The 127420-nt window shown below is 51.4% G+C and overlaps 5 protein-coding genes and 1 long non-coding RNA gene across 6 annotated transcripts; 4 read left to right on the forward strand and 2 right to left on the reverse strand.

Moving 5' to 3' along the window:
* Positions 1-5000: 5000 nt before the first annotated feature.
* On the reverse strand, positions 5001-25473 carry LOC120392518 (C-type lectin domain family 2 member D-like). The gene is made up of 6 exons (XM_039517327.1): positions 25256-25473; positions 13216-13560; positions 11458-11547; positions 8088-8275; positions 6961-7067; positions 5001-5827 (listed from the first exon to the last, which is right to left on the reverse strand). Exons 2-6 carry the CDS (start codon positions 13388-13390, stop codon positions 5704-5706), a joined length of 684 nt encoding a protein of 227 aa, XP_039373261.1. The 5' UTR covers positions 13391-13560; positions 25256-25473; the 3' UTR covers positions 5001-5703.
* Positions 25474-32085: 6612 nt separating this feature from the next.
* LOC120392381 (NKG2-D type II integral membrane protein-like) lies at positions 32086-58678 on the forward strand. The gene is made up of 8 exons (XM_039517096.1): positions 32086-32178; positions 32275-32383; positions 43720-43953; positions 53079-53240; positions 54355-54435; positions 55963-56162; positions 56895-56998; positions 57942-58678. The coding sequence occupies exons 1-8, from the start codon at positions 32086-32088 to the stop codon at positions 58105-58107; spliced, it is 1149 nt and encodes a 382-aa protein (XP_039373030.1). The 3' UTR covers positions 58108-58678.
* Positions 58679-61470: 2792 nt separating this feature from the next.
* LOC120392510 (zinc finger protein 501-like) lies at positions 61471-68546 on the forward strand. Its single transcript, XM_039517310.1, has 3 exons — positions 61471-61527; positions 65869-65970; positions 66430-68546. Exons 2-3 carry the CDS (start codon positions 65892-65894, stop codon positions 67659-67661), a joined length of 1311 nt encoding a protein of 436 aa, XP_039373244.1. The 5' UTR covers positions 61471-61527; positions 65869-65891; the 3' UTR covers positions 67662-68546.
* Positions 68547-74624: 6078 nt separating this feature from the next.
* Positions 74625-88204, reverse strand: LOC120392529 (C-type lectin domain family 2 member D-like). The gene is made up of 6 exons (XM_039517346.1): positions 87891-88204; positions 84269-84518; positions 82512-82610; positions 79310-79485; positions 78491-78594; positions 74625-75400 (listed from the first exon to the last, which is right to left on the reverse strand). The coding sequence occupies exons 2-6, from the start codon at positions 84360-84362 to the stop codon at positions 75286-75288; spliced, it is 588 nt and encodes a 195-aa protein (XP_039373280.1). The 5' UTR covers positions 84363-84518; positions 87891-88204; the 3' UTR covers positions 74625-75285.
* A 1398-nt stretch (positions 88205-89602) lies between these two features.
* LOC120392536 lies at positions 89603-93210 on the forward strand. The gene is made up of 2 exons (XR_005591710.1): positions 89603-89799; positions 93018-93210. It is a non-coding gene; the product is annotated as an uncharacterized LOC120392536 (long non-coding RNA).
* An 11360-nt stretch (positions 93211-104570) lies between these two features.
* On the forward strand, positions 104571-121899 carry LOC120392382. Its single transcript, XM_039517097.1, has 5 exons — positions 104571-104685; positions 109162-109479; positions 111240-111317; positions 121127-121554; positions 121858-121899. Exons 1-5 carry the CDS (start codon positions 104613-104615, stop codon positions 121897-121899), a joined length of 939 nt encoding a protein of 312 aa, XP_039373031.1. The 5' UTR covers positions 104571-104612.
* The last annotated feature ends 5521 nt before the right edge of the window (positions 121900-127420 follow it).

Here is a 127420-nt window from a genome sequence, read left to right on the forward strand (position 1 = left end):
CACCAGCAACTGCCAGACAAGGGCACGCCTGTCCCTCCGAATGCCCATCAAGGAGCTGGGGACGAACCCATGGGGAATATTAGGCCATGGATGCCAAGTGAAGCTGGAAAAGACGGCACTGGGCCCCCTGAGCACGGTCGTGTTGATGAGAGGAATCAAAGTTTGGAGTCTTTTACCTCACCCCACCGGACAGGAAGCCGAGGGGCTGGAGCTAGTCAGTCACTAATCTCCGCAGCGCACAAGGGGACCAAAGGGGCTGTTCATGAGGCCTATTTCCTCACATCCTGCCTCGAACCAGAACGCTGCACTTTCTAGGTCAGGCTAAAATGTGGCAGCCCAAGCAGCCCGGCTCCCGCCTCAAACACTGACCCCTGAGCAAATGGAAACTGTCGTGGGTGAGAAATGGCTGATCTGAGAGGCTCACAAAAGCCATATGAAACACCAGTGCGCAGGCACAGTGGGGCTTGCTGGCCAGAGGCCACTTCCTGTGGGTCAGCATCACACGCCTGCCTTCGCAGAGGTGTGCAAAGCCGTTCTCTGATTGGCTAGACCTCTCCTTATTGTCTTTGAACCTATAGCACTTACTCCTGAAAGCACCAGATATTAGACCACATGGTTGTGATGACTCCTCGTCATGGTGCATTCACCAGGGAAATCCTCCTAGTGGAGCAGAGCCCACAGACGTGGCCAAAACTCCACCGGAATATTTTTTTTATTTAAAAAAAATGTTTTGGACAAAAATGAGTTTTCCACTTTTGGAAACTGAACATTTTGCAGTCTCCCTCCCACCCCAACTTCCTTTGCTTTTGCCACTGAAAAAGGATGGGGTGAGGGGGGGGGGAGAGAGAACAAAAGGGAAAATCCAAACACATTTTGGTTTGGTCCTTTTAAGTTTCCGTGACGTTTACCATATTCCCACCAGCTGTGGGAAGACTGCTCCCCAGATGAGTTTGGCTCAGGTCTGTGGGCCACTAGGGGGCGACTGGAGAACCTCTGTACCGGTTGACTCCATGGAACATAGATCCTTGCTTTGGCGACTACTAAGGCTGGGGTTGGGGTGGGATTTTGTGAAGCACAAAGCCCTGTTGAAAGGCAGGAAGACTAAGGCACCTAATACCCCCAGTTGGCCCAGTCATAGGTGGAAGAGCAGGAGGCCACCGCTGGGTTTAGATGAGAAGGAAAGAGGGTGAACTCCAGGTTATTGAGGGTGTGAAAAAGGAAACAACCGCCCCCCACAACCAGAACAGAGCAGCTGGAACAATTTGTACAATGAGGGGCTAAGAGCCATTGAACCAAACTGTAACCTGCATATGATGGAAACCACTTCAAGCCAGGCGCTGTGGCAGCTACTTCAAAAAAGAACTAGATAAGTTCACGGAGAACAGGTCCATCAAGGAATGGTGTCCCTAGCCTCTGTTTGTCAGAAGGTGGAGATGGATGGCAGGAGAGAGATCACTTGATGATCATCTTTTCTGTTCATTCCCTCTGGGGCACCTGGCACTGGCCACTGCCGGAAGACAGGATACTGGGCTAGATGGACCTTTGGTCTGACTTAGTAGGGCCGTTCTTATGCCCCCCCAACATCCCAGGGTTGTGCAAAACTAGAAAACTGGCATAGTGGTTTCTCGACTGGTCGGTTTAACTCACTCTTAAATTTAAGAAGCTGGTAACTAATCCCAAATTCTGTCTTCACTCACCTCAACAAGACAAAGGCTGGTGTGTGTGCAAGCCTATGTGGGGTCTTGAATAAATACTGTTCTCCATTTTGATCTGAGCAGCTCACTGAAAATTGAGGGTGTAGCAGGCTGTCTCAGTTAGGAGACAGTGAGATTAGAAGCTGGTATTTATTTGAGGCAGGTTTGTTTATTTACAAAGATCATACAAAGGACCTGTTTCCTTCTACACAGAAGAAAACAGGTAAACAGAAAACAGCTTATTTTACTCACAGCACCAACAGCATATTTTTCAGCCTGCACCTCTGACCCCTAAGCCTCATCCCAGGCTCAGACACTGTTTTCTGCTGTTCCTTCCAGCTGTCTGTGTAGCTCGGTAGTTGTGTTCTGCACCCACCCATCCAAAAATTGGCAAAACCCTGCCACCCATTCAGTACAAAAGTCTCAGGCAGGCTCACATCCCCTCCCCAGACACAGGGTGCTTGCCATTACCTTATTCTGACAGTTGTGTTAATTGAAAGATGCATTCACACCCCATCAGTCTCAATGAGGTTTATGCAGCCGCCACCACCACCTCTCAGCATAACAATACTATTCAGCAGCAAAGAATCCTGTGGCACCTTATAGACTAACAGAAGTTTTAGAGCATGAACTTTCGTGGGTGAATACCCACTTTGTCGGATGCAAGTACATCCGACGAAGTGGGTATTCACCCACGAAAGTTCATGCTCTAAAACTTCTGTTAGTCTATAAGGTGCCACAGGATTCTTTGCTGCTTTTAGAGATCCAGACTAACACGGCTACCCCTCTGATACTTAATACTATACAGGCATCATTAATCTTAACACTACAATTCAGTTACCTTGCACTACAAGTCCAAATCCAATGTTGTAAATGAAGTATATTATAAATACAGTGCAAAAAAGCTGCCAGAAACATATGGCTCAGTAATAGCCTAGTTAAGTAAATCACAGTTTACAAAGATTTAAAAACAAACGGAAGAGGAGTCCATGGCTCAGTGTTGACAGTTGTGACAAAGCAAGCCTGTCTGTGCTACACTCAGTGACAGTGTTTATGATGGGTATAAACAGATCGCATGTCTGGAGAGTTTGCACCTGCAGTGGTCGGTGCCTGGAATATTCTGGCTTTCCAGGAAAGTCTGGTGGTCACAGCAGACAGGGAGGACGAGAAGGCGTCTGTATGAAGGACGCTTCAAGTTCTACACGAGACTCGTGCATGACGAAGTGGGTTCCACCTCCACGAAAGCAGAAGCCCAAATAAATGCGTTAGTCTTTAAGGTGCCGCCGGACTCCTCGTTGTTTTTGCTGAAACAGACTAACATGGCTACCGCACTGAAACTAGAGACTAAGACGCCCCTGCTTTGCTACTTATTTGCAAGTTGCTACCAAGGTGTCTCCCCACAGGGGGTGTAACCATTCACTGTTAACATCCTCTTGCCGTCTGTGCCACTGTGTAACCTTCAGGCATGTTCTTTGCACTCATCCATTCACTGGACTCTGCTGCCTTCTGACTGTCCCTTTAGAGACACAGATAGCTCAGATGGGGCGCAGGGAGAACACACTGCATTCACTCAGTGCATCAGATCTCAGAGGCTAATGCCCAGTCCTTAACCAGTCCATTCATGGCTGCTGGATCAACCCTCGCTCGGCCCTTTGTACCTCGTGCCCTGCTTCCTTTCTGCAATTCCTGCCTTCGTTCTCCTGGCTTGCCAGCGTCACTCGCTTCATGCCAATCTCTCCTGGAAGCTCACTGCTGTGCAGCCCGCACTGGTAGGCACGCTCAAGCCCTTCAAATCCCGCATAAATAAAAATAACGCTCCCACGACAGAACCATCCTCCGGGCCACTCTGTGCACTTCGGGTTGATCTCAGGATTGTCAGCAGCACAAGACAAGACTCGCTTTCTGCATCAGCTAGTAATGTGCAGAGGTAGAAAATCAAATGATTGCACAGTTATCCAGAGCCACCTTTCAGCTTCCTGTTCTTCCCAAAACCAAATAGCTGAAGTTTCAAGGTCACAAGGGACATTATGACCATCTAGCCTGATCTTTTGCAGAACACAGGGCAGAGAAGCTCACCCAGTGATTCCTGCATTGAGCCCAGTAACTTATGCTCTAGTTCATCCAGATCAATTGGAAAAAATACAATACATCTCCACCCAAAAGTGGAATGGCTGGTATGACCCATGGTGTTGTCTCAGGTCATTCTTGACCAGAGATTGCTGCCCTGCAAAACATTCTTAGTCTCCTTCAGCTGAGGGCCTAATGGCACAGCTACACTACAAACATAAGTCAACCTATGTCAGCCCCTGGCTGAAGAACAAGGCAGATCCCGTCAGTCAGCGTCTACAGCAGGCCAGAGCACAGGGTGCCTGGATGCTGCTTCTGGCCTAGTTAACGCTGTTGGCGGCTGTGATCAAACCTGGGACTTCTTGAGCTTGATGGGTGAACTAGAAGACACAGCGGCTCGTCAACTCTAGCTGGCCTAGCCACCACTTGGAGCGCAGGGCGCCACACCGAGCAGGCCAGGGTTACGGTGGCATCACAGAAACACCCCCACGACCCTCCTTCTGTGGGCGGGGGGGGGGTCATCCTCAACAGGAGCACTTCCCCCGACAGCGCGAGGGGCCGAGAGCCAGGCTCCCCACAGGGGTTCCTGCCCGGCTCTCGGCAGCCCAGCTAGGAGCAGGGAACCCCCCCACTTGCCTCCCTAGCTAGGTGTCAGGTACAAGGTTTGCAGCAGGGAGGGTACCAGCCTCTCTTGTCAATTTCACAGCTGGGGCAGGGAGCCATGAAATTGACACGAATGCCGGCTAAAAGCTGACACATAACTTGGTGTCTACATAGGCACTGCATTGCTCTTAGTAATTCTCAACTTATTTATCACTGTGGGCCTGGACCCCAACCCCAGAGCTTGCAGGGCTGAGCGGCAGCCCCAGACCCTGACCCCCAGAGCTTGCAGGGCCGGGCAGCAGCCCCAGATCCCACTGCACCGGGCAGCCAGGAACCCTGACTCTGCCATGCGGGCCAGCCTTTAGCACACAGCTGATCTGGGCTGCAGCTGTGTGCTAACTGGGTGACACGCGGCCCACGGGTTGAGAACCGCTGCTCTAACTACACAGCCACACGCCCTGCCTCTCTCGTAGAGGGGAAGTTATGTCAGTGCAGTAGGTAGGGCACTTACACTGGTGGGAGCAAGGCTGTAGAGCAGGGGTAGGCAGCCTATGGCACGGGTGCCGAAGGCGGCACGCGAGCTGATTTTCAGTGGCACTCACACTGCCCGGGTCCTGGCCACCAGTCTGGGGGGGGCTCTGCATTTTAATTTAATATGAACCTTCTTAAGCATTTTAAAAACCTTATTTACTTTACATTCAACAATAATTTAGTTCCATATTAGACATAGCAAGAGACCTAAAAACGTTAAAATGTGTTACTGGCAGGCGAAACCCTAAATCAGAGTGAATAAATGAAGACTCGGCACAGCACGTCTGAAAGGCTGCCGACCCCTGCTGTAGTGTGTACACACCAGGCGGCTTTATTATAGCTGGAAGTGCTGGTTGTGGAAGTGATGGCTGGTGGCAGGTCTGTGGCTTTGGAGTGGCTCAACTGGAAGATGAGATCAAAACAGCTCCCTGAAAGGTGGCCCGAGTTCGGTCCTTATTCGCCTGTCTTGGTGTCCAGACGTACCAGAAGAAGAGGCCTCAGGTGAGAACCAGCTGGTTCAGGAATCGCCACTTCATCCAGTCCAGTCTCCTGTCTGTGGAGCACAGAGCAAAAGGGCAGGACACCCAATGGCCAGTTACGAGATCACTCGCCCACAGGGGCAGTTCACTCCCCGAGATAGGGAGCTTAGGCCCTGAAGCAGGAGGGTCTGGCCCATCTCAGATGCTTTTTGGTCTCACTAGCATAACTGCGAACGCTCTGATTAGCCAGAAAAACATCCGAGCCCGTCAGCATCAACGATGTCCCTTCTCTTCAGGGCTGAGCCTTCAGCCCCCTGCCCAGCGCCGTGCTAAACCTTTGCACACGTGTGGGGTTTGCTGCAGACCCAGTGCCTCTCCATAGAGCACCGCGAGGAGCTGATGGCTTTTGCTTCCTTCAAATACGCGCACTTGCCTCCCCCTCCGATTTTAAACCTGCGGGGAAGGAGCAAAGAGACTGTCGGTAACAGGCAGTGGGGGCTGCTGGGCAGAGGGTTCCCAGTCACGCAGCAGGGTAACAGCACATAGAAACCCACACAGACAGTTGCACCACGTGCCAAGGGAGGTAACCAGGATTACCCCCATAGCACAGATGGGGAAGTGGAGGCACAGAGGTGAAGGGACCTGCCCCAGGCAGCACAGCACTTAGTGACAAAGCTGGGATCAGACCCCAGGTCTCCCAATTCCCCGGCACCTGCTCTAGCCACTAGGCCATGCTGGCTCTAAGGGGAGGCTCCTTCAATTGCAAGGTGATTATTCACCTCCACTTTGGTCTGGGGGGGGAAGATAAGAGCAGCCCTGCCATCACGGACCCGTGGTGGCTGGTGAGTGACACGTCTAACCTGTTCCTGACCCCCGGTGGGTAGAATCAGCGCAGCTGTATCGAGATTAGCTCCCCCCAGCAGCACATACATGAGTGTTCAGGACAGATGGACACACACGGAAGCAGACAGAGCCAGACGCAGCCACCAGCTTTCCTCCTGCCCTAGGCAGAGTTGGGTCAGCGCCAGGTCCCCCAGCGCCGCAGAGCGTAGCTCAGAGCTGGCCAATGCTGTCATGGGGGAACTAGAGAGCATCAGGAAAGGCAGAGCCCAGGGCAGAGAAGTCGCCCCAGCACATGGGGAGCTGCTGGCGAGGGTACTGTTTGGAATGGGGTCGGGGAAGGAGACAGACAGCAAGAGCACTGCACAGATGCAGTGTGGCTGGAGATTCACACCTCTCCGGCTGGTGAGGAGGGTTCTGCCTGCCCTGCAAAAGTGGCTAAGACCCACGTCAGGAGACCGGTGCAGAGGGAACCAACCCCTCCCAGCCCCAGGGCAGGAGCTGAGATCTCTGAAGGCAGAAAGGAATCAGCACCATGCAGGACTGGGATCAGAGAGCCCAGATCCCCCATCGCTCCCCTATGCTTCCCACAGGAGGTGGGGGCAGTCGCAGACATGGGAAGCACGTTGATGTCACTTTGTCATACAAGACGCAGGTTTCCCTTGTCAGCGACAAGTCCTGGCTCAGTAAGAGTCCAGGACGTCAGGTGCCTGTGACCAGATACTCAGGGAGAGGCGAGAACTCACCAGTTGTTGAATTTGGTGCCGTTCACCCATATCCAGGGCTGGAGGTCCTGCTCCCTCTGGAGGCCAAACCAGTGATCACGGTGGCTTCTGTAGCGCAGCATGAAGTCCTTTAACAAAAGCAGCAGGAAACTGTTCACGACATGTTTGACGGACCTCCCAGCAAGCTAGGTTTGAAGCTACAGGCCGACAGACAGGGCAGGGGTATCCCCATCCCCCAATCCAGCAAATGTGTCCCATGCAGTGTCTGCCACCAGCTGCAGCCAGCACACGGCTTGGAAGAGATTATTCTAATGTGACATGATCTGGGGACCCTGTCAGAGGGTGGGTGCTCAGCCCCCCGTGATAATCAGCCCCCCTTACGGAGGGTCTCACTTGGGCTCCCATGTTACGTCAGAAAGAACTGGACACATTGAACAGGTCCCAGCCTAAGAGCCACAGGACGCCGGGAGCTCCAGGAATGAGAAGCCCAGGGGAAAGCAGCAGGGCTGGGGCTCAGGGAATCAGTAGGGCAGGGAGCTGCGATAGCTCAGGGAGCTGCGATAGCTCAGGACAGAGGGGGTGGATGGGGAGGACATCTCAACGGACAGAGAACGGGGGGGGCGGCTGGGGGTTCAGAGGAGATGGCAGGGGAGCTGGGGAAGTGGGGGGGGAAGGGATGGGAGTTCAGAGGAGGCAGCGTGGAGTTCAGAGGAGATGGCGGGGGAGACAGGGAAGCAGTTTCTGACATGGGTTGAGTCTCACGAGTTGCTGCTGAGAGTTTGGAAGCCGGACACCCTCAGAACAGGCGCGCTTCGACCCGCTGAACCACCCAGCCCTTCCCAGCAGCCCCTGGGGTGGAGGGGGCGTGGTGCCCAGAGGTCAGCCCTGATTCGCCAAGGCAGGTGTCAGGCTGCAGCCTGGCAGCGTCTCACCATCGGAGGTGGGAGAGGAGCCGAGTTCGGGGTTGGTGCAGAGCCGGCTGTGCCCATGGAAGTGGAATGTCTGCCTGGGACAGGGACGGTTAGATCGGCACCAGGCTGGGACCCATCCCGCCAGCTCCCAACCCACTCCCCAGGGTTGGAGCCCTGGCACCGTTCCAGCACCAACCACCAGGCCGCGCCCGGCCTGTTACTGCTCCACGGACTCACCATGTCCTGCTGGGTGTCAATCGCAGCCAGGGAGGCACCGAGGGAGGAGCAGTTGCTCTGGCTGTTGTTCCAGCTCCCTTCAGCCTCTGAGAAATAGTAGCATTTCCCTTGGAACGTGACCCAGCCATTGGGGCAGGCAGTCTCTCCTAGTACCCCCACATCAGCCACAAGTGGCTTAGATGTTACCACTGGAGGGGAAGAGAGTAACAGGGTGAGTCTATCCCTGTCCCCTTCCCTGCCCCCCAGGGGAGCAGCCCCTCAGGCAAAGAAACCCCCACCACCAGCCTGAGTAGAGCCGAGACCCCACACCAGAGCCAGTGACTCTAGGCCTGAGATAGATCCCACCCCCCCTCCCTGCTGGGTATAGTGGGGACGGGCACTACCCCTGCGTACAGACTGGGAGGCAGAACTCCGGGGTTCTGATCTCCCCACCCTGCAGTCCTAGCTCCATGCAGCCCCCTCTAAGAAAGGGGCAGTCTCAGCCCTGGGGGTGGCAGGAGATGGCCGGACAGTGCTCAGAGAGTTCACTGAGCAACGGGAAATTCACTTGGGTCAGTACCATCCTCTCCCTTTATCCCGGGGACCTGGCAATACAGAAGGGGAGGGGCTGGCTCCAGGTCACAGGGAGTCAGTGGCCGAGCTGCGATTCGAACCCAAGAGTCCTGGCCTGTCCTTCACTCACACTGCACCCCTCCCGAGTGTTGGTTACGGCGGTTTTGTAAGATGAATTTCAGGGGCGTGCTCAGCTCATGGCACTAACTGGGCTCAGAGGTGGGAAACTTGAGCACCTCGGCCACAGGGTGGCACCAGCACCTCGGCCATGGGAAGCTGCTTCTGTGCTATGGGTGGTTAGATCCACCAGAAAAACGTTATCTGGCCAGGGCAGTGACAGGCTGGGGCACAATCTCCAGGCACCTGGCCCACAAATCCAGCAGTTAGGCTGGGTCTGGCTCTGCAGCGGTTTCCCCAGACGGCCAGGACTGGACACACACAGGCGCTGCCGTCACTTGTATAGGCCAAGCTCAGGCGCCCCCGTGATGGGTGCAGCGAAGATGCCTAGACAGAGGTACGACCTCCTGGCCCACCCTTCCTATTTATAGGCCTTTCAGCATGCGCACACCAACCCACCCATCACAGCAGCACCCGAGTTCCCCACAAGCAGGGGTTGATTTTAGCCTCATGTTTCCCTGTGAGGCAGGGAAGTGCAATTAACCCCATTTTACTTAGGGGAAATGGAGTCACAGAGTGGGGAAGCATTCGGTCCAGTCACCCAGGGGCAGATCTGGGAACAGAACCCAGGAATCCCAATGTTTTAACCTCAGGCCTGACCCACACCTGGCTGCTGCGCAGAACTGGGACTCGCCGCCTCCCTAATCCATAGGGCCAGTGCCAGGGAGGGGTTGGAAGGGGCTTGTGCAGTAGTTTGAATGGGGTGAGTAACAGACGTTACACTGGGGCCGGTCCTGCCTGACACAGCGTAACCAGCCTCCAATGGGGACTGCCAGCCCTACCTGTCCCTCATGCCACCCTCCTCCCCAGCTGGGGAAATTACTGGGGGCCCAGGACAGGCGGTCACAGGGTTAAAAGCCAGTCCAGGCCTGGAGAGAAGAGAAGCTCCCGGAGAGGCAGCGGAGGGGAGGGAGAGGAGGGCTGGTTGCCGGCTGATCTCTGCGGGGAAGGAGTTAGAAGGGGCCAGCTTGGAGAAACCGAGGGAGGGCCACAGCTGGCCTGAATGAGCAGCACCCAGACCCCAGAAAGAGGCTCAGACTCCTGATCTGAGGAAGGGAATCTACCCAAAGAATCACAGGCCCAGGAAGGCTGGGTGGGGGATCCCTGAATCCAGGGGAACAGAAGTTAGACTTGAGGGGCAAAGGAGCAGTTTGATTTGCTGTACAAGACTTAATGCGACAGCAGAAAAGGGGAGGAATCTTAATTTAAGGTACTTGGTACAAGACACAAGAGGGAGCTGGAGGCGGCACACCTGCAGGGCCATGTTAAGCCACAAGAGGGCACCCCGAGACAGCTCCCTCGTATACTAGCCTATTAAAATACATAGATGCTCTGCATTAATTTCCATAGGAGCTGGGATAGGGTCACGGTGCTCAGCCCAAGGACCCTGATCATGTTATTTAATTCCCTGGCTTCCCAACAAGAGCCTAGCAAGCATGGCAGGGCTATGAGAGACATCAGGAACATGTACACTGTAGAGTACATGTTACCTCCCCCCAATCACCTTAACTCTGCCCCCTTGTAGTGATGCTGGCCTGCTCCAGTCACATTCCAAGTAGGGCACTCTGCATAGACACACACATGGGATTAGTGTGCTGAGCCCAAGCAGAGGAGCAGGAGTCTCACATGGACAGTGCTGCTTTCCAGGGGGATGTCCCAGGCAGGGGGAGGTTAGATATTTCGACTCCCTGCAACTGGGCTTCGTGACACAGGGAGAGTTGGCTGCCTCAGAGAGCCCGAGGGCCCCAGCATTGAGGGGCTGGGTAGCTGCTATGTAAGCCCTCTGTGCCGGGACAGAACGGGTCCTTCATGAGGAGTGGGGGGTCTGATTGCTCTTGCACGGCACTGTGTCCAATCTAGATGGTAACGATACTGAACACTAACCATGCATGAGCCTCCATCAGGCACTTCACCACATTAGGCTAAAGAGGGCAGCAGCCTGTTTCCTGGGCTTGGCATGGATGGAGAGGGCAGCTGGATTTTCAAGGAGTGTCTACGGGGGGGCAGAGTTAAGGTGGTCTGGATGCCCAGAATGCTATGAGCAGCCTGCGCTATGCACTGCCTGGGTTTTTTAACGTTGAGGGAGTTATTTGAACTGCTGTTCTTGCCAGGCTCCAGCAGAGGGAGTCGGGGGAACATGGCAGCGACTGAAATGAAGGTCTGTGTGCGGTGAATCTATAAAGGTCACATTTAGCAGCATCTACAGCATGTGCCTACTAGAGCGGTTAATAGCCGAGGTGGAAACTCTCCCATCTGCGTTCCAACTTGACGGACAGGTTTATTTCCCAGCTGCGCTGCAGTGAGCTCCCCCCATGTCCACTGCCTAATCAAGCCTGTCTCAAAACACTGTAGTACTTGCAAGCCCTGTCCTGTGTCCTCCCAGGAACAGTGTGCGGATGAGCTAGAGATCCTGTGGTGGGAATTAAGTTCACGCCATTGCTCCAGGTGTGTGTAATATGGGGCGTGTGTGTTTGAGCTGTACAGAGGGAGTGATGGGCACTGGGGCCGGTGGGGGGAGGAATTGCAAAGACATCTCACGTGAATCCTTCCTGAACCCAGTGCTGAGGTCAGAGAGGCTGGGAGAGGAGAACATGCAACTGAATGGGAAGCACAGAGGAGGCCAGACAGGGGGGGAACTCACTTGCCAGAGCTGCCACCAAACAAATGATGATGACGACCAGAAATGCAACTGTGCGCCACACTATGGGTTTCTTGAAGGGAGCCAGACAACCTGAAAGAGAAGCCATGAATGCTCACAGGGCTGCTCCATGGCAGGGGATCGGGGAGCCAACGTCAGTAACCAGCAGCATGGGAGCAGCCACAGACCAGGTATTTATTTGTATTGCTGGAATGTGCGTGCCCTTGCACATGCCTGGATATTAGTTAAAACCACAGAGTCCTAACAACGTCCTCCCCAAATCCCACCAAGTTACAGGGATCTCGGCTCCCGTTGGAGGATAAATGGTCTAGCTAATCCCCCTCTTCCAGTCCAGGCTCTCCTGGAGCATCGGGAGGGTGACTGGCTCCCAGCTGTCAGAGAGAAGGGATAGGAACGGGTGTCTTACTCCCCTTCTCTGCAGTCTGTGCCCTGAGCTGTGTCTTGGCTCCCTGCCTGGCACTGAGCCCAGATCCTCTGCCTTAGGTCTGAACCCAGAGCAGTTGAACATCCAACCCTCAGCCCCTCCCTCGGTGAGTGTGAGTGGAAAATCTACTATCAGGTCATAGAATCTCAGGGTTGAAAGGGACCTCAGGAGGTATCTAATCCAACCCCCTGCTCAAAGCAGGACCAATCCCCAGATGGATTTTTACCCCAGTTTCCTAAATGGCCCCCTCAAGGATTGAACTCTCAATGCTGGGTTCAGCAGGCCAACGCTCAAACCACTGAGCTATCCCTCCCGCCTATGTTGATTCCATGAGAGAGCTGAGAAGGTTTCGCAGCACTGAGACTTCAGACACACACTGAAAAATGAAGGAACTGGGGACACTGGCTCATTAGCCGGGGAATAAACCCTGTGCAAAAGAAGTCCACCCTCTGAGCCAGCGTGGGGCTGGGAAAACAGCTCTGTGGCCCCACCCAGCCTTCACAAACAGCCTTCCCCAAACGCCCAGAGCCACATTTTCCGAAGGCCCAGGGAAAGCCAGCTCGAACACGGGCTCCTCAACAGAAGGTAGGAATTTCACTGTCCCCACACACCTGGCTCCTTGTCATGCACAAGTGGGGGACCCTGGGAGTGCCCCAGATGTGGCTAGACTAAGCACTTTGAGGCTGGGACTTTCATTGTGTGTACGTTTGTACAGCACCCAGCACAACGGGCCCCAGCCTGGCTGGTCTCTAGGCACTCGATTAGAAATACAAGAATATGTGAGGGGGCCTATATGCTCTCCTGTTTGAGAGTCTGGCCCTCGTGGTAAGCAGAGGGATGAACACAGAACAGGGGCCCAGGGTTTTAGATGCAGAGCCTGTAGTGTGTAGAAATGGGGCTAGCGCCCCTTTAAATAGCTGGGGAGCCCGCCAGCGGCGCTCACCGTGTTTTAGAGTTGAGAAGCCAGCCCGAGCAGCAGTGCGCACGTAGCTGGGCCTGGTGTGTAGTTAGTACACATAGATATTTGGCACCCCACTGTGTCCTGGGGTTCGTTCATAGCATTTCATTGCCTCTTGCTCTTTAAAGAGGAGTGACACGTGTTCACCCAGAACTGTTCATCCACAACCCCCCTGCTGCACACAGCAAAGGGCAGTTACAGGTGCAGGCTGGGTAACTGCCAACAGGAGCCCACTGGGGCAGTCAGGGCCTTGCTACCTGGGCAAATGCAAGGAGACAAACCCTCAGTGGAAGGGGGAAATTGCAAAGCCCAGCATGCGTCTCCCCCTCCCGTTCCCTGACCATGAAGCTGTGATTACCTGGGTCTCGTTCTCTCGTTGCATCTCCATTCCTACTTGGCACCTCCATTAGGAACTTTTCTTGTTGAGGATTCTTTTGAGTTTCCATCTCCCCTCCTGTCTCAGGGTCCCCATTACAAATGAGGCGCACCTCTCCTTGTGGAGTGTGCTCAGTTGAATCTGCTGTTTTCCCCATCTCTCTGCTGACGCACACAGGCTACTCTGAGCACCTCTGATCTGCTCCTCTCCAGCTGCAGCAAGAGTCACTCCGATTCCTCTCCCTCTGCGACTTTCAGTTCTGTGCAGAAGCTAAGATGCAACACTCAGAATAGTTCAGGGCACAGCAGGGTCAGTTCATGTCATTCCCTGTTCAGGCCAAGAACATAAGCATCATGACACCCAGTTAGTTTTTGGCTTCTGAATTCTACTGCACAAGTTGAGCCCGCAGAACGGATCCTAATCCACCAGCAGAACCCAGACCCTGCCAGAACAGCCCAATGGCACCACAAACATTCACACATTTGGCACATAGATCTGGCCAGCTTTTGGTCCCAAATCCAAGACTTGGCCTAAAGGAATAGGCTAGTTTATTGATGCAGTCTCTCCCCACGCCCTGGAATCCACCACCATTCAGCCCGTCACCCTGCTGCGCCTAACAAGTGAAGTTCCTACCAGGACAACAAGAGAGTTTTTAATCGGACATTGCTGGGCAAGAACATTTCAAACCCTGTATCCAGCATCTAGACTCAACTGGCTCCTGCTTTTGGCCCAGAACCTCTAAATCATCTCAGTAGCAGGTAACAGACCTGGAAGTGTCCATTCCCAGGAAGCCATTTCCCCTTAGTTACTGTCACACCATGAGAATTTGGTCACATCATGAAAAAAGCTTCCTGTTGTGGGTTTACTTCTTAAGGGATGCTGTTCCCGCAAGCATGGGCAGTCATACAGTTCCTCCTATCGGATCTCTTTCCAAGACCGTATTAAGATTGTTTAGAACAAAAATGTAAATGTAACCTCACACAGCCTGGACCAGTCAAGGAGGGGAACCAACGAACAAAACTACAGCATGTGAAAAGGACGCGCATTGATACACTGTTCTGCGATAGCTAGCAACCGAAGAGCAAGAAGTTAGTGAGTGTCTGCCTGAGAATCCTGTACATGAAACTCACTAAAATATTCACTATTTTTGAGACCTCAGTGCACTCAGTTGAACCTCATCATCATAAGGCATTTTTGGTCCTGCAGTTAAACAGATTCTCCTTCATACAAGTTTGTATTCATAGTTGAGAGATTGGGGCTAGATCTGGAACAAAAAGCAACCCACCCATTCTCCTTTCTTGGTGAAGATAAGCAGCACACTCTCACCCCTTTCTAAAAAAAAATCTACTACTGTAGTCATTATTTTCCTGTGTTGAAAGTATCAGTAATGCTTGGCACTGTTCCAGTAAAAACTCAACAGGAGGCGTTTGCTTCTTAGGCTTGGCAGAATTCAATATTTGTAATTTCAATGGATAACACTGGTTTATTTGTAAAGATTTTTTACATCAATTTAAGTTTTCATAGCTGTGAAGAAAGTGCGGGCCAGTGGGTGGCGGTCAGACAATATTTAAAGACAGATGTTGATATTTTAAAAGTTCTTACTTTGCCAGGCTGTACATTTCAAACATCACCAATGGAGATATTTTCCGTCAGCGTGTCTGCATGCCATCAAAACTGAACCCTTCCAAGCCTACTTTTTAGCTTAATACAGGGGTAGGCAACCTATGGCACGTGTGCCGAAGGCGGCACGCGAGCTGATTTTCAGTGGCATTCACACTGCCCGGGTCCTGGCCACCCGTCCAGGGGGCTCTGCATTTTAATTTAATTTTAAGTGAAGCTTCTTAAACATTTTAAAATCCATATTTACTTTACATACACCAATAGTTTAGTTATATATTTTAGACTGTGACAAAGTTCCTCCTCTACCTTGGTGGGGCCTGTGCTTATTGGCAGATTTGCTCACCTCAGATTCACCCTGTGGGTCAGGAAACAGCCCAGAGACCTTCCCCTCTGGTAGAAGCCACAGTCCATGTCAACTCCTCCTGTGTCTGATCAATTGGGAGGTTTGGGGGGAACCCAGGCCCGCCCTCTACTCCAGGTTCCAGCCCAGGGCCCTGTGGATTGCAGCTGTCTATAGGGCCTCCTGTAACAGCTGCATGACAGCTACAACTCCCTGGGCTACTTCCCCATGGCCTCCTCCCAACACCTTCTTTCTCCTCACCACAGGACCTTCCTCCTGGTGTCTGATAACACTTGTACTCCTCAGTCCTCCAGCAGTGCCTACTCACGCTCCCCTGGCCTGACTGGAGTGAGCAATTTTATAGCATCAGAGGGACCTTAGAGTCAGGTGCTTAACAGCCTCACCTGACTCTTAGCAGGTTAATTGGAGTCAGGTGTTCTCATTAGCCTGGAGCAGCCCCTGCTCTGGTCACTCAGGGAACAGAAAACTGCTTCTCCAGTGGCCAGTATCTCTTTCTACTACTCTGCTGTACCCAGTGGACCTAGGTCTATCACAAGACTTATAGAAAGAGACCTTCTAAAAACGTTAACATGTATGACTGGCAGACGAACCCTTAAATCAGAGTGAATACATGAAGACTTGGCACAGCACTTCCGAAAGGTTGCCGACCCCTGGCTTAATAGGTCATATTGTAATAGCTGCTTCACGGTCTATAATTTGTCCCCCAGCTGCTGAGTTCTTATGGGAGGAGGCAGCTTCAGCCCCTGCCGTTTAACCTCCTGTTTTCAACTAGGGTATGTTAGAGAGCTGCTAACATCCCCGCATTTCTGGGAGCTGAACCATGCTCTTGAATTAGAGCAGCAGGATGGGCTGCTTGGCCCATGCCAATTCCAGGAGAACTGCCCTGCACGGGATACAGACACCTCCAGGCTGTTTCCCACCCTAGCCAGCAGCAAATTGAGATTTGGGGGGGGGTGTTTCACAGTTCAAATAAACTGCTCAGCACAGCCTCCAATCCCCCCCCCCCCCATCTGATCAGCATGCAGCACCACCCAACAACAGTCCCCCTATCTGATCAGTGGAGAAACATACCTGTCCTAGCTCCACCAGTGTAACCCCCTCCCCAGTATCCCCCCCATCTGACCCCTGCTCCACTCTCCAGGGTTTAGCTGAAGCTCCCCCCTTTGCTCCATGCTCCCCCTCCCCACCCTGATCAGCACAGGATCCTCCATCCTCACCAAATACCAGAGCTCTCTCACTTCATGCACTGCGTCTCCCTGCCCCAGCAGGACCCTGAACCTCAGCAGAGCAAGACCGAGTCCCCTAAACCCAGGGCGGAGAATCCCAGGGCTCTGCTCAGGGTTATTTCTTTAGCAAAAGCTTTGAGTCAGCTCCCCTCCCTTCTCCTACAGACGCAAGCTGCAACACAAAGCCAAGAGTCAGAGCCTGGCAGGTTGCTCAACCCCCAGCACACACCTCCTGCGGCAGGTGGCACTTCCCATTCCAGCCAATCCCCGTGAGCACTTAGGAAAAACACCCTAAAAGGGCAGCAAATCTAAACATGACAAGAAAGGAGCCCCAAAGGAGAGAAGCCAATTCGCCAGCAGTGACACTCTTTGCAGGTTCCAAGAAGCACCCCGTCCCAGACACACCTTGAGACTTTCATGATTGTTTTAAACACCAGTAAATAAACTCACCCTGTGGGGGAGCATCTGTCACAAAGTGAGCCTCTGAATCCGACTGATCCCTGCGTAACACCTTCAAAAGACAAGTCTGGGAGCTTAAATTCATTCCTCTGCTAGACACTAGAAATCACGGACTGAACAGAGACACTGGATTTATGGCTTTTTACAACAGTGGGTAACCCACTAATCCCCTATGACTGCAGAGGCATTAACCAGCCATTCTACCTTGAATGGTCCCTTAGAATATGTGCCAATTACTGATGCTAAACCATCTATTCCACTTTAGCTCGGAGAACCTTTCCTGGGCCTGCAGAAGAGTGCCCTGTGTGGCTGGAAAGCCTGTCTCTTTCACCAACAGAAGTTGGTCCAGTCAATAATATTACCTCACCCACCTTGTCTAATCTTTCAAATATTTGAGCGACTTATTTAAGAGATCCTTTGCCCATTAAGAAACACATTATGCCGAGCGCCATGCAAAAATAAAGAATCTGTGATAATTATGGACACCCAATGCATCCCCCCCTCTTTCCTGACCCTCTAACCTCATGCACAAAGATATTGCCCATGGGCTCCAGTTTTGTAGACAGTGAAAATGAAAACCATAAAGGAGCAATCGCAAGATCTACAATGGTCACCCCCCACTCTCAATAACAGCACTTCCATAGTGTTAAAACCCACTGAATGTTTGTGCAGGGGCTGCATTGTTTTGGATTAATGGTAGTTCCCTCCTCTCCACCAAGCTGTTCTTCACAAAAGAAAGGTTCTCCTTCAGCAGAACAGATTCAGATACAATGGTCTGTTACAGAGAATGCCAGACAGAGCTGCCCTCTTTCAAAATGGTGTCCTCCCCTCTTCTCCTCAGTGGGAGAGAAGCCATACCTGTCCTCGCTTGGTGGCCATTTTGAGAAGGGCACCTCTCTCTCTTTACTTCCTCAACATGCAGGGACCCACCAACTTCCTTGAGGGATCCTGTGGCCTCAGACCCATCAAGAACAATGCAATATGGAGGCCATTTTAAAAGGGGTCTATTCTTTCTGACAAAGTTTGTTATGAAAAATAGCCATTAATCCTGAATGTCTTTGCAGACGCCACCCATTCAGCCAGATCTACTCAACAGGTAGGCCACAAGGGAAGGAGAACTGGTGTATCTGAGCACACAGGGTAACCGGTAGGGCGGTACCAAAAGCAGGAGGAATTTTGAGGAAGACAGGGTGGGTGATGGGTAAGAATCTGGAAAGGCTATTTTGCCCTGCTCCGGTCAAACAAAGCAGCTGTAAGTCTACTGCCATAGGCCCATATGCACGGGCTACTTTGTGCTTCAGAGGGAATGAACAGAACAGGTAATCAAGTGAGCCACCCCCTCTCATCCACTCCCAGGTTCTGGCAAACAGAGACCACGGACACTCAGAGCACGGTGTTGCATCCCTGCTCATCCTGGCTAATAGCCATCAATGGACCTGTCCTCCATGAACTTACCTAGTTCTTTTTTGAACCCTGTTAGTGTCTTGGCCTTCACAACATCCTCTGGCAACAAGTTTCACAGGTTGACTGGGCGTCGTGTGGAAAAAAATACTTCCTTGTGTTTGTTTTAGACCTGCTGCCTATAAATTTCATTGAGTGATCCCTAGTTCTTGTGTTATGAGGGGTAAACAACACTTCCTTATTTACTTTCTGCTCACCAGTCATGATGACTTCAACTTACTCATCTCTTTTCCAAGCTGAAAATCCCAGTCTTCTTAATCTCGCCTCATATGGAAGCTGTTCCATGCCCCATATCATTTCCATTGCCCTTCTCTGTACCTTTTCCAATTCCAGTATATCTTTTTTGAGCTGAGGCAACCAGACCTTCACGCAGTATTCAAGATATGGGCGTACCACAAATTTAGATGGAGGCATTATGATATTTTCTGTCTTGTTCTCCATCCCTTTCCTAATGGTTCCTAACAGTCTGTTAGCTTTTTCTGACTGCTGCTGCAAATCAAGCAGATGTTTTCAGTGACACCATGCTGCTGTTACGTCTGGGGGGATTCTGCGCCCCTGCAGGGGCACATAATTCATTTGGTCTGCCCATTCATTTTTCTGTGCCCCCCATGCAGAAAAATACAACAAGTAAATAATCAGCCTCTTCCCTGGGAGCCCAGGCAGTGAATCTGTTCCAGTGTGTCTGGAGGATCAGCCAGACACACGCGTGTGCCTAAGTGAGTTCTGTTGGAGGGAGAGGGCATCTTTTTTTATGCAAGAGGCAGGCTAGAGGCACAAATAGCAGCCCTGCCTGGGTTAATTGATTCATTCACCAAGGCACTAGCTGCCTGCCTCCCTGAAGTAACATTGTTAAAGTTGCTTATGATGGTTAATTGATCACATTCTCTGCAGCCTATTATGTTAATGTTGTTCACATTTCTATTGTTTTTCAACTGTTCTCATTCTAGGTCAATTCCCCCAGAAGCATAAAGTTTTAAAGCATAAAACTGTGAAAGTTTTACGGCCCCGACATTGCCAGAGTGATTTAAAAGCACCTTATTATAAATGACAGTAAGGGAATCCTGAGCTAGGAAGATCTGCGCTGTCTGACTGTCTTCCTGTGCCAAAGAGAGGTTGGTTCTCACTGGTTGGAAATCATTAAAACATGCTGACTTGCCTTTACACTAAATTTGGTGTGTGTGTGTGTGTGGGGGGGGTGTTTTATTTGCTAGCCAGGAGAATACAGTATATCTCACCACATTTATTTAAGCAATTATATAGCTTATGTTTGTACAGATTCTTAATTTTTATATTTCTATTATGTAGAAAGTGGTGAGTGATGTTTTTCTTACTTACTAAACAATAATGATTTGCGGCAAGCTCTGTTTAGATGGAAAAAATCAAATTCAATTATAAATGCACCAAATTTTTAAAAAAAAATTAGTTAAATAAAAACTACCTTAAATGTGCTGGATATACAAGAAACATTATCTAAAGCTGATTTGTTAAACAAAGTATTCTCTATAGTCAGGGGCGACGCGTGGGGGATCCGGGGGCCCTCACTGACCTGCCCTGGCAGTGGCCCCCACTGGCCCCTCCCCTTTTCCGGCACCATCCCCCAGTAGCAGCACTCCCATTTATACCAGTTGCCTGTGCCTAGAGTTAATGAATTAAGCTGATTGTTTCTGGTCACTGTGTCCTTCAAGATTTTTAGGACTAGGAGCTCTCATCCTGTTACAGCTAGTTATTAGTCATGGATTGGAAGAAAGAAAAGATAGAAAAGCTTGTTTATCCAACTAGGAATGAGCTAGTCAACGAACTGAACTATTTAAATAAACTGAAATGAAGAAAATCTTCCCTCTGCAACAGAGGCTACTGCTGTTAAAAGCTGGTTTATCATTTCAGCAAACTCTGGTTCCAGGTGCTTAGCCAGTGCCTTCCACCAGTTCAGTGGTTTGCCTTTAAGACTTTGCAGAAGACAAGTTCTGCTTAATTCTTTTTAATTAAGAAATTATAGTACACCTCTACCCCGATATAATGCAACCCGACATAACACGAATTTAGATATAACGCAGGGGGGTGGGGCTGTGCACTCCGGCAGATCAAAGCTAGTTCGATATAACACTGTTTCACCTATAACGCGGTAAGATTTTTTGGCTCCCAAGGACAGCGTTGTATTGGGGTAGAGGTGTATGTTTAGGTTCTAACTCAGGTTGTCAATTTCAAAATTTAACTTTAAATAGGTTTCTTTTAAAAAGAAAACCTGTATTTACATTAAACATTTGATTTTGCTTTTAAAAACCCATTTCTATCCATCCCATTTTAGAGACATTACATGTTTTCACTTCTTCCATCCTCATTATAGCACTAAAGAGTGGAGTTAAGGTTTCTGAGGAAGGAGAATCTTTCTGTTATTAAAATAGTGAGGGGGGTAATGAGCATTAATCCTAAAAATACATGAATATTCATTCAACAGTAGCCTGTACACAAGATGGCAATGATCTAATAACACAGGAAAAGTTCAAAGAATCTGATGACGCAGAGTTTGGACACCCAAACCTTAACACATTTAGATGGCTTTCAAGTGTAACCATAATAGTAAATTCCTTAGATTTATAAATTCCTTTTGAGATAATTACAACATCCCTGCAATGTTGTTTATCCTCAATTACTGAGGTGTGGGCTCAGCTGAATGCCATTTTAATGGAGTTTTTTGACGAAGAATCTATACATGAGGTTCTTCCTCACATGTCCAACTTCCTTGCAGAGGAGGAAGTTGAGACCAGTTTTCTGCCTATGCTAATTGATTTTTCATTCATGTTTCTTTCCCTGCGGTGTACCAGGGCAACATTTTATAGTTATTGATTGACAGGCCCAAGGGTGCTAAGATGCCGTACAAAGGGCTGCCCCAATTAGAGAGTACTCTGGTGGCAAGCCATGGCACAATCAGCGGGTCTACCTCATTTCCTACTCTCAGGTAACCCAAGGAATCTTGGACAGGCTCTTGCCCCAAGAGTGCCCCTTCCTCAGGAACACTTTGTGCAAATAGTCCAAAACCTAAATCCCAACACACAGTCCATTTATCACTGCTGTGCAAGCAGTCACTGAAATCCCAGGATATCTTGTCCCTTGACGCCCTACATACCACACATCTGCCACACCTGGACTCTGTCAGTCCTCTTCTATCCAGATAGTCACCCCTGCCCTTCCAGCTGGAGTGCAACCCCACTCCTCCCCCGCTCCCCGACTCTCTGCTGAGAGAGCGTCTTTACTAGGGGAGCATGAAGTCCCTCACTCCCCCAGCCCTCTCCCAATTCTCCTGAGTCCAGCTCTCCAATGTGAAGACATCAGCGAGTCCCTCTACTGCTCCTGTGTTTTCAGCTCTTGGCTCTGAAGCAGCAGGCAACTCCCTCTGCTGCTTTTCTGCCTTCAGTCCTCTCCAACCCTGCTTGCTGCTCCTGTACCTTCAGCCTTCCCCCAGGAACGAATGCGCCAAAGCACCCCTCCCGCCTCGCCCTCAGAGTCCCCCTGGTCCTGTATAACCCCAGGTGCTGCCCTGGGTTTTCAACTGGCCAGACAGGACTTCGTTCCCTGGGACCTGACACCCTGTGACATACACTGATGCATGATTGGGGCCTTTAGGTGTTACCCCAATACAAATGAAGACTAAATAGCAGCCTGCACTACACTGACAGAGGTTACCGTGAACTGCAGGTTAATATCACTGGTGCTTAACAAGATGTAGAGGATGAAAATGCACATTCCCGGGTCTGTTTTTAGGATTTTTAGATCCTGCTGTTGGTGGTGTTCAAGTAGAGCTGGCCGAAAGTCTGTTATTTTTAAATGGAAAATGGGCTTTTCCGATTAAAAAATGTTTTCACCATGTGCTGAATTTCAGCAACAGTTTTGGGGATTTATCCTAATAGCAAAACGCAAACGCTTCTGTTTCTGATAATCAAGTGCCAATAATTCCTTGGGTTTAAGCAACAAAAGTTTTTGGATGAAACCCGCCTCAACAAATTGAAGAAATTGGGCAACATTCCCCCCGGCCCATTTGTTAACATTTTTCATGAGGGGGAAAAAAGTTTCCATTGAAGTGCTGGTGAGAGGGAGCCCAGTATCACATTCAGCATCAGACAGGGACTATACCAGTGATACTCAGACCTCAGCAGTTCAGGAACTAAATTACCCAAAACAGCCACAGTCATGTGAATCCATTGTTTCACTTGCTAGTCATATTTACACAGTATGTCAGGGGAAAGATTTAATTACTCTCCCAGCAAGTAAGTTAATATCAGGGCTGCCACACGGGCTGGACACGAGGCGAGGTGTACAGAGAGAGAGATGGAAACCACGCCCGGGTGCCCTGCACAGAGCCACTCCCCTCCTGCAGCAACACCTGCATTGTCTGCTCCTGTGAGAGTGCCAGCTGGGGACTGCACCTCTCTCCCTTGGGCCCCCGCACCGGTCTCAGTGCCCCTGGTGCAAGCCTGCTGCTGCAGCCGCTCTTCCAGCCGGGCACAGGTAGGGCGAGTGTGATGTGCTGCCCTTTCTCTGCCCTGGGGGCGGGGGCTGGCTGCTCACCTTGCCACACGCCCTTGGGACAGGTGGGGCTGGCACTAAGGCGGAGGAGCAATGGCTGTGAGGGCTCCCTCCCAGTCCCAGCTGATGTGCCTGTGGGATCCCCCTGGGAGGGGGGGGGAAGTGGGGGTGCTGGCCTGCCCACCCTGCAGCAGGCATGTGGTGTCCTCCCTCTGTGGGGCGGCTTTAATTCACCCTCACACAGCTAAAACCAGTGGGAGAGCATTTTAATCTCCCTGGACACAAAGTAGCAGACTTCAAAGTTGCCACACTTCAAAAAAAATAAAAAGAAAAAAAAAACTTCAAAAAACAGACTTCTGCCTGAAACTGCTGAGCTGGAATTCATTTGCCAGTTTGAGCCACATACACGGCCTGAGTAAAGACTGGGAATGGCTGGCTCACTACAAAAGGTTCTCTCTATTTTGGTATTCACAGCTTCTCATCAACTCTTGGGAATGCCCCCCGGGGCATGAATTGACCTGTTAGGACTGGTTGTCTCCACATAGTAATGCTTCACACCCATCTTTGCAGGTATAGATTTATTCACCTGCCCAACGGCAGCTTGCACTTCTGCATCAGAAGAAGTGTGCTGGAGCCCACAAAAGCTTATGCTCTAATACATTTGTTAGTCTATTGCAAGAAAAACAACAAGGAGGCTTGTGGCACCTTAAGCAGACTAACACAGCAACCCTGCTGAAATATGGTGCACTATGGCGAGAGAAGTGAGGCTAGCACCAGCTTAGTTGAGTTGGTCAATATGGGTATCCCCCTCTTGTAGATGGATTTAACCCCCTTCCCCCCCCCCCAACTCTTACACTAAGTGTCCCTGTTCATTTCCCACTCCTGACACAGCAAGACCAAGTACTGATTTTGCCCCAGATCCTTAAGTGGCCCCCTCAAGAACTGAACTCACAACCCTGGGTTTAGCAGATTCCTCACACACACAGAACTGTAACAATATGTAACAAAGAGACACAAACAGCAAAAACAAACCACAAACCAGTGACAACACTGAGACTATGAAGGGAAGTAAATCATCAAGTGGTTGGTTTTGGGGATTTTAAATGAGCGTTTAGGACCCATGCAGTGCAAATGCAACAGAGCCCTGCAGAAACAGGCAACGTTCTGCTTTCACACTGTATGTGTCACCAACTCAAAAACTCACTGAATTTTTATAAGCCCCGGAGCACATTAACATGTGGCTTGGCGTTTGCAGACAGAGTCGTTTTTCAAAGAACTTGCAAATAAGGTCTTTATCCCAGGAAACACCTAGCAGCTCCCCCACCAAACCCAGTGCTGCTTCCTACGGACGAGTCAACGGGAGTACGGCTTAGAGGAAACTATCTGCAGACCACCCGCGGACCACAGTTTGAGACTCTCTGAGCTAGAGCCAAAGACCCCAAGGAAGGGATTGGCTTCATACGCCTCTAGATCAGCCCACAGGCGCATAGCTTGGAAACCCTGCTTTCTTCTCTCAACAAACCGCTAACCCTTGCACGCCAGGCTGGTCTCGTCCTGTTTCCTGACAGCCCTAGCAAGAATCGTCTTTTTCTTAGCACGGGTGTCTGTTTACTGGGAACTCACCAAGCAAAACATAGTGCTCGGAGCCCCCGCACAGCTCGTCTGTGAGCTCATGCGATGCAGAGCAGGCTACCAAACATCCAGGATGGACTGGTGCGCTCTCCCACATTCAAAGTTAAAAAAAAAATCAAGGCACTCCGAAGGGTGGATGGCTTTGGACTTAAAAGCATAAGATTCTCTAGAGTAAACCATTCACCTCCAGGAGAAACAAAACATTTTCTCTCTCTTTTGCGGGGGGGGGGGGGGTGGAAGTACAGAAAAGGAGTTCTGTGCACTTCACTGGCGGTAAGCTGGAAAACACAGCTGCTTTCCTGTGCCTCACTGCAAGATCCCAAGGCAGTTTTTCCTACCGGCAGAGGTTTTGCCTGCGTGTCCTTAGCCAGTGTCCCCAGCCCGGCCCAGCTAACGCTGGTCTGTCAGTCTGCCGCTGCGCTCCACCCCAGAGGTAACCGCTTTTCAATGCTGCCGCAGGACGGACACTTCGCAAAGGGGCTGAGAGTCCTTCTAGCGAGCAAGGTGTTAGCGAGAGACTCAGCGATGTGCAGCATTATGAGGATCCTGCCACCGTATATCCCACCGAGCTTTAGCTCTTTAAAAACCCCAGCGCTGTGCAGGCTCGTGAGTTTGTGTGTCAGGAGCTTGGAAACGCCGTGAACGCTTCTCGCTGGAACTCGCTGCGCTCCAGGCCCAGGGACACCAAAGGAAGCCCGCTCGGGGCGGCCCAGCGATGGCTTACCAAGCCCGCGTCTCTTACCTTCGCCGCCGCGGGGGATCAGCGCAGCTCCGGGCACGGGGCACCCGAAACCCGAGCGGCGAGCACGGCCCCCTCGCAAGCCCGTAGCCCCCGCGCGGCAGTGGTGCCCTCGCAGGCCTGGCCCCAGGAACAGCACCACCATAATCTGCCCCCGAGTCCTGCCTGGCGCCGGTAGCGATCGCAGCCTGCCCGGGGCTGCGCTGTCTGCGCGCCGAGCGATCCCAGCCTGCCCGGAACTGCGCTGTCTGCACGCCTTGCTCGCACTTTTATATGCGGCTCCGCCCCCCGGGCGGCTCCTCCCTCCCGGGATCAAGAAGCAGAAAACACGTGTCCCCGCCGCGGCCGCTCACTTTCATCTTCCGTCCGCGCCAGGTGGCTGCGGGGCGCGCAGCGTCACCCAGCCTCTTGCTCCATAATAAAGATTTGGGGGGCTCGCCTCCCCCCTCCTCTTTGCCTCGTGGCTCTGGGCAAACAGGGCTATCAGTCGCCAGTAAGAGGTGGCTACAATCATGTTGGGGAAACTGAGGCAGGAGGAAAGGCTGGAGGGACGGTCATGCCCCACAGCACCAGAGACAGGTAACAGAGATGTGTAGTGATGCGAGGGCCAGGCAGCTGGTGCAGGCTATTAATTTACTGGGGCGAACACAGGAGCCAAGAAAAGAAGAGCAACAAAGTGGGGTGGAACTGCTAGTGTAAGGGCAGAGGGCACCTCAAAGGTCGTTGGTGAACATGGATGCCCTGGAGATTAGCACCGTCCTGTTATTTATTTAATTATTAATAAAAGCAACGCGTTAAATGCCATCCCAAAAGGTGAGTCAATCAGGCACTATGGGTATAATAAAGAATACAATGGCAAACCTGGGGTAGGTTTCTCCGACTCCAATAGGAGATTTGGAAATCCTCTTTGAGACCTTGCTTTAGCGATTTGCCCTAAAGGATGCCAAAAGTGTGTCTGTTCCCTGAGCAGCCTCGGCTGAACTTGAGTTCACCCTGAGCAGGAGCTTTTTAAAGTTACTAAACAGCACCTGTTTAAATGGCAAGGATACCTTTGTTTATTTCAAACCTGACCATGTCGGAAATGCCAGCGCAGAAGCTGAGTTAGCCAATTGTAAGCTTTCATGAAAGCAAGGAGAACACAAGCAGTTGACTGCCATTCCTGCAGGCTACAACTAGTTTCTCCCATATGTTTTGTGGCTTTGTACATTGAGAGGTAGAAATTATGGAGACACCAGTCCTCTAGTTATGCTGAAGATTTGGGTTGAGTTTTGCACTTAAAGCAGAGTTTTAACATCTTTGATTTGTATGAAAATTACAGCACATCCTCCACAAAATAAAGCACTTACTCTATGAGCATACAGTGATCTTTCCTGCCTGCTGAGTGCACATGCTTTGGGATGTATGCGATGGATGACAGAGGGGCCTGGTGTTCTGAGGTGGCTGTTGGGAGCATTTACAGGGCTGAGATTTTTTTCCCGAGTGGTAGCTGTGGTCTTCTGGGACCGTACAAAAGTCTGTTTGCCGTCTGACAGAAGGGTGCTGGTATCACCCATGAATTCCTAGTCTGGGATCAATTTAAGGGAATGTGTTTTCCACTTGTTCTTGAGTGTAAACATTCCTTTCAAAGTCCTTCCCCATCACAGGCAGGACTAACATGATGGTGATGTCATGGCTTGCAAAGAATTCAGTGTTAAGTTTGTAGATTCACACTGTGATATTTAGACTTTGATCTTCAAAGGCATTTAGGCACCGAACTCCACCTGAAATAATTATCTTTGAGGATCTGGGTCTTAGTTACCTAAAGAGGCTCCTAGTGGTTTTGTTCCATATTTGGATGTCAGATATAACAAACCAAGTCAGTATGAAGTGTATGTACTGTAATCAAATACACAAATCATCCTCTTCCAAAGAATTTCTGAGCAATTGAGCTTCATGTTTGCTTTTTGTGAATATTCATGCTAGTGAAGCTCAAGTGTGTGAATACTTGTGGAAAGTGAATACAAAAGTATCAGGAACATGGTGAAGTGAAATTTTCTTTTGAATTTGAATATATGTTAGTAGAAATTGGTTTGCATTGTTTTCTTAGCTGCAGTGAGCACCATCATCACAACTGAGCTGATCTATTGGGTGACTGTGGCTGAGGATTATCTTTTATTTGTATTATGGTTGCATCTAGAGTCCCCAGCCAGTATTGGAACCCCATTGTGCTAAGTGCTCTATGAACCTATATAGTAAGACATGGTCCCTGCCCCAAAGAGCTAACAATCTAATTAGACCAGGCAGACCAAGGACGTGAGGGCAAAGAGATGTGAAGTGACTTGCCCAGCCCCAGGGTCATACAAAAGATCAGTAGTAGAGCTCAGCTCTCCTGAGTCCTAGCCAATGCCATATCCACATAACCATGGAGCATGGAGTTGGAGTGTTGCTTCTCATTTCTCCTCGGGTATGGGGCTGCTTCTGCATTACAGCCATCAAGCAGTGTAAGAGGAAAATGTTACAAGCATCTTCCAATTGCTCTAAAAGCTACATGCGGCTAGCTATAGGCAAACAAGGTCAGGTGAGAGGAAGAGGACAGCTGCTTAGCTGCTGTGTGTTTTTCTGCTGCACACTGCAGGGGAAAAATCCCTGGTGTCCGTGTGTAGGTACATCATCAGGCGCTGGGTAGAACAGCAGGCAAAGGTCTCTCCAGGAGGGAAACAAGCAGGACTGCCCAAAAAGGTAATCCGGTCTTGTGGCTCAGCAGGAGGGGATGTGGAGGTCACCATTGGTAGCTGTGGGTCAGAGCTGGGTGAGGCTCAAAGAAGCAACAGAACTGCGGTCACTCAAGTGGGAGGAAGTGACATGAGTGAGTGTACAGGCTTGGACATGGTGAAAGCTATAGAGAGCTGCTTCCTGGGAAGGTTGGCAGCAACCTTAGGTGATCACAGCCATACCCCAATAGCCTCGAGGGAAGGTAGTCAGAGACCCTGTTGTGCCCTCCGAATACTTGACGATACTTTCCTACGTGACAGCCTGTGGGTGGATATTCATCTTGTGAAGAGCTATTCAAACTGGATGGAGATTATTCCTTCCTGACAAAGTGTTGTAGGGGGACTATTCCACTCTGGATGGCAGAAACATTACAAAATGGGCAGCGTGGCCACAGAGACGGTCATGCCACCTCACCCTATATTCTCTTTATAATTCCTGGGGATCCTCATTCTTTTAATCACCCCTGCCCTCCAAGATCCCTCCATCATTTCTCCTTCCTTGGTTCCACCTCCTCTTCCCCCACTCGCTCTTTCCCTCCCACAGAAGGTGACCAGATATTTAAAATGAAAAGCAGACTACCAGAATCTTCTTGTTGGAAAAAGGAGTAGAGAAGATGCTCATGAGAGGGTTTGGCCTGCTGGAGTAGACAAGGTCACCACGGTTAGTAGTCGCCTTAGGGCCTGAAGCATAACAGTGTATAGCTTTGAAACATTTTGGCTGTTTTTTTCAGAGCCTAAGGGAGGGAGATGCCCAAGTCTAATCCCAGGGGCTAGTTCACATAACACAGGCTCCCCTGAAGACGACAGCCTTTCATCCTGCCAAATGTCACTGTGGCTAGCCTCATTATCCATAGATACATCTAATCTTTCTTCAAATCTTCCTAAACCCTTCGCTTCAACAGGCAAGACACCGCGCAGTGGCTGTGGTGTATTATTAAATGATGTGCACGTCCCCTGAGCTTTAGATAAGGGCAAGACTGATGTATACACAAATCAGTGACTGAATAGTGACAGCCTGGAAACAGACAGTAGAAAAGCAGGACATTTGAGGTTCTGATAAAAACTATTTTTTTAAGCTGGAAAAAGTTTTGGAACGCAGACAAAGGGTCCCTCAAATATCCTCAACTCTGCCCCTGTGTGTGTACCACCTAAATGATCACAGACGATCTTCCAGTTCAAGGGCTCAGGGAACCACACAGTAGTTAACACACTACAGTTTTCTAGCGTGGAGAAAGCCTAACACTTCATATCACAGCAGAGACCCATGGAGTTCCCTTCCCAGTACAATTCCCTTGCACCAACCATTGGGAGTTTCACAGCCAGTTTAATCTTTTATCATGCAGGGGCCAGACTTCCGGCAACTCTGGACATCTTAAATCTAAATACTCGTGGGATTCAGTTACACAAACCCTGCTCTGTAAACCACGGGGGATACTGGGAAAGAGGCCTCCAGCAGATGCCGGATGGAGATTTCTTAAAGTTCACGAGCAAGCTACCAATGTAGAAACAGTTAAAGATGTCCTTGGGCAACAGGGATCGTGGCCAAATCACCCAGACACTCGGGGATGCAGATGTCAGTTCGCTGAGATGTTTGTCGTCAACAGACTCCTAGACTTTAAGGCCAGAAGGGACCCATAAATCTACTTGACATTGGTAAGACGAGGGATGGTGACTGATAGGACTGACCAGTGTTCGCGAGTGACATTATGACAGTCCACCTGAAATTGTCAGCGTTACCTGAGTACTTCACGACACGCTTGTCAGGTCAGGACTCAAACTCCCAACTGTACTGTGAAGCCCTGACTCGGGCAGCTGTTGGATGTGCCAGGGAGCAAACATCAGACATTCCAAGCAAGGCCAGCGCTTCCACTAGGCGACCCTAGGCAGAAATTTGGCGGTGGGGAGGTCCTTCCGCTCCGGGTCTTCGGGGGAAATTCAGCGGCGCCGAATGCTCAGAGGAGGAGCGCTGCCACCTAGGGCAGCCAGAACCCTGGCGCCACTCCTGATTCCAAGTCATATTTGCGGAAGACAACTATTTAATTTCTCTCTCACAGACCAAGGCTAAGACCTCCCCTCCCATACCCACTCCCTATTTACCCTTAATGCACCCTAGGGTAAAAAAAAAACCCTTCCCTCCCTGTATCCCCCAACACTCCCCCATGCCTGGGTGGGGAAATAATCCTCTCACAACCAACTGAGGTCCCCACAAGATCCTTTTTCTACCCAGGAACACACTGAAAAGGGGGGCAGTGGAAACAGCAACCAAATCCCCCCTCCCACAGTCCCTCAGGGTAGGGGCTGGGGGAGAAACAGAGAAGGAGAGAGGGGAAAGGGGCTGAGGAGAAAGAGAAAAGAGACAGGTAAATGGGGGAGGGGACCCCAGGAAAGGCAGATGGATGAAGTTTCTCTGCAGTGGCATTTGCGGTGAGGTGTGAGACAGGATATGCAGCTTCCTTCTCTCTCCCAGCCCCCGGGCAGGGCTGAGGGATCTGCAGCGAAAGGGTTGTAGATGGGGTTAGAGGGGGGCAGGGGGAGGCTGTTTCACTCCATCCCAGCTCTGGTGCAGCAGGAACAGTTGTTTTATTTCTCTCTCCCCCCCCTTGGAAAGACTTTTCCATCCTTGGGGGGAATGGGAAGGGGAATAAAAAACAAACGATGCAGCAGCAGCTGTAGCGGAAGATGACTCAGCCCAGACCCCACCCGTCCCTGAAGCGGGGCCACAAGGAGCCGGGGCAGGAGCAGCAGGGCCCTGCACGCTGCGTCCCCACTGCCTGCACCCACGTTCCTCTTCGAGCCTCCCTGACTCAGCAGCCCTGCAGGGCAAGACTCAAAGTGGCTGCTGGAACTGCTGAGCCCTGGGGCCCCTGTGCTGCTCCGGGCACAGAGCCAGACCCAGCCCGCGTTCCTGTAAGGCCGCACATGCCCCAGGGATGGGCGCGTAAGAGCTGGGTTGGCTGGACAGACATGGAGAGAGAGTGGCTCATGGAGCTGTGAGAGCGCACTCAGGGGGGGGAGGGTGGGAAGGAGGAAGCGTCCCCAGGCCACTGCTCGCTGTGTATTCCCCCCCTCGCCCCCAGGAAATTCCTACCCTAATTATCTGTTCTCTCCCCTGCTGCACATGGGGCCCTCCATTTCTCCTTCAGCCCTTCGCCCCAGCTGAGACACCGATCACCCCCCTAATGCTCCACACGCCCCCCTTGCTCACAGGACCTAGCGCAGACTAGAAACCGGACCAATCCAGCTGTGACAACATCTGCAAATGCACCACACAATCCTGATGCAGAGCATTCCCTGCTTTTCCAGTTCTGGTTTCCCCTCCCCACTGCCTAGGCTCTGCCAATGCCCCTCAATCCCAAGCCGCACCCACCCCACCCTACCCCCTCGCCCGGCACCCTCCTCGTCAGTTCCTGAGACCTTCCCACAGCTTTGCTGATGCATATTGACCCTGATGTGTACCATCCCCTACAATTCCAGTTCTACCTTCTGACCTTCTCCCTGGACACCACCACCGAGTTCTGTTGAGGCACCTGTCTTGGTTTGCCCCACACCAGTACTTCCGAGGGGAGCAGCCCCCTCTGAAATGCAATGATAAGTTTGCCTCTCCTTACTTATCCCTGGAAGAGAAGGCCTGCAGGAGCTGCAGCATCTTTCCACCCTTCCATAGAGAAGTACAGAAATTCAAACTATCCTAGGACTCTGTGGGCCATCAGTTCTTGAGCAGAACCACCCATAGTATTATATGCAGCTACTGTGACAGGCGGGTCTAGGCCTGCCCAAAGCTACAGGCCCGCTCCCTCAACCAAGGGGGAGGAGCCAATTGGACCCTGGCCACCACTGAATACTGGGGAAAACAAAGGAAAAAACAGGGATGGGAGCGCTGTCAAAGGTTGAAAATCAGGGATCCGGAGGGGGACACCAAGCAGAGAACCCCCGACAGCCCCCACCGCTCCTCAAAGGTGTCTAAGGAGTCAGCGGGCACTGCCCAGAGGAACTCTGCCTGGAGTCATGATTGTGCAACGGGCTGGAAATAGGCCCCACAGTCACAGAGCAAACCCTGTCCAGCTTCCTCCTCCTCCTGGTGTGATGGATGGCCGTCTTGGCCAGTGCCAGGAGGTGGCTGAAGAGGAGATCTCGCAGCTTTGTGGGGCTAGAGATGGGGTCTGCACAGATGAGGAGGTGAGGGGAGAAGTGCTGCCTGAACCACAGTAAGAGTCTCTGGAGGAGTCGGAAGAAGAACTGCAACCTGACACACCCTACATTGGTGTGTGCCAGGGTCTCCCTCTCGCTGCAGAAGGGACAGGTGTCGGGGGAGTTCGTGAACCACGCCCGGTACATGCCCGGGCTCACGGCTCCATGGAGGAGCTGCCAACTAAAATCCCTGGTGAGTAGAACCGTCCTTAGTGAGGAATCAACAGGGCTCTCCCCACATGGAATAATTTGCAAGTTTGCAAGAGAGTGGAAGTTAAGCGAGAAGGGCAGAGGAGAGTATCAGACTGCTTACAACTGGGGCTGGGGCAGAAAATGGTGGGGGTGCTCATTTTTCTTTTACGTTTTGATTTTTTTTTTGTTATTTACCTCAAAGCCGAATGAACATTTGGAAAAAGGAAGCAGTTGTAGGAGATGTAACTCTTCCGTTAAGGTGTGAGAGCTATTGTGGCTACTGGGCCTACCAAGTGTACCCCTATTGTGAGCAGCACCATAAAAAAAACATGAGAAAGATCGTAAGATGTTACAATAACCAAGAAAAATAGGGTCAAGTTGCTTATGACACTGAATGTTGTCACGAGTGCAAGAGAACCAGAAAAAAAAAAAGCTGGATTAGTCTAAGCCAAAAAGGCCACGTTAATAAAATCCAAGGGCTGTTAAAATTACGTGTGGTAAAACAGACGTGGAACCAGAAGTTAATGGACCAAAATGACTGTGACGGATATTAGGCCTAACTGGCAGACAAAATAAGGAGGGGGATGAATTATGATGCTCACTTTCCTGGTTTTGGGGTTTTTTTAAAAGAGACTTTGGAGGAAACAAAAACAAAAACGAACAAACAAACAAATGACATGATCAATTCACTTCTGCTCTTCCTCTCATCCTCGGTCCTGCCTTGCATCACAGCTCATCCCCCGAACTGCCAGCACTGCCACTCATCTTGACTCACCTAAAGGAATTTCGGCCTGAGAGGAAGGCCGGCCGGCTGGCCATAATCTTGTTCAAGGAACTTTGTTTTCATCTGTGAGTGCTGAAAGTCGTCACATTATCATGTCATGCAGCCCTCAGCCCCCCAGTGGGGATATCCAACTTCCCGCACTGCAGAGGTATGCAAGATCCTGCACCGTTTTCCCTTCCTTTGTTATGTTATTTTATGCCACCCTCCTTTTCTTACCTTCTATCCTCTCTCTCACTCTCTTGGTTTTTCACTGAATCCTGAAGTCAACCACGCTGGATTCATCCACATCTACCTGGTCTAAAACAAACCAACCAACCAGCCCCAAGCAAACAGCATTCCTGACCAAATCGTAAACCACGATCCAAGCAGCGAGAGTTGTGGTTGACTTGCCAGCCAGCCACAAACACCCATTCCTAATTAACCAGCCTCTGCTTGTTACAAACAGGATACATAAATACCCCCACATATCGCCGCCAATGTCTTTAACCTAGCAGAGAAATGCATAACAAGAACCAGTGGCTACAAGTTAAAGCCATCCAAAAATTCTGGGCCTGGCAGACAAAAGAGACCTGGGAAAATTCATGTTGGGACGGGAGGAGAGAGAAGGTGTATTTATGATCAGGGAAGGAAGGAGGACTGGGGATTTAGGGGATCTGGCAGCGGAAGAGCAGAAGGGAGTGTGAAGAGGGAGAGGGAGGTAAACTTGGTAGGAGGGAAATGGAGAAAAAACAGAATTGGGAGGGAAGAAGAGATGGGGGGTGTAGTCAGTCAGGAGCAAGAAGAAACACTGGGCTTGGTTCCCCACTGCCCTGCCACTTGTGTGGTCATTTCTGTCTGAGCAAAGTGGGTGTCAAACAGCACTACAAACGCTTTGGATCGGGCCCTATAAATCTGAATGACTCTTCCCTCAATACCCTGCAACAGACGTCGACAGACCAAGTCCCACGCATTTTCTTTCCACGGTTTCCACAGCCCTAGGAAATGCTATGGCTGAACAATGTCGAGTTGCACCACAAGCCTGGCACACAGACACGGGCACAGAAATATCGGAGACGGACTGGTCTAGAGCACTTGCTGCCATGCCAATAGATGTGGGGAGCTAAAGGCAGGGGCCGGGGGTGCGCTGCCCTCCCTCCACCTGCCTTCTGCTCTGCTCCCTCAGCGGAAGCGCTGACAGGGCAGCGGGGGCTTCAAGCAGGCAGGAGTTTCTCGGCTGGTGCCAGTGCTCTTGGGATGGGGGAGGAAGGGCAGAAAGCCAATGGTGATTCTCAGCTGTTCTCCTGTCCCTGATTACTGGGGGCTCCTTGAATCGAAGCACTCGGCACTGAGACGCAGAGCTAGGAGGTACCTAGCTAGAAACCTCACTAAACCTGTCTGCACCGCACGGTTATCCGCTCAGCACTGGCTGTTCCCAAAGTCCTGTCCCACAGTGCACTGGGCCTAGTGCATTGTCCCAGACCGTCTCCTCTTTGGTTGCTCCCAAATCCTGCTCAGAAACATTGAGGGGCTCGTTCCCAGGACGCTGGAGTCAGCAGCCCCTGCCAGGGCCGCCCAGAGGGGAAGGGGGGGGCAAGTGGGGCAATTTGCCCCAGGCCCTGCAGGGGCCCCCATGAGAATATAGTATTCTATAGTATTGCAACTTTTTTTTTTTATGGAAAGGGCCCCCGAAATTGCTTTGCCCCAGGCCCCCTGAATCCTCTGGGCAGCCTTGGCTCCTGCTGCCTCAGCACTTGGCAGGGAACCGTGTGTGAAGTCACAACATCCAGGGTGAGCTATTTCTGTGCCACTGTGCTCTGGTGAGGCTACGTGACTGAGGTTTGACCAGAAAGCTAAGGAATCTGGTGCAAGCTGGATCACCTGGCTTCTCCGTGTTTGCAGAGGAGGCTTGTTTGTGACAGAAAGAGGTGAGTTGGCTAGGGTTACCTTGGTAACCAGGATGAGAATCTGGCTCACAGCCTCCAGGGAGCAGCGAGAGCTGCCCTCCCCTCGCTGCCCCACCCTCGATATGTTTCTTCATCACCGCCTGGGCACGGCTGGATTCATAAGAAACACTGCAGGGCTGAAAAACCATTTTGCTTGGCGCCGGAGTTCAATGTAAAACCCACACCAGCCTATGAAAGCTAGGGTGAACGTTCACAGTGCCGGGATGCAGCTGCAATGACACCCCGTATCCCTGGTTTTGGGTAATCAGTGCACAGCTTCTGCAGATGCCAACTAGTGCAGAGAGGCTGGGGAGGCTGGGGAGGGGCGGCTCACGAAGATCCTCCCCTGGTGCAGGGATTTCAACTCCCTGTCCCTCAGCAGCAGTTCCCAGTGGCGTGCAATACAGTGCACACCTGCTCGCTGCCCGAGCCCAGACTTCCTGCTTCGGACTGCACAAGAACTAGTTTGTCAGCTGCTGATGCTGGGCTAATACATTTGCTCAGGGTTATAAATTAACCTGTGCCCCCACCATCCCCTCTTGTCTGCAGGTGGGGGTAGGAAGTATCTGCAGTAAAGGGATCGTGCTTAACAACTACACCCTGCCTCTCAGAGGCCTTGGGGAGAGACTGGGAATTCCCCAGGGCCTAGATCTAGCGATCCAGGATCTCAGTATTATCCACAGATGTTAAAAAGTAAAACCCCCTTAAACCCTCAGCACTACCCCAACGCTCTTCTGATTTAGTCTCATCACTTTAGGATCCACCGTAGGAAACACAGAACTTCTTTTGAGACAGTAAAGAGCTTGACGTCAGCGTCTACCTTCCCTAGCTCGAGAACGCTGAGCAAACCAGATTGTCAGGAACTGTGACGCAGTCTGGGTTTTGTGAGGGCACCATCATGAAAAGGAGGGGGGGGATAAATACCAAATGCGCCCAGAACTAGAGAAAAAAGCCCTTGTTAACATTATTTGGATTTTCTGCTTTCTAGCCCAGGTGTTGCTCCACCTGCTTTTAAACCCCAGTGACTCAGCTTCTCTAGAGATTTTATTTTGCATGAGGTGAGGCAGAGTGTGCTTTTGGCACCAGCATATTTTTTTTTCTGTTGCTCAATTCATGCACAAACTTACCAAAATACCAGCAAGAGAAGAGGCTTCCCCACTACTCAGAGCTGAAATGGGCTCTGTTCCAAACAAGTCTTATTTGGGTATTTGTTATTCCCTTTGGGTGCAGTCTCTTTTGCTAGTACAAAAAGCACTCTGTTGCAATGCACTGTTAAACACCACCACCGACAGCCCTGAAGCTGGCTGCACCTCAGTGGTGCTTGAAATGCTTCCTTTACTACCTACACGGCCCACTCCTGCTTCCTTTCAGTCAGCTGGCCTTTCAATGGGACCAGGCGCAAGCGGCTAGTTTGTGAGTGGTGATCACTTCCAAAAAAAAAAAAAAATCTTGGCAAGTGATTTTGGGGTCCCCGTTTGAGACATCTGAAAGGGGCTTTGTTTTCAAAAAGAGCTAAGTGCCCCCCCCTCGGAAAGTCAGGCTTCTTTAAGGGCTCTCATGTTGGGCACCCAAGGACGCCACCCAGGTTTTAGTGCTTTGGAAACCCTTCTTCCTTTAAGGTGCTATAGAAGGGTCTCATCTAAAGCCCATTGAAGCCAATGGAAATATCGCTGCTGATTTCAGTGGGCTTTGGATCGGGGCCCTGAACGTGTAATCCATTGGGGGGGGCTGCCGCTGGGGTCAATGACAACTCTCCCATCGATTTCAATGGAACCCTAAATTATCTATGTGACCATTTTCCCCCTCCCCCGTGTAAAGATTTTACATCCTAATAGATTTAGTCACTCCCACCTTTGGGGGTAATTTGTCAGATTCTCTGCTGAGGTTTTTTATTTCAATTATTGGGTCAATTTCCAGTCCGAAGAGCGAAGAACGGGTTAAAGTTAGCACAGAGGGAAATTCTTTCAGTTTAGTCTACAAAATCTGTACTATTCCAGTCGCATGGCTCCTTCTCCATGTCTTGCGGGGGGAGGGGGGAAGATCAGCTCAGTGGCCAGTGACATAAGTTGGCTAGATATGAATTCAGGATATTCCAACACAAGAGCCTCACAGTGAGTCCATCACAAAGTCACCGAAATGCAACAATGGAAACTTACCAGGCTGGCCATGAAATAGATCGGATATTTAATACGGACTGCTACATGTCCTGGTGGAAACATGCTTATAAGGAAGTACAACAATACTCAACATTAATGGTACATAACCTGAATACCAGGACTTCTGTGTTCACAGTCATTACTGTGAGGTCTTATTGATTAGTTCTGTTGTGGGTTTGTTTGGTTTTTCTTAAACATACGGGCAGATCCCATTTGAACTCTCCCTGAATTGGAGCCTGATGTACATGCTCCAGTATTTCAGTGATTCCTCTTTGGGATGCAGTAAGACTTCAGAAAACAAGGCAGACCAGCTACAGTGGGGAATAAAAAATGGTCCAGCCAAGCTGGGCGAGAGAGCACCACACCCCAAGCACTATGGGCACCAGAACTTACAATCTGGAATAATACTAGGGCGGAAAAGGACACAGAATCAGGAGACTCCACTGTGAGGGATGAGATTTTCCACATACCCCCGATGCATCCCTCTCCCAGTGAGAAAACATCCACTGTAGTCTACAGTTCTAGTCCCAAACACTGAATCTTATTCTAAAGGCTCCAGCAGTGCTGGACCATGCTGTAAAACAGCACAGTCTTCCTTCCTTCCTTCCTTTTTTTTAAAATGAAGGATCAGAGAATAATTCTGGGACCTGCCCCATCCCTCGGCAGGCTCAGAAGTTTTCCCTCCCAGCCCCTCAGTTCTGCAGAGAGTCCCACCCCAGCGAGATCACTGGAGTCTGGGAGCCCCGACACTCTTTTTACCAAGTCCTCACTCAGGGCTATCCTCTCTTCAACCTCAGCCTAGACCAATCCACACAAGCGGTCCATTTCCTAGACACTACAGTGCTAATAAGCAATGGTCACATAAACACCACCCTATACCGGAAACCTACTGACCACTACACTTACCTACATGCCTCCAGCTTCCATCCCGGACACACCACACGATCCACTGTCTACAGCCAAGCTCTAAGATACAACCGCATTTGCTCCAATCCCTCAGACAGAGACAAATACCTACAAGATCTCTATCAAGTGTTCTTAGAACTACAATACCCACCTGGTGAAGAGAAGAAACAGATTGACAGAGCCAGATGAGTACCCAGAAGTCACCTACTACAAGACAGGCCCAACACAGAAAATAACAGAACGTCACTAGCCGTTACCTTCAGCCCCCAACTAAAACCTCTCCAGCGCATCATCAAAGATCTACAACCTATCCTGAAAGATGATCCCTCACTCTCACAGATCTTCGGAGACAGGTCAGTCCTCGCTTACAGACAGCCCCCCAACCTGAAGCAAATACTCACCAGCAATCACACACCATACAACATAAACACTAACCCAGGAACCTATTCTTGCAACAAAGCCTGATGCCAACTCTGTCCACATATCTATTCAAGTAACACCATCATAGGACCTAATCACATCATCAGCCACGCCATTAGGGGCTCATTCACCAGCACATCTACCAATGTGATATATGCCATCGTGTGCCAGCAATGGCCCTCTGCCATGTACATTGGCCAAACCAGACAGTCTCTATGCAAAAGAATAAATGGGCACAAATCTGACATCAGGAATCATAACATTCAAAAACCAGTGGGAGAACACTTCAACCTCTCTAACCACTCAGTGACAGACTTGAAGGTGGCAATTTTGCAACAAAAAAAGTCAAAACCAGACTCCAAAGAGAAACTGCTGAACTTGAATTAATATGCAAATTAGATACAATTAATTTAGGTTTAAACAGAGACTGGGAATGGTTGGGTCATTACACTAATTGAATCTATTTCCCCATGTTAAGTTCCCCTCACACCTTCTATGGGTCATCTCGATTATCACGTCAAAAGGTTTTTTTCTCCTGCTGATGATAGCTCATCTCAATGGACTGGCCTCTTCCAGCTGGTATGCATGCTTACTTCCACCTATTCATGTTCTCTGTATGTATAAATATCTCCTGTCTGTGTGTTCCATTCTATGCATCTGAAGAAGTGAGCTGTAGCCCACAAAAGCTTATGCTTAAATAAACTTGTTAGTCTCTAAGGTGCCACAAGTTCTCCTCTCATTAGAGTCACTGAGCCGAATTCTTTTCTCATTTGCTCTCAGTGTGAATTGGGAGCAACCGCACTGGAGCCCCTCCCTGGGCCTGATTCTCCTCTTGCTCACCCTGGGCATATAAGGAGTAAATTCCACTGAAGCCAACAGACAATCAGAATCAAACCTAGGCTACACACACCGGCTTAACCACAACTGGTTTTTAACTAAATGTAGTTAAACTGGTGCAAACTCCTGGGTGGACGTTCTTAAAGTGATTTACAAACTGCCTTATATCAATTTAGTTTAATTCTGTTGCTCAATTTAGCTTAATCAAGAGAAGCTAGTTGTAGACAAGGCCCTGCTGGGAGTTCGACCTGAGCACTGACTAGATGAAAACTGGCTTCAGGAACTGGCTAAGTGCAGGGGTGCCAGTGGGATTTTCAAAAGCACCTAGAAGATTAGGTGCTTTGTAAACCCCACAGGATGCCTAGCTGACCCAGTATGGCCGTTCCTATTCACTGACACCATCTGTCTGCTCAGCACTGTTCAGAATAGGCCAGAAAATACAGTCCCTGAGCCAATGCGTATAAAATGTGTAGGTCTGGATAAGGTGGCTCAAGATATTTAAGTATGAAGCGTATAATTATTGAACACGTTAATAGCTAAGAGTGGAGGCACCGATGGCAATAGAAGCTTTACTTGATTAAGCACTGGAAGATTTGACCCTCCAACTTTCTTTCTGGACAGCTCGTCCTCTTGAGCTCCTGGGCCTTTTTATTTTCCTTTCCTGCCAGCAGTGGCCCTGATAGATCACAGAATGCTCCATTTTTCCTCAGCTTTAAAATGTGGAATTTTCTTGGTGCTTGGTTTTAAGCAGTCTCCTGTGAGACCTGCAACTCAATCACTGTAGTGTTTTTCTTAAAAGCCTTCAGGAAAGTAACTAGTCTTTAAACAGAAGCGAAAGCAGTGTTTTCAACTCTCCTGATTTTGTCATAAGGCTCCCGATAATTATTGTTTTCCTTAAGGCTCCAGCTCCTGGAGTCAAGCGGAGATGTGATGATTTCAGCCTTCATTCTTAAAGAAAAAGTAAGTTTCTGGCCCTTGTAGCTGTGGAGAAAATGTCACAATGTGACCCTAGTGCACCCTAAATGCTCAAAAAGCAGAAGGCAAATAAAATAGAACCCCAAATCTATTATTTACATAATATGATTTTTAAGCCAATCTCGTGATTTTTTTGTGAGCCTGACTCATGATTTTTAAACATCTGGAGTTGACGATACTGTGAAAGTAACTTGAAAGTGTCAGTTTCCTTCCTGTTTAAAGTCAATTTCTGGTCTATTATATGTAGTAGGGTAACACTCCAGGCAGGTGAAAGTATAAACTCATAGAGCCTTACCCTAGTAGGATGTTTTCAAAAGTTAAATGATCTAGTCCAAGCTTGGGGAACTGCAAAAAGTAAGTGGCCTAAATGACAGAAAGTAGCTCGATTTTTCTACAATTGTATTCAAGAGTAAGAATATACTTTAAAATTTTAAACCTAACCAGTGTCCCTTAAGTGACATGACACAAGATATTAGAATGTGTTAGTATTAGAGCTGAGCATTACAGATAGGGGAGAGAGAGGGCAATTTCTAAGTTATTGTCTGCAAAAAAAACCTAGAGGGTTAGAGTTGCCTAAGTAGCCGCTGCAATGATGGTTAAAGTCGTCCCCACTCACCGACACCTGAAATGGCGTCCATGACTGAGTGTGATCTTACTCTGCAAAGATCTTCTCTATTTTTATCTTTGCTTGAAAGAGCAGGAAGGGCAAGGAGCTCATGGCTTTCCTTATTTCCTTTAACGATCTTTTATGTCACTGTTGTGGTTACCACGGCGGATGCGCTTTCTTCCCTTCACACTTAGCGATAGGTTTTTCATAAGCAGTCAGTCAGTTCAGGAAATGAGCAGCCCACCTGTACTGGGGGGTTTTAGCCAGTATTTCAGAGGGCCTGTCCACACGCTAGGATAAAAGGGGTGTTTTAAGACTGCGAGAGCTAACATGTTTAAAACTCTAGTGTAGATAGGTCGCATTGTTTTGCAACATGTGGTCAAGGTGAACCATAGGCTACCCCCAGCTAGCACATGTTAAAATGCAATTTGCCCTCTCTGCATTGGCATGTTAAGACGTGTTAGTTGTCAAATTTTAAACACATCACTTTTATTCAGCATTGCCAGCCCCAAGGATTCAAAAATGCTGAGGCAGGCCTCCAAAAATCATGGGATTAATAATAATACAGGGTGGGTTCTTTCTTTGCCTTCTGGTTTTTGAGCCGTTAGCAGTCACATGCAGTCACAGAGGGTTAGAGATTGACACTTTCTTTTAAAATGAAAGCTGACATTCTGTCATCACTTGACACCGGGAGCTGAAGCTGTAAGAAAAACACTAAATATCAAAAGACTTATGATGTTATCATGCAAGTTGGCAATACTGATAGGCCCAGACAGAGCTACTTTATGTGCTGGTGGGTTAAACAAACTCAGCAATGAGCAGACTTAGCACATACCTCTCACAAATCTGGCCCACGAATGAAGTCTTCACAACATAGCAGTGGGTTAGGTCATTACCACCATCCCCATTTTACAGATCGGAAAACTGAGGTATGGCAAGTTTATGTTGTGTCAGGTCACACTGGGAGTAGGAGGCAGCACCTGCATTAAAATTTGGGCATGCCCAGTTCCTCCAAAAAGATACACATTCCCAGACTTGCAACGCTGAAAACCTTCTAAGCATCCTTTTTATTTGTGCCCTGTGGTTGTATTAGACATTTGTTAAATGCATTAGGACAGGCTATTTACCTGGTTCCACAGTTTTAGAACCTTTCTGCATCTGGTATCATAAGAACAAAGAACATAAGAATGGCCCTACTGGGTCAGACCAAAGGTCCATCTAGCCTCGTGTCCTGTCTTCTGACACTGCCCAGTGCCAGCTGCCCCAGAGGGAATGAACAGAACAAGGAATCATCAAGTGATCCATCCCCTGTCATCCATTCCCAGCTTCTGGCAAACAGAGACTAGGGACACCATCCCTGCCCATCCTGGCTAATAGCCATTGATGGACCTACCCTCCATGAATGTATCTAGTTCTTTTTTGATCTCTGTTATGATCTTAGCCTTCACAACATCCTCTGTCAAGGAGTTCCATGGGTTGATTATGCATTGTGTGAATAAATACTTCCTTTAATTTGTTGTAAACCTGCTGCCTATTGATTTCATTTGGCGACTCCCTAGTTATTGTGTTATGAGAAGCAGTAAACAACACTTCCTTATTTACTTTCTCTACACCAGTCATGATTTTACAGACCTCAATCATATCTTCCCTTAGTCATCTCTTTTCCAAGCTGAAAAGTCCCAGTCTTATTAATCTCTCCTCATACAGAAGCCGTTCTATACCCCTAATCATTTTTGTTGCCCTTTTCTGAACCTTTTCTAATTCCAATGTATCTTTTTTGAGATGGGGCAACCACATCTGCACACAGTATTCAAGGTGTGGGCCTACCATGGATTTATATAGAGGCAACATGATATTTTCTGTCCTATTATCTATCCCTTTCTTAATTATTCCCAGCATTCTGTTCACTTTTTTGACTGCCCCTGCACATTGAGTGGATGTTTTCAGAGAACTACCCACAATGACTCCAAGATCGTTGGGTTTTTTGAGTGGTAACAGCTAAAGATTTCCTTGAACCTTTCCTAATAAATCTCTATCTTGGGGTTTTTACAGCTGCCCATCCCTGTAATATCACAACACCTTCAGCAGGGAAACAGTGATGGGAATAACAAGCTCCCTAGTGGACTTAATGGGGTCTTTTCCCTTTTTGGGGTACAGAAACTCTACTTGGGGCAAAGTTATTTTTCTGTTCAGTTGAATAGTTGCATTATGCATTTGTTTGGGGTCTTTTTGTTTTTATTTGTTTAACTATCAGTGAACGCCGGTGAAGTTACAAGGACTTACACCTTGTTGTAAGGTGGACTTACGCCACTGTAACGCACGGTGTGAGTAACAAGATACCCTATCCCCGAGGCAGTGGAGGATCATTTCTTTCTACCATTAGTGGCATCTTCAAACGACAACCAGGTTTTCTTGTTACAGCTGTTAGCTAGGTGAAAAAAGTCCCCTAGCAATAGAGGCAGAGAACCCTTGCCCAGTGAGGTGGGGACTTTCCCTTAGCCGGGAAAGGCTTATCACATGCTTTGCTGTGAGCCCTGGTCCCTGTACAAACCCATACACAGGAATCAGGGTCAGACTCAGGAGTGTGAGCAGTGCCTTTGAACTCCTGGGTCCCACACCCGTGGGTGCAGGGCAGTTACACAGTATATGTAGGGCTGAAGGGAGGGGCGCCCTTGGGTGCTTCCATCGCTACTGCAGGAAATGGGAATTCCCCTCTGCCCCCCCTAACAGCCCACCGGGGAGAGAGGGACGCACCCCGAATCGGCAGGGCGGAGGAGGAGGAGGGAGCGGTGAAGTCCCCGGCTGGGATCAGGAAAGTGGAAACCTCAAGGCAGGGGAGGGAGGAAACATCTCCTGAAGCCCAGCGGCAGGCGGGCCCGCCCCGCTCCCTCCAGGAGCGATCGCGGGGAGCGGCACCGGCTGCAGGGCTGAGCCCGGGGATCTCCCAGCCCCAGCGGCGAGAAGGTAACGGGGGAGGCGGGGGCACCGGGCTGGGGCAGCCGAGCCCGCGCGGCAGGAGCTGAGAGCGGCCGGGGCTGCTGCGCCCCTGCCCCGGGAGGGCTGGAGCACGTGTCTGGGGGCAGCTGGGGGACCCGGCGCCAGACCGAGTGTGGCCGGATGGACGCCGCCCCCGCATCCTCCCAGCCGCGGGATCCCCCCTGCTGCAGGCTGCAGCGCGGCCAAACTCTCCGACTCCAGCTGCTGCTGCTGGCAAGAGCCAAATCCACGAGCCGGGGGCGGGGGGGGGGGTTGTGATGCCTACGGAGTTGCTTGTTTAACCCCGGCCGCTCCTGCTACTTTATCAGCTGATCTCAAACTGCCTCTGGTCCTCGCATCCACTCCCTTAACTCCGGAAATCAATTCCCACACTCCAACCAGTTAAACACACATCGCAGCCACCTCCCTGCCTCGAGCAACAGCAGCAGATGCAACCCACATTCTCGATCCCCGCTCAAACCACACCACAAACATAAACTGGGCAACATCCACTTTTATGCTTTAATGTGTTAAGAACCACAGATCTAAAACTCTCCAGGCCGTTCCCACTCAGCATTTCTCTGCCGTTTACAATTCGTCTGGAGGCAAGTCCCAGAGGCCACCATAACTGAACAACACTAGGCAAAAAATCATCCCAAAAATCTATTTTAATAATCCGTGCTGGATTGCAAAAGCTTTTCTTACAGTAGTGTCACAGCATTCTTCGACATACAGAGTCTGAATTGTTAAACACATGAAAACCTGACACAAATCATGCAGATAAAGAGTTGCAAAAACTGCGGTTAAAACAAAAAATCAAATTGCAACAGAAGCTGCTATGCTATACTCACGATTCCCTCTCAGAAAATGGAACCAAATTCATGGCAAGGTAAATTCAGAATAAAATCCTGACTAGTGAAGTCAGTGGCAAAACTCACATTCACTTCAGTGGGCCCAGGGTTTCACCAAGATTGCATAATATCCCTGCTAAAGCACAAAGACTAACGGAAAATCTTAAGTGGCAACACATAATAGACACAAAACCACCACCACAAAAAATATGAGTTAAAAGAAATCTTGTACCATCTTTTAAAAAGTGTTTTTCCCCTTTCAAAACTGTTGGAGAGAGATTACAACTGAGTTAATTACAGAGATTATTAAACATTCAATCTGAATAAGTAGCTTCAAAAGTCACAAACGTTCTTAATATCTCACCATAGCCCCGTCTTCTAAACAATTTCTTAAACCTCCACTGAAAGAGTGACAACTTTTGGCAACAGCCAAAACCCAGCAGTAAAATGTATGGCTCCAAAATACACATTCTCAGGGGCTATTCCCCACATACCCCCCACCCACACAGACATGACAATGTATTCCACACAACTGCTGCCCTAAACCAATGAGGTCTTACACCAAGGGACAGATTCACTGTCACCAACCTCGCAAATTAGAACCCCATTCCTGCAAACTCTGACACGATTAACTTTAAGCACATAGATCAGGGGTTCTCAAACTGCGGGTTGCAAGGTTATTAAGTGGGGGTTACGAGCTGCCAGCCTCCACCCCCAAACCCCGTTTGCCTCTAACATTTATAATGGTGTTAAATATAAAAAATGCGTTTTTAATTTATAAGGGGAGTCGCACTCAGAGATTTGCTGTGTGTAAAGGGTCACCACTACAAAAGTCTGAGAACCACTGACATATGTAATCCCACTGATTTCAGTGGGGTTAAGTGAAGGCCATGCATAGCCCCATTGAAATCAGTGGGATTACTTATGCTTAGTTAAGCAAATAACGTTTAAGAGCTTGCAGAATCAGGGCTTAGATCGCAAATGTCTTGTCAGACTGACACACACGGCATTACATATTTCGGGGAGGCAGCTACAATGCAACGTTTCTCCCAGTTCACAACTAGACCCATAAAAACAAAATTCTATACCAGAGAAACAAACCAAAGAAACAGGCAGCCTCTCACAAGAGAATCTCAATATCTCACAATTTAAGCATCAAATTCCAAGCGGACACAGCAAACTGGGATCCTGTCCATGCTTAAGGAGCTTGTTGGCACAGCTCTGTTGCCGTAGCAGTGCTACGGTATTTTGGTATTGGAGAAAGTTCCGGTGATAAGTTTGCACCACCACACGCAGATGACTTATGTTCTTTAGTGTAGAGCCTGACCCAGAACTGGTTCCAAGCTTTAGCATTGAAACCTTTGACTAAGGAATCCAGAGGCTTCCCTTTACCTGAGAATGAGGGTTTGGCAGCCAAAGATGGCCTATCTTGGAACCACAGCATTTGCCTGCTCCAATGCCCAGTTCTGAAGAGCTACTTGAGCTAAGGAGATCCCTGGCCTTTGGGAGATAAAACCTTGACAATCCTCACAATAACAACGCTCCTTTAAACAGGCTTTTCTTGTCTTTAAAAGCACCTGCTGTAGTCTGTCAGAGTGGCATCGAGTCAGATCAGTGCTGCCCCACACTTCAGCCATCTTATGATTCAGGGTGTGTTTTCACGGCAGAGGTAATAACTGGAGATATACCAATCACTTAGAACTGGAAGGGACCTTGAAAGGTCATTGAGTCCAGCCTCCTGCCTTCACTAGCAGGACCAATTTTTGCCCCAGCTCTCTAAGTGGCCCCCTCAAGGATTGAACTCACAACCCTGGGTTTAGCAGGCCAATGCTCAAACCACTGAGCTATCCCTCCTCCCATCTTCCAAGCTAACTTGGGCTTTTACTCACATGTTGCCCCAACCCCTATCCCGGACACACACACAAAATTCTAACCTGAGTTTGGTGGTGCTTTAAACCCAGGCTAGTTGGCCCGTCTGGGGCTACAGGCAAAAGCCTAAGTGCTCACTTCACTAGGTCTGGTAACCCATCTACTTTGCAGTGAGGATACAGGCTAAGCCACTCCAATGCTGATAATCCTCCCATGGCTTCACACAATCCCTGCTGTGTGCCCCGCAGGGGAGACAAGTTCTCCCACAACTCACTGGCAAAGAATCATAGAGCAGCTCACCTTCCTGCAGCACAAAGAACCATGGGATATGGCTCCAGAAGTCCTAGTGACTCACACAAGGACACAGTGATTTGAGTATAGCTTTCCAGTGTGGCTGATCTCACCCAGTCTAGGCTAAACCAGGTGCTCAGACCCCAGTGCCCGTCACCTGGGTTAACTCTGCAGTGAAGATCTATCCTATTATAAAATTAAAGGTACAAAGGGGCTTGAAGTCTGGTCAAACTAAACTGCAGGAATAAAGAGACACCCACAGAAAGGAAGGAAATGCAGTGATAAGGCCACATCCCTGATATAATCTCGTATCACAGTATCATAAGGGTCATGAGGTTCCCAGTGAGCTTAATTCTGAAAGGGTTCAGCCACCCAAGGACTTCTTACCCATCGGTGGGAACACGAAGAGGCATCCTCAAACAATAACAACGATTTGTAAGACACCAATATATAAATAATCCATCAGTACAAATAGGAATCTCAGTATGACAGTGTTTCCACCAAGAAAAAGAGAACTTCAAAGCAATAACAATCAAAACAAATAGGGATCTCAATATGACAGAGAATGCTTTGCTTTCGCAGAAAAGAGAAAACTCACCCTTCAAAGCAGTAACCACAAACTTAGACAGTATGGGGATGGGTGCAACAGAAAACCCTAAGATAGGATAAACCTTCCAGCAATCTCACACTAACACAGCATTCCTGAAAATCAATCCCAACCACAGACAGACTCATTTCTGATCTCTGCTCATTAGAGGGAGGTATTCATGGCTTCAACCAGTCCTAATTTCACATTATGTTCCTACCTACTTACGCAGAGGATATAGCAAACCTGTATCTCCACCTATTAAGCAACCCCCTTTTAAATTAATGCTAAAAACAGCACCATGAGGTCCTGGTCTGTGACTGGTGCGGCCACAATATAAATAATAAACAACAAATATTTAGAACTAAACAACACCTTAGTCTGTGCCTTCTCCACTTTGGGAAAACTGCCAAAGTTAAGAAGTGAAGTATCTGAAAAACTGGGTTTATAAAGTATCAGAGGGGGAGCCGTGTTAGTCTGGATCTGTAAAAGCAGCAAAGAGTCCCGTGGCACCTTATAGACTAACAGAAGTATTGGAGCATGCTATAAGGTGCCACAGGACTCTTTGCTGGGTTTATAAAGAAAACCTTTCTGCAGCCTCAGCTATAGGTACCACCTTCCACGTAGCTGGAGTTGCGTAGCGTAGGGCGACTTACCATGGTAGTCTAGTCATCGCCTACGTTGAGTCTGAGGAGACAGAAATATCCGAATCGTGGAATAGAGAACTGGGCTTGAACTGAGGTTTCAATTTGAGCGAGGGGAATTATGAAATGACACTTACATGATGAAAAATTGCTCACTGAGCCTGCCTCCATGCGCCTGGGGAATTTCCTGAAACGCCAGAGGCAGGAGATTAATAAACTTAACACCCAAAGCTTAACTGAGACAGTCTAGGGATGGAGCCATACAAATACTTATGCATTGCATATGTGCTTGACTTAATGTATGAACAGTCCCACTTAGTGGGAATACTCATGTGCATAAAGTTAAGCGGGTGTTTAAATGTTTGTAGGATCTGGGGCCAATGACTTTTCTTTCCTGCCAGCCCTACTAAAGATTCCTCCCCTTGCTTACTGGGTGTATGTAAAGGGAACCTACCCAGGGTTGAAGCCTGAATAGCCTAGTGTCTGCAGTGCTTACAGGACCTGCCTCTGAGTTTGCTGTGCACAGAGCGCAACCAGCCATCTAAAGAGCCTGGTGTGCCACAACCTTCCCAGCAACATCCTGTAGCAGGGTGAGTGGCAGTGCATTATGAAATTATGTGCCCATGTCTGAGCGTTAGTCAATGGCACGTTTTTTATTAATAAAAAATGTACGTCATTTCTAAAAACGAAAACAGGAAGTTTTGCAGTTAAGGGGAAACTTAAAAAAAAAACTGGACAGCTTTGAAGTGAAGAGTTCAGGCTCCCGCAAACGGCCTTAACTCTGTTTCTGTATCTGCCCCCCTACATGATCAGACTGTTCTCCAAGGCCTGGTCTTCACTAGGAAAAAAGTTGTGTTGCAGACGTGTTAAAACCCTAACATAGAGAGGGTGATTTATATTTTCACGTGTTAGCTGATGGGGATCAACCACTGGAGATAGCATAGGTTTTACTTTGAGCAGCTAACACATGTTAAAATACAAATGGCTCTGTCTGCACTAAGGTGCTAACATGTTAAAGACGCTTTTTGTTCTTAGTGAAGAGAAGGCCCAATTTACCAAGCCGCTCGCTCTCCTCTTATGCTTCAGTTACACAGCAAAAAATTATCCAGACTCTTCTCATCTCTCCCTTATTATTCCCTCACACCAGCCATGGGGAGTTTCACAGTTTTTATTATAAAATAGAGTCTAACCTCTTGTATATCCTGGAAGCCCTGAATCCTGTATACACTTGTGGTTCAATTTCACATACCCTGCTCCATAAACGATGGGGGATATAGCTAATGAGACCAACATCTGAAAACTGGAGGCTTCTTAAGAGTCCACAGCCAGCCACTAAAGTGTACAGTGCTTGTGTTCCCAGGGACCACGACAAACTGCCAAGGCAGACAGGGATTAAGATGTCAACTAGTTCTGACGGTTGTCACCGGCATGTACCTATTTCTTTATTTAGATTTCAGATTTAAACAAGTTTCACGTCAAACAGGACCCGGACTGAACACACATGTACAAAACACATGGAGATATGAAGTAAAATGTGACCAAAGCAGCATCACTTCCTCCCCCACACACCACTGAATCACCAGATGTGATCAAGGCACCTTAAAATCCCGCAGTGCACTTTCCCATTAGCCACAAATCCCACCCTCGGTGCATATGAGCTTTGCAGTGTGCCAGGAAAGTCAAAAAATTCAAGCCATGGGGGGCAGAAATTCCAAGGGAAAAGGCCCATGTCATGGATAGGACAGACTGGAGTGACGGGGACATGGGACAGATTTCAGGTTATTTAGATTAATTTAACTCTGCATTTCCATACTTCCCAACATTTGTTAAGACGACATTTGATGTAGTGGGGATTCAAACCCCAAACACACGCTACATCTGGGGAAGATGCCTGATTGAATCTACCTCTGACAGAGAAGGACTAAGGACCTCACACCCTGCCTGCATTTGCTTACACACCCAAATGCCCTCAAGGTGTAAAAATCACTTCAAACTCAAATCCATTTGGGACCCACTCAGACAGGATCGGATTAATGCAGGGACTTTAGGGGCTGCAGCCCAGGGCCTCGGGCTAAGGAGGGCCCCGCAGGCCAAATACGGCCCGCGGCTTCTTTTCATCCAGCCTGCAGCAAGTTTCTGCGCCATGGGCCGGACACCAGTCCCCAAGCCTCCCCCCACCCTGGGCTGGAGCCGCAAGTGCCGGCTCACTAATGTGTCCCTGCGGACCTTAGGCAAGGGGCATTCAGGAAATCTCTGTGCGCTGCCCCTGCCCCAAGCACCAGCTCTGCAGCTCCCATTGGCCGGGTACCGCAGCCAATGGGAGCTGCAGAGGCAGTATCTGCGGGCACGGGCAGTGTGGATCACAAGGAGCAGCCTGGCCCCTCTGCCTAGCGGCCGGACATGCCGGCCACCTCAGGGAGCAGAGCAGCGCGAAGCCAGGGCTGGCAGGGGTCCTGCCTTAGCCCTGCTGTGCCGCTGACCAGGAGCTGCCCGAGGTAAGTGCCTCCTGGCTGGAGCCTGCACCTCGCATCCCCTCCTGCACCCCAACCCCTTACTCCACCTGAGCCCCCTCCTGCACCCAAACTTCCTGCTGCACCACAACCCCATCCTATCCCTGGCCCCACCCCCCAGCTGGAGCTGCACCCCCTCCCGCACCCTAATCCCCAGCCCTGAGCCCACTCCAAATCACCTGCAGCCCTTGAAAATCTAATAGCCCCGGGCCCACAGGAGAGTTAATCCAGCCCTGCCCTCAGAGCCCCCATTTCACACTGGTGTGGGATAGCAAATGCATCCCAACCCCTTATACGCCTGTGTCCTGAGGGGCACCCCACACACACTTGGATGAGACCCCTTCACATATTTCGCACTGTCCCAAATTGCTTGGCACTTTTTCAAACTGAGACTATATTAGAACTGGTTATTAAATGAACTGACTCATTCTGGCTTCTCGCCTGTAAGTGATTTATGACAGCTCACTGGGACTCTCAACCTAAAACAAACATCTGAGAAAAGACTAACTCCTTTACGGGGGTGTATTACAAAGGCTGGGGCAAGGATGCGCCTGCAGAGTTTAGATAAGAGAAGGAGCGAGGTTTAGGGAACAGGTTATTACCGAGGCGAGGGAGTTGCAGGCAGGATCCGGACGAGATGTGCTGGGCCACGGGCACTGCAGCAGCAGCGGCGGATCGAAAGGTGGTAACTTTTACTGTCTAGGAGGGGAGCTGCCCCTGTGTCACACCTCAGCTGCTGGAACAGGGCCCCATCCTCCCTGATTGATCTAACCTCGTTATCTCTAGCCTGCTTCTTGCTTGCTTATATATACACACCTGCCCCTGGAAATTTCCACTGCTTGCATCCGAAGAAGTGGGTATTCACCCACGAAAGCTCATGCTGCAAAACATCTGTTAGTCTATAAGGTGCCACAGGATTCTTTGCTGTTCCTGTGTCTTGTAGTGAGAGAAGAGGAACTCCCCCTCCTCCTGCACTAATCCTGGGGGGCTCTGGGGGGTGCATCTCCTCCTTTTATAGGGGCAGCTGTGCTGGGGCACCCCAATCCTCCCTCATCCTGCACTAATCCGGGCGGGGCCTCGGGGGGTGCACCTCCCCCGTTTATAGAGACAACTGTGCTGGGGCCCCCTAATCCTCCCCTCGTCCTGCACTAATGGGGGGGCTTCGGGGGGTGCACCTCTATTTCTGGGGGGGTGACGCGGAGGAACCCTCGATTCACCCCGCACTTGGGGGCTTGAGTTTCACCCCGCTTTCGGAGTGAAGGTGGGGGCTGGGCCCTGCAGATGAAAAGGGGGCTGCGAGGCGCTCGTGTTCGGGCAGGACGCCTGGGTCCCACCGCCACCTTCCCCAGCTCCTGCCTTCGGGTCGGGGCGGCTCCACCTTGTCGGGCGGGGGCGGGAGGCTGCTGCGTGAACCATCGCGGACCCGAAGGAGGAGTCCCAGGCCCGGCCGATGCCAATACCGAAACGGCGACGAACGTCCTACGGGGCGACGAAGGGGACAGAATGCAACAGCCGAAGCGGTGCCTGAGCCCTGCGGCTGCGCACTGCAGAGGGAGGCGGGGGCTGTATGGAGGGGAGTCCTGGGAGGGGGGTGCCTGGGGGGAGAGGGGCCGGGCTGAGCTGGGTGGGGTGGGGTAGGGTGACCAGACAGCAAGTGTGAAAAATCAGGACAGGGGTGGGGGGTAATAGGAGCCTATATAAGAAAAAGACCCAGAAATCGGGACTGTCCCTATAAAATCGGGACATCGGGTCACCCTAGGGTGGGGTGAGGTGTGGCTGGGTGACATGCAGAAGAGACAGTATCACCAACCCCAAGGGGCCAAAAATCACGCGTCATCACGAGATTGGCCTAAAACGAAGCAATGAGGTTTAAAAGTCACCCCGGCGGGTCTTCTCCTAGCCTGGAGCTGCCCTCGCATCACGGCCTCGAGTTTTTCTCCCTGAGCACGGGGGCTAGACACTTTGGGGGGGGGGTTGTACGTTTGTTTTAATGAAAACTGAAACAATCACATATTCCAGTAGCTGGGGCAAGGAGAAAAACACCCAAATTCCTGCCCTGCTGCTGACACACCACATGGCCACGGTCAGGCAGCGGGATTGCTGTGACCACTGCCCAGCCCACTGCGCATAACTATCTCATTGGTACCTTGTGCTTCACCTCTTGCCTGGGCTTTAGGCTACGTCTCCACTGCAGCTGGGAGGTGTGACTGCAGTTTGTGAAGCCATACGGAGCTAGAATACCAGAGCTAGCTCCAGTAACAAGAGCCGCATAGCCATGGCGGCAGGGCCTGCACAAGCGCTGTCAGTCTCCTGCATACGCGCGCTCATGCTGCTAGCTCATGCCTCTGCCCCTGCCTTTCAGAGAGAGGACACGGAGATCGTTCTGGGGGGAAACTGCAAATGGAAGAGCATCTTAACGGCAATGAAAACGCAGAGGGAGGAGGAGAGAATTCTCTTCAGCAACAACAGCAGCTGACGGAGCCTCTTAATTGTAATGGACACCCGGACAGAGGAGATGAACCAGGTAACTTGGGACTTGTCTTCACAGAGAAATTTACCAGTATAATTATACCATTATAGTTATACCAGTATAACTCCCTGTGTGAACACTCCTATTCTGGAATAAATGCATCTTCATGGGGAGCTAGCCTGGTATAACCATAGTGGTATGATATTACAGGTGTGACCTATACCAGTACATTCTCCTGTGTAGACAAGCACCCTGAACCCTCACTCTCTAGGAAATGGTTAGCGGAAGAGACAGAGGCTAAGGGCTTGGCCACATGGGAAAGTTATCCCCATATACACTAAGATGTGAATGTAAACGGATATACCTACCCCGGTACAACCCCCCTGTGGACTCTCTTATTCTGGTCTGTGTGTATGCAACTCTCTAGTCTAGTCATTCTCAACTTATTTACCATTGTTGGCTGCATCCCATACTACCTGTATGGCCCTGAGGATGTCACATGGGCCACAGCTTGAGAACCACTTCTCTGGTCGGTGTGTGTTACAGGCCCCCCTGTGCCAGATCCACAGAGGACTCGAATCTGTTCCTATGTGTCTGTGCAGCGCCTGGCACAACGGGGCCCTGATCTCAGCTGGGGCAGGGCCTGTCTCTCTCTGTGTGTCTGTGCAGCGCCCGGCACAACGGGGCCCTGATCTCAGCTGGGGCAGGGACTGTCTCTCCCTGTGTGTCTGTTCAGCACCTGGCACAACGGGGCCCTGATCTCAGCTGGGGCAGGGCCTGTCTCTCTCTGTGTGTCTGTGCAGCGCCCGGCACAACGGTGCCCTGATCTCAGTTGGAGTCTCTAGATGTTACTGGAAATCAACCATTGTTGTTTGCAATGTACTTGTAGCCATGTTGGTCCCAGGACATTAGAGAGACAAGCCAGGGGAGGTGATATCTTTTCTTGGCCCAACTTCTGTTGCTGAGAGAGACAAGCTTTCGAGCTTACACAGAATTGAAGAAGGTGTCTGTGTAGCTCGAATGCTGTTTCTTTCACCAACAGAAATGGGTCCAATAAAACCTATTACCTCACACTCCTTGTCTCACTGGAAATCAAATCATTTCTGTTACTATTTAGATAACACCGCTCCCCCTAAGGGCACTAATTGTTTTTCTCTTCCTATTTTAGGTTATTCATGTAACCGCAAGTTCCAGACTCTCGTAGCTGGAGTCTTCATAGTTTTGATCATTATCATCATTGTTCTGGCTGGTGAGTTCCTAGCCCTCAGTCTCTGCGCTTCCTGGTTTGCCTTGGAGCGATCACAGTCACATATTCACACCTCCCTGGCCTCCAGCTTCCACTCCTTCCTCTTACTACTTCATCACTGGCAATTTAAATCAGCTCTCTAGTGTTATCCATCGGTGGGACCATCCCTGTGCCTCCTCTACTGCAGTGAAAGGCTTGCATTTCATTGAGGGTTTTCAGCTAGTTTTACTGTGTAACCCCCTTTTTCTGCCACCCGAGGGGAGAAAAGAAATCGCCCCTTTTTGATTCTCTCCACCTTTTGTATAGACAGTTCCAGGAGCCTGTCAGAGGTTGGTCTCAGCCAGGACGCATCACCTTGAAAAGTCAAGTGAGCTAAAGTGCTGCTGACACTGATTCGCCTCTGTTTATATTGATGGTACAGTCGACTGTCGGTCGTGCCAGCTCATTTGAGTCTCCTCGGTTGTGCTGAAGGCAGGCTCTGGAGAGTGGAACAGCCAGTTACCATTTCTGAGGGGCTTTCACGGGAGGAAGGATGGTTCAAGGGTTAAGGCGCTGGTTTCGGTGCAGAAACTTCCTGTGCGCCCTTTCCTGTCCGGGGATGGGGCACCGACGGAAAAAAAAATAGTGGGTGCTCAGCACCTACCGGCAGCCCCACAGATTGATGCCCCCCCTCCACAGTGCCTCCTACCTGTCAGTGGGCCCCGCGGATCAGCTGCTCCCGCCCCTTCCAGCGCCTCCCGTGATCAGCTGTTCGATGGCATGCAGGAGGTGCTGGGGCGGGGGCAGGAAGAGGAGGGGTGGAGGCTTGGGAGGGGGTGAAGTGGGGGCAGGGCCTGGGGCAGAGTGGAGGTCGAGCACCCCCCCTCCCCGGGAATGCAGGAAGTCGGTGCTTATGGTAAATGCGGGGCAGAGATTTACCATAAACAGGGTCTGGAATCGCTGTGACAATCAGTAACATGAAATGGCATCAAGGTGTCATGGGGCAACTGGTCCCTTTAAGGGGAGATGGGGCCAGCCCCACCGGTGCCATAGTTAATTAGTTGCTGCCTAGCCTGAGGGAGGGGGACTAAGGAGGGTCAAGTGAGAGCTTGATCACCTGGGCCTTATAAAGGGACTGAGAGCGGGAACGCGGGGACCAGGCAGGATCCCTTAGGAAGGCCTTGAGCAAGGATCTGCAAGGAAAAGGGCTGGGAATTGGGTGTAGGGGGCGAGCTGACAGGAAGTCCTGAGGTTCGGCGGGACCTTTCTTCGTTTGTTTGGGTCTTCTTAATTTGGACCCTTGGCAGCCTGGAAGGGGGGATACGTTTGTCGTGGACGTGAACGGAGGGTGAAGCTCCATCTGCAGCACAGAGCAGTGGCTGGGAAGCTGAGGAGGCCGACCTTGGAGAGGGAAACTGAGGCCCAGAGCAGCAGCTGCACTATCCTTGGTTTAATGGGGGTCTCTGGTTCTGAGAACATTTATTGCCCCTTACCCCTCCCCTCCCCCATACAGAGAGGGAGCGAATCTCTGACCCTGTTTGACTTTCTCAGTTTCAGTAGGAAAATCGTCTAACCCACCTTCAGCTGGTCCAGATCCTCCAGCCGCTGCCGGCTGCTGCCCGGACGGCTGGGTCGGGTACGGAGGGAAATGCTACTACTTCTCCGAGACTGAAGGGGACTGGACCTACAGCCAGAGCAACTGCTCCTCCTTCGGCACCTCCCTGGCTGCGATCGACACCTCTCAGGAAATGGTGGGAGACCCTTTCTGACTTTAGAGCAGTGGTCCCCAAACTTTTGAGGGTTGTTCCCCTGCCTTACTCCTGACCGTACCCCCCCTGTCACCCCTCGCAGAGGTGGAGGTGGGTTTGATCTCCCCCATAGCTCCCCCAGCCCAGCTCCTAGCCCCGGGTGGGCTGGGGAGGGACAGGACGTGCTCTTCCCCTGCACAGCTACTTGCAGGCAGGAGTTGAGAGGGGAGTTCAGACCCACCTCTGGGTACCTGCCCCGGCTGCAGGGCGCTCCCAGCAGCACAGGGGAGATCAGATCCACCTCTACCTCCACCTCTGGCAACCTCTTACGGCTGCAGGAAGCCCTGGAGCTTCCACCCAGCCCTGGAGGAGGTACCCAGAGGGAGTCTGATCTCCCCTGAGAGCCGCTGTGCAAGGGAGGAGTAAGTCCTGTCCCTCCCCATCCCGGGGACTAGCAGCTGGAGATGGGGACATGGTAGTAGCCCCCAGCTTGGGCGCCCCCGGACCTGCCCCTTCCCCCACATAGCTAGATTTCACGGAGGAGGACTGATTTCATGGTCCGTGATACGTTTTTCACGGCTGTGGCTTTGGTAAGGCCCCAGCCTTAACTAGGAGGCTTTGCTGTCGCTGGCAGCTAGAACAGCGCTGCAAACTGCACTAGGCCCCGTCAGCAGCACAGAGATACTCGAACGCAGGTTGTGGTGAATAATATCTTTCACTTCCCCTTTTGGAAAGGCTTTCATTAAGCGCTATAAAGACCTCTCTGAGCACTGGATCGGCCTCCGGAGGGAACCGGGCCAGGTCTGGAAATGGACCGACGGCACCGAATTCAATCACTGGTGAGTTCTCTTCCTTGTCAATGGGGACGGAGGGGGGACGGAGGGGGGGCTATCAGGGAAATTGGCTTAGCCACAAATGTGACTCGTTAGCTGCCTCCCAGCTGATGGGGCTGAGGCCAGGGATCACAAGAGAGGATCAGGTGACTTGCAGGCTTAGTTCAAAGGCCAGCAAACTGCTCCGCTGAGAGCTGGCGGGAGCAGGTAGGTGCTTGCTGGAGGCAGGGCCCGGTTTAGTTCTTCGCTTGATGTTGAACTGCTTTGAGTAGTAAAACGTATCCCTGAGGAAATGGAGAGAACTGCTGTTGTGATAACTCTGATACGAGCCTTAATAGCTCTGCTGATTACAGCTGGACTTAACCCAACCCTACTAAGGCCGTTTTCAACATCCACCCGTAACTGTTTTGCTGCTGACCATCTTAACAGAAGCATCAAGCCAGCAAACTTCCCCATCGCCACTGGATGAAGTCCCAGATCCTGGCGCAGATTGTTGCTATCAAGGATTGCTGGTGTTGTGCAAGAAAAATTCAACCCCCTTCCCCAAATTTAGTCCTCTCCTTCATGTCCCCAAAATGGGGAGAGACAAAGGTGATGCATCCCCTTCCTGGTGACAAACATTTCAACTGCTCGCTGGGTCCCAAAACTCAGTATTTTCCTAGATAAGAAAAGCCCCAGCTGTCCCTATCCTAGCTGCTTCCCAGTTTCCCTTGACAACTTCTGTGATGCAATTGTGTTTGGAACTTTGCACCAAAATGGTGCATCACAGTGCAATTAAAAATTGGAGAGCAGCGTTGAATGTGAACCATAGCCAGGCATGTTGGACTAACTGGACTATACAAAAGTGAAAGGGGTTCATAACGTAGAGGCCCTAGCCGCTTGCTTTCTGTCCGCTGAGCTGCATAGAATACGAAGCCTTGACTTTAATTCCGTGGTGCTTGCAATGCAGGTTCGAAGTCAGAGCACAGGGTGAGTGCGCGTATCTGAACGATGAAGCCGTCACCTCTTCTTGGTGCGACACGGTGCGATACTGGATCTGCAGCAAGCCTGCCGGACTTACGCTGAGAGAGGAGAATGGTGCACAAGGGCAAGCGGAGATGTCGGAGCTCAGCTGAAGTGCTACTGTATGCACAGGGACACATGCAACCCCCGCCCCGACTTTTCTACTCAACGTATTTGAGGCAGCAGGGGAGTGGGGGTGCTAGTGACGTGCTGTATCTTGTTTCTGTGCAAGTGAAGGTGGTCCAGAGCCTCTCAGCATCTGCTTTTTCCTCAACTGTTCCGGAACCTGCAGGGCTGGCTGCGGATCCCCAAGCGGCTAGCAGGAGGTGCTCAGTGGAGGAGCAAGTGGCGGGTGGGCGGGAGGGACCTCGGGGGAGGGAAAAGGTGGAGGGAGAGTGGAGCAGGGGTGAAGCCCCCACTGGGAGAAACAAGAGTCAGTGCCTGTGATCCAGCTGCTGGCACCCTGCACTTTAAATCCATCAATGTGACTAAAGAAAAGTTGCTGCTGTTTATCCTTCAGAGGGTACAATCACTATATTTGACCGTGCCACACCTGACCCCCACTAGGGTTAGGGCCCTACCAAATTCACTCTCTGGCCACCCAGCTGTGAAGCCAGCAGCACTGAAGTAAGAGTGGCAATACCTCGAACCCCCTAAAATAACCTTGCAACCTTGCCCCTCTCTTGTGGCACCTTAGAGACTAACACGTTTCTTTAGGTATAAACTTTCATGGGCTGGAACCCACTTAATCTGAGGCATTTAAAAAAAAAATTTAAAAAAAAATGTTGTGCTCATGTTTGGTTTTTATCTGGTTTTCTTTCTCCTGTAGTTCCAGGGTTGTTGTTTTTTTCCCCCCTGCATTCTTCCCTCCACCCCAGTCTCTGTTTTCCTTGGTTCTCTGCCAGCTCCACAGGATTACGTGCTACCGATCTGCTTCCTTTGCAAACCTTCCTCCTCCCCTGTAAGGCCGTTACGTGGAAAGTGAGAGTCTGGATTTTTCCCCCTGGCCAAATAAAGAATCATGTGGCCTTATTCTCCTCTGCTTTGGGAAGATGGGACTGTCACAGTCCAGGGCAACTGCAGCTATATTCCTCCTCTGTGGTCCCTCGAGGACACGCGTTCTAGGCTCCTGGCTCCTCAGCCATCACCTCTCTTGGGCAGAGCCCCACGTCTTTCTCCCTCCCGACCAGGGTTTTTCCAGGCTCCACAGTTCCTTCCCTGCCTTACAGTGTAACATTCCCCCAGCAAGCCAGACGGCCTAAACAGGCTAGTGTCCGCACCTCGGTGTCTCTCCAGAGGCTAGGAACAGCTGTAATTGCCAGCAGTTATAAATTACTCCACAGCCCTTTATAAGCAAGCATTGATTCTTACAGTGAAAAACTACAAAGAAAAGAGGTGGAGTGAAGGTAGGGCACTGGGGGCTGGGATGGGAAGAGGTGGAGCGAGGGTGGGGCCTTGGGGCAGAGATGGAGCCCCCCCTCCTCCGAAAAATAAAATCACTTCTCTAAAAAATCCTTGCATAGATTTTTAGATGTGCAATCTGAGTATTCATCTTTAGCCTTTAAATGCTTGGATTTTCAGCCATATCATTTTTTAAATACATCCTTCAAAAGACCCCCCCCCTTATCTAAAATACACATGCGAACCCTGGGCATAGGGGCACCATAAACCCTAAGAACGGCCCTGAAAGGGAGAGTAAATCAGCCTAACAATGAAATCCAAATTCAGCTGCAAATTGACCTTCCGAGCGATTGCTGTAGCTCCATAATGGGTCAGCCTCACACAGGCCTGTCTCTGGGTCTTTGCCATTCCAGATCCTCTTGTAGTCTCCCTTCACTAAATGCTTCTCCTGACCTCTCTGGGTTTCCATTGCCTTTCAGGGGCTGCTCCAATTGCTGTTTCTCCCCGACCTTTCTGTGAGGCCCTGGGGAGTGAGTCCTGGGCTCCTCTGAGGCGGAGTCAGCACAGTCGGTTACAATCAGCTGCAGAGACTCGGACCCAGAATTGCTCCCCTTTCACAGCTTCTTCCACTCCTGGAATTCCAGATAGACCAGTCTGGGGTTAGTGTGCTAAGCCTGGGGATTCCTCTTTTCATTCACGGCTCCCCTTAGTAATGCACACATCCAGATTGGCTATCAATAAATTCATGATCTTCCATTTAATTAGCCCCCTTACTCTCCCTAAAAATCCCCAAGCACCTAAAGACCCAGCTCGCTGGGCTGTGCAGAGATGTGGTCACGTTCCACTGAAGTGGATTCAGAGTAGCCGCCCTGTTAGTCTGTATCTGTGAAGTGGAGTGGAACAGAATGTAGCAGCAGCTGCCAGCAACGTGAGTCAGCAATTTTGGAAAAGCCAGAAAGGAGACGCCTGTGTCCCGCAGATACTTTCACTGGACTTTGAATGAATGAGACCAGATCTTGGGCTGGGGTTTGGTCAGATGAACAAGGCTAGCCTTGGCCTGCTAAACCCAGGGTTGTAAGTTCAATCCTTGAGGGTCACTGATGGATCTGGGGCAAAAATCAGTACTTGGTCTTGCTAGTGAAGGTGGGGGGCTGGACTCAATGACCCTTCAGGGTCCCTTCCAGTTCCATGAGATAGGTATATCTCCATATATATTATCTCCTGTAAATGTAAACATTCCTGCTCCTGGGAGAATAGCGTTTATATATGTGTGGGTGTGTCTAGATACTGACCACGGACAAGCTATTAAGCCATTAGTACAACAGCCCCCAGATATGCATCTGATGTTAGCCCGCCATACGGCTGTTTTATCATATTACTTCAGAAACATTATAAAGCTACGTAGAATCATAGAAACGTAGGGCTGGAAACAAAAAAGCCCAGCTCAGCCTCAAGACTGGATCTAGGCTGGAATTTTCCTGGGAAACGTGGAGTGATTTGAACACAGGGTCGCGGATTTACAACCTAAATATACAGGCATTTTTCACAACCCCGAAAGTCTTCCAAGCTGGGCTTTTCAAAGGTCCCTAAGGGAGTGATCTTGCCCAGATAATTTAATTCCCTTGGGTGCCTCTGCAAAGGGCTCAGGCCGTATCCAAAAGGCAGGAGGCCCCTGAGATCTAGGGCTAGATGATGACCTCCTGAGGTCTCGTCCAGCCCTAATGGTCCATGATGCTACGTGGGGTGGCAGTTTGTCACGTCCCACCGGGCACACGCTGCTCTGTAGTGGAGTATTGGCATCAACAGGCCGTTAATGAGGCCGCTGGCTTTGCAGTGCAGGCCAGTCCCTGGCTCTTGCCCTGAGATCGGTAACTAGCAGTGACTTTCCAGAGGCGCTGGGCCTGGCCAGACGATGATGGGGGGCAAGGGGGAGGTTCAGGAGTGGGGCAGGGCCCCGCCAGCGCAGCCAGCCCCGCGGGGAGAGGCCCGAGCCCTGCCCCGGCAGTGCCCCCGGCGGCCGCTAGGGGTCCCCGCGCTGCAGCGCCGCGGCCCGCGGGCGAGGCCCCTGGTAAACAGCCGAGGCCAGGCTGGAGCCGAGCGGGGTGGAGGGCGCGGGCTGCGGCCGGAGCTCGGTAACGGCGGGTGCTGCGGGGGCCGGGCTGAGCGCGGGGGGCGCCGGAAGCGGGGCGGGGCGCGCAGCCCAGCGTTCCCCAGCCCCCTCCAGGGCGGCTCGCTGCAGCCAGCCCGGTCCGTCCCCCCGTCCGTCAGCTCATTGCACCGGGGGTGCAGCGCTGCAGCCCGCGGGATCGGCCCCGCCCCCAGCCAGCTCCGGGACAGCTGGTACGGTGCGCTGGTGGGGGAGGGGGTGTCCTGTGTCTGTGCAGGGCTCGGGGGGAGTGTGTGAGCTGGGTCTGTGCAGGGGGTGTATGGCTGCTCTGTCTGGGGGAGGGGATCGGTGTCTGTGCAGGGGGTGTATGGCTGCTCTGTGGGGGTGGGGGGATCGGTGTCTGTGCAGGGGTGTGTATGGCTGCTCTGTGGGGGAGGGGGGATCGGTGTCTGTGCAGGGGGTGTATGGCTGCTCTGTCTGTGGGGGGGGTCGGTGTCTGTGCAGGGTGTGTATGATGGGGGGTTGGGTGCTCTCTGTGCAGGGCTCTGTGTGGGAGGGATTGGTGTCTGTGCAGGGGTGTGTGTGCGGGGTTGTGTGTTCTCTGTGCAGGGCTCTATGGGGGGACAGGTTGGATTTGATTTATATCAAATTGATTTAAATCATGATTTAATTCATGGTTTAAATCAAGTCTTCCTGACTTAAATCATAGATTTCTACATAAAAGTCCATTCTTGTTGGGTGTTATAACCTAAATACATATTCTTCACAACTTGGAGATAGATGTAGGTTTCATTTTTAGAAGGTACACACTACACATTTTTAAACAGTGATTTATTTTGAAAACTTTTCAGATTAGTTTTACAGTTATATCAGAAAATGAATGATTAGTTATTTCGTTTACCAAAGGTAATTGAAGCAGATAGTTATGAAGTCATTGGAATGTGAACTATCTCCAATTCAACAAATTAATCATTAATATTTGGAGGAATTTCTTGCTATGTTATATTAGGAGGAAAACATCACCAGACAGACATTTAAATTGTTGTATTTAACTAAAACAACAATGTTATGTATTCTGGATTTTTCTCTTCAACAGCAAACATAATATTTTAACAAAACAAGCATATGAATTTTTAAATGTAGTTAAACGTTCAAGTTTTTTAAAATCAGGTTTGTTTTTGTTAAAATTGTTTCAAAAAAAAATTAAAACCAACAAAAATTAAATCGACTGGGTGGATAGTCTTCAGAATCCTGTATGTTGAGGATGCATTCTCCTAAATGAAATAAGGCAATGCAATTATTTAATTATTACCATACTGCTCATTACCAGGTCAACATGAAAACTTAAAATACTGGCTTCTGTAGCTAACTCAGTCGTCTTAACCTTCATTTTCCTGCTTTTTCATATTCTGGAAAAGAAAAATAAGCTTTCCTGCTTTGTCAGGTTCCAAACATTATCTCAATTTGGAATGAATTAGTTCAAATGAAGAAAATAGTCTTTCTACACCGACAGAAGAAGAAGAAGCTACTGCTGTTAAAAGTGAGATTATTACTTCAGCAGTCTCCGAATCCAAGAATTTAAGTGACTTCCACTGGTTCACTGGTGTGACTTTCTTGACAAAATCAGCAAACATGTATTTCTTGAATGGTTCCCCCTTAGCTCTGAAGTTTATTCTAGTTGGCATTATGGAGGGATGATTGCTGCATGTCCATGTCATAGTCAACTCCTCTTCTTCAGCAGTTAAGGTTTGAGCCTGGTACCGAGTATTGAGAATATTTGCAAGAAAATGAGCGGGAGATAGTGCCTGTCCATTTGGGTTTTTTTAATGCTTGTAATTTAAGTCTGTCATTGCATATTTCTCTTTTTAAGGTCTCACTCAGTTCCTTCCAAACTTTGGCTGTGACGGTGCCATTTATTTTCTCATGATTTTGTTCACAAACTGTCATCTGATTAGGCCAGTTCTTGATCTAGTGCTCAAAACAGTCCACTACTGAGTTCCATCCCATGTCGTGTGGGAGAGTTAGCTCGGCTCCTCCCACTTTTTTCAGAGCAGCTGCTGCAAAGTGGTTGTTAGGGAAGTATTTTGGAATTTCAACATTAGCCTTTATTTCTGGAACAATGATGTCTTTGGCTAGGAGGTGCATCAAATGAGCACTGCAACCATATGTTATTAATTTGGGACTCTCTTCTAAATAATTTCTTCTCATCTTGGATACATTAGCAGCATTGTCTGTGACCAAACTGCTTCTAGACATTTGAATTTTTTTTCACAGTTTGTTATAGCTTTTACTGCTACTTCTTGTACATATTCTGCTGTGTGTGCATTTCCTGATGTATCCATTGTTTCTGTAAGGAAGACATTCCTTTCTTCTGTTGTCACACAAGATCATATAACAGGATCATTGTGGACATTGCTCCACCCATTGAGATTCAGGTTAACAATTTCACCCCCTAGACGTCTTGCACACTGCTCAATTTCTCTTTCATACATTTTATCGAGCAATTTGCCTGCAACATCTGCTCTGTTGGGTGGACTGTATCCTGGTCTTAATGACTGAACCACGTTAATGAAGTGTTGGTTCTCAATCATACGGAAAGGAGAGTCTGTTGCATAAACAAACCGAGCATTTTTTTCATCAATTACCTCTTCTTGTAATCTGCCGGTTCTTATCACAAACTTATCTATGGTTGTTTCTGGGTAATGGAGGTTTTTTTTTCTTTTTCCTACAGGTGATCTACTGTGGCTATGTAACATACATTATGTGACTGAAACACTATCATTGGCAGATAACTCTGAAACTATAGAAAATGATGGTGATCTTGAAGGTGGATAGTCTTCAGAATCCTGTATGTTGAGGATGCATTCTCCTAAATGAAATAAGGCAATGCAGTTATTTAATTATTACCATACTGCTCATTTAGTATTACTCATTGCATTCACTGACACTCAGTACTACTTTAAAGGTGAAGGAAGATCTGTAAAAGGAAGATCTGCCTATTTCAGCTATTTATTTTTTATCACAACTGCATCTAAAATGATAGTACCAGAGAGTAGCAACTATATTTTTTGCTCAAACATGAGAATTCAAGAATAGTCCAGAAGGAAGACAGGCAGTCCTTAAGAAAGAAGTATGAAATAAAAAAGTTTACCAACCTCAAGATCCTGCATGTTCAGGCATGTTGCTTTCATCATCTTCAAGGCAGCTTCCTCCTGAGAGGGAACACTTCTCATGATGTTTCATTTGGTCAACCAGGCCTTGCATTTCTTTGTTGCACTGTTTGCATTTTGCACGCATGTCTGTCCTACCCACAGGTAGAGGAACTTCACTAAAATATTCCCAAACTGGGTCTCTTTTATGGCCTGCTGCCATTATAGGTTTTCCCTTCAAGTGAGAGAATGGTATGGTAGATCTCAAATCAATGAAGGCTACACTCAGAAAGACCTCAAGACTTCTGGAATATGCTGCTCAAACAGTTTCATTTTTGTTTCTACTGCCTGTCCCTCCCTTCTCACATTTATCTCCAGACTTCTTCTCCTTGTCCAGATCTATTCAAGCATGTTATCTCTGGAGAGACAAATCCAAATTTTGAGAACTGCAAAACTAAGGATCTCTGATGGTATCTTCTAGACTGAGCACTGAGTCCCAGGGGGTAGATAGCAAGATTAACCTAAATAATCTATACAGAAGCCCCTGGAACCCCATAAGATTGTGTCCCTAATCCATGAACTACTGGAACTCATTTACAAAACTTTTCTTAAACATGACATGAATATATTGTCTCATACTATAGGATTAGAATTTATAATCCCTATTCCATGATGAGATATCTTTGCGCTATAATATATCTTAATTAAAACTATCATTAGGTAGGATTTTTCCTCAAAAAGCATTTTATCAAAAAAATCTGATTTAAATAAAAAAAATCTGATTTTTTAAAAATAATTGATTTTTATCCACCCTGAGCTACCATAAGGTGGGTGCAGAACTGGTTGGTAACTGGCGTTTCCCTGGCTTGCTCCTTTGCACGGAGCTGGTGTTCACCACACCGGGTGGCCGTAGCCAGGCCAGCTGTTTCCCACCCGTCCCGTTCAGAGGCTCTGGCCTGGCGCTGCACGGAGCCAGTTTGGTTCAAGGGGCTTTTCTACCCCTGTGTTAGCGAACGGCTGTGGGGCCACACTGGCACTATGGCTCGGGGAGCCCTGGGATCCCCTCCCCTCCACTCTGATTGTTTGTGTCTGAATTGACCCTCCTGTGTTTCCACAGGCATTTCCTGGCTGTCCTGTCTGTGCCAGCCCCGAGTGGCAGATGAACGCCAAGCCGGGTGGGTATTTACCTGGATCCCACCTGCTCTGTTCTCTCCCAGCAGGGTCCCAGTCCCGATACCGGATGGAGCAAGGGGAAGAGCTGCAAATCCCAGATCTCAGCAAAGGCGAGGACGACGAGAGCTGGCCGAGCCCCCAAACAGGTGGGGGATAAATAAGCCCAGCTGAGAGGGGTGGGGGCAGCTGCGACCCCCACAGCCACCCCTGCAAGCCCTCCTGGCCCAGCTCCTCTCCGAGGCTGTCACCACCCTCTCCCTGGTCTGTGTGCAGCTGGCACCCATCCCACCACCTGCGCCAGGGCCCCCAGAACCATATGAGAGCCAGGTCTTGGCTCTCACTGAGAAAGCCAATAATATTTCCAGCCCGCACAGAGGCGAAGAAAGGCCTGTGAACGTGAGCGGGGTGGTGCTGATGCCTGCCTGAGTCAGCAGCAGCCTGAAAAAGCTGCAAGAGGTGGGACCGCCCCCTTCAATCCCAGCTCGGAAACCCCCTCCAGGGAGGGGCGGGGCCACGTGGCGGTGCCTGGGGCTCTGACTGCCGTAGTTGGGGCCCTGGCCTGCCATGGGGACGGCTCAGGCCTGATTGTCCATTTGTTCCTGCAGGTGGGAGGCTGGCGAGCGTGGCTGGGGCAGAGGATGCTGCACCGGGAAGGGGTGGCACCAGCACTGATGTGGAGCTGGTGGGAGGAGCATGGCAGAAAGACCCTGCTGCGGGGGCAGAGGAGGCGGTGCCAGGAGGCGGTGCCAGGGTGGAGGAGGCGGTGCCGGGAGGTAGCGCCGATGCAGAGCCGGCGCAGCACAGAGACCCCACCGTCAGGTGGCCCTTTAAATGCGGCGAGTGTGGGAAGAGCTTCCGGCAGAGCGCCACGCTGACCAGGCACCAGCTGCTGCATGCGAGCGAGAGGCCCTACGTCTGCACCACCTGCAGCAAAGGCTTTTGCGACGGCGCGGCGCTGGCCGCGCACCAACGGGGGCACACGGGCGAGCGCCCCTTCCCCTGCCTGGCGTGCGGCAAGGCCTTTGCCGGCAGCTCGGCGCTGCTGGTGCATCAGCGCGTGCACACCGGCGAGCGTCCCTACCGCTGCGGGGAGTGCGGGCAGAGCTTCCGGCAGAGCGCCCATCTGGCGCAGCATCAGCAGGGCGCCCACGCCGGCCCGCGCCCCCACGCCTGCGCTCATTGCGGCAGGAGCTTCGGGCTGCGCTGCACGCTGGCGCGGCACTTGCGGACGCACCGTGTCGAGCAGCCCCACGCCTGCCCCGACTGCCCCCGCCGCTTCCGCCACCGCGCCCACCTGCTCCGGCACCGGCTGGCGCACACGGGCGAGCGCCCCTTCCCCTGCCCGGTCTGCGGCAAAGCCTTTGCCCTGAGCGCCACGTTGCTGCGGCACCAGCTGGTGCACACGGGCGAGCGCCCCCACCGCTGTGAGGAGTGCGGGCGCAGCTACACGCAGAGCTCCTACCTGCGCCAGCACCAGCGCAGTGCCCACGCTGGCCAGCGCCCCCACACCTGCCCTGACTGCGGCCAGGCCTTCGCCGACCGCGCCAACCTCCTGCGGCACCAGCGGGGCCACACGGACGCCCGGCCCCACACCTGCGCTGAGTGCGGGCGGCGCTTTGCCCAGCTGGCCAGTCTGGTGGAGCACCGCCGGCGGCACACGGGCGAGAAACCTCACGAGTGCCCCCGCTGCGGGCGCTGCTTCCGCCACCACTCGGCCCTGCTTCGCCACCAGCGCGCCCATGCCGGGGAGCGCCCCTTCCGCTGCGCGCAGTGCGGGCGTGGCTTCACCCGCAGCTCCAACCTCCTGCTGCACCAGCGGGTGCACGCTGCTGAGTGACATCCCAGCCTCCAGGACAGCACCGCATCCGGTGCCTCCCACGCCCCGCATGCTGGGATGGGCCTGGCCTGGCCCTGACTGGAGTCCGCACTCTTGCATGGCCACTGCCCAGGAATAAGGGGGGCTGGATCCGTCCGGGTACTGAGTGTGAGTGAAGCTGCTGCCAGCAGTCACGGTTTCTCCAGCCCCACGTAGCAACATGGGGGCAGAGCTTCCTGCAGGGTAGGGCCCTGCTCAGGGGTGGGGCTCAGGGAATGGGGGCTGTTCCCAGGCAGTGCCTGATCCCCCCCTTTTTCTCCCCTTTTGCTGGCTGGTTCTGCCCGATCTGCTGCCCCAACCCCTGGGCCCTGCCCTGTGGCCCAGCCAAGCCAAAACCTGCCCTGCAGTTGCCCAGCTGTGCGTGGGGCCGGGGCACAGAAGCAGGGGGACGCCAGCACTCAATGCAGGCTTGTGGGAAATGGGGGAGGGGCTGGCTGGAGAGATGTGGGAGCTGCAGGTTCGGGGGAGCAGCTTCAAATGAATTTTCTAAAATGTTTTGTTACAAAGTGAAAATAAACCTGTGACGTTCCCAGGGTGCTGTGGGGTGTCTGCAGGGGGCAGGCACCGAGCCCCGTGGCCTGACCACACCAAATGCCCCTGAGGGGAATGCCGGCTCGGCCCAGGCACCTGGGGATGCTACAACTTCATCCTGGCTCCACTTTGGAGAAGTGTCTCCTTGGGGGCTTTTGTTGCCACCACAACGTGTGTGACCGTGGGCAGTGCCGCCTCCCTGCTCTGCGCCTGTCGCTCTGAGAGGAGCCAGCTGCCTCCCTCCTCTCAGCGGGGCCCGATCCTTTGCAAGGCCTGTAACTGTCTCACATCCAGGGCCGGCTCCAGGCACCAGCCGACCAAGCACTTGCTTGGGGGCGGCACCTTGGGGCGGGGCAGCACCTTGGGTTTTAGTTTTGGTTCGGCTGGGTGGCGCTGGAGGGGTTTTTTTGTTTGTTTTTTGTTTCAGGTGGGTGGCGCTCGGAGGGCGGGGGCATGTTTCGGCAGCGTGGCGCTCGGGGGCTGGCATGGCGCTTGTGGGGGGGTTCAGGGGTGTGGTGCTCGTGGGGAGGAGTGTTACGGCGGGCCGTGCTCTTTTTTTTTTTTTTTTAAAGTTAGAGCTGGCCCAGCCCCAGCCCCAGCCCCAGCCCCAGCCCCGACTGGGGCCCAGCCAGCCACCAAGGGGCAGGAGGGGGCCGCAGTGCTGCTGCCACAATTGGTCCTTGCCCCCAGGCCAGAGAGCTCAGGGCCGGGAAGGACCAGCAAGACCCAGGCTGTGTGAACTCAGCGTAGAGTCCAGTCCATGGCTGAGCAGAGAACACACACCCCCGTCCCTCCATCCAGGCCAGAGTGAGACCCCCATGCCCAGGAGAGCTCCCCCAGGGCAGGCACCTGGCCTCTGCCCAGGCCGGGGCAGGGCCGATTCAGGCCTGTTTAGTGAGAGCTGGGTAAGGGCAAGATACATGGGCAGGAGCCCCCCCTGCCTCCGGAGCACACCAGGGTCACCTAGGGCAAGGTCTGGGTCCAGCCAAGCCCCAAATTGCGGTGGGTTGGGCTGGTCCTGTACCCAAGAGGGGAAGGTCAATTCCCCCCCCCACTCATAGCCCCACCCCCACATCTTTGGGGTGGAGCAGCCACCCAGAAAAATGAAAGTCAGCACCTGTGATATTAAAAACAAGAACCAACACACATACGAATACACCTAGCAGAGATCACCCCCATCGCACCGACCACCCGGGACTCTGCTAGGAGTCAGTCCCTGACACCCCACATGGGGTTTCTGTGGTTACAAGTTTGTAACAGCCTTGGCTCAGACCAGGCAGCCCATGAAGGGATCAGTCTGTCCTTTATCCCGCTTGAGCCTCTGTTGCTCAGATTCCTGCTCCAGGCGATCAGCAGACAACGCCCCTCTCCGTGGTGGGGCGTAGCTGCCGAAGCCTGGGCTTTGCATATGTGGAACTGGGAAATGTGCATTCTCCTCCCCCTAGAGGTCCCACAGGCAAACCCCTTGACCTGCTTAGTCCCAAACTCAATTCTTGCCCGGCCCACGGTTCGCTACAGTCCTTTGAAGTTCCCCGTGTTCACATCACATCTTCCCTGTAGAGAGAGATCACACACAACCCTGGCCCGCAGTAATACAACAAGGAGCCCAGTGGGACCTTAAAGACTAATGGATTTATTTGGGCATAAGGTTTCATGGGTAAAAAAACCCTCTTCTTCAGATGCATGGAGTGAAAATTACAGATACAGGCATAAATATATATTGGCACCTGAAGAGAAGGGAGTTACCTTCCAAGAGGGGAACCAATTCAATCAGGTTGGATGTGGTCCACTCCCAATAATTGATGAGGAGGTGTCAGTACCAAGAGAGGGAAAATTGCTTTTTCATTTGCAAACTTAACACCAGCAATTTGAGCTTGAATAGGGACTGAGTGTGGCTGGCTCATTACAAAAGCAATTTTCCCTCTCTTGGCCCCAGCCCTGAGCTGCCCCCAAACCCAGAGCCCCTTCCTGCACCCCAAACCTCTCGTCCCCAGCTGTACCCCAGAGCCTGCACCTCCAGCCCAGAGCCCTGACCACCCTGCATCCCATCCCCTACCCAGCCCCCTAAAACCAACTCCCCCTCCTGCACCCCAAACCCCTCATCCCCAGCCCCACCCACAGCCTGCACCCCCAGCCCATAGCTCTGACCCCCTCCTTGACCCCAACCTCCTGCCCCAGCCCTGAGCCCCCCTGCAGCCCTCAGCCCCAGCCCAGAGCCCTGACCCCCTCTTGCACCCCAACCCCTTGCCCCAGCCCAGAGCCCCCTCCCACACCCTGAACCCCTCATTGCCAGCCCTCACCCCTACACCCCAACCCTCTGCCCCAGCCCTGAGCCCCTCCCACACCCTCTGGGTCACAGGCATCAACAATTTTCTTCAACTGAAACAAGCCTGTTTCCCCATTGCTCTGTCTCTGAGGCTGACTGGGTCCTACTCCTTGCACAGCCAATGCAATCCAGGGACTCCACCCAGAGTTCCCAGCACTGCTGGAGAGAGACCCCCTCATTCCTGCTCTCTCTCCCCCCCAGTGCCTAGGGTGCCCAGACAGCAAGTGTGAAAAATCAGGATGGGGGGTGGGGGGTAATAGGAGCCTATATAAGAAAAAGCCCCAAGTATCAGGACTGTCCCTATAAAATCAGGACATCTGGTCACCCTACCAGTGCCCCCCCGGGAGATTGATACCGCACACCCTGCAGTGACTGAAGCAGTGACCTTTCCTCTGGGGCATCCTTCTTTCTGGAAGTCTTTGAGATTCCCTCCTCCCGTGGGCGGGGGAGGAGCAAAGGGACCTGCTCTGAAGAGTCCCTATAAGGAGCTGGGATTGTCCAATGCAGCCGGGGGCACGTACTGTACCAGCCCACGTGCACCATCACCCCACCCTCACCTCATCCTGTCCATGGGTGTCAAGCGGCTGCCTGGGCTGGGCTTTATCAGATCCAGCTTCCCATGGTCCCCACATCCCCATGGGCGGCAAGTTATATACCCACATGGGGCCCGGGGGCCCAGCTCCACCTATGGTTGGGGGCCGGGTCTCCCACCTGCTCTCCCCCCCACGCCTCCCTCGAGTGTCCCCCAACCCCCACCCCTTGCTGGCCCCGTGCACGTCCCTGGCCCCAGAAGGAGCAGAGCGTCCCTCCCTCTTCCCTGCAGCTCCATGGTGCCTCCCTGCAGCAACTGCTGCCGTAGGGTCCTAGTGCCGCCCACCTCACTGCCAGGGCAGACTGACTCTGAACCTCCCCTTCCCCCTCAGACCTTTCCCTTTTCCGGCAGGACCCTCCAACCAGGGGCGGCTCTATGGTTTTTGCTGCCCCAAGCATGGCAGTCAGGCGGCTTCCGCTGGCACGCCTGCGGGCGGTCCGCTGGCCATGCGGATTCGGCGGCAGGCCTGCGGGAGGTCCGCCAGTGCCGCGCCTTCAGCATCCCCGCCACTGAATTACCGCCAAAGCTGCGGGACCGGTGGACCTCCCCCGCAGGCATGCCACCCTCACAACAACCAGCAGGCCGCCCCCCACGGCTTGCGGCCCTTGGCACGGGCCTGCTGGTGCTTGGAGCCACCCCGCCGTAGAAAACAAAATGATAATACTTTCTAGAGCCGGGGTTCTCACAAATTTTTGGCCGCCTCAGAATGCAGCTCTGACAATACTTAACTAACTGTAGGAAAAACAAATAAATAAATTACATGTGCATATTTACACTGGGTTTTTTTGCAGATTCAATAAGAAATATAAGGCGCAGTTGTGTTTACCCTGTAGTGGATCTAAAACCAAACAAGTGTTTTGCACATTCTGGTCTTTTTTGTTGTTCTTTTGCTTTTTTTGGTAAGAGGTGGATGGCTGTACAATAAATTTAGTTTAGATTTATAAGTGCTTTACATAACAGAAGTCCAAATAATAATGAAAGAACGTATCTGCCAATGTCCAAAATTTCTTTCACAGAGAAAAGACCAATCTAAAAAATGACCAGTAATAATGAGAATAGTAACAACAAAATCTGAGCTGTTGCTGTTGTCTTTTGAGCTTGGTTTTTGCATCATTTAACAGCTTGTGCCTCTGAAACCCACCGTGGTAATTTTATGGGTCATCTTAATTATCAGTTCAAAAGGTTTTTTTCTCTCCTGCTGATGATAGCTCATCTCAATTGATTAGACTCTGCCTGTTGGTATGCATACTTCCACCTTTTCATGTTCTCTGTATGTATAAATATCTCCTGTCTGTGTGTTCCATTCTATGCATCCGAAGAAGTGAGCTGTAGCTCAGGAAAGCTCATGCTGAAATAAATTTGTTAGTCTCTAAGGTGCCACAAATACTCCTGTTTTTTTTTCGTGGTAATTTTGTTCAACTTCCCCTGCATGAGTGCTTTAGGGATGCTGCACTACATACATTTCAATGTGATGAATTTCTCTCTTACAAACAGCGCATACTGCAACTTGCTCAGAAAAGGAATCGGACGGCTTCAGAAACACAAGAAACTGCCTTTCCCCCTGATGCTGAACTGTTCGTTTTTCTTTCTAGGTTTTGCTTTTCTTAGCAGACTGTCCCAGAGGTGCCACCTGCTAATCACATTCAGGGTCATTTTCTGGCACTAGATTATTTGAAATACTTTGATTCCCATTTGCATTTTTAACTCTTTCCCCTGCTGCCATGCAGGGCCGGCTTTAGGAAGTGCGGGATCCAATTTGAACAGTTTCGATGGGGCCCCGGCCGGGATGACTAAAACAAAACACTTAAAAAAAACCCTTTCATTTCTTCCATGTATTATTTACTGTCCATGACTATATAAATAAAATTATATATTACATACATTGCATCATATATTAATTAGCTGATTTGCACTTTCATATTAGGAAAATAATTTGTTTTGATAGTTGTACAACTGATTTTCTTCACTAATGTTTATTTTATTAAAATTTATAAAATTTCCTTATTAATATAAAATTGCCCCCTCCTCTCCCCCCCCCCCCAGCGCTGCCCGGCCCCCTGGAAACAAACCCTCCTTCCCCAGCTCCGCCCCATCGAAACAAGGTTCGGGGTGGGGGGCAGGAAGAAACGGCACATGGGGTGACCAGATCACAGCAGTAAAATAGGACCTGCCCCCCTCCCTGCTCAGCCCCACCCTCACACCCCTCTTCTCTTCCCTAGCCCCCCGCTGGCTTGCTGCGTCCCTCCTAGTCAGTCCCCCACCCACCACCTTTCACCTTCTCCCTCCCCTGCCAGAAACCCCCATGCCCGCCCCTAGAACTCCTGCTGGCTCACTGCTCGCCTCTTTGCCCACCCGCCACCCCAAGTATAAAGCCTCATTCAAAGCCCCAGTGGTCACTATATTACTGCACACAGCAGTCACTCAATGCAGTCGTAGATAAATCTCTGCATTATGCATTTTTGTATAACTTTTATATGACTTTGTATTGAACCTTGGTAATATGTTATAGCAGGCCCCAAAGGTCGTGTAATTAAGGTAAAAGAAAAATGTCTTTTTGCTTGGAGTAGAATAAGATCTTCCCCCCCCCACTTTGTAATCAATTGCCCTGTGAATGAATGAGGTGTGAATTAGGAAGGTGGGGAAGGCAGCACCTCCAGACACCTGCAACCCTTGGAGAGGGGCTGGGAGCCAGACGGAGGAGAGCTTTGCCTAGGGCGGCTGAGTGGGACGGAGTTTGGGTGCTGGGTGCAGGCTCTGGGCTGGGGCATGGGGTGGGGTGCAGGAAGGGTGGAAGGGTGCAGGCTCTGGGAGGGAGTGCGGAGGGCTGGCTGCAGGCTCTGGGACAGAGTTTGGGGGCCGGAGAGGGGGTGGTGGGTGCTGGGAGGGGGAGGGGAGGGGACTGCCATCACATGTGGCTTCCTTCCTCCTCTGCTGCCCCTCACCATAGCCTCGGTGGGGAATGGGGCTGCCTCTTGCCCAGTGTTTGCAGGAGTGGTGGCTGGGGGGGAACCCAGTCAAACTCTGGTTTTACTCTTTTGTTGATGGGTCACTTTAACCCCTTACACACCCTTTCCCGCCTCTCTCACCCCCATTTTCTACTGGGCTTGTTTGATCTTTTCAGTGGAGCCACATGAAAACCACAAACCCCAGTGAAAGCAACAGGCTGGAAGACTAAACTGAACCCACCACCCAGCCTCGTCCATCCCAGAGCCCAGGACTGAGGACAAATGTCCCCCTGCCCCCAGGCCACCTTCCACTCCTGGCGTCTCCCAGCCATTCTATATGGTGCATCAGGCGGGATTTCAACGGGACAACCCCCTGCTAAATTCACCCCTGTTTTGCAACTAGTCTGCACCAATAGCACCTTCCTTCCCTGCCCTAGAGCTGCTGGATGGCTAGAAAGCTGAGCTGGGCATTTGATTCACCTGGAATATCATCATGCCCCCCCTCAAAAAAACCTTAATATCCACACAGCTTTGAAGGGGGTGGGGGGATAGCAAGTCGGCCTAAAGCCGGCCCTGATCCCATGAACAATCACAACCTACCCAAACACCACGCAGGGAGACGGCCAATAGCTGCTTACAGAGCTACAGTAACACGAGATTTAAACAGTGATTAGCCAATGAACATACTTTGTGACTTGAAAGAAAGCCACACCTGTGTAGCTCAGCTCTGCCTGCATGGTACTATTTAGAAGGGGGTGCGCATTATGATTTATGGCATTTACAAGGCATCTTCAATACCTAACATCTCAGCGATTGTTTGACCACTTTGGAGGCTCTTGTGGCTACAAACAATCAGCTGGTGGCCACATTTCAGAAATGCTGTTCTGGAGTCTGAACTAGCAAGGCCTCCCCTTACTTCCCCAGCGAGAGATCATAGGATCTCACCCTCTCAGCTGCAGAGAAGAACTTGACAATGTGTCCCTGAGTGTAAAGGTTCAGAAGCAGAAGCACATACAAAGAATCCACAGTTTAAACTACACACACCTTGAGGGCCCCACTGCCTGATTGAGATCTTGAGCTTGGCCAGGCTGATGAACGGGGACATGGCTCGTTCAAGTAGATGCGAGTTGTATCAGTGTCATTTCTAGGAGGCTTATTTTGAGCTCCCTTCCAGTGCAGTCCCTTTGCCCATCACATACACCTCAGTTTGCTACAGATCCACCGTCTTTCCATGTAGCACCGTGAGCTGCTGACCCCTTTCTCGTCATTCAGATACGCGCAGTCGCCGCCTCCTCTTATCCGAAACCTGCAACACAGAAGCCGGGGAGCTGGAGTCAGGCAGAGCCTGGGCATTTCACACCCGTTACAGCCAGGGGAGCCGTTCTCCTCAGGGCAGGCCTGAGTGCGGAGCAGCTACTCTCACAGCCCCTCAGGAGCAGAGCGGAGCAAATCGTTCATTGTTCAGCTCAGGGGCCAAACTGAAATACGCACAACGGATTGTTTTGTGGTCCATCTCCCCCCTCACTGAAATGAAAACAATTCACTTCAGATCAACAGACACCTGAAAACAAAATGAAACACCAAGGAAAAAAAAATGATGTTGGTCAAAAGAAACATTTTATTTAACCCAAAACCAAGTTTTTCATTTCAGTTTTGGGTGTTTAAAGAACTAGCTAAATGTCCAAAACAAAACATCAGTGCAAACCAGAAAGTCAAAATGTTTAGCTTGGAAATGGCCAAAACAAACCATTTCACTGTTTTTTAAATTCATCTGCCGCCCCCTCCCCCACTCCAAAATGCATTTTTCATTTGCTGGGGGGAAAATATTGGCCTGACTCTATTCAGGATTCCCCCAACTGCACAAGCGACAGGCTCCCGGCCCAGCATCACCCTGGCAGACAGGGACCATTACACAGGGGGCAACAGAACAGGGAGGCGGGTCTAAGAAGCTGGACTGGTCGCCATGAAGATGGGTGGATATTTTGATCCCACTCCCGGCTCACTCCCGCCCAGCCTGGGTTAGGATGGGCCCCTGCAGGTCCAGAGTCCCCAGAACAACCCAGCCAGGCTGCCCCGGGGCAAAGACTCCAGAGGCGTCTGCATGGCAGGGAGCAGCTGTAACACCAGGTGGAAGAGCCAGATGGGGGTTCCCTGGACACTTTCCATCGTCCCGTCAGGGCAGAGGCCTGTCAGGACACACTGCACCGGGGAGGCTGCAGTGAAATGGCAGCAGGACAGGGACTGCAGCACAAACCCAGCAGCGCTGTGAGATGACATCAGCTCTTGCAGTGCCTCACGTTAGCGCTGGAGGCAGCACTTCAGACCTGGGTGAAGGGCAGGATCAAGGCAAACCCCACATGGGGCTTCCCATGTTCCCACCCTAGCTAGTGGCAGGGGTCACATACAGAATAGTCGTCTGCAAGGGGGGCCAGCGCCACTCTGGACGCTGGGTGGGATCCCCTGTTGGCACCACCTAAGTCGAGCCTTGAGGTGGCAGCAGCGAGGACTCCCCACAAAGAGTCCGCTACTGGGATGGGCTTGGGGGAGCCCCCCAGGGCAGCAAGTTTCAGAATTAACATCCCATTGAGATGTACGGGGCAGCTCCCACTTCTGAGCTACTGGCTCAGGCTCTCTGCAGACTCAGGCAGGCGTTGCTGTGTTGGTTACACTCAGGTCACATTTCCCAACAATCACAAAGAGGAGACACTTTTCTTTGTATGTGACTCTACTGCAAATCACATGATTCCAGGATCTGGGGCTGCAGAAATAGACTATAGTGCCCGGCCCCTAATCCAGCCCTGACTGGGCACATGAGTTCGCTTCCTAGATTTATACTGGGCACCTCAATGGCAGTGGCCTGTGACAGGTTTAGGGAATATAGACCTGCATCAACTCCTGGGTTCCTATTTGCTGTGTGACAGGTAATTTGATTGTGAATTAGTTTATCCATTTGCTAGCAGGGCCCTGGCACAGAGTGCTACATCTGGGAAGGTACAGCCGGGCCACCAGCAATGCAATGCCCCTGGTGGGGCAATGGGAGCTTTGCAGAACTGCCGACTGTCAGTGACCCTCTATGCTGAGCAGCCCACAGGGGAGCTGGATAATGGAAAGTCCCCAGCAGGAGGGAGAGAATTTGAAAGACTGATTTTCAAAAGGGACCAGTCCTCTAACAAGAGGGGCAGATCATCACCAGAACCAGACGACTGAGCAGGGAAAGTGGGGGGCAGGAGGGATCTTGCCTCCTTAAAACACTCCGAGCAGAACCAAGATGACACTGAAAGAAGAAATTGCATTCAGGGGTTTCCTCTTCCATTGATCTAACTCTTGAGCTGTCCATTGGGAATGTGGGAAAAGAGAGTGTGTTTGAGAAGTTCCTTTACGAAAGCAGGTGTTCCTTGTTTGTAACCGTCACATGACTCTCCCAGAGTTCATCTGGAGTGGAGGGTGGAGCTCTAGGGACAGCATGGCCTCTAGGGAGGTTTGGGAGGGTTCAGCACTGGTTTTGGGTCCCACAGCAGCTGGACTGCAGGGTCCCACATCCTAAGGAGGGTACCAGACAGGGAGTCTGTACCCCAGCAGTGTGCCACAGAGGCCTGAACTAGGGACAGTGTCTGGCAGCTATTCAGACCCAGTGGAGCTGGAAGCAGGTGGGATCCAAAGGTTGGGTCCAATACAGCACAATGGGGACTGGCCTTGGGGAGCACTGACCCAGCGCCATAACAACCTGATTTTTCAAAGTACTGAAATAACCCAGACCAGGGAAGTGGGGGGGGTCTCCATCCACCACTAGTGGCTGGCCTGTGTAAGAGCTTTATCAGTCAGGAGGGGTTTTCACTTAAAGAAGTGGATTCTTTAGCTCCAATGGCAGAGGCTGATGCTTCTAGTGCTGAAGTCCCAGGGTTCAATCCCTGCTCTGAGCTCGAGCAGCGCTGGTTTTGTGATCCCACTTGGAGCCCACTGAAATCCACATGGGGTGTTGTCTGGGCAGCCATCACTACTGTGGGAAACCCAGGCGTCCAGCACCTGTGAACCGCAGGCTCCTTTAATGTCGGTGCCTTGTTGTGGATTCAGAGGCCTCACCAGCCAAGTCTCTCAAACCCGCTGGCTGCAATCCCCAGCAGGACCCGCACCCACCATGCAGGGCTGGGCACGGCGAGGGCACCTCTGGCTATGGTGGGCTCTGTCTCCAGCCCAGCACCGCGCTGCGGGGAGGAGCCGAGAGTTCCAGGGACACACCGGCTCCCATCGGTCTTGGATACACGCAGGACGTGAACGGACCAGGGTCGTGTCTGGTTGTTTCACTAGCACTGAATGGTGGATCTGCCTGAACTCAAACAGCTCAGACACCAAAAACCCCAAGCCCAGGGAATTAGTACAGAGGATGAGGGAGACTCACGTGTGGTTGAATATGGTACTGTTGGTCCATTTCCAGGGCTGACCCTGCTCCCTCCGGAGGCCGATCCAGTGGTCATGGATATCCTTATGGCGCAGCAGGAACGCCTTAAAGAAAGCCGAGGGACAGCACGGATCAGCCTCAGATCTGGTGCTTCCCCCCCAGGCCCCTGTGCTGCAGAGAATCCCAGTCACACATTGAAGGGGCTCAATTTATTTTCAGAAGGAAACTGGATTTCCCCCTCCCTCTTGCAAAGCACAAGATCACCCAGGCAGTATTAACTCTCCCTGCCCCTGTGCTCCCAGTCACCTGTACCCCAAGTTCCCCTGGGCTGGGGGCAGCTGCTGGGTCTGAGCTCTCTGCAGAGACGTCTCTTCTCACAGAGCACCTGCCGCTCACTACAGCAAGGTAGGAGGAGGGAGCGGGTCAAGCTGAAGTGGGAGGGGTCAATGTGAGAGGATCCCCCCCCCCTCAGCTGGCTGCTCCTTTCCCATCCCCAAAGCAGGAGCCCTGCCTGTGTTCTCCATCCCACTGCAGCAGCCAGCAGATGCCTGAGCCAGCCCTGCCCTAGAGAGGGGCTGTCTCCCTATTTGGGGACAGGGGCAGCTGAGAATGGGCAATCCCTGTGATCACACACAGACACTAAGGCCCTGGGCCCAGCCAGGCCTGGCATTCAGGGACTGGAAGTCCATTTGCTGTGGCCTCCCAGCACAAGAGGGGTCAGAGCTGCTCCTGGCCCTGCAGGGGCAGAGCCCAGGTCCTACTGCAGCAGCAGCCGTCACTGTGCCAAGGTCAGTGTATCGCAATGAGGGAGTCTCTCACCATTTCCTGCTCACTGTCGATCGCAGCCAAGGCGGCACCCGGTGCAGAGCAGCGGCTCTGGCAGTAGGTCCAGTTCCCTTCAGTCTCAGAGAAATAGTAGCATTTCCCTTGGTATCCCATCCAGCCATCCAGGCATGCAGGACACAGATCAGCTGATGAAAGCTTAGATGCCTGCACTGAGAATGAGAAAGTAACATGTGGGGTAAGAGTTGCATCTAGAATTGGGCATTTGACTAGTACAAAAATAATCAGTCAATTGACCAGTCGAATGTGTCAAAAAATGGTTGAATATTTTACAATTTGAATGTATCAGAACAGTAACAAACAAGAGCAAGAGTTCATTGTCTCCAGGAGGTTTAGCTTTAGACACACACTTATGTCTAATTTTAAAAAAAGTGTACTTAACGGAGTTATTTTAACTCAGTAAAAAAAGGTGAAACAATGAAATGAATTTCTGAAAAACACACGCGAGGCTCCAGGACGCAATCAAAAAAGCAGGCGGCCTCCTACCCCCAGGGATCTTGCTGGAGTATTTGACATTGTGACTGCAGCCAAACAGGCAGTCAATTGACCGGCTTGCCAAGCCTACTGGGACCCCCAGCCTGGGCCTGTCCACTGCAATCAGACGCAGGTTGACGGAGACGTTTGTCACAGTAAACTTGCCTGGCAAGGAGGATTCCAGGGACGCTCCCAGCCTGGGAGGCACTAACACAGCCCAGAGCATTTCACCCCAAGCACAAGAGCAACAGCTGGACGTTCAAGCTAGCAACAAACAGCAGGGGAATAACTGAGAAGAACGTGCGGTAACTTTCACTCGGACATGACAGCCACCGCCAGAACCTGCAGCAACAGGAAGTGACCAGTTACCCTGTGAGCCAGGATGATGTAACTTAATTCATCTCTTATGTGCTGACTTTTCTTTCCCTAAATACAGCAGCAAGACAGACACTTGCTGGAAGCCCTCACACTGTAACCCTTTCAGTGCCAGGAAAGAACAGCAGTGGGGTCACCCATAAGTGACACCCTAGAGATATCTGATAGGCCTGTCTAGTTGGTGAATAACCAGAGGCAGAGTTATGAGATCACGGTGGGTAAGAGCCACAAAACCATTCTCAACCCTGCAAGAATCACTCCTGCTCATTTTCACCCTTCGGGGTATTTCCTGCTGTTTCCTTTTTGGGATTCAGAGGAGTCTGACTCAAACCCCTCCAGACATTTTTGAGCACATCACTTTGTTTTGCACCACAGTAACTCAGTAGCTGGTTTTTAAGCCTTCCCATGTGGCTGGCGCTCAGGGAGGAACAGACACTCTAAGTCTGGAAGAGTTAGGAAATGCGGCAGCGGTGATCAAAATCCGAGCATGGGCTCACCTCACTCACAAGGCATGTCTCACCCTGTAGCTTTAAGTGTGCAGTGCACAGTAACCCACACCCTCCCCTACAGAACTGAGCAGAGAAGTCAGTGACTAACAGCTGATGGCACAGGCTGTCTCTACCATCCATCTCCAGGGCAGATGCCACATGTTCTGCGGAGCTCCCTGCACCTGTAGGAGTGTAACCAACCCCAAGCTCACAGATCCCACCTTACACAGTGACAGCCAATGCTGCCCATTGCAACAGCCTGCCATTGCAGCAGGAGCCGGGATTCAGGGCCCATCTGTATCCAGGGCCAGCTCCAGGCACCAGCCTACCAAGCACGTGCTTGGGGCGGCGCCTTGGGAGGGGGCGGCAATCTCGGCGGGGGTTAGGGCCACCGGCCGCGCCGCTTGCGGGGGGGGGGGGGGACCAGAGACTGGGGCGGGCCGCGCCGTTCGGGGCTCGGGCCGGGCCGCCGGGAGGTGGGCGGGGCTAGTGGCGCCTGCGCAGCTCGGGGACGGGGTTAGCCGCTCGGGAGGGGGACGGGGTCTCGGGCCGCTCGGGAGAGCGGGGCTAAGGCCGCTGCTCGCGCCGGGCCGCGCCACTCGGGAGGGGGCGGGGGCGGCGCTCCGTGCCGCTTGGGGGACGGGGCTCGGGCCGGCTGCGCCACTTGGGGACGGGGACGGGGCCAGGGCTCGGGCCGGGCCGCTCAGGAGGGGGCGGCCGCGGGCCGGGCCGCTGGGGCTAGGTGGTGCTGCGCCGCTCGGGGCGGGGACTGGGGGCCGCGCCCCTGGGGGGGGGCTCAGACTGCACTCCGCACCACTGGGGGGCGGCGCTCTTCTTTTCTGCCTGGGGCGGCAGAAATCCTAGAGCCGGCCCTGTCTGTATCAGAGACATTTGCACCAGTGTAATCACAGTGACGCAGTTCCATCAGGGCAAACACCTCCTGGAGATGCGCTGGAGGAGCACGGCTCACTCTGCTAACTCCTGCAGCGAACTGCACCCAGGCAAGCTCCTTTGTGCCCCAGTGCAGTGCGTCTACTGTAGCCGTTTGCACCAATTCAACCGCACTGAGGTCATGACGTTGGCACAAAGGATTCCTAATGCAGACAGACCCGGATTCAATGCCCTCTGCCAGCTACTAAACCCTCCTGGGGTCCAGTGATCTGATCCCAGGGCAATAGATAAATCCCACCCCCTGACCATCTTACAGCCCCCCCTGCCCCAGACTACTGGCAGATACAGCAGGGTTCATGTTCACCACAAACACACACCCTCTGCACTAGCATGTGCTGTCTGTGCAGCCCGGGGAGTGAATGGTGCTAAGGGACCCTTCATGGCCAAGACCAGCGATTGGTGGGTTTCAATGCAGCGTTGATGGAGGGGTCTAGACTGAATTCTATGGCTCAGTTCAATAACACGGCAGCACCAGCCGCTCAGCCACCGGCATGCTGAAGATGCAGGAAGGCCAGGCTGGTAACCTCAGAGCAACACAGTGCAGGCAAAGGGCTCATTGCTGCTCTGCGCCCTGTCCCATGGGACACCCTGGTAAGTCACTGCTTCACGGCACATGGTAAAGGTGACTTGGGTCCATAGTGCTGAGAGCTGGGCTGGGGGGAGCTAATGTCAGTCAGATGGTTCGACACAGAGAGCGCCCAGGTGCAGAGGTCTCGGGGGAGCGGGAGGAGGGTCGTGGAGGAACATCCCCCAGGAATCCTCCGTCCCAAGGGCAGAAGCCAGACAGGCCAGGAGGAGAGAGTGACAGTGGTAGGTCCCAGGGGAATGGGATGCACAGAGATCATAGAGGGAGGGGATGGAGGGGGGCAGGGCAGAAGCTGGGAACTCACCTGCCAGAGCAATGATGGCAGCGATCAAAGCAGATGATACAACTATCAGTGCAACCACAACGGGACCAGTTTGATTTTTCTTGTTGTTACAAGGAGGTTCTGAAACACAAAGGCCCGTCAGGCCGGGCCGCGAGGACAAGTCTCACTGACAGCACCAGGGCTGGAGCTGCCCTAGAACATGCCCCGTTCTGTCAATGGCTCCTCCCGTCAGACGCTCTGGGAGAGGAGCCCGGAGGGTCAGGCAGGCTGGGGCTGGCAGAACAGTCCCTCCTTCCCCTCAGCCCAGTGCCCTCCCTGGCACCCCCAGCCAGGCTGTCACGGGGCCTGGTGAGCTCAGGGGCACAGAAACAAGGACCCGCATGTTCTGGTGGCAGGAGCTCAAGCTGCCTCCCCCTCCCCCCGCCGAGCGCTGGCTGGGCCCACACTGCCGAGTGCGCCTGTCCCCACACACTGGGGTCTCACACTGGCCACACACAGCAGAAGGGGGGAGAAGGAACCAGGCAGAGCTGGGCCAGGGCTGTCCCAGGGGGTCTGACACACCCAGCCCAAAACAGGGCCGCCCAGAGCGGGGGGGGCAAAGGGGGCAATTTGCCCCGGGCTCCGCAGGGGCCCCCAAGAGAACAGCTGAGGCTCCAGCCTCCGCCCCTCTCCTGGAGCCTCAGCGCATCAAGCGCCGAGTCTCCACCGGGGCCCCTGAGCCCCGCCCCGAGTCACGTGGGGAGGGGTTGGGGCTGTGAGCTCCGGGCTGAGCTCAGCTCCCTCCGCTGGGCCTGGAGCTCCCAGCCCCGCCCCCTCCCCACGTGGCTCTGAGCGGGGCGGGGCTCAGGCCCCGCCAGGGACACGCTGTGGCTGTTCAGCGAGGCGCTGAGGCTCTGGGTGAGGAGGGAGCTGGGGGTAAGAGGCTGGGGCCGGGGGGGTTGGCTAAGGGGCAGGGAGTCCTGGGGACAGTCAGGGCAGAGGGAGGGGGCAGAGGTTGGGGGAGCGGTCAGGGGGCAGGGAATGGGGGGGTTGGATTGTGGGTGTTCTGGGGGAGGGGTGGATAGGGTCAGAGCCGCCCGGGGGGGGCAAGAGGGGTAATTTGCCCCAGGCCCCACAGGGGCCCCCACGAGAGTTTTTCAGGGCCCCTGGAGCGGGGTCCCTCACTCACTCCGGGGGGCCCAGAAAACTCTGGAGGGGCAGGGCACAGGAGCTTCTTCGCTCCTGGTCTTCGCTGGCGGGGGGTCCTTCCGCTCCGGGGCGGAGGGACCCCCCACCGGTGAATTACCACCGAAGCGGGACCCGCCGCCGACGTGCAGCCCGGTCTTTGGCGGTAATTCGGTGGCGGGGGGCCCTTCCGTTCCGGGACCCACCGCCGAAGTGCCCCGAAGACCCGCGGCGGGAGCCTCCCCCCCCCCCGCCGCCAAATTACCGCCAGAGACCGGGCTGAACTTCGGCAGCGGGTCCGGCTTCGGCGGTAATTCGGCGGCGGGTCCTGGAACGGAAGGGCCCCCCGCCGCCGAAGACCCCGGGCCCCCGGAATCCTCTGGGCAGCCCTGGCCCAAAAGGCCCTGCCCAGCCCCATGGCCACCGCTGTGTGCGCCAGGCAGCAGCTGTGAGCCGGGATCGGTGCCCTGAGAGCCCCTGGGGGAGACCCAGTCCCTGCTGCCCACAGACGGGGGGTTGCTGGGCACTGGCTGCTGCCACTGAGAACATGGCCCCACGTCGGGCAGCCTCAGGGTCTCTCTCCAGCCTGGTCCCAGGCAGCGACGCCCCATTACCTGGCTCCCCGACAGTCTCCAGGTGTCCATTGCCATCAACACGCAACTCCTGCAGCGGCTCTTCGCTCTCAGCAGCCCCAGTTGCTGGCCCCATTGTCTCTCAGCGACACTCAGGCTACAGACGCTGCTGCAGGCGCTGGGCTGAGATTGGCTCCTCTGTCTGACTGGGTCTGATCCGGCAGCCGCTAAGCCGAGCCGGGACGGAGGTCCTGGCCCTGGTCTCCTCCCCGCTCCAGACTCTGCAGCTGATCTGAAAGCCAAGACAGACCAAGCAGGACAGGTCAGAGGTGGGGGGTTGATTTGTGGTTTCTCATTCCCTGCCCAGCAGCCCAACGCTCTGCCAGAGCTGATGCCACAAAGATTACATAAGATAAGAACAGCCAGACTGGGTCAGACCAAAGGTCCAGCTAGCCCAATAGCCCATCTTCCAACAGTGGCCAGTGCCAGGTGCCCCAGAGGGAATCAACAGAGCAGGGAACCATCAAGTGATCTATCCTCTGTCGCCCATTCCCAGCTTCTGGCAAACAGAGGCTAAGGACACCATTCCTACCCAACCTGGCTAATAGCCATTGATGGACCTACCCTCCATGAATTTATCTAGTTCTTTTTTGAACCCTTCTATAGTGTTGGCCTTCACAACATCCTCTGGCAAGGAGTTCCACAGGTTGACTGGGCGTTGTGTGAAGAAATACTTTGTTTTAAACCTGCTGTTTATTAATTTCATTGGGTGACCCCTGGTTCTTGTTTCCTCCTTCTCATAACACAACACTTCCCTATTTACTTTCTCCACATCAGTCATGATTTTTATAGACCTCTATCAGATCCCCTGTTAGTTGTCTCTTCTCCAAGCTCAAGAGTCCCAGTCTTATTCATCTCTCCTCATAGGGAAGCCGTTCCAGACCCCTAATAATTTCTGTTGCCCTTTTTTGAATTTTTTAGAATTCCAGTAGATCTTTTTGAGATGGGGCGACCACATCCGCACGCAGAATTCAAGATGTGGGCGTACCATGGATTTATATAGAAGCAAGAGGATATTTTCTGTCTTATTATCTAGCCCTTTCTTAACAACTCCCAACATTCTGTTCACTTTTTTGATTGCACATTGAGTGGATGTTTTCAGAGAACTATCCACAACCTGAAACCCCATTGCCCCCTCCAACCCCAAAGAGCGTCAGAGATCTGATCTGCTACGGAACCCACCCATCAGCATCTACCCCCCCCATGACAAAGTTGGAATTTTCTGTAATTTTTATGAATCCTACGTCTACCTCAGTTTCCCTCTGTACTCAGACCTGTTACCTAGTGGAGGGAAAGGGGTTAAGTCTTCTCTTGGGGGCACTACAGGACACAAGGTGTGGGTGTCGCCTTGATATCTGGGCTGCAGCAAACAGGGTCATTAAGGAACTGGTTGAAACGGACCCAGATCAAGACAATGGAAAACCCCCACTGACCAAAGCACTGACACCTAAAAACCAAGGAGCAGAAGGAGGTTTTCCTCCCACCTCTCAGCAGGGAACCTGAGCGCAGACCAGCTTGAGGACAAAAGGACTAAGACCTGACCAGCAGAGGAGAAAGTGTGAGCTCCGGGAGGAAACCGGCTGCTCTCTCCCGCCACTCACCAAAGAGTCAGAGCCTGAGCTGGAACCCACTGGTTTACTCTGGTCCCACCTTTCTGTGGCTCTGCTAAGCTAAGAACTTCGCTGTGTGCCAGACCAATAACAAACCCAGCTGTTGTGAAAACGCTGCTTTAGGCACTGCAAATACTGGCTGGGGCACTGGTCCCTGAAGCCAGTAAAAGTCTCTGAGCAGGAGCCTGTGTCAGTGTGACCCAGAAGGGCTGGAGCCCAGGGGCTCAGGCTAGGCGGCAGCGAGACCCCTTGCGGGTCTGGCACCCTCCAAGAGCCTGGGTAAAGCTGGGGTGCAGCTCTCACCCTGTGGATCTGTGACACCACCTCTCCCATGCAGGGCATCCCCAGGCATACCCAGCACACAGCAGCTGAGTGGGGCACCAAATTGCCCCAAATTTCATGGTGCCCATGGCAGCTGCGTGCTGCATACGCGGCAGCCCCAGCCCCGACGACCAGCCCTATCCCCTGGCCACATCCCACCCCCCACGGGCTGCGCCCACTGCAGGGGTTAGGGCCGTTGCGGGGGGGAGGAGGGGCCCGGGGAACTCCCTCCGCCCCCCCCTTACCCTTCCCCCCTGCTCTGCCCCCAGCCCACCCCCATTCCACCTCTTCCCCCAGCGACCCCACACTCACTGGCAGCAGCGAGAAGCGGAGCAACCCGGCCCCATCCCGCTCCACTTGGCCAGGCACCGCGCTGCTTAGCGTCCCTCCGCCAGAAGAAGAGGAGAGAACGTAGCAAGTTAGAAAAAGAAAAGGGGAAGCGAGGGGCGCAACCGCAAGGCGGTGAGCGCTGGGGGTGAAGCTGCTCCTGCCAAGAGCGGGCTGGGGGGTGGCTGATAAAGTCGGGAGCTGGGAGTCACCAGACCTGGACTAATTTATTCATAGATGCCGGATCCGATTGGTCACACCCACCCTAGACGCTCGGGGGCAGCGCTCCAGATCTTGTGAATGAAGCCGGTGTGTGCTCACAATGTGTCCTCACCCCGGCAGCCTCCTGCCAGCGGCGGCACGAGGCAGGAGAGCGACTGGGGAGCCCAATGGCGCTGCTGCAGCCAGGGGCGGCTCTAGGCATTTTGCCCCCCCACAGGGAGGTCCTCGGAAGCCGCAGGACCAGCGGCCCCTCCCCAGGCAAGCCGCCAAAGCAACCTGCCTGCCGCCCTGGCAGCGACAGGCAGCGAGCCCCCCCCACCCCCCCCCCGGCTTGACGCCCCATGACTGCGGCAGCTCAAGCGGAGGTCCAGCCGAGCCACGCGGGACCAGCAGTCATGCCCGCGGGAGGTCCGCTGCTCCCGCGGCTCCGGGGCGCCTCCCGCGCATGACTGCTTGGGGCGGCCAAAAAGCTAGAGCCGCCCCTGCCTGGATCCACCCCTGGCTGTTGGGTCGCAGTTCAGAGGGGGCATTAGGACACTTTTGCCCATCAGTTCAAAGGCAAAGAAACAGAGTCTGCCCTGGGTAGCAGGGGAACAACGGGGACGCTTTTCTCAGCACAGAGAAACATTATTTTTCCTCCCACCCCAAAACCATCCGCTCTCGTGATTTGGTCCCCAGGCAGCGGAGTTCTTGTCTCAGGAGGAAACTTCAGCTCCTGCAGTTTAACCGCTTGTTTTGCCCCCACCCCAACAGACCCCCTCCCCCCCCGAGGAGCGCACAGCCCCCTCCCCTCTACCCCCGCCCGACCCGATCAGCGCACAGCCCCCACTACCCCCGTCCGACCCTCCCACCCGATCAGTGCACAGCCCCCTCCCCACTACCCGCCCCACCCGACCCCATCCGATCAGCGCACAGCCCCTCCCCCCTACTACCCACTACCCGACCGCCTCCCCACCGGATCAGCGCACAGCCCCTCCCCACTACCCCCGCCCGACCCCTCCTCACCCGATCAGCGCACAGACCCCTCCCCAATAGACCCCGGTTCCCCAGTGTGATCGACGCACCCACCCAGCTCCCTGCTCGCCCCCCTCCCCGGTCCGTGCACAACGCCAGCCCCTCCTCACCTGCTGGCTCAGACCCCCAGCCCCCGATCGCTCCGCGGGCAGCCGGAGCCCGGCTCGCAACTCGCCCAGGCTCGTGTGTCCCCCCGGAGCCAGAGCCCCCCGGGGAGCGGGCTAGGAGCGAACCCGGCTGGCGGGCAGAGGGAGCAGCGAGGGGACGGGCTGCCCCGCCGGGAGCTGCCCGGCTCGGGGAGAGGGTCCCGGTGCTGCAGCCCCGCTAAGCGGAGCAGGTCAGCAGCCCCCAAAGCGAAATGCACCGGAGCAGGACAGGAGCAGAGGCTCCGGCAGCGCAGGATTCCGCAGCGCAGCGCCGCTTCCCTGCACCGGCCTTTTTATAGCGTCACTGAGTTCCCAGGGGGGTGGCTCTAGGAATTTGGCCGCCCCAAGCAGTCATGCCTTGGGAGGTGCACCAGAGCCGGGGGAGGAGCGAACCGTCCGCGGTCATAAGTAGAAGTGAGGGCAGAGCGAGGGCAGTGGTGACAGAGGAGGTTACTGGGCATGCTCAATTCGGCCGCGCATGCTCAGTGCAGCCAAAGTAGCGAATCGGGAGCCGTTCATGTTTCTGTCATTACACCTGCCGCCCTCCAGGGAACATGGCGCCCAGCCCGCTTGGCCACTGTGGTCCGGAGCCGGCCCTGTGACTGCGGCGCTAACTTATTTTTGCCACCCAAAGCGTCGCCCCGCCCCCCGAGCCTCACGCCGGCCAAGCCCCGCCCCCTCAGAGCGGTGTGCCACGCCCAGACCCCGCCCCCCCCCCGAGCGACGCGCTAAGCCCCGCCCCCCAGTGCCCGTGCACAGAAACAAAAAAAAATCCCCTCAGCGCTGCCCTGAGGAACCAAAAAAACCCCACAATCCCGCCCCGCCCCAAGGTGCCGCCCCCAAACACGTGATTGGTCAGCTGGTGCCTGGAGCCCGCCCCGCCTCCAATAGCACAGCCCCGTCGCCCTCCCATCCGCCCCGAGGCAGCCCCATCCCTCAGCCCCAGTGAGGCTACAGTCAGGGGCAACAGCAGGGGCGGAGGCGCACGCAGCATCCCCCCCACCCCGGTTCCTGCACGAGGGAGGTGAGGGAGATTCCTGGACCTGAGAGGGGCCCTAGGAGCCCATGCAGTGACAGTGGTGGGGGTGAGTGTGTTGCTGGGGGGCAGGAAAGGGGGCCCCTCCCCCAGAGCTAGGGTGAGCAGATGTTCCAATTTTACAGGAACAGTCCCAATATTTGGGGTTTTTTCTTATATAGGTGCCAATTACCCACCACCCCCTGTCCCGATTTTTCATGCTTACTATCTGGTCACCCTGCCCAGAGCTCGCTGCTGCTGGCAAGGAAAGGGCGGCGGAGGGGGGAGTCCTCCTCTCTGGCCCCTGTCCCGGAGCAGCCTGCCTGCCTGCACCCCACCCAGAGCTTTCATCCCCCCACCACACCCTCAACCCTAGCCCTGAGCCCCTCCAGCACCCCAAATGCCTCATCCCCAGTCCCAGCCAGAGCCCTCACCCCCACACCCCAACCCTCTGCCCTAGCCCTGAGCCCCTCCCACACCCCAACCTCCCATTCCCAGCCCCAGACAGAGCTCTCATCCCTCCCAGAGCCTGCACCCCCTACCTCCACACCCCCTCCCATCCGCAAACTCCCTCCCAGCACCTGCACCCCTGACCTCCTCCCCCACCCAAACTCCCTCCCAAATCCTTGGGCAGGTGGGGGGTGTGTGTGTGGAGTTTGGGCACCACCACCATTTCCACAAACCTGCCGCCCATGCGAGCGGTGAACTAGCTAGTTACATGCAGTGCTGCCAATTCAATCATTGTCCAGCCTGCCCTGTAAGCTGAACAGCCCCTCTGATTGCAGTTCCTGGGGGAAACGCCATCGGGGCCAAGCTGCAGAGCCGGAGTGAGACAGATTTCTAGTGCCCCCGCCGCAGGTAGGAATTGGGAAAAGGGGCCATGAGGGGGCTCCCCCTCTGGGGTGGAAACTTCCCTTCTTTGAGGGGTGGGGAGCGGAGCAGCCAGCTCGCAGTCTCTGCAGAGTCTGGGGGAAGGGGACCTCTGCACTGGGATCCCCCAGGGACGGGGTGCTGGAGGGAGCTCTGCTGAAGGAAAAGGGGGGCAGCTGGAGCACAGATTCATGGGGATCCTTGGTGGGTGGTGGTTGCAGGAGCAATGGGGCGGTGAGGTTTGCGGGGAGGAAGTATTTTCTGGAGACATGGGGGACCCTGCCCTCCAGTTTCCCAGAACTGATCAGGGACAGAAGGGGAGTTTGGAAAGCACACACACACACACACACACCCCTGGGATCCTCTGTCAAGCCACTGTGCAGTTTGAGGCTGCTCCATTGAAGAAACGAGTTAGCAAACTTCCTTCTTGGTGAGATGGATGCTGCTGCCATGGAAGCAGTTAGATGGGGCCTTTTTCCTTGTTCATAGCAGGCCGTGTGCCTTCTCCAAAGTTACCTCCTTTAACTGCAGTTAAAAATAGCTTCTGGGCTGTGAGCGTGAAGCTGTTTTTCAGTTTGGGTTTGCTCCTTGGTTCGTTCTCTCCCTCCCTAACTTCAGCTGGTGTAAAACAAACTAAAATATTCGTAGGAGATCAGCAGGGCCGCCCAGAGAATTCCAGGGCCCCTCAGCGCCATGTCTCCGGGAGGGGCGGGGCTGCTCCCAGCCCTGGAGATCAGCCTGTCTGGGCAAATTCCTTTTTTAAACCAACTAAAAGCTTCACTAAAAGATTGGTATGGCCCTGACCTCTGAATGCTCGCACAGCATGAACTGCTCGCCTTTGCATGTGCATTTCGACTGTAGGGCCAGTCTGCACTTAAGAGGTTACCCCACCACCGCTGTAGCCACTTCAGTGTAGACATGCCTGTCCACCGGCCTGAGAAGCGGTAGCTGTTCACAGGGGAACTTGGGTTGGCTTAGCTATGTTGCTCTGGTGTGTGGATTTTTCACCCACTAGTGACCAGCTAGTGCAATTGACCTAATTTTCTAGCATGGCCCAGGGCTTAGTGCCCAGAGAGGAGGAGGGTGGGTCCAGGAAAGGGGCATGATCGATTTTCAAATACGTGAAGGGCTGCTATAAAGAGGCCAGTGATCAATTGTTCTCCATGTCCCAGTCGCTGTAGGACAAAAAGGAATCGGCTCAGTTCCACTTGCTCTTCAAGGCACCTCAGTGTAAATGGCTGCACCAACTGCCGGGCTATGGAGAATCAGGTCTCTCGTTTTTATGTTGGGTGCCGGTGAAGGTGTACAGAATGGAGAGACACTGCCCCTTAGTGGTGGGGCAGATGGTAGAATCTTTATTGGTATGATTACGGCAGTGGCTCTCAACCAGGAATACGCATCCCCTGGGGTACGCAGAGCTCTTCCAGGGGGTACATCCACTCATCTAGATATTACAACAAACATAAAAAGCACTAGCGAAGTCAATACAACTAAAAGTTCTTACTGACAATGACTTGTTTATACGGTCTCCATACAATGTACATTGACATGTAAGTATGGTATTTATATTCCAATTGATTTATTTTCTAATTAGATGGTCAATGAGAAAGTCAGCATTTTTTTCAGTAATAGTGTGGCTATGACACTTTTGTATTTTTATGTCTGATTTTGTAAGCAAGTTGTTTTTAAGTGAGATTAAACCTGGAGGTACGCAAGACAAATCAGCCTCCTGAAAGGGGTACAGTGGTCTGGAAAGGTTGAGAGAACCATTGGATTACAGCCTGGAAAGGCTCTTGTCTCCAGTGCTGATAAGCAGATGAAAAGAATGGGCCATTAATTTGGAACCTCCACAAGGAACTACTTTTAGCAACATATAGACAACCTGTGGAACTCACTGCTGCAGGAATGAGTGGATTAGCGTTGCCAACCCTGCAGGATTGTCCTGGAGTCTCCAGGAAATTAAAGCGCAATCTTTAACTAAAGATTACGTCAGGTGATGAAATCTCCAGGAACATGTCCAACTAAAACTGGCAACCCTAAGCTGGATCTTTAGGACTGCTGACAATATTTGTGCAGTGGGCAGAGGTGAAGAGTTCTCTTTCACCAGTAGGTAGAACCTGACCCATTTAAGCAGCTGTCACCTGCAGAGGGCTGGAACTGTCAGAAGGGCTCGGCTCCCTCCATCAGGGCGAGAGCGTCTAAAGGGCTCAGCGCGTTGGGTGCATGATGGGCACTGAGACCTTTGGAAAATCTTGGCCCACTTATGTAAGTGCCTAATTGGGAACTGAAAACTCCAGCCCCAGTGGTGAGTGCTGGGCCCTTGTAAACCTGGTCCGGAGTTCGTCTGTCAATAGGGGGGCGCCCCTCCAGAGCTGGGGTCGTATCTGACCTCGTGGGAAAGAGCTAAAATAATAATAATTTATAATCTGGTTCTCTTCATCAGCACATCTCAAAGCGCTTCACAAGGCAAGTTGGCATCATTGTAACCAATGGGGAAACTGAAGCACTGGGCAGGGATGGGACTTGGCTACGGTCACCAGCAGGCTGGCGGCAGAACGGAACCCAGGTCTCCTCAGGGCAGGGCCAGGCTAGTGCTCCAGCCACTAGGCTACATTGCTGCTGAATGAAAACTCTGACGGGGCCCAGTGGTCGTTCTGCCAGACTGTGCTAGTGCCGTGCGGGTGACCAAACACCGTGCTCTGGTGCAGCCCTTGCCAAGTACCAGCACCCAGGGTGTGGCAGGGTGGGGGTGTTTTGCTTTCTTCAGAAGCATCCTGCATTGCCACAGGACACAAGACTAGACGGCTGGGGGATTTTCAGCGCTGCAGATCCAGGCATGTGGAGGCTCAGTCCAGAGTCTCCAGCTCGTCTCTTGGCTCTTGGCTTCCCTCCAGGTGGTGCGAGGGGCAGCCAGCTGGCTTGTAAACTGCCTGGGAGGGGAGGAGAAAGTGATTAGGTACATTTGACTCCACCGGATGTGCTGCATGGGCGGATCAGCCTGGTCCCACGCCAGTCATGGGGGGAGCTGGGTGAAAAAATGCCTCTTATTTGTTGTAGGAAATTGTGAAAAATGTTTCTTTTTTAAAAATTAACACTGTTCCCCCCGCCATCACAGTCAGGGCAGAGCCCCCACCCCTCAAATCTAGCTCTCTCTTCCCTCACACACGCACCCTCCTGTCTAATTTCCAAAGTGCATCTCCCCTCAGGCTCTACCGGCAATCACCAAAGAGCAGTTATGGAGGAAGCCGAGACCAAGGATGCACTGATCAGTTTGCAGAAATGGAGTTTCACTGACTATTTGCATTCCGGGCCTTGCAAAGCCGGATTTAACCCGACACCAGTTTACTCCACTGGAGGATCTGGTCCACACACCCTAACGGGCAATACACAGAGCTGGCGTGGTTCATGCATGAGACCCAGTCCTTTCCCCAGGCCCTCCAGAGGCAGCCACAGCAGCGGGGCTCACTCACCTCTCCCACAATCAGCCCCAAGACGCAGAGAACCAGGCCGGCTAAGCCAAGGCGGACGGTTTTGGGCACCAGGCTGAATCTGGCTCCGTTCACTCTTCCCGAGTTCGTTGGTGCAGCTGCTGAGAGAGGCAGACGGGGCATCTGAGAAACCGACTTCTCTGTAGGCCTGATCCAAATCCCACTGGCGTCTGGCTGTCTCCGTCCTACTCACATGGTCCCCATTGCTGTAGTATCGGGGCACCTCACACGCTTTAATGTCAGTGGAAAGACTTTCACTGGGTTTTAGATCAGGGCTTGCATCGTGATAAACCATGGCACAAGCTAGAGGGGATGTGGTGGGGCAGCGAACGCTCACCCTTCCGCTGCTGCCTTCCTGTGCTCCAGATTTTCCACTTTCTTTCTCATTAAAAAAACAAACTGTTTTGAGGAAGTGAAAAATGTCTCTAGCCAGGTCAAGGTTTGCAAGAAAAAAATAAAAATAAGTAGACTGAAAATATTATGACTTTTAAAAATTTGCAAACAGTTTCAAACACTTCAAAATAAAAACAACTCTGACATTTTGAAATTTGTTGTGGTTTTTATTGTTTGAGCGGCTGTAGTGTTGAGCCAGCTCCACCCAGCTTGGTCTCAGCCTGCGAAAACAGCTTCTGGAGTGCCCAGAAAATGAAATGATTCAAGGATTAGAAAAGGTCTTGTAGTGAGAGACTCAGGGTGCTCAGACTGTTTAGTTTATTGAGGAGAAAGTTAAGGGTGATTTGCTCATTGTCTGTGATGAGTAGCTACGCTGGGAACTAAAATCTGACAACAGACGGCTCTTCAATCTAGCAGACCTTAAAGATACAACACGATCCAATGGCTGGAAAGTGAAGCTAGACAAATGCAGACTAGAAATAAGAACATAAAACTGCCCATACTGGGTCACACCAAAGGTCCATCTAGCCCAGTATCTTATCTTCTGACAGGGGCCAGTGCCAGGTGCTTCAGAGGGAATGAACAGAACAGGTGATCATCAAGTGATCCATCCCCTGTCGCCTCTTCCCAGCTTCTGGCAAACAAGGTGAACGTTTTTAATACGGAAGGTAATTAACTATTGGAACAATTGACCAAGGGTCATGGTGGATCCTCCATCACCGGACCTTTTTGAAGGACAATCGGATGTTTTGCTAAAAGATGTGCTCTCGCTCCACCACAGCAAGTGGGCTTGAAGCAGTAATTAATTCAGGGACATTCTCTGGCCTGTGTTATATGAGAGGTCAGACTGGAGGATCACGATGGTCCCTGCTGGCCGTGGAATCTATGAATCTGACATATTCCCTGCAATACCTGCAGGCGACAGTGCGAGCGCCTGGAGCTGTGTCTAGGATTCCAAATTGGAATTTTTGAAATCCAGGCTCCCCGGCTCCCGACCAGGGTTTGCGTGTCCTAGATTCCATGAAAAGTGCAAAGGAGCGGAGTGGACTCTCTGGGTCAGGAGAAATCCCTGGAACAAACCATTCTGCCCTCCTTGGGCTGATCCCTCCCATCTGTGCCTTTCCCCCGCCCCAGTCCCACACACCCCCAATCTAGATGTGCTCACACCACATGGAGACTCCTCTCCAGGGGCGGCAGGAGCCTGGGGCTTGGGCCGGCTGGGGAGGGCTGGCTGGCGGCTCGGGGCAGGAGGGCTAGGGCTCCTCTGGCTGTGGGGGCAGGATCTTGGGGGGAAGGGGCGGGGCTGTGGACTAGCTTCCACTAAGGGGGGGGTTCCCCGGCTGCCCATCCTCCTCTCTGTGTCTGTTACCTCCAGTCACTGTCAGGTTCACCTCTGCCGTGACAAACACGTCCAGGCCTCGCACTGTTATCTGGTACGTCCCGGCATCCGCGGGCTGCACACGCTGGATCACCAGGGAACCGCTCTGCAGAGAGACGTTTGCCTGCTGCTGATATTCCTCTGCCACCTTCACGCTGCGCTGGCAGGAGCGCTGCCACCACTCGGGGGCGCCGCCGCTGCACTTGGTCAGCACGTAGGCTAAGACGGGGCGGTGGCCTGAGAGGAAATCCCATTTGAGGTGGAAGAATTCCCCCGGCGGGGTGGAGAATCGCAGGGAGACGGGCAGGACGGCTGTCTGGTTGGTGATGGCGTGGACTGGATTCTCCGGAATGGCTAGCAAGAGAGTGGAGGAGGCACCTATAGAACAGAGAAAGAATTGCGAATTCTATAAAGCGGATTTAAAATGCTGGCAAAGGTCCCAGCTCAGCAATCCCTGGACCCTTAAGGAACGTGTTTCTCTCCGGAGTGGGTACAGCCCGGCCTCTGCTCCCTACCAATGTGCATGAGCCTTCTCCTTGCAAGGGAGAGCAATTGATATTAAAAGGGGTTTTTCTCTCTGTTTTGATGTCAGTTTTTCTCCCTTTCTTAGCTTTTTGCCATTGGAAAAGAAGGACAAAACAGTTTTTAAAAGGACATATAGTTATATCCACCCCCCATCTCCCGCTGCAGACGTATCTCTCTTTGTTACTGAAACTTATCCCACCAGAAAAAAGGAGAGGGGAAAACGGGGGTGGGGGGTGGAGTGGGACCAACCAGCCTCTTACAAAACATTATTTCCTTTTCCAAACACCGAAACGAAACGACGTTTTTTAAATGTTGAAAACGAAACCAGCCAAAAATATCGGTTTCATTTCCATTTTGTTGGTTGGAAAAATGAAAATTTCTGCAAACAATTTCAAAAGAAGCAAAATGTGTCAAGCCGCATTTATTTCTATTTTGTGACCGGCTCTAATGACAAGTAATCTACCAGTATTTATGGTCACCGATGAAGTTAGACCTGGTCTGCACATAGATTTGGGGCCAATATAATTACGTTGGTTACGGATGTGCTTTTTATAACAGTACCGCCCCTAACGTGGCTGCAGCTATACCAGTATAAAGGCACCATGTACCAGTATAGCTCATTCCCCCTCCCGTATGGGACGAAGCTCTACCAGTATAAACACACTTCAACCGCTATAGCTGCATCCACACCAGAGGGGTTGGACTGTTTTAACTAGACCAGCGTTGAATAGTGAGGAGGATTAACCGCTCCTGCGAGATGGACTCTTCAGCATTCACAGTCTTCATGTCGAGGCTGGATCAGTCTTTCTAAAAGATACGCTCTAGCTCAACCACAAGCTATGGGCTGGATGCAGGAATCCCCGGGGGAGCGCGTCTGGCCTGGGTTATACAGCAGGTCAGACTAGATGTCCATATTGGGCCCTTCTGGGTCAGAATAACCCATGACAGAGGTTCAGTCTCAGTTGTAGCATAGAAATCGCTGTTCTCTGATGTAACAAACCATCCCCCTCTTTGCTACAAGCTGTTCCTCCTCCTCCCTTCTCGTTCACCTTAACCTCACTACAGCCTTTGACAAAAGCATGGATGGAGCCCGTCCAGCCAGGGCTTGAGACAGTCCGTACTCACCCAGGAAGGCAGAGAACAGTAACACGGCGCCGGCGATCATTTCCCTGGGCCACAGGTCCCCGTGCCGCGTGAGAATTAGTCACACCTCAAACTGTAGCCCCTGCCTGAGCTTTGGAAAGGCAAAGAAATTTCTCCTCATCCCAGCTGGTGTCCTGGTGGCAAGGAAAGCGCCGGGTGTTTACCAAGCACACAGCGCAGGGCTGGGCTTGTCTGAAATGCACCTGATGTAACGGTCACTCTCTCAGGAACCAAGGATGTGGTCTCGCGTTAGTGCCTCCAGGGCTCGCCACAGGATGTCACAGGCCTGTTCTGGGGTACTGCAGAAAGGGCCGGGTTCTGAGAACCAGCTCATGGGTGTCCAACAAAGCGATGGCACAAAACGACAAAGCTGCCCTGGCAGCTACGCTTGGTTAACGGGAGCTGTTGCTCTACTGGAGTTGAGAGGGTTAGGGGTTAATGAACAAAGTGGTTGCGTAGCTTGGTTATCTCTGAGGCTGAAAACACCAGATCCAGGATGCAGGGTTGGGGTTGAAGTCAGGTGTGGAAGGAAGGTAGCTAAGCAGGCTTTTAGCTTCCCCATTGCTGGGACTGTCCAGGGGACCGGTTCAGCCATGGCATAACTCAGAGCAGCCTCTGGGCTGCTCTAAATTACGCCAGCTAAAACAGGCGCTGTGGATCATGACACTGGCCAGGGATCACCAGAGTGCGATGTGCTCCAACCACGTTCCTGGGTGTCCCCTCCATCTCGGAGAGGAGCAGGTGGCGCACAGCTAGCTAGGTCGGCCTTCTGTCACCTGGTGATTCCTCTACATCAGGGAATCCCCACCAGCCATTTTAGGGCTGGTCTCCGCCCCTTTTTTATGCTGCTGGAGCGCCGCAAAGGAGCCAGGGGCAGAAGCAAGGATCTGGCCTGGGAAATGCTTTGTTTGGGACAACAATTCTGCTGTTTTGAATGGAGCTCGGCATGTCAAGGCTCTTTAATTTAGGCATTGGGGTGGGGGGACAGAGAGAGAGAAAAAAAACTCCTGTAGTTAGGGCTGCCATCTGGGAGATGTGGATTCAAATCACTGCTTTGTGTCTGGCAGAGGGGGGATTTGAACCCAGCTCTGCTAGAGCCTAGGTGAGTGCTTTAAGCACATCCCAGACTCCTGTTGCGGTAGGTGCTGTACAAACTCAATACAAGGATGGTCCCTGCCCCAAAGCACCAGGACCCATCATGCCACTAAAGCCGCTTCTGCAGCGACTTGTACATGTGAGGTTAGCTCCATTCGGCTCTGCGGATCTCAGCTCATAGTCAAACCTTCCTGGCTAGACTGTCACTGTAATTCACTCCCCAGGCCCAAGACTGAACGAAAGCTCTTGGGACAGATTCTAACGGTAGGGTGACCGGACAGCAAATGCGAAAAATCGGGACGGGGGTTGGGAGGTAATAGGAGCCTATATAAGAACAAGACCCAAAAATTGGGACTGTCCCTATAAAATTGGGACATCTGGTCACCCTATCTAACGGAGCGACACCAATTTACACCAGGGGAGGATCCGAGCCCGGGTGAATTTCACCCTGCCAGCCGCAGAAGCACCAGGCAGGAAAGAGGAGGCTGCAGGCAATGTGTTTGGAGGGAGATTCAAAGCTCAGGCAGCCAATGAGAAGATCCCGTGTGCTCTGAGCCTGCTGTATTGGTGGATGATGCAGAAGAAACACCCAGCTAGTAATACAGAGATGAGTGTGCTTCCTTACCATGCTGGGGTGGGCAGCTTCCTGCGTGCTGAGACATGTGGCAATCCAGGCTGCTTGCTTTGGGATATAACATGCAGGAGACGCTCCCCGCCATGGCCTGGCTGAGGCAGGTAAGAGATGGTTTTTATTCCTTCCCAGGGCTCATTTACACCCAGCAGCAGAGCTCAGGGGCCTTGTTTTCCAGCTGTGACTGGTGATTCTGGGGGCCCAGCAGAGACACACATCAAAAGCTGGAGCCCCAAATCACCAGTCTGGGTGGAAAGTCTTGGCCTGTAGCTCCCAGGGCATTTTTGAAAGAACCATGGGGAAATATTGGGATTGATTTGTAGGAAACAATCCAAGTGAGATCGCTTAGGGTAGATGGAGCTGTCAGGGGGGAGCAGTCGCCCGCCCACACCCCACAGGATTTATAGGAGAGGAGGGAGGAAGAAGAGGGCTTATTTTACGCTCCCACTGCTTTTGAAAATCTGGTGCTTACATGGGAGCTGAGTTTGGTTCTGAAAATCTAACCCCAGATGTGTTCCCTGGAGCGCACGATTCAGCTCTCCCATAACTCCCCCCAGCCCACCCCTGTCTGTGCTCTATGGGAGACTCACTGTCAGGCTGGGGTGGGGAGACCCCAAAATTGTGCCCAGTTGGGGGGTGATGGTTACAGCTCAGTGCAAGCACATGGCGCAAGGAGGAACTGAGAAAAGCACATGTTCTCTCTCCGTGTGAGCTATTTCCCCGTCCATCCCCATAGGCACTTTCTAGATCCATTTATCCCCCCGTTCCCAAGCATAGCCCCTATCTAGCTTTTCTATAACATGTTTGAGGAAAAGTTCAATAAAATCTTGGATTTCAATTTTTTTGTGGGGAAATGTTTAAAAAAACCCCCACTGCATCCCCCCAAAGAAAGAGAACAGATGGGTCCATTTTGGAGGGTTTGAAACAACTTTGAAATTTCTAAGCTTTTTGCACAAATGTGTGTTTTTTCAATCACCTCTAGAAGAAAGTTCCAAGTAAGGACAATAGACCAGACCCTTCATGCAGTTTCAGCTTCCTTTGATCTCCGGCCTGCTGGCTGCTAAGCTGAGATCTCCTGGCTCAAATTACAGCAGCCTGCAGGAGGCTGACACGCACAGAGTGTGGCCAGCCTATCATGGTCTCACGATATCTGTTGCTTTCCCTCAAGCCCCGGCTCCTGGAGTCACGTGATTTTTTTTAGAGAACCTCAGCTTTCATTTGAAAAGAAAAGCAGCCCTCAAGCCTTTGTGGTGGGGGAGAACAGCCTAAGACGATGAACTGAGTGTACTGGGGCAGCTCAAAGCCCCCAAATTAAAAATCTCATGGTTTTTAAGCCAATCTCGTGATTTTGGGGGGATCTGGCTCGTGATTTTGGAATGGGCGGGGTTGGCCGCACTGTAGACTGTCACAGGCTGACTGGCCCCATCAAAGGGAAATGGGACCACCCCACCTGTGCCATTCTTAATTAGCTGCTTCTCAGACACAGGGGGTGGGACTAAGAGGGTCAGGTGATAACGTGATAGACACCCGGGCCTTATAAAAAGGCTGAGAGTGGCCATACAGGCTTGGTCTGTGGAAGGCTCTGAGCTGGGGTCTGCAGGAGGCTGGGCCCTCTGGAGGGGACCAGCCTGGGGTGCAGGGCTCTGTACCGGAACAGAGATCGTCCAAGGTCCAGCAGGGGCTGAGAATGGTGCTCCGGGGGGACCAGGTTGGGGTCTATCTCCTGCAGCCAGGAAGACCCTCAGAGGTAGCCCAGAAAGGGGCTGGGAACAGGGCCAGGACGGGAGGTCTGAGGGGCAGAAGAAGCTGCTTGTTTACTGGGACTTGTTTAACTGGCTTTTGTTAACCCCTTCCAGGGTGACTCGGCTGGAGGGTTAAGCCGCATCTCCAGCGTGAGTGTGTAGAGTTAGTGGGGACTCTGAGGGAAGGAAACTGAGGCAGGGGTGTGCCGCCTGCAGTGCTGTGCTTGGCCAGCAGGGGGTGCTGCGGAGCAGTTCTATCCTATGACCAGACACTAGGTGCCTGCCAGAAGCAGGTACTTGATGACTGTTGCCTTTTCCACTCCCAGGGGGCTTGGGGCAGGGGAAGGAGAGGCAGCTCTGTAGCTGGTAGCCTTGCTGCTGCCACTGTTTCTGCAGGCTGAGCGGAGACTGGGGAGCGCATGCTGCTCTGGGCTTGCCAGGGAGGGGGAGGGGGTCCATGTCCTGCCTTGCTCTGGGGAGGGTTTAATTCTCCCTTCCTGCTCTCTCTCCCCACCCCCGCCTGACTCCCTCTCTTGTCCCCACCCGTAAGGATGGGGCTCTAATGCAGGCAGGCCTGGGGTTTGTGCTGGTGCAGCTCATCCCAGCTGATTGAGGCTTTCCCTGTCTACACTGGGCATTTGCACTGGGGCAGCTCTGCCTGTGGCCGGCCAGTGCAGTGGCTGAAACCCCCAGTGTGGGCAGTGATTTAGCTGAAAGCCTGGGGCCCGATTCTCACCTGCCTTACCTCTAGGGCAGCTGTTTACATGGGGTTGCTGGCTCTCAGCACAGCTGGTATTTTTGCTGTATAGCTGTATAAGTTACACCAAGCCCACCATGGGGCAGCTGAATAAGTAGTGCAGGGGTAGGGAACGTATGGCATGGGTGCCGAAGGCGGCACGTGAGCTGATTTTCAGTGGCACTCACACTGCCCGGGTCCTCGCCGCTGGTCTGGGGGGCTCTGCATTTTAATTTAATTTTAAATGAAGCTTCTTAAACATTTTAAAGCCCTTATTTACTTTACATACAACAATAGTTTAGTTATATATTATAGACTTATAGAAAGAGACCTTCTAAAAAGGTTAAAATGTGTTACTGGCACGCGAAATCTTCAATTAGAGTGAACAAATGAAGACTCGGCACAGCACTTCTGAAAGGTTGCCAACCCCTGAAGTAGTGCATTAAAATCTGTGATACTTTAGACTTATGAAGCCATTTCTCCAGAGACGTCTTTGAACAATAGAACAAAGAAAAATGTTCTTTATATTAATTGTGATAATTCGGCAGTATCACCTTCCCTCTTCCTCCTAACTTCCTTTTCAACTGTGAATATCCCTTGCAAAGGGAGAGTGTGTGTGTGTGTGTGCGCGTGCGCGCCTTGCAAAGGGTGTGGGTGTGTGTGTCTGTGTGTGTGATAAGTGCCAATCCTCTGGCAGTTTTTTCCCCAGCTCAAACTGGTTTTGAGCTAGACAGCTTAAAAAAAACAAGTTGGAAAACTTTTAACAGCGCCGGGGTTCATTGTTCCTGTTTGTCTCCTGAGCGCTTTGATTTGCCTCTATCCCACAGTGCACCACTGACCGCTGGGACAGCATCTCAAACTCGGATGCACTGGCCAGACGAACTTTTGAAATTCATTTCCGTTTGACAGCGTGAGAGCTCATCATCACAGGTGACCACGCACAGCTCATCAGCACAAGCACAAATGCAGTCTCCTGAGAAGCCTACCAGAAAACCAAAGAAGCAAACGGAGGTCCCGGGCAGGTCAAAATGCCGCTGCTATGCTGAGCTGCATGCAATTTTTTAGGGGGCTGCGTACAAGCCCCCCCCTGACTGTCCGAGGTGGGTGGGGGGTCTCTCTGTCTGCTCTGAGGATCTGAGGGGATTAGAAGAAGAGAAGAAGAAGAAGCAACTATTGCAGAGAATGACGCCCTGAAGGGAGCTCCTGGTGAGTGTACCCAAATAGCAAAAACAGTGTTTTTTAAGCAGCCCTTTTTTTGATTTTTTTTGCTGATTGAGGAGGATGGCATGCGACAGTATAGTTATAGTTACTTAGAAAAGTTGTGTCCGGATTGAGAGATTGAGAGGGATCCCTCCAGGGAGCCTCCTGTAGGTCTGTAGGTACTCTAGCAGAAGAGGTTTCAGGTGCAGGGGCAAGGCATCTGCCCACCGTGGTAGGACCTAGCCATGGGTGATGCACCATATGTAGCACATGTAGCAGCAATCAGCATAAGCAGGTCGGTCGTAAGCATGGTGGGGGCCAAGAGGCACTGGCATTCATCTTTTATCTCTTCTTATCTTATCCTCAGTATCCTCAGTTCAGTGATAACGTTCAGGAAAATCTAATTTAAGCAGCAGCTTAAAAAAACACTTCCTGCACGTAGCGGGGGGGGGGGGGGAGGTGAAATGATGATCTTTTCCAGTGGGGGGGGGGAAGGTTGTTGATTAGCAGGAGCTGGCGCGTGGTATTAGCCATGCGGGGGGGGGGGGTAATCACTGAGAGACAGTGGCTTACCATGCCCGCATGCAGAATGATGCCTGGACCCTGTGTCTGTGTGATGTGTAACCAGAGAGATGAGAGTCAGCAGTCACTAAGATGGGAAATCACATGTGCTATGTAAGGTGAATAGTGCTTTCACTGTGAAAGAGTATAACCATTGTTCTGTAAAATGTATCTTTCTAAATATTTATCTCCCCTCATGCAGCTTTTTTTTTTTCCATCTCCCCTCTCCATCCCAAAGGCACAGATAAAATAGAAAAAGAAGAAAGAAGATGAGATGTGATCAGATTATGGAAGTTACACGCAATGAAAGAGCTCACTGGAATGAAGTGGAAGGACGGTGGTTTCAAATTACAGGAAGAGGCCAGTGAGAGGAGGACAGGGGGGAGGAACGTGGTGAGGACAGGAGGACAACGAGATGAGAGAGGATGCGAGGTGGCGCAGGAAAGCAGCGCAAGGGCAGCGTGGCGGCAGGCGGCGGCAGGGTGGCGGCTGGCAACTCTGGGGGGCTGATCAAACTGAACAAACACGCTCCGTGGGGAGCTTTCAGGAACAGCAGCAGGATCACAGAGTGCAAGCTGCAGCACATACCTAACCACCCTCCTCCCCCTGTTCCCCCTCCTCCTCTCCCAGACGGAAGCGTCCCGGCAGTGGGGGGAGGTCTCCCCCCCTCCCAGCCCACCCCACTCACAAGCCCAACCAGAAGGACCTTGTCTTTTCTTAATTTTCTTCTCCATCCTCCTTTTTCCTCCCTCCAAACCCTTTATTCTCCCTCTTTCTCTAAATTTTTTATAAATTAATTAATGCTTTTGAAAATTAAAGCTTTTTATGCTTTATTGCACTGGAGAGGAGTACTTTGGAGTTGCTTACAAGGGGAGGACAGTCAAGGGGAAGGGTGTTGGATCACAGAGATTGTGGAGAATACAGCAGCAGCAATACATAGGGGGGATTGGTTGGGGGAGAGGTCTGTAAATGCACATTCCACCACCATTCTGCACTTGCTCAGCCTGTAATTGAACAGATCCTGACCACTGTCCAGGCTGCCTGTGGGCTTCATGAGCCATGGCATCAAGGGGGGGGTAGGGCTGTCCCCCAGGATAACGGGGCATTTCCAAACATCCCCAACTTTTATTCTGGGAAGTGCCCTGGTGCTGCGGTGCCAAGATAGGGATATGGGTTCCATCTCCCCACCCCCACAGGAATCCCATTGCAGCAAAGCCATCCACACCCTGTCAATGGATAGAATCTGCCCCATTACCATCAGGATCTCCAAAGCGCCGCCGCGGTTTGGAGATAATTTGTGTCCGTCCGTCCATCATCACTGTCAATCGCCGCCTGCGTATCGCCTCTCTTACGTCGCCGGTTCGGTTCGTCCTGTTTCTATAATGATTTTTGCCCCATCAGGCACTGGGATTCAACGATTTAATGTGTTTAGTGTGGCCACGCACACTGATTTTATAAATCTCCTCAGACTTCTCAGGAAAGTATGACTCAGGCGTGAGAAACTTCAAGAAGTTTGGGGTGTGGGAGGTAGAACTAGCAGGCTGAGGTCAAAATCGAGCTAGCAAAGCCATGTGCAGCTTTTTCTAATTGCTGCATCTACTCAAACAAAGTTATGAAATTTGGGGGCGGGCAGGGGTGGGTTAAGTGCCTGAATCCTTTACAATCCTGTAGTAAAGCCAAATGCTTGACAGCCTCAGGAAGCAAACCATGATTCAGAAAACTCACATCCCTTTACAAAGCAGTTCCAGAGTTGTTTTTACATTAATCTCCAGCCCTGTCTGGCGGAACTTCTCACGCACCGTTTACACGGCCACATTACTGCGCTTTCGTGGAGTCAGGTGATAGTGGGCTGGACTTAGCTTCAGCTGAAGCTGCTGCTGATCTCTCCCATTCATTTCTCCTCTTTGCCATGTGGTGGATTGGTGTGTTTCTGGGGCTCTTCCTTCTAGCCCGCCCGTCTGGGTTTTTGGATGGCACTTCAGGTAAGAGATCCCAGCTCCCTTCTGTACAGTTCAGTGGGGCTGGAGGCCTGAGCAGAAAAGGGGAGGGGATGCGTGTTGTCGGGGGGTTAGAGAAGAGAGAGCTGGGGTGGGTGTGTGGAGGGCAGCTGCAGCGCCCATGTGTTTCCCAAGACCTCTGCATGCCCCTTTCTTCAGGCCCTGTCCTGCCCAGGGGCGCTGGAGCAATTTGTACCGTGAGGGGCCGAGAGCCATTGAACCAAACTGTAACCCTGTATAGGATGGAAACCACTTCAAGCCAGGGGGTGCAGCAGCCCCCTAGGTCCAGCCCCGATGGTCCTGCCCATGTCGATTTTAAAGAAAATATTTGGGGGCTTTTTTGGTCTGGTATTTTTTTGCTTTTATTTGTTTATTTGCAAATCCCCAGCCGCTGGCTGAGCAGGTGAGACTTAGAGACCCAGAGAAAAGGGAGAGTGCATGGAAAGAACATACAGAGGAGGTGTGTGGGTGGGGTGGGGTTATTTTGTAAAGTTTCTTTGAATGCAGTTTAGCAGCTGGAGACAGAGGATTGGCCAGCGCCTTGCATCCAGCCAGCTCCACTTGATCACGAGCAGGGGATCCCCTGGCAAGCCCCGGCTTGGGGAACTGGGGGTGGGGTGTGGGGCAGATTTGAAGCGTGCGTCTTCTCTGGCAGGGGGAGTCGACCTTGGGTTTTAAGGTCGGGGGGGGCAGGCAGGCCCTCACTGCAGAGTTTACTGGTGTTATGGACACTGGGAGTTATAATCTGTTTGCAGAGACGTGGTGTGTAAATGCATGAGATGAAATCAGATCTGGTGCCGGCGTGATGGTGTGTGTGTGTGTGCGTGCGCGCGGCGTGTTAGGGGTGTGTATGGGAAGCAGCCCTTGTTAACTCTGCCCACTGCCCATTCATCGCAGGGAAACCCCAGCACCCACTTCTAGATCTTTCTGTGCTCTAACTCACCTTCATTCACCGCCTCAGGCACTTCCCAGCCCTTCCCTCACCTCTGACTCCGCCGCTCTCCCGGTTGATTGTTAGGGCTGAGCTCTGGGTCTTTGTCCGGACAAAGCCCCAGCAGGAAATGCACAAGCCCCATGTGTGTGGAACAAATTGCAAGAAGTTTAGGGTCACGTTCCTTTAGATCAAAACCCTCTTTGTTCTGCAACAGCAAATATCTCAAACTCTTTCGTAGCAAGTCATTCGTTTAAAATAATTTTGTTGAACAAGAGTCCCACCCTCTCTGAGCCAGCGTTGCTGATATTCCTGGAGCTGTTTTGCTCAGTCATGGAATGTCAGGGTCTTTTTTTTTTAAAAAAGCCACGGTTTGCTACGAAAAAGTCCTAAATCAGTAGCAGGTTTTGCAAAATAATCCCCAGAGTTCAGCTCCTAAATTCAGGCATAAATGGGGAGAGCCCTGCAAATCGGCAGAGATCCGCTTCATATCCGTGGACCGTTTTTTGCGGCTTGCGTGCGGAAACAAATTTTGTATCCTTGCAGGGCTCTGTACATGTGTCCTGATGCCTAGGAGTGTGAGACCCTCTAGCTCCCGCTGGCTTTAACTGCAGCTGCTGAATGCCTGGCACTTCAGCGTCATTAGAGGACCTAGAATGAACAGAAAGACTAAAGCATGATTGCATCACACGCTTCCTGTTGTGCAGCCCTACAGCAGAATCCCATGAAGTGTGATGGGTGGGGAGTGGAGGGTTGTCAAGGGAAGGGGTACTTTCAGGCACGGGGCGATAAAGCTGTAAAACTAATCTGAAGAGTTTTGAAAACAAATCACTGTTTAAAAATGTACAGTGTGTACCTTCTAAAAATCAATCCTACCATCCTGAGTTGTGAAGAATATGTATTGAGCTTCTAACAACCAACAAGAATGCACTTTTATGTAGAAATCCATGATTAAATTGAATCTTCCTGACTAGTGATTTAAATCAATTTGATTTAAACCGAATCCACCCTGTTTTTGCTGACTAACAGGCAGTTCTGCTCCCCAGGCCCTTTTGGGACTTCGCTGCCCCAAACTCAGCTGTTGGAGAACCAGGAAATGCTCAGCTAAGATCTTCCCCATGTAACACTGGGAAAGAATCTTAGCATTACACGGGAAAACAAACCACAGAGCTATGTTAACCAGGAGGAGATCAGTTATAGGTGCAGGTTCCCCATATAACCTTAACTCTGCCCTCTTGGAATGCCACTTTATTGCATCTTGCAGAGTTTTGCCAACCCACAGCCTTCAAATACCATCAGGTTACCTTAAAATCATGAAATATTTAAAAATAATCAATTATTTGGGGGGGGTCTGCTTTTTCATCTTTTGAGTTTTGAGCCTCGGGGTGGGGGGTATGGGAAGTCACTTTTTTCAAGCCTTCCTACATAAATCCCACATTTTGGTTTAAACAAAATGATGTGCTTATCACAGGACTCCACGTGCTGGGGCTTTTAGAAAATCAAACACCAAATATCGTGAGATGCATGAAAAAATCAGGAAAGTTGCCAACAGTGGGAATGAGGAATATTTGCCGAAGTCACAGGGAACTAATTGTAGGGAATCCTCTAATTAATGCATCGTTTGGCTCTTTAACTCTTCCCCCTGTGGAGGGAAAGGCCACGGGTATGCCAGGAGCCAAAATGAATAATTGTTTGGTTATTTCATTTACCAAAGGTAATTGCAGCAGATATTTATGAAGTCATTGGGAGGTGAACTATCTCCAATTCAACTGGTTAATCCTTAATATTTGGAGGATTTTCTTGCCATGCTGAATTAGAAGGAGACCAGACAGACATTTACATTGTTGTATTTAACTAAAACACCAATGTTAAGTATTCTGGATTTTTTTTCTTCAGCAGGAAACATATAATATTTTAACAAAACAAGCATATGTCCCTCGCTTCTCACATTTATCTCCAGGCGTCTTCTCCTTATCCAGATCTATTCCCCTCCCCAACAATCTTCTATTCATTGCACTTTCTGAATCTTTGCCCTTAGAGGGCTTGGCTACACTTGCAAGTTGCAGCGCTGGTAGAGCTTTTCAGTAAACCCACACACCTGCAGGCACACATTCAGCGCTGCTGTCCTGCCCCTGCTGCTGCTGGTACACCTGGCCAGGTGGGGTGTGGGGCAGCAGCGCTGGCTGGTGATCTGCTCATCTCAATGGACACACACACACACCAGCGCTTTTATGGCCTCCAGGGGAAAGAGGATATCCCAGAAAACTTAAACTAAATTTCTTTTTTTTTTTTGTTATGCTCTTTCTTTGTTTTGTGTGAACTCCGAGATGATGGGAGCTCCGTTGAACTGCTTAAAAAAAAAACACTGATCACAGCAAACAGGAGCTATCTGTACCTGGCTGTGACCGATCAAATGAGAGGGAGAGAGTGAATGTTTGCTTGACAACAGAACAGAAGGCAGGGCAGGGGCAGGCAATTAAGAATTAGGGTTCCTTTTTTTTTTTTGAACTAAAGTGTTGGCTCCAAAATCCACTCTCTCTCTCTCCCGCTCCTGTCTCAGTACACCCACCCCACCCCCCCTCTTTGAAAAGCACGTTGCTGCCCCTGCTGGGATGGGATAGCTGCCCATAATGCATCACTCCCAACAGCGCTGCAAATACTGCAAATGTGGCCACACACCAGTGCTGGTAGCTGTGAGTGTGGCCACACACCAGCGCTGCAACTACCAGCACTGCAAACCGTAAGTGTAGCCAAGCCCTTAGAATGAGGTAAGGGATTGACTCTGTGTACACAAATGTGTAGAGGGACAATAGGGTTGAGGTCTGTTATTTCTCACCTCCGTTTATTTATTTTAAAACATTTTTGCTGTTAACAAGCATGTTACCGCTGGAGGCACAAATCCACAGTTTGAGAACTGCAAAACTAAGCATCTCTGATGGTATCTTCTAGAGTCAGCACTGAGTCCCAGTGGGTAGATAGCAAGATTAACCTAAATAACCTGTACAGAAGCTCCTGGAATCCCGTAAGATTGGGTCCCTAATCCATGAACTACTGGAACTCATTTACAAAACTTTTTCTTAAACATGACATGAATATATTGTCTCATACTATAGAATTGGAATTTATAATCCCTATTCCATGGTGAGAGATCTTTGAGCTATAATGTATCGTAATTAAAACTATCTTTAGATAGCTTTTAGAGGAAAAAACATTTTATCAAAAAATCTGATTTAAATACAAAAAATCTGATTTTTTTTTTATATCATTGATTTTTATCCACCCTGGTTGCAAGTGAACAGCAAAGCTGGTCCCAGCAGGGAGCCAGAGTGTCAAAAATTCTTAGCTGGCAGGAGAGCCTCTCTGAGCATCTACAAAGCCTCTCACTAAACAGTGACTGGTTGAATGATTTATTATAAGGGACACCCTTTCTCAGACCCTTTTCCTTTACTGTTCCCCCTACCCCCCTAGGTCAGTCCCTGACCCAGGGTTGCCAAGCCAAACTAAAATACTTCTTGTTTGAAATCTGACAGCTCGCGAAGCTTGTCCAATTGTCCACGTGGCTGAGCCCGAAGGCGGCTCTGTGAACATCTCCATCCCGAATGCCACCTACATTTCAGAGACGTCTTTCTTCGTGCAGAAATATGACACCTCAACTTCGTCGTGGGACGATGTCACTTACTTCTCTGAGGAGGACTCCCAAAATGTCCGCAGTTCCTTCAAGGAGACGCTCTCCTTTTCTGGTGGCTACTTCAAGATGGAGAACGTGAGCAAAGGGGCTGAAGGAGTTTACAGGATTCAAGATGAAATGTACAAGAAGTGTGTGGCTATAGTAAACCTCACCGTGGTAGGTAAGTTCTATGCTCAGTGACCCCAGAAAAAACTCTGCTCCCATGCATCCAACGAAGTGGGTATTCACCCACGAAAGCTCATGCTCCAATACGTCTGTTAGTCTATAAGGTGCCACAGGACTCTCTGCAGCTTTTACAGATCCAGACTAACATGGCTCCCCCTCTGATACTCTGCTCCCATTGCACTTCTCAGGGGGTGTAAAGCCTGTGGAAACAGGGCTAGCTCAGTGGTTTGAGCATTGGCCTGCTAAACCCAGGTTGTGAGTTTAATCCTTGAGGGGGCCACTTAGGGATCTGGGGCAAAATAATCTGTCAGGGACAGTACTTGGTCCTGCTGTGAAGGTAGGGGACTGGACTGGACTCAATGACCTTTCAAGGGCCCTTCCAGTTCTACATTTCTATGATTAAACTCCCAGAATATGGAAGACCCCAGCAGACATTGAGCTGGGAGAGCCATCTCCTCTGCAGCCCCCAGCCCAAGGGGAATGTGTGAAGAGAGGAACCATGTGCTCTGGCTATTCTCAGTGGATTGAGGGCCCCCTGCCAGCTGGCACACATTAGAGCAGCCCCAAGGCTGCTCTAACCAACAATGGGACTGGCCCTAGCTCTAGGGCAGAGAACCAGGAAGGTGTAAATCCGTTGTGCCCAAGCAGGAGCCTGGCCTACGCTAGGCCCACTGATTCTAGTGACAATGAACATTTTTTGCAAACATGGCCAGCAAGTTACCCGGCCGCCAGGGGAGGCTAGTCCCTGGCCCCTTCTTCCCCCTTGCCCCTGCAGGAGCCCAAAGCACCCCCACTGCGGCCCCCGGCACCAGTGCCAGGCAGCTGTGGGGGTGAGGCCCCAGGCCCAGCACTCCCGGCAGCATGGTTGCCGCATCCCCAGGCCTGGCACTCAGGGTGGCTGGTACTGGGGGGGCGCTGCCCGGAGTCCCTCTGGGAGGCAGGCCAGCCAGCCTGGGCCAGCCATGGCAGAGTGCTGGGAACAGCAGGAGGGAGCCTGGCCTGGTGGCGGAGCGTGGGCACGGCCATGTTGGCTGTTTGGGGAGTCACACCCTCCCGCTGCCTGCGATACCCACCGCCCATGTTTGCAAAGTTTCTGCAGTGTAGGGAAGGTTTAAAGCACCCCAAGGGCTCGTAGGGAGAGCGGAATGTGTCCCATAGGCCACGGGGTGACTCCTTTATATGGTCGCTAGCAAGCCTTTTGTTCATCAGGCTGCTCACTAACATACCGCTGGCTCTGTCTGAGGGCGGGATCAGGAACAAACATTCATGAAGTGTCAGAATTGAAATCCATGGGAAATACGTGGCAGGCTGTGATCTGTTTTATCTCTGGCCATCGTCACCCTGGTATCTGAGGCCCAGATCTTCAAAGATCAATGGGAATCAGATGCCTAAATACCTTGGAGGATCTGGGCCTAAGGGCCAGATTGTCAAAGGTATTTAGGCACCTAAAGCTGTAAATAGGAGCGTAGGGGGATTTTCAAGAGCGCACGGCTGCCTAACTCTCATTGAAGATGGGAGTTAGTCACTTCTGAAAATCCCATTAGTGACCTACCTGCATCTTCAGGAATGCAAATGCCTTTGAGTATCTGGCCCTAGATAATCAAAGGGCTCTGTGGCAAAGGCTGGAATTGAACCAGGCGCTCCTGGGTCCTTCCCCCTTAAGCCACCCTTCTGCAGTGCAGACAAACAGAGGAGAATCAGGCTTATGGTATACGGAGTCCTCACCAACACTTTCCTCCTTATTGTCTATTCCAGAGCCCAGCTCAATCCCACCTACTGTGTCTGGGACCTCTGGTGCTGAGGAGGAACCTCGCAGTGAGACCAAAGCGGAGGGTAAGTAGCTTGTGATGGGAGATTTCCTTCACCAATAGCCTCTCTCATCCCAGCCTGAATTTCACACGCACGTCCCAGCTCCCACTTACGTCAATGTGAGCTTGAGGGAACCAGGCAGTTGCTCCGGATCTTCTCAGATGGCCTGATGGCTTGTGCCACAATTGGCCAAAAACGGACCACTGGGAGCTGGCATAGCAGAGTTGGCTCTGGCCAGTTGAGGAGCCGTGTTTGGGGCCTCCCAATGCGAGTGCAATTAGGGGAATAATGAGGAGTCCTTGTCCTTATACTGGCACTAGAAAAGGTTCAGAAAAGGGCAATTAAAATGATTAGGGGGTTAGAGAGGGTCCCATATGAGGAAAGATTAAAGAGGCTAGGACTCTTCAGCTTGGTAAAGAGGAGACTAAGGGGGGACATGATAGAGGTCTATAAAATCATGAGTGATGTGGAGAAAGTGGATAAGGAAAAGTTATTTACTTATTCCCATAATACAAGAACTAGGGGTCACCAAATGAAATTAATAGGCAGCAGGTTTAAAACAAATAAAAGGAAGTTCTTCTTCACACAGCGCACAGTCAACTTGTGGAACTCCTTGCCTGAGGAGGTTGTGAAGGCTAGGACTATAACAGCATTTAAAAGAGAACTGGATAAATTCATGGTGGTTAAGTCTATAAATGGCTATTAGTCAGGATGGGTAAGGAATGGTGTCCCTAGACTCTGTTTGTCAAAGGGTGGAGATGGATGGCAGGAGAGAGATCACTTGATCATTGCCTGTTAGGATCACTCCCTCTGGAGCACCTGGCATTCGCCACTGTCGGTAGACAGGATACTGGGCTAGATGGACCTTTGGTCTGACCCGGTATGGCCGTTCTTATGTTCTTGTGGCACCTTAGAGACTAACAGATTTATTTGGGCATAAGCTTTCGTGGGTTAGAACCCACTTCATCAGATGCATGGAGTGAAAAATACAGGAGCAGGTATAAATACATGGAAGGATGGGGGTTGCTTTACCAAGGGTGAGGTCAGTCTAACTAGATAAATCAATTAACAGCAGGATACCAAGGGAGGAAAAATAACTTTTGAAGTGGTAAGAGAGTGGCCCATTACAGACAATTGAGAAGAAGGTATGAGTAACAGTAAGGAGAAATTAGTATTGGGGAAATTAAGTTTAGGTTTTGTAATGACCCAGCCACTCCCAGTCTCTATTCAGGCCTAATCTGATGGTATCCAATTTGCAAATTAATTCCAGTTCTGCAGCTTCATGTTGGAGTCTGTTTTTCAAGTTTTTTTGTTGAAGAATTGCCACTTTTAGGTCTGTTAAGTGACCAGAGAGATTGAAGTGCTCTTCTATTGGTTTTTGAATGTTATGATTCCTGATGTCAGATTTGTGTCCATTTATTCTTTTGTGTAGAGACTGTCTGGTTTGGCCAATGTACATGGCAGAGGGGCATTGCTGGCACATGATGGCATATATCACATTGGTAGATGTGCAGGTGAATGAGCCCCTGATGGTGTGGCTGATGTGATTAGGTCCTATGATGGTGTTACTTGCATAGATATGTGGACAGAGTTGGCACCAGGGTTGGTTGAAGAGTTTGGTTCCTGGGTTGGTGTGTTTGTTGTGTGGTGTGTAGTTGCTGGTGAGTATTTGCTTCAGGTTGGGGGGCTGTCTGTAAGCGAGGACTGGCCTGTCTCCCAAGGTCTGTGAGAGTGAGGGATCGTCCTTCAGGATAGGTTGTAGGTCTTTGATGTGCCGGAGAGGTTTTAGCAGGGCCACGCAGAGAATTGCCGCTGAAGACCTGGCACTTTGGCAGCAGGGCCCAGAACGGAAGAACACTCCCCCCCACCGCCGAATTGCCTCCGAAGACCAGGAGCAGAAGAAGCTCCAGGGGCCCGGGCCCCGCAAGAGTTTTCTGGGGCCCCCGGAGCGAGTGAAGGACCCTGCTCCAGGGGCCCCAAAAAACTCTCATGGGGGCCCCTGCGGGGCCTGGGGCAAATTGCCCCACTTGCTCCCCCCTCTGAGCGGCCCTGGGTTTTAGTTTGGGGCTGTAGGTGATGGCTAGTGGTGTTCTGTTACTTTCTTTGTCAGGCCTGTCCTGTAGTAGGTGACTTCTGGGTACCCTTCTGGCTCTGTCAATCTGTTTCTTCACTTCACCAGGTGGGTATTGCAGTTTTAAGAACACTTGATAGAGATTCTGTAGGTGTTTGTCTCTGTCTGAGGGATTGGAACAAATGTGGGTGTATCTTAGAGCTCAGCTGTAGACAATGGATCGTGTGGTGTGTCCTGGATGGAAGCTGGAGGCATGTAGGTAAGTATAGCGGTCAGTATGGTTCCGGTATAGGGTGCTGTTTATGTGACCATGGCTTATTTGCACTATAGTGTCTAGGAAGTGGATCTCTTGTGTGGACTGGTCTAGGCTGAGGTTGATGGTAGGGTGGAAATCGTTGAAATCTTGGTGGAATTCCTCAAGGGCCTCCTTCCCCTGGGTCCAGATGATGAAGATGTCATCAGTGTAGCGCAAGTAGAGTAGGGGTGTAAGGGGACGAGAGCTGGGGAAGCGTTTGTTCTAAGTCAGCCATACAAATGTCGGCGTACTGAGGGGCCACGCAGGTCCCCATAGCAGTGCTGCTGACATTGTCCCCAAATCTGAAATAGTTGTGGGTGAGGACAAAGTCGCAAAGTTCAGCCCCCAGGTTTGCTGTGATGGCGTCGGGGATGCTATTCCTGATGGGGAATTAAGGGAATGAGGTCAGGGGCAGAAAACTGCGATCCCCAAAAGCCAGCATGCTCTGGGTGGGGGCACCTACACTAGCCAATGGAAGATGTCGATGAGAGGGGTCTGTCCTAAGCCCCGCCCCATCCCCTCCATGCTCTATGCCTGGTGTGGCTTGTGATCCCCCTGTTGCAGTCAGGTGATTTCGATGCTGCTCAAGTCCTACCTTGCAGGAATAAGTTAGGCACCGGCCTTGCTCCATGCAACGTGGCAGAGGAGCCGTCCTAACCCAGCCCTGTGGCTAGAGCACTCAGCTGGGAGAGCCCTGTTCAATTCTCCCGTCATTTAAAAAGTCCCAGTCCATTCTTCTTAATAATCTCAGAGAGGCAACTCCTCTTGGTCTGGGTTGGGTGAGGGAGTTGCTTAGGCACCGTCAAATAATTACTTAACAGCCCAATTAATAAATATTATACTTAACGGGTTTCTGGAATTTGTAACCGGTTTAGCAAGGTCATTCCATGACAGGCCGGGGCACCGTTAGAAAGAAACACGCGCTAGACAGAAGTAAGCAGCAGCAGCTGAAAACCATTTGTCAACCATTCAGCTTTCTTCAGATTGCAAGGAGAGAGGCTTGGAGACGGCCTGGAGGAGAAATCGCTTTTATTGAGGAGTCTGCGGCTGTTTAAACTGACGGGGTGTTTTCTGCAAAGGGAGGAGGTGGGAAGGAACCTGCTTTATGGCTCGGGCTGCGTCTGCACTTAAAACACTCCAGCTGCTGTAGCCCTTCAGTATAGACCCTTCCTACAGCAAATGGACGCCCAGTCCAGCGCTCTGCGCCATGCTGCCTCCATGGGTCCCAGCTCTCACGCTCCCCCTGACGTCACTGAGAGCTGGGCATGCACAAGGATCAGGCCCAGTGTCTGACCAGGGTGTCACTCCTGACCATGAACTCCCCTTGCCGTCCCCCAAGAGCTTATGGTTGTTTCCATCTCCATCCCTCAACGCTGTGCTTGTACGTCAGTGACTCATTGCACTGATGAGGTCATAACCTGCCTTCAGCTCCTCAGCCCTGCTGATGCAATACTTTCTCTGCTCTCCTGACTGCGGCGTGTGTGGAATTCCCCCTCCCGGCCTCTTTGACCTCTCCCAGCTCCTCCCTTGTCGTGTGGAACATTGCATCACAGTGACGCCAAGGAAGAGATCTCGGAGTCATTGTGGATAGTTCTCTGAAAACAGCCACTCAATGTGCAACAGCAGTCAAAAAACAAACACTGTTGGGAGTTATTAGGAAAGGCATAGATAATGGACAGAAAATATCAGAGTGGCTCTATAGAAATCCACATCCTGAATACCGCGTGCAGATCCGGTTGCCTCATCTCAAAGGAGATCTATTGGAATTGGAAAAGGTACAGAAAAGGGCAACAAAAATTGGAACAGCTTCCCTGTGAGAAGAGACTAATAAGACTGGGACTTTTCTGCTTGGAAAAGAGACAACAAATGGGGGATAAGATAGAGGTCTATAAAATCATGACTGATGTGGAGAAGGTAAATAAGGAAGTGTTGTTTACTCCTTCTCATAACACAAGATCCAGGGGTCACCCAATGAATAGGCAGCAGGTTTAAAACAAACAAATGGAACACAACCCCCAGTCAACCTGTGGAACTCTTTGCCAGAGGATGTTGTGAAGGCCAAGACTATAACAGGGTTCAAAAAAGAACTAGATAAGTCCATGGAGGACAGGCCCGTCAAGTGCTATTAGCCAGCATGGTCCGGGATGGTTTCCCTAGTCTCTATTTGCCAGAAGCCGGGAATGGGCGACAGGGGATGGATCACTTGATGATTACCAGAGCTCCTGTGATTCTGCTTTTTTTTAATCTCTCCACAGTTTTGGTTGCAAATGAAACTTCCAGTTCAAGCGATAAGTGGGGGGGCTGGACTTTCTGTTGCCTTGCACTTTGTTCGTGTCACTTTTACACTAGTGCAAAGTGAGCGTGAAATCCCAACAGACCTGGGGGCACTAGAGTAAATGATAGACACTAGGATCAGGGGAAGGCTGGACTGGGGCCCAGAGCTCTCCCCTCACCCACCCATCACTGCACAGGGAGCTGGCTCCTGGGCCCCAGGCCAAATCCCTAAAGGGGCAGCTTAGAGATTCCAAGGTAGCACAAAGCGGGTGTGTCTCCCTAGGTCACCTGCCTCCTCCCTGTCTCTAGTATGGGGACGTGGTGTGGTCAGGAAGAGGGTGTGGTGCATAATGCTGGCTCAGAACTGCTGCCACGACAGCCAGTGTAACTTAGAGCAGCCTCAGCGGTGCTCTAAGTTATGTCAGGTGCAATTTCAGGCACCAGCCAGCCCAAGTTGGGGGGGAACAGAACGGTGACTTAGATCCCCCTTTTCCCATCCCCCTCTGCTGAGCCAAGTGAAAACTTGGCACTTCTGAGAATTAAGACCCAGGCATAAGGCAATGGAGAACCCCCATCTTTTTTCCGCTGTGAAGAGATGGTGAAATTCAAAGCCCAGATGGCACTGTTAGCAAATTATTTTTTTCTCTTTCCTATTTAAAAATAATTAGATGCTAAAACAATATTAGTGCAGCATTAATATTGTATGGTTAGGACACACAAGTTTTCTACGACAACACTAACTTGACCAACTTACATGTATGTAGCATATATTTCCCCTTCCTGTTTTTCTTGTTGTATTAAAAACGCCACAAACACAAACTTACAGGAATGGGGGCTGCAGGGATTGGGGCTGATTTTTAAAGGGCACAATTTTCAAAAGCCCCAAAGTGACTTAAGCGCACTTGGAAATTTTACCCATAATCTTCCTGATGAATTGATTTTTTTTTTTAAACTAGGGAGTTGTAGCCTGTTTTCCACAGGGTCCGTCTGAGTTCAAGCCAATCCCCTAGGGCATTTCAGGCTGCTGTTCTGTCTGATCCAGCCCAGGGGACAATATCTGATGCTTCCAGAGAAAGCAAGAACCTGCTGTAACATAGTTCTATGATGCTGTAAATGCAGGTGGGGAATTAATTCCTGACCTCTGTGGCGTTCAGACTATGCCCTGAAGCATGGGATTGGGCCAGAGGGACTCAGTGCTGGCGCTAGTCACGGTGTCTAGGGTCTCTTGGAGTGGGAAGTTCCTTGGAGAATTCCACCGAGTTGGAGACTCAGCTGCGAAGGGAGAGGGCGGGCAGGAGCCTCTGATGAGCCCAGGGCTGGAATAACTGAAGTAATGTTCCCTTTACACGGAGCCTCAGCTCTTTGGAACCTCTGCAAAAGCTTTAGCCACGTGTTTAGCTCCATCCGCAGGAGTAGCCTGGGATCACAGTGGGAGGGCTCAGGTGTGTAAGTGTTTGCAGGGTGGGCGCTCAGGACAGTCCCTGATGCCAGGACAAAGTGGATGTGAAGTGCCACTATCTGGATGTGGGAGCCTGCCCGCACACCGAACTCACTAGGTGCTGGGTATGCGGCTGCAGGCGCTGGGCTGGGGAAAATCAGCCCCAGGTGGCTATTGCGAGTAGAAAACAAGAGTCACTTGTGAGTCTTTCAGCTTCTAATTAATTCCCTTTCCCTTCTGCAGCCGGATTTCAGCGTATGATACAATCCCTCTCAATGCCAAGTCGGTGCCACAAATCACTGGACCGGGTGCAGGAATCACTGGGTGACATCTCTAGCCTAGGTTATGCCAGAGCTCAGACTAAATGAGTGTTCCCCAAACTTTGAAAAGCTGAGCCCCCTCCTCAAGGCAAAGAAACCAATCATGCTCCTCACCCGTCAGCCCCACCATGTGTTAGCGACCTCACCCCCCATTTTCACGTATACAACTTCAACCCCCCCCTTCCCACCATGGCTAGCCCTTCCCCACGCTTCAGGAGACGCTGGAGTTGATGATCATAATGTGATACAGCATGGCCAGAGGGCAGCAGGAGGGTGTTATCAGGGAGCCTTATTCCCTGCAAGGGGCAGGGCCGCCCAGAGGGGGGTGCAGAGGGGGCAATTTGCCCCGGGCCCCGGGCTCCGCAGGGGCCCCGAAGAGAACAGCTGAGGCTCCCGCCTCTGCCCCTCTCCTGGAGCCTTAGCGCATCAAGCGGCGTGTCTCCGGCGGGGCCCCTGAGACCCGCCCCGCTCAGAGCCGCATGGTCAGGGGGCGAGGCTGGGAGCTCCAGGCTGAGCTCAGCTCCCTCCGCTCGGCATGAGCTCACAGCCCCGCCCCTCACCACGCTGAGCGGGGCGGGGCGCAGGCCCCACTGGAGCTCACAGCCCCGCCCCGCCCCACGGGGCCCTGAGCGGGGCGGGGCTCAGGCCCCGCCGGCCACACGCTGCAGCTGTTCAGCGAGGCGCTGAGGCTCCGGGTGAGGCGGGAGTCGGGGGTAAGAGGCTGGGGTTGGCTAAGGGGCAGGGAGTCCTGGGGATAGTCAGGGCACAGGGAGGGCAGAGGCTGGGGGTCAGGAGGCAGGGAATGGGGAGTTGGATTGTGGGTGTTGGGGGCGGCTAGGGGTTGGGGCAGACAGGGAGCAGGGTGGGGTCCCAGGGTGGTTGGGGGTCTCTGGGGACGATGAGGGGACAAGGAGCAGGATGGGTCGGGATTCTGAGGGGGCAGTTGGGGGCAGGAAGTGGGTGGGGTCGGATAGGGGGCGGGGCCAGGCTGTCTGGGAGGCACAGCCTTCCCTACCCTAAAGCTCATTCAGCAGTTTGAGGCTTGCAGAAGAGCCAAGCTGTTAGCTTTTCCATTAGGGCCACCGTCCCTTTCACTTCTCAAATGCCAAGTTATAGTCTACATGTAATTTCAGTGCCATAGGGAGATTCATGTCAGGGGAGGGCAGCTTCATTTAAAATTAGCCACTGGGGGGAGGGATCACAGGAGAAGAGCAACCCTACCAAGGGAGACCCCCCTCCCCTGCATTCCCTGAGGCGTCAGAGGGGTTAATTCAGTGGTTCTCAAACTTTTGTCCTGGTGACCCTTTCACATAGCAAACCTCTGAGTGCGACCCCCCCCCCTTATAAATTGAAAACACTTTTTTATATATTTAACACTATTATAAATGCTGGAGGCAAAGCGGGGTTTGAGGTGGAGGCTGACAGCTCATGACCCCCAGTAATAATCTTGTGACCCCCTGAGGGGTCCTGACCTCCAGTTTGAGAACCCCTGGGTTAATTTAATTTTAGCACTCTGTGTCCATTCACATGCATGTGCTATTTTGAGCATTTCTGTTTTGACAACATAGGCTCATCCCAGATTTTGGAACAAGCTCAAATGCTCAGTTTGTGGAGTATGTACATAAGCTATAGTAAAGAAAAACCCACAGTAACCGTCTTCAGTTTGTGAGGGACCCCATGGAGCCAGTCTCTAGGAAACAGATAAATGCATGGAGATTAAGTCCATTAATGGCTATTAGCCAGGATGGGTAAGGAATGGTGTCCCTAGCCTCTGTTTCTCAGAGAGTGGAGATGGATGGCAGGAGCGAGATCACTTGATCATTACCTGATAGGTTCACTCCCTCTGGGGCACTTGGCATTGGCCATTGTCAGTAGACAGGATACTGGGCAGGATGGCCTTTGGTTTGACCCAGTATGGCTGTTCTTATGTTCTAACCTAAATGAACCCAAAGTTATGGAGACAGATATGAGTCAAGGAAGCCAGCAGAGTATCAGAAACCTGGAAAAATCTCTGCCTGGATGGGCTCAGGTTTTTGGTTACAAGCTGAGGTGGTTCAAAAGTTTTGGATTTTTTTTTAAGCAGAATTTTTTTATTGTTTCTTTAAACAATCAAACACAGCAAGCAGCAAATATTTGGCCACACACTTCTGAAACTTCAAACCATATTCAGGTTTTGGCAGACTAATTTCAGCCTTTCAATTAAAAAACACAACAAATTTTGAAGGAAAGCAGACATTGTCCGTGATTTTTTTCTGTTTTTTAAAAACCCCTAGTTTTCGATCCAGAAAAAGTTTTGATGGAAAATATTTGTCCAACCCTTTTAATGAGCTTTATGCCTTTTAGCATTAGCTGATGCTGAGAACCAGTGATACCTTGTAAAGAAGTTTTCTCAAAACTGGGTTTGTGCTGAAATGCGGAAGGTTTATTTTTCCCAGGGGCGCCTGTGGAGGGGAGAAAGTGGGGCAATTTGCTGTGGGCCCCGCAAGGGCCCCCAGGAGAATATAGTATTGCAATTTTTTTATAGAAGGGGCCCCCAAAATTTCTTTGCCCCAGGCCCCCTGAATTCTCTGGGCGGCCCTGGCAAGGGGAGGAAGGTTTGTTTTGGATTAACTAGAGCACCTGAAGCCAATTAGAGCACCAGCAGTCAGTCACATGATATAAACCCCCTGCTTCAGCCAGACAATGTGGGGGTTGGAGCAGGAAGATTTGGTTGGAGCAGAGAGCGGTTTGAAGGAGTTGAAGCTGAGAACAGTTTTGAAGAGAGACAAAAGGAAAGTTTGGAGGAGTGCTGCGGTGGGCTGAGAAGTCCAAAAACCCTGGGTAAGGGGCACCTGGCTTGTGTAGAAGGAAGGCAAGAAGCCCCTCCACAAGCTGAAGGGCAGGAGAGGGAAGTAACCCAGGGGAAGGAACCACCAGTTCAAGTGGTTCACCACTAACCTCAGGGCCCCTGGGTTGGGACCTGGAGAAGAGGGTGGGCCCAGGTCCCTCCCTCTCCCCTCCCCTCCTCAAGGACACTAGTGGGGTAATTAAAAATACCGGTTCAGAGGCAAGCAATGGCGCCCTGATCCTTCCCCAAAGAAGAGAGAGCGCGAGACCCAGCATAACAGTACCGGCAATTTGCCACAATAACCATCCCCTCTAACCTTAAGAGCTGAGGGACCCCATCTTGGAGCATCTTAAAAATCCCGGTTCCCAGACGCTGTAACGGGGGCTGCTTTGCCAGGCTCACCTTTCTCCCTCCATCAGGTTGGCCGATGGAGATAATGAGCCTGGAGATCTCATTCCTGCTGCTCTGAGTGGTGCCCATGTGCGCACGGCTGAACTCAGGTCTTACTGTATCCCAGGGACGACATCATCTTCTGGGATCCTCATGGCAGCAGTGGGATGATTTAAATGAGTCCCTTAGTAATGGGGCCTTTCTCTCTTTTGTTTCAGAGCCAGAGTCCTGGAATCTTCTCACGATTCTTCTGGTGCTTGGAGTGGTGGTGGCAGCTGTGGTGGGAGTGCTGCTAGTGTGTGTAGTGCTGCTAGTCTTACTGTACAAATGTGAGTTTCAGAAAGCTAGAGAAAAAGTGTCTGCCTACCTGCGACTCATCTTCAGTAAGCCGACTCATCTGTCCCACGAGCCTGGAAGTCCGCAGGATTCACAGGAATATGAGCTCCCCGCAGTGCATGACTGGGATGGGGACCAGGCCCAGGGGACCAGAAACAGGAATCGAGACCCAGCCCTGGAGAATGATGAGGGAGACCTGCTAATGGAGGACAGATGCTTCACCCAGGAAACCAGAGAAAGGGATCCATTAGGTGGGGACACGAGCCCAGCCCAGGGAACTAGAGTAGCGTTGCCAACCCTCCAGGAGTCTGTAGGAATTAAATATTATTTTTTAATTAAAGATTATATCATGTGATTAAAATCTCCAGGAATACTTCCAATTAAAATTGGCAACCCTAAACCGGAGTGGGTGGGAGGGACCCATTAGATGGAGACAGACTTGGGCTGGGGAACCAGCTACAAGAGATGATCCCTCTTACAATGCCCGTCAATGGTGGGGACTAGACTGGGCAAAACTTCATCTAAACCTATTTTAGGTGAAAAAATGCAGATTCAGCAACACGGAAACATTTTGTGAATTCATTCAATGTTCTGCTGAATTGTTCATGTCCAGACCCTGCCCCCAGGTCTTAAAAAGTCGAAGCATTTCGTTTAGACACTTTCCAAACAAACCATTTTGATTTTTCAGTTTGACACAATTTTTTGTTTAAAAACGTCCTTCAGTTTTATTTAAAAAAATCAAAGTTACAACCCTTGAAATGTTCCTGGTTTTTTGTTGTTGTTTTTTTTTAAGCTTTTTGGTTCATCAAAAATGTAGTTTTGTTTGACCTGAAACCAATTTTTTCCCCTTTTAAAAAAAATTATTTATTTATTTATTTTTGCAATGGCCAGTGACCCTAAAATTCTGTTTGCCCAGCTCTAGGGGCAGGGGAGGATTTTAGCGGTTATATGGTGGGTCTCTGAGTCTCCTTATTGCTCAAAGTTTTCTTACTGTAACAAATTTATTTGGGATGAGGGCAGGATGGACAAAAGCTTCTTAAAAGTGGGGGTGGGGGGGCTGCCGGCACCTGAAGAGTGGCCCTGCCCCCAGGCCACCCCTTCTCCTCAAGGCCCTGACCCCTTACACCGCCCCATTCCCTGTCCCCTTACACCACCCCACCCTCACACCGCCCCTTGCCTCCAAGACCTCACCCCCTGCTCACTCCTCTCCCCCCTCATCCAGTTGCTCACGCGGCCAGTAAAAAGAGGTGGGCCCTGGCCCCCCTGGATGAGAGTGGGAGAGGATGGATGAAGAACTGCATTCAAATATCACACTCCCCCGCCCCACCTCAAAAAAGAGCAACTCGCCAGCCACAGCAACACCTGCAACTAACCAACCCGTGCCAGTCACACCGTGTTGTGTGTTACATTCCCACCCTTGGGCGGGTTGTGTCTTTGAGAATGTGAACCCTGAGGGCCGGCAGTTCTCTGTGCAATGTGACCTCTGTGCTTACGAGAGCCATTGTTGGTAAATGTTTCAGTAGCACATATATTTATCATCCATGTACATACAGACATATTTATTAATAATTAGAACTGGTCAAAAATAGCCGAGGTGGGGAGGGGGTCATGAAAATTGAAGCCTAACCCCTCCCCCCATTCTTCAAACTTATTTGCAAATGCTTTTAATTATTATCAAATTTTTGTTTAGTTTTGGTAGGAAAAACTCCACGTTCTCTCTGAAGTGGGCAGAGAAATCCAAAATGTTTTTTTGAAAAGGGACATTTTTCAAAATATGAACAATGTAACCAAAAGGGGCAGTTTTAATTAAAAGTTGCATTGTCAATGTAAAGCCATTTTTCACCAGCTCTATTACTGTAGAAAAAACTGAGTTTATTTTTCATGATGCGTCGTTTGGGCCAGGTGCCAAGCGGTGTCCGGGTTTTGCACAGCTCTTCTCTTCTTGCATCTGTGCCTCTCAGGAGCTTTGGCCTTAAACTTAGCCTTGGAAACACTTATGTGCATGTTTAACTTTAATTACTGCTGTGAGTAATTCCATTTCAATGGGACGACTCTGAGGTCGGGTTTACACTATGGCTCTATATCGGTGTAACTCAGGGGTGTGAAAAATCCACTCCCTGAGTGATGCAGACCTAATCCCCCATGTAGACAGTGCTATGTCAGAGGGAGAGCTCCCTCTGCTGGCCAGCGACATATCTACTGCCTCTTGGGGAGATGGAATAACTACACCGACAGGAGAGATCTCTCCCCGAGCGTCTTCACTGAAGTGCTATAATGACGTGGCTGCATTTGTGTAGCTGAATCGATGTAGCATTTTTAAGTGTAGACGTGCCCTCGGTAGACAGGCTAAGCCCTTGCTTAGGTGTTTGCTGGATCGGGGCCGTAATGTGTATCTGGCCCATGTAAATGTGACGGAACAACGAATAATCTGTGAGGGTTTGGAAAGAAGGGCAAGGTAAAGCACCTTCTTAGTGTTGGAAGTGGATAAAGTGTGTGGTTACAATAGAGACACAAGGTGGGTGAGGGAATCTCTTATCGGCCCAACTTCCGTTGGAGCGAGGGAGACGAGCTTTCGCACCACACAGAGCTCTGCTTCAGGTCCAATAAAAGAATCACCTCCCCCACCTTGTCTCTCTAATATCCTGGGACCGACACGGCTACCACTACTGTCTACAATAGACGTATATTGTTTTTTATTTTTCTTTCAAGTGTTTCCTCCTGTGCTGTTGTATATACTCTTGAATGCTATTTAATACCCGTGAATACTTAATGTGTATAAATAAATTGTATTTTAAAGCTAACTGTGTGCTGGATTTTATTTTATGTGAGAAAAAGTAGCTAGCAAAAAACCTGATCTTAGAACTTGAAAGTACCCAGCCTCTAACCGCGCTGCCATAACATCTTAGAGGCAATCCAAGAAAAAACTATTAACACTGAGACTTGTACAAGAAACGAGTGTTAAATAGATACCAGCCTAACTATCTATGTAGCCATCCCTATATCTATCTATCCCTCAGCACCTCAGAGCCCTCAGAGCACCTCAGCACCTCAGAGCCCTGTCACAAAGCAGGACCCAGCACTGTACAAACACTGAACAAAGGGATGGTCCCTGCCTCAAGGGATTGACAATTTGAGAATAAGACAAGAGAAAACATATGGTGGGAGGTCGGCGCACAGGGAAACAACGAAGTTGTATTTGTCAGCATGCTAAGAACTAAAGGTCCATCTAGCCCAGTGACCTGTCTTCCGACAGTGGCCAGTGCCAGGTGCCCCAGAGGGAATGAACAGAGCAGGGAATCATCAAGTGATCCATCCCCTGTCGCCCATTCCCAGCTTTCGGCAAACGGAGGCTAGGGACACCATCCCTGCCCATCCTGGCTAATAGCCATTGATGGACCTATCCTCCATGAACTTATCTAGTTCTTTTTTGAACCCTATTAGTGTCTTGGCCTTCACATTATCCTCTGACAAGGAGTTCCACAGGTTGACTGTGCATTGTGGGAAGAAATACTGCTTTTCTCTGTTTATACCTGCTGCCTCTTAATTTCATTTGGTGACCCTTAGTTCTTGTGTTACAAGAAAGAGTAAATAACACGTCCTTATCTACTTTCTCCAGATGTGTCATGATTTTATAGACCTCTAGCATAACCCGCCCCCTTAGTTGTCTCTTTTCCAAGCTGAAAAGTCTTATTAATCTCTCCTCAGAGGGAAGCTGCTCCAGACTCGTAATCATTTTTGTTGCCCTTTTCTGAACCTTTTCCAAGTCCAATATATCTTTTTTGAGATGAGGTGACCACTGCACACAGTATTCGAGATGTGGGTGTACCATGGATTTCTATAGAAGCTGTGGTCTCAACACACCAGTAAACAAATGAGCGTCAAGTTGGTTTCAGGTTTCCCGGCACAGGAGAGTTTTTGAGGGTGATTTGAAAGAGGGCAACACGACGGCTTTGACGGGGAGCTGCTCCCAGGCGTCAGGGGCCGCGGGGCAGAAAACACGAAAGGGCTTGGTGGGAAATGGAGGCTGACATCATTGGCTGATTGGAGGTGAGTCAACATCTTGATAGCGAATGAGAGAGGCCAGGTAGGGTGGGGATTGTGAAGACAAGGCTGTACATCGCCCTATGGCACTTATGTCTCCCCCGTATCCCATCACTGTAGTACAGGAGCATCTCACAATCTTTGGATGAATTTATCTTCCCGACACCCCGTGTATCTAACGTGAATTCTCCCCTTAGGAAAAGCTGCCCTGAGCCCTCTGGAGAACAGCCAGTCATTCCACCTCCAAACTGCACCAGAGAACCTCTGTACCCGCTCTTGTTCACTCCACCCACGTCCTCGCCCTTGCGTCCCGCTTCAAGAGCAGGTGGCAGGGCCTGCTGCCCCCTGAGAGCATGAGGAACCCCTGGGGACCAGCCAGTACCGCAGTCCGGCTCCACAGCCAGCCAGGGATACTAACTGGCGGCTCCTCCCTGGACCCATGGCACAGTTCACCAGCTCCCCCAGCGCCTGTCCCTTTTGTGGAGAGAGAGAGACCCAGGCACATGTCTGTGACCTTGCAGCCCCTCTTCCGGCTCCTCCAGAACCTCATCACACCACCTGATCTGGGCACTCACCCCAGCTGCCCCACAAAGCCGCAAGATCCCCTCCTCAACCACCTCCTGGCGCTGGCCCGGCGGCCGTCCGTCACTCCAGGAGCAGAAAGCTGGAGGGGGTTCCTCTGGGCAGCGCCCACTGACTCCTGGACGCCTTCGAGGAGCAGTGGGGGCTGTCGGGGGTTCTCTGCTTGGTGTTCTCCACCGGATTCCTGATTTTCCACCTTAGACCGGGCTCCCGTTCCTGTTTTCTCCTCTATTGTCCCTCACAATCAATTGGAGCCTGGACTTAGTGGTTCCTCCCCCTTTGTCGAGGGACGGAGCCTTTAGTTCTGGCAGGCCCAGACCGGCCTGTACTAATACTTCCCAGAGCACGAGCACCCACAGCAGGTGCGTCTATAGCCTGGGAGATTTCCCCAAATCTGGGAATTTTTGAGTAAAATGTTTCAACTTGGGAAACTGGGAATTTTCATTCAAAACCTAAATAATCCTGAGAAAATTTCATAAAAAGTAAAAGACTTTCCAAATCTAAAAAATCCTAGGAAGTTTTCATAAAAAGTAAAATATTTGCGCTTCTTTTAAATTTCCCTCAAAATGTGTTCTTCCCCTGGTGAATATTTGTCACGTGATTTTCATAATCGGGCTGTGCTGTTCTCATATTGGTGGTGCTTCGACGTACTATATCATGACGGCACAAGTGAAGTGATACGTGCACTCATGCACTCACAACAAACCAACCTCAGCAACAGCTGGCTGGCGGGTAATGAGGAGATGGTTATCAAATTTATCTTCTAGGTAAGGTTTCTTCCAATAATTAAGTCTATTGCAATACTTATTGGTTATGATTAGTTTCTTGATCTGTCATTACATCTCTAAAATTTTGTATTTCGTGCTTGCAGTGGCATAGAGAACGTGGACCAGAGCTTTCGGCTGTTTATAAATTTGTAACAGCACCTTCCTCCAGGCAAATATTAAATATCTTCGCCAACGGTGTTAGGTAATCATATACGATATGTTCCCTTCTTTGATTTAAATATAAATTGAAATATACATTATACTAATTATCGCATTCCATTATTTCAGAGATCTCAGTCCATTTTTTATCTAACGTAAAAAATGAATAAAGAGACCGGTAAGGCTGGTGAGGAGAGGAAGAAGACTGCAGGAGTAGACAAAGATCCGTCCACGTCGAAACGAAAACAACAGGAGAGCACCCCCGACAGAGTATTGAAGACTTGGGGTGAACTTCTTCCCAAAGAGAAGCCATCTACTTTCAAAAAAGCCTTGCAAGACTCGTGGCTTCAAGAAGGTAAATACAAAGACTGGCTGCAGAAAGTAGAAAACAATCGTTTTTTAGCTTATTTCAAATGCTGTGATGTAAAAATCCAGGCAGGTACTAGTGAGTTAGATAAGGAGGCTAATGGTAAAAAACAGAAACGAAAGGTTGAGACAGTATCTAATACACAGAAAATTGATGATATGTTTAATAAACAAAATTTAAAAAAGCAAAAAAAATTGAAGAGCAAGTTAAAAATGCAGAGATTAGAATGGCCTGTTACTTTGCTGAACACAATGTCAGTA

Source organism: Mauremys reevesii, unplaced genomic scaffold (genome assembly GCF_016161935.1).
Source record: "Mauremys reevesii isolate NIE-2019 unplaced genomic scaffold, ASM1616193v1 Contig1, whole genome shotgun sequence".
In the NCBI taxonomy this organism is placed as follows: domain Eukaryota; kingdom Metazoa; phylum Chordata; order Testudines; family Geoemydidae; genus Mauremys; species Mauremys reevesii.

Bases quoted from the DNA above. Each gene is read 5' to 3' on its own strand.
- LOC120392529 (XM_039517346.1), bottom strand. From the start codon at position 84,362: ATGGGGCCAGCAACTGGGGCTGCTGAGAGCGAAGAGCCGCTGCAGGAG. The intron at 79,486-82,511 runs GTGAGTTCCCAG...TCTCATTCTCAG, and splicing joins TGCCATCATTGCTCTGGCAG to TGCAGGCATCTAAGCTTTCA. The intron at 78,595-79,309 runs GTGAGAGACTCC...GCTTTCTTTAAG, and splicing joins TCGACAGTGAGCAGGAAATG to GCGTTCCTGCTGCGCCATAA.
- LOC120392382 (XM_039517097.1), top strand. From the start codon at position 104,613: ATGTGGTGGATTGGTGTGTTTCTGGGGCTCTTCCTTCTAGCCCGCCCG. The intron at 104,686-109,161 runs GTAAGAGATCCC...GAAATCTGACAG, and splicing joins GTTTTTGGATGGCACTTCAG to CTCGCGAAGCTTGTCCAATT. The intron at 121,555-121,857 runs GTAGGAATTAAA...GTTCATGTCCAG, and splicing joins TGCCAACCCTCCAGGAGTCT to ACCCTGCCCCCAGGTCTTAA.
- LOC120392518 (XM_039517327.1), bottom strand. From the start codon at position 13,390: ATGGGGAAAACAGCAGATTCAACTGAGCACACTCCACAAGGAGAGGTG. The intron at 8,276-11,457 runs GTGAGTTCCCCC...CTTCCCCTCCAG, and splicing joins TTTGGTGGCAGCTCTGGCAA to TGGTAACATCTAAGCCACTT. The intron at 5,828-6,960 runs GTGAGTTCTCGC...CCTTCCCCGCAG, and splicing joins GGCACCAAATTCAACAACTG to GTTTAAAATCGGAGGGGGAG.
- LOC120392381 (XM_039517096.1), top strand. From the start codon at position 32,086: ATGGATGGCCGTCTTGGCCAGTGCCAGGAGGTGGCTGAAGAGGAGATC. The intron at 32,179-32,274 runs GTGAGGGGAGAA...GGTGTGTGCCAG, and splicing joins GGGTCTGCACAGATGAGGAG to GGTCTCCCTCTCGCTGCAGA. The intron at 56,163-56,894 runs GTGGGAGACCCT...CCTTTTGGAAAG, and splicing joins TCGACACCTCTCAGGAAATG to GCTTTCATTAAGCGCTATAA.
- LOC120392510 (XM_039517310.1), top strand. From the start codon at position 65,892: ATGGAGCAAGGGGAAGAGCTGCAAATCCCAGATCTCAGCAAAGGCGAG. The intron at 65,971-66,429 runs GTGGGGGATAAA...TTGTTCCTGCAG, and splicing joins CTGGCCGAGCCCCCAAACAG to GTGGGAGGCTGGCGAGCGTG.